This window comes from Acromyrmex echinatior, chromosome 8 (assembly GCF_024713525.1).
Source record: "Acromyrmex echinatior isolate Ae372 chromosome 8, ASM2471352v2, whole genome shotgun sequence".
In the NCBI taxonomy this organism is placed as follows: domain Eukaryota; kingdom Metazoa; phylum Arthropoda; class Insecta; order Hymenoptera; family Formicidae; genus Acromyrmex; species Acromyrmex echinatior.
This window is the reverse complement of record NC_141859.1, coordinates 13,153,636-13,297,814: the sequence shown is the minus strand read 5'-3', so window position 1 is coordinate 13,297,814 and position 144,179 is coordinate 13,153,636. Positions and strand designations below refer to the sequence as shown.

Here is a 144,179-nt window from a genome sequence, read left to right as displayed (position 1 = left end):
CCCGATCAAATGAAGCCCGAAAAACGTGAACGGTTTACGAAATTTACGAGGAAATGATACAGTTAAACTTTAATTTTAATTTTCAACTCGAAATTGTTAAATATTGCCGTAATGATGTAGATATTCTCCGACACTCGTGCATGGCGTTTAGAAAAATCTTTCTAGAATGCGGTAATGTATGTCCATTCGAGGAATGCATAACTATCGCTTCCTCATCCATGAAAGTTTTTCGCAAAAACTTTTTGTGCGAGGAAGAAATAGGAATCATTCCTTCGGGCGGATATAGAAATGCGGACAGACATTCGCGAAAAGCTTTAAAGTGACTAATGTAGAAGGAGCGCGAACTCGGTCATCGCATAATTCACGTGGGATGAGAATACGAAATTGACGGCGCGTTGATGGATACTACGAGTCGGTAGTCGGCAAACGGAATGCAACGTTACGTGTTTTAGTTTCACGGGTGTTTCTGGCATAGTTGTCCGCCGTGCTGTCAAGTGAATCGCGACAGAACGCTTTCATCCGCAGATCATAATGATACAATTGACGCGTTACGAACGAACTCACGCATCGACATATTGCCTTCGAAAACGGCTACCACGTTATAGAAAAATGGGAGTGCGATTTCGACTGGGAAATGCGTGAAAATCCCGAGATGAGTGATTTTCTCAAGAATTATACGTTAATAAAATCCGATCCTCTCGATCCGCGTGATGCGTTTTCGGTGGTCGCACATTGTTATCCGGTACGAAATTACGGATACAGAGAGAAAATACGCTATGTGGATACGTATGCTCTCTGTATCCATATGTGTTGAAAACGGGTACTTTCCCGTACGGTCACTCCGATATTTATATCGGCGAGAAATGTAGCGAATTAATCGGCAAAACGCCAAATATTAATTTTGATTCTGTCGAGGATCTTGTATGGTGTAAAGTACTCCCATCGCGTAATTTATTTGACCCGATACTCTCGTATAGGATAAAAGGAAAGTTGCTTTTCGCCTTGTATCGGAGCTGTTGCGAAACATTCTCGCAGGCAACGTGCACTCACAATCGTCCCGAAGAGCATGAATTCGAAGGTATACTTGAGTATCCTGCGAATTACACAAAGCCATCAAGAAGGACTATTTTGTGACGAGCTTGATAAATAAAGTGAGTATAAAGTCATGCGATACGATCTCAATACACGGTGGGGAGGATTGTTCACCGAATATATAAATACATTTTTACAATTAAAACAGGAAGCTAGCGGATGACCGAACGAATGCAAGGACAACAATGTCGAGACTAAAGAACGACATCTGAGGAAATAACTGAGGATATCGTTCTCGACAGAAATAACATTACACGGAATCCTGGTTTACGCTCGGTCGCTAAGCTATGTCTAAATTTATTTTGGGAAAACTTCGGCTAGCGAAACAATTTGCTTAATACCGAAATCATAAAATCCTACCAGCGTATGACGTACTTTACTGACGAGTTCGGAGCATGATATAACTGATATATTACCTGTCAACGAGGTAATATATATTTCGTGGCGAAGAGGCGGTCGTGACTTCCCCAATAACAACGTCGTATTTGCAACAAATACGACAGCGTTAACGCGATTAAAATTATATGAATATTTATAAAAATTAGATAGACGTGTTTTATATTACGATACTGACTCATGTCAGTATACTTAAGTACAGGTAATCCGAACGAGCATGTACGGGTAATTTTCTGGGTGATATGACGGACGAACTCGAGAGCTAATTTTTGGCGCAAGAGGCAAGTGTGGCGCTAGCAATGCATAGTCACACATGTCTGTTTTCTGTGGCTGATGACTAGTGTACACTTTTGAAATTAAAGTGAGATAGTTTAGGTTAGGAAATCCGTCACATCGTTGGCATAGAGGAACACGTGATTTTCTGCTTCTGCAATTACACAAATTAGATTTACTTGACACATTTTTGCACGAATCTAGCAAAAAAAATGTATCGCTTTACCCCGTAGACCGAGATATTAATTGTTAAAGTTGTTGATGATATTCAAGTTAGGAAATCTATCATATCGATGGCATAGAAGGACATGAGATTGAAACATGTTGAGAACATGTAATTGAAACTAGAGTAAGTATTTTCTGCTTAAATTACATAAATTCTTTGCTTCAAGAACGCATTCTTTGCTTTAAGAATACAAATTATTTTTTATATAATTTTTATTTTTACAGCAGAGTATATGTCTTGATTAAATATTTGTCTGTAAAGCAGAAAATTTATTTAACTCTCGATGCCATCGATACAACAAATTTCCTAATCTGGATATCTGTCAACTTTGACAATTAATAACTCGATTTACGGGGCAGAGCGACACATTTTTTTGCCATTTGTTCATGTAGTGCAAAAACGCGTGCAAAAATGGGTCTAATTTTATCAACCTCGAGGAGATGAGAAGACTAAATTCAACAATTATCGAATGTTGATGTCTTGCATAAACCTAATTGTTTAGTACGTTATAATTCGACCTTGTACGTACATTATTGTGTAACTTGTAATGTATTTTCAAGATTTATTAACACGTTTTCGGCATCACAATTCAACTGTGAGACAAGGTGCTTTGAAACAATTAAAAGACATCTTGTTACAAAATCCTTTAAAATCTTTACATTCACAATTGAATTCTCTGTTACATGGTATCGCAACTTTATTTCTTAATAAAGAAAAAGAAATACGCACAAATTCATTTCATGCACTTAATTTTATTCTTAGCCTTATCTCAAAGAAACAGTTGACATCTTTGCATGAAATTATATTGTATAATATCGTATCTGAATTGTGCAATGACATATTGATCCACGTATGAAAGAAGATTCTCTACTTTTCTTAGATGTGCTTGTACAAAATTGTAATAGTGCATGTTGGTGAAAGGTAGTAATCATAAAATATTACTTAATTTTTTGGATATGATATGCAAGTTACATAATGAAGGTAGCTTTGTGGCACAATTAATGACAACATTACATTCCAAAAGTACTAATGTAAATTTGTTAATTACAGGAAACTTTGTATAGGTATACCATCGATTATGCTTCCGTTTGTGAAAATGAAAAAATATATTCCAGTTTATAGCGATAGTGCCACTTAATTTTGTGAAATTAATCTTGACGAAGATATGGTTTCGATAGATAATCGTGAGAAAGAAACCTTACTTATAGAAGAATTTGTAAAATATGTAAATTTATTGATGCCACTAATGTCTGACGTTTGGCTCAAAGTATGTCCAGATGAGAAAGTTGAGAGTTACACAGAGATTACAATTTTGAGCAAATTGTAATTATGCAATCGATTGTGGAATACGTTGAATCAGGATGATTATAGCGTCAAACGTATGAAGCGTTGATTTAAAGATACGTTTCATGATATGAAAAATTTTCTATCGAGGTTTCTTTATGGTAAAATAAAACTTCTTATTAATGAATCCAGAAAACGTCAAAAAGATTTTTCTCAAATGGAATTTACGGAAGGATGTTGGGAACAAAATTTAGGACTGTAAAATTCATATATAGTTCACACCTTCGTTTAACTGCAACAAATAATTTCCCAAGTTTGTCAGGAACTATTGCACATCTATTCTGAAGTATTTAAATGGTAAATTATTATTATGTAATAAATACAAGTAATATTATTATCTAATTATTATTATGTATGAGGCCTTTTTTACGAAACTTTTCTCATTTTCAAGTATTAGATTGCTGTGCGACTCGTCGACTTTACCTCAACTAATTAAACTATTAAAAACTTTGTTTTCGAAAGCTGGACTAGTTCGGTATAGCAACTGTATTAATTTGAATCATATTTTAAGACTGATTATTGAAGCATTTTTTTGTTTATCTAAGAAAGGATTGCAATCGCATTTGCATTTAATTATTGGTGACATTATGTTGAACAGCAATTTAAATGAGTTACACAGGTAATTGTTTTAAATAAAAAGTAAAAACTATAAACACAGTAGAAGTAGTATAATTTAATTTTTGTAGAGCATTCATTTAGGAATATGTGAGATAACGTATAATTAATTTAGTAGACAGTCGCTAATTATTACTTGTTTCGTTTGACAGAGAAAAAGTATTTGAAATCTTTGTTACGATCTTACCAAGCCTATTCCTGAAATCGAGCATAGATGACGTCGTAATTCGTATGATCAGTCAAATAGTTTTACGGTTTAAGGAATGGATCCGGGAAGAATTGATAGCTAAACATGAGTTATCAGTAAATTATATGTTTTTCAATGAATTGTGATATAATAATTTCATTTAAGAGGAATTTAAACCATTTGGATTGGAATAGGAAGGTCCTTCTATAAGGTATACTTAGGTTTCATTTCAAAAATTAAAGATAGTACGATTTGGATTAAGTAAATAATAATAAAGATAATATCACTTGGGTTTTACTTTTGATTTTGATAGTAGAATTTAACTTGACGCCACAGTTGTTGATATTAATTCTTTTATATAAATAATATATATCATTAGATTAATATTCATTAATTTATTTAATTTGGCATGGTATAAAGAAATGGGATTTAACTTTGCGCTAATTCTTGATATCAAATCTTTTAAAGGAATGGTACGTATCATTAAAATTAATATTATTTATATAATTTGATATCCGAATTACATGGAATTTGACTTGGCGCCAATTTTGTAGATATCAAATTTTTTATACGAATGATATATATTATTAGAGTTAAATAAATAACAAGAGACCATTTGTGTCTTACTTTTTAATTTGATAGAACTTAACTTGATTAGTTAAGATTATAGCATCTGGATTTTAATTTTTCATTAGACACATTCATTTTTTTCGAAGAGTAATAATTTTTGACAGAGAATTAAAGTTGCCATTACTTAGAGAGGTTGGATTAAGAAGACTTCAATAAGAATATCTTTGAAAAAAAATTAAAACTACTATTAATTGGATTGGATACTTAGTATTATATACAAAGAGCCAGTTTCACCGATTAAGCCGAATCGGTAATTAACTGTCAACTATAAGTGGTCAATTCTACTACAGCAAATACAATTAATCAGTTCCATGGCCAATTAAGTAATTGGCGTTGGTGAAACCGGCCCAAATGATTCTTCACGAAAAGCACTTAGCGCTTTTTTTACCTTTTTTTTGAAAGGTAAGTTTGTATAAATACTAAGAAATAGTACTACTTGTGTTTTTTAAATTTTACACTACATCAGAATAAAATTTAATTTCTCTTGTCTCATTTCCCGCCGGACTTACGATATAGTCATATTCTGTATTACCCGTAATGCATGCCCATAGGCAGATAGGCAACCCAACTTATTGAGTATATTATAATGGAAATTATTATTTACTTAATCCAAAAAATCGTACTAATTTTAATTTTTATAAAATGAAACCTAAGTATACGTATCTCTTATTGAAGGATTTTCTTATTCCAATCCAAATGGTTTAAATTCCTCTTAAATGAAATTATTATACCATAATTCATTGGAAAACATATAACTTACCGATAACTCATGTTTAGCTATCAATTCTTCCCGAATCCATTCCTTAAAACGTAAAATTTGACTGATCATACGAATTACGATGTTATCTATGCTCGATTTCAGGAGTAGGATTGGTAAGATCATAATAAAAATTTCAAATACTTTTTCTCTGTCAAACGAAACAAGTAATAATTAGCGACTGTCTACTAAATTAATTATACGTTATCTCACATTCCTAAATGAGTGCTCTACAAAAATTAAATTATACTATAATATTTCTACTGTTTACAGTTTTTATGTTTAAAACAATTACCTATGCAACTCATTTAAATTATTGTTTATAACAACATAATGTCAACATAATGTCACCAATAATTAAATGCAAATGCGATGGCAATTCTTTCTTAGATAAACAAGAAGATGCTTCAATAATCAATCTTAAAATATGATTCAAATTAATATAGTTGCTATACCAAACTAGTTCAGCTTCAAAAATAAAGTTTTTAATAGTGTAGTTAGTTGAGGTAAAATCGACAAGTCACACCGCAATCTAATACTTGAAAATGAGAAAAGTTTTGTAAAAAAGGCCTCATACATAATAATAATTAAATAATAATATTACCTGTGTTTATTACATAATAATAATTTACCATTTAAATACTTCAGAATGGATATGCAATAGCTCCTGACAGACTTGGGAAATATTTATATCACAAGAAAATTTTTTTGCACCTTCCTTTTGCCTCATCCATCATAAGCTTTTCACTCGGCATCGCGTATAAGCTCGTTAGCGGCAATGATATTTCCCGAAGAAATTGCTGACTTCGTCGCGGATAAGCTTATACGAGTCGCACCGCAGCAAGAATCAGCTCGGAAGACGCCGCAGTGCTCTCATCGGTCTAGCCTACGTCGGGGATACGCTGACACGAGCGCGCGTGGGGTCCTCCGCCGCGTTGATCTTATTCCCCTTCTTAAATTTTTTTCCTTTGTATATTCTTGCAAATATTATTAAGCACCATTTTTCCTTTTATTTGCTTTTGAAGCTTTGCACGGTAATAGAGTAGCTCATTTCGCAAAATGGACGTACGCTGGAAACATCCATGGATCGTATGCGGTCCGACTGGATGTGGGAAAATGATTTTTGTAAAGATTTTTCTCTGGTATTTATCTTTCATGTTCGACATACATTTCGAGAGAATTTTGTTTTATTATGCGGAATGGCAAGAAGTCTATCGTCAATTACAATATGAAAAGAGCCCGTGAAAAATCCGTGAAAAAGCCCTCGAAGATGAACAGAGTTGCGAATGCGGTAATACTAAAGTGACGAAGAAGAACATAATTGAATTTCGCGAAAGTTTACCCCGTCCGGAAGATTACTCGAACGATCCGCTTTCTCCGAAATTAGTGATAATCAACGATCTTATGAGAGATATTCGTCGTCGTGCGACGATCGTGGATCTTTTCACTAAAAGCAGTCATCACAAGAATCTCAGTTATTCTTATATCTCAGTTATTCTTATATCGCAGAATCTCTTCCATCAGGGGGATAGTCAACGCGATATATCGCTCAACGCGAATTACATCGTCGTTGTTCAACTCATTTAAATTGCTATTCAAAAATCGTGATCGCGCTCAAATTCGTCATTTAGCGCGTCAAGTCTATCCCCTAAGTCTATCCCGACGATTCAAAATTCCTAGAAGAGGCATACTATGACGCTACGTCGAGGCCTCACTACTATTTGCTGCTCGATCTGAAATCAACTATCAACCCCGGAGTATCGATTTCAAACGTATATTTTTCCTGAGGATACAATTCATTACGTACCGCGTAGATCATTTTCCAGCGGATTCATAAAAGGCGAGTACGGGCAATCATACGTGTCAGTCGTAGATTTTTCTCGCGATGAAGATAAGTGACAAGAAATCGCACAGTGCACAACGAAAATCGCCTCACATTCGATCGATAAGAGAAATGCCTGTCTCCTCTCGGGGTTATCACTTGAATAAAAATCAACGCACAACAAGGCATTGACGAAAATCTAATTCGTTGTATCTGTGAATGTGTTTTTAATACACTCAAAGGTAACGTCTCGCTCGAACGTTGTGAAAAAAACGACCTTATTATCGAAGGAACGAAATAGCGGGGATAAAACGTTATGGAAAGCGTAAAAAAAATGATTTTAATTTCGACGGAAAATTTCGAGAGAATACAACATCAGCTACATCAGAATCCGACATCATTCGCTGGCGGAGAGTCAAAAGAAATCGCAGTACCATAAAATTAGGATAACACAGCGAGCACTAATAATACAACGCAAACCCCCGGAACTCATTTAACACGACTCAATGCGGAGATGAGTCGTATTCTTAATTCTGACTGGCCGCGTGACAAAAGTGAGAGATGGAAAATGTATAGAGAGGCATTATGACGATACCTGCGATATCCAAGGAACACGAAGACAGAAAGACATACGCAACGAAAACGAAAATGCAGAAGACAATACTACACAAGATGCCTCCGCTGATAACGAGACGACGAATGATGGTGTTTTTCACGATCTCACGCAAACAGCTGACATACCATTGGCACATTCCATCGGTAACACCGATATTATTACGAAAAATTTTGGAATTTCGAGCGAGCATAATCATGCGAGGAATAATGACGCGATGAAAAGCATTGAAGAAATAGTGAAAAGCGCACCGAAATCTTATCATAAGCATGCGTACTTACTGATGAAACTTTTGTTTCGAAAAGCTGTATCTGATAGAATTAATTGGGACGAGCATGGAATCGTGACTATAGATGGTAACGTCGTGAAAGATTCATATATCAGTGACTTGATAAACGTCGCAATGTGCGAGAAAAAAAACTGTGAAAGTAGTGGGTAGAAATCAGTTTGCGCTATTATTCCGTGCGTTGAACATACTTTCTGCGCTAGTGAGAAATAAAAGATTATTATCCATGCACAGTGTTAGTATAAACAGCGTAAAACCTCGGGCGAGTTCCACACCTTTTATAACGAAAGCACTTTGCCGATTGTATCGAGAGCGCAAGAAAAGAGAAAAACGTAAAAATTATGAATAAGAAATAGACGAGGAAAGCTCGCTGATTCTTTCTCGTATACAAAAAACTATCCCCGCATCTTTACAAACCAAAAAAAATCGGTTACTCGGTTAGAAAAAACTAAAATAATGATGACATTTGAAAAATTATACTATGATCCGTCGCAATATGCAGGTGGCATTCGACGGTGGATAATCTAATTCGTGTTGTGAAACCGAATTTCTCACGGGGAGAAGTGCGCTAGCTCGAATCGCAAGACGCATACACATTACATCGACCATTGCGTAGAAAATGTCCATGATTGCATTACAACATAACAAACATTGACGAAGTGTGGGAAGCAGATTTAATAGAACGAAATCTAAAAAATTACAATGACGGTTATTCCTATCTGTTAGTAATTATCGATGTACTAAATAAATACGTCAGAATATACGGGCAGAACAGTTACGCGACAAAACTACGTGATAAAGTTTTCTAACGCGTATTAGTGAAAAGCGAAGGACAAGTACCCGTATACTTACAAACGGATAAGGGCAAAGATTTTGTCGCGCAATCAATGCAGAAATTTCTTAAAGAAAACGACATTCGTTTTCAGGTAATCGTCAAGCGCCATCGTCGAGCGCTTCAATAGAACACTGAAGGAGCGAATGTTACTTCACGCATAAAAATTCGCGATGCTACATCGATGTTCTTCAGGATATTGTATGCGCTTGCAATCACACGCGTCACACTCGTCCATGAGAATGCAACCTGCGGTAATAACGAGAGAAAACGCATGTATCGCTCGTGAAAATATAGTTCGTCGTTGAAAAAACGAAACTTGCGCGAAAGGTTAAATATCGCGTCGGAGATCTCATTCGTATAAGTAGAACGAAAGACGCCTTTGAAAAGGATACGAATGGAACGAGGAGATATTTACCGTGTTACCGATTGGTACCTTAACATGTATGAACTGCGAGATTTAGCAGACGAAGTAGACGTCATAGACGGTAGACGTCATAGACGAAGTAGACGTCATAGACGAAGTAGACGTCATAGACGGTATTTTTTATGAGGAAGAATTAACTCGAGTTGAGAAAAACTTACAGGAAGAACAGTTTATCGTCGATATATCGCGTGATAAAGAGTAGAGAACGAGGGACTAATAAACAAGTACTTGTTAGTTGGCGCGGTTATGCCAGTAAGTTTGAATTATTTAGATTCGAGTTCAATTTCTCTTTGCGATGGAGGAGGAACCATTTTTTTTGGTATTTCCGAGTAACAGTAGTATGTGTCTTTGATAATATTCTTGAGACTTCTACGGGTGCTTTCTATATAAAGATTATACGTTTCGCGGGTTTCCTCCGTGTCCAGATCCATTCTTGGAATGCCAACTTTTCGTGAACCTTGCAGTCCACTTCATCAGGGCGAGGAGCAGCTTGATAGCTGAGCTGTTCCTTCGGTTCGTTCCTTTTTTATACTACTTGTTGGAATGGTAAGGAGGAAAAAAGAACAATTGTGGGGAGGAAGGTGGGGGAATCGGTCAGTCTTCAATAATCGGGAGAATGGTTTCCCATATTTTATTTATGTTGTAGCCATTATCTCTATTTAGATTCTTAGGGTGTTTTTGTATCTCTATGGCTTCTCTATACTTTCTTGGAAAGTATGATGTAATATTGGCTATTGTGGTAGTTTTGTTAAACAGTATTTGATATCCTGTTTTGATGTTGTGTTCTGATAATGCTGATTGCATGATGTGTTCGCATCTACTTCATTAAGTTACAAATAGCCCAGATTTCCCATAAAACATTTAAACTCTACATGCTCCTATCCATCACGTTGCGGCATGATATCTGACAAACCCTAGATCGAATAACATACGAACAACCCACATATAATTCTCTGAAAGACAGAAACACAAATACATAAACCTTGTCCCTCACAAAAATCCACAACCCTCTTTACTTAACATCAAGAATCTATCCAACAAAGACCTGTCTCAAGATCACACTATCTGCGTTTGCTAAAGGCCTTAACTTCACAGTGGTACCTAGAAAGATTCCAAAGGAAGAGATTGTCAGCCAAATAGAGTCAACCACCTACCAACTCCCATCAGAACAAGCAGATAATATCCGCAGACAGGTAATTAATATCCTTTCCAAAGCCAAACCCCCTTCACCAAACATCACTAGACAAGAGCGATTGGCCTTCCAAGGGACACAGACATCATCGCGCTTCCAGCCGACAAAGGCAACACGACAGTAGTAATGAACAAATCAGACTATAAAAAAAAAGATGAAGAACCTTCTCTCGGACAAAGTATACAAAAAGCTTGACAAAGATCCAACTAATATAATCGCGCAGAACACCAAGATCCTGATGAAAAAAAGCAACATTCTCAGTAAAATCAAATCAATATTAAAATCCACAAATCCTCTCCCACCAAGATTATACGAACTATCAAAAGTACGCAAACCAAACATCCTCCTCAGACCGATTGTCAGCGCCATACACTCCCCGACGTACAACTTATCCCGCTTCCTAGCACAAACAATACAACCCTTCACTGGAAAATCCGAATCACACATAACTAATTTAACGGATTCATACAAAAGATCCAAAAAATCCGATTACGTTCCACAGACCTGCTTGAAAGTTTCGGCGTAGAATCCTTTTTCACACAAGTCCCAATAAAAAAACACATTAAACATAATAAAGGCCTCACATGAAGTCCCCTCCGACTTCATCTCGCTAATAGAGCACTGCTTAACAACTACTTACTTCTCCTATAACAATTAATTTTATAAACAAACTTCAGGAGCGGCAATGGGCTCTCCTATTTCTCCTGTAATCGCCAACATCTTCAAGGAGTGTTTTGAGAAAGAGGCTCTCAGGAAACGACTCAAGAAATCAGAAGTTTGATTCCGTTATGTAGACGACATATTCGTGATATGGCAGACATGGATGAATATGGAGACATAGCAGAGCAGAACTCCGTAAATTCTTTATTTTCCTCAACAATTAACATTCAAATATCCACTTCACTATAGACATAGAGGAAAACGGAAACTCCCCTTCCTAGATGTTCTTGTCTCTAAGAAAGTTGACGGTAACTTAGGTCATCAAGTGTAGAAAACACACACAGATAGATACTTACATGCCGAGTTGCACCACCACCCAGCACAAAAATAGTCTGCAATCAATTCACTTGTACATAGAGCTTTCACCATCTCTGACAAAGAACATCTACAGACAGAACTCAATCATTTAAAATTAGCCTTACTGAAAAACGGACACGACAAAAAAGACATAATCAAAACAATCGATAAACATGCAAACAAGACAACGGTCTCTGACACACGAAAGGATCTTATCCTTTCTACCATATGTCAAAAGAACATGAACGGATTGGAAGGATATTAAACAAACACAATATCCGCACTATCTTCAAACCACCCAAAAAGATAGGACAAATCTGAGAAATCCTAAAGATCATAGACCTCCACTCAGCTCCGCAGGAGTATACAAAATATACCTTGTTCCTGCGGGCAAGTATACATTGGAGAAATACACTGAGAGAATGGTCAACCTATGGATAAAGGAACACTAACGTGATATCAGGCTAAAACACGTTACGCAATCAACATTATCAGAACACAACATCAAATACTATTTGACAAAACGATCACAATAGCCAACATTACATCATATTTTCCAAGAAAGTATAGAGAAGCCATAGACATACAAAAACACCCTAACAATCTCAATAAAGATAATGGCTACAACATAAATAAAATATGGAAAACTATTCTCCGGTTATTGAAGACTGACCGATTCCCCCACTTTCCCTCTTCTCACTTCTTTTTTCCCCCTTATCACTCCAACAAGTAGCATAATATAAAAAAGGAACGATCCGGAGGAACAGCTCAGTATCAGGCTGCTCTTCGCCCTGATAACATGCAAGGTTCATGAAACGTTGGCATTCCAAGAATGGATCTGGACACGGAAGAAACCCGCGAAATGCATAATCTTTAAGGGGATGCTGGAGTGTCCTCGTTAAATTTTACAGTTTTATCATTAAATATTAAAGACTCTTTTCACTTAATTGTATTTATGGATTGAAAAATCCTTCTCCACAATTAAAGATATCGACAACAATGCAATTCGCCAGTTACATTTGAATACGAAAAACGAAAGAAAATTGAAGACTTACAGTTTTGTTATCGGCTTCTGTAGTCAACACATCACAATATGTGCTGCATATAAGAGTTTCAGATCTTGCACGTTCATAAAAAGTAGCTGGTGAATTGCGGAAAACCTAAACGAACAATTCTATGCTTTTAGAAACGCGGTAGGAGTTTTAGTATAAGAGAAAGGCGTATACAAAAATTTCGTTTGTATATTATTAGTGAAATTGACGTGAAGCCATAAAACTAAGCAGTATTTTAGTTCCGCGATATTTCAGCGGCGCTGTCATGAAAAGTGCGTCGCTGAACCATAGAAATGATCTGAATTATCGACCTACTCAGGCCCATATCAATAAACGTGCCCTGGTCAAAGTTTTTTCTTTTGAGAGGAAAAATAATAAAATAAATATGATATTAGTTATTTCAATTTTGTTGAAATAATTTCTTCCTAAACAAGAAACATATTATTTACATATGAATACAAATGAAGATAATTATTTTAATTACACTGTTCTGTCTTTTAAATACATTTTATTTAGTAAATTATTGATGCATATATATAAAATAATACACACACATATATATATATATATATATATATACAGGGTTGGCCATATTCGACGGAAAGATCTGGCAACACTGTAACTTTTGACAGAGATGTTAGATCGAGTGACGACGTTTCCCATGATTGAAAAAAAAACATCTTTCCGTCGAATATGGCCAACCCTATATATATATATATTGGATCATCTAAAAAGTATCCGCGGTTTTTTGTCACTAGATGTGTGTTGATGGTCATATATCTAGTGACAAAGTACTGCGGATACTTTTTAGATGACCCAATATATGTATATGTATATGTATGCACGCATACATACGCACACGCGTGTGTATGTATGCTATTGTACACACACACACACACACACACACACGCGCGCGCGCGCGCGCGCGCGCGCGTGTTATTCTTGAATTGCAGAACGAATTATTGAAACAGAATTTCGACAGAGTGAGACAGAACAAAAACAAAAAAGGATAGAATCTCCGATTGTAATCGGTGAGACTCTGCACGCCGAGCTGGGCTTGTCGAACGAAACAGCGAGTCTATCCTTCAGAGTCTCTCTCTCTCTCTCTCTCTCTCCCTCTCTCCCTCTCCCTCTCCCCCCCCCTCTCTCTCTCTCTCTCTATATATATGGTCGCTTGTTTCTAGCGACCGAAAATGCTTTCTGGAAAATTTCGGCCGCTCAATGTGTATAATTAAGAACAGAAGGAACATTATAGATAACATATAAGTTTTAATAAATTATGCTAATAATATATCCCTCCAATTTGTATAATAGCAAAAATAATTTCAAAACACGATAATTTACGAGATATTGATTTCTATGATTTTCTATGAGCGTTATATACCACGTTCATAGAAATAATTTGCAAGATCTCGGCGTGGTCTCACGCGTAAGATGCGAGATTTGAATGTTAGAGATCTCATGATCAATTCCTTTTTTCTTTTTTCATAATTTCTTTTTTTTAAATAAGTGACATTGTTAACTAACATATATTACAGGCTAAATATATTTTTATTTAATTATTGAAATTATATGTGTATTTCTAAAAGTTTTAATTTACCTTTAGAAAAAATCCAAAAAAAAATTATGTTTCTGTAATAATGTTACGTCGCTCAGTACTTTCTGTGAAATGTTTTTTTTATAATTATTATCCGAATGAAAATTCTGATAATCAATCAAATCGCAAAAGTGCGATTAATATAATTATAAGAATGATGTCAATATAATTTTATAATTAACAAATCAAAAAGCCTTTATATATGCCTTTATATGCAAATAATTTTTTATTTATCTATTAAAGTGATTCGGTATTCTTCCTATAGTTATTGGAATATATGTTAAATTTTGGGTTGACTTTCGAAGCATCGCCTTCTTTCCCCCCGCTGCCAACGCTCAATGCTCGACGGCTGAGCTGCACCGGATCGCGCACGAATGTGTATCTCAGGAGCGTTGCACTAAGAAATATGCTCCGTACCTTATAGCAAATTATTAATCCTTTACTTTCCTTAGTCTTCTGTGATGTCTTTATTCAACATGCCTTCTTTATTCACATATTGAATAAAGAAGACCTCACGGAGTTATTGAAGTTGAGTCATTCCAGTTTAAAATTATGCATCTCGTTCTGTATCGATTCTTATTAGTCTTAAATTGATATTATCAGTATTCTATATTAAAAGATATTACATTTTGTGTCACATAAGCGTGGTCAGTGACTCTTTGAAAGAAAACCGAATGTATCAATGTAATGTATAAAAATAATAAAGTAAATATTTTAAAAGTACATAATATTTAGTAAAATGTATATGTATACTTATTAATGTTCAATCACTATTATTAAGAAAATAATAATTATGTAGGAAGGAAAATATTTTTATGATAATTTTCATGCTAAAATGTTGTCATGATAATTTTCATGTTGGAAGGTATGATAGTAGCATGTTTCTTATACTGTGACGCTCCTGAGATGCACGTCCGCGCGCGATCCAGTGGTTCAGCCGTCGACTGTTGAGCGGTTGTAAAGGAAAAATAGGCAGCACTTCAGAAATTGACTCGAAATGTGTAACTAGTTCACTAGAACACACTGAAGTACACATATAATTTCCATAATTTTATTAAAATATATTTGGAGTAATATGTTCATTAATAACGTTATTTGTTTAAAAAAAAATTAAGAAAAAAAGGAAAAAGCAGGATTGAACATAGGATCCTCAACATTCTGATTTCGTACTTAACGCCCAAGACCACGCTGAATTTTTGCAGACCGCCCCTATGAACGTGGTACATAAAATACACGGAAAATCGTAAAATATATCTCGTTAACTATCACGTTTTGAAATCATTTTTGCTATTATATATTAATGAGAAAGGTATATGATTAACTCTTTCACTTGTAATATTGTGTGAGACTCGTGGTAAAGAAATCGGGCCAAACATAAATATCATTGATGAGAGCCGTGGTACGTCTATCGAGTCAAACATAAACAACATGTTCCAGGCTGTTAATTATGGCACGCGCCATCGTAACTTAAATCGTAGGGCAAAGGATTAATGTAATTTAATAAAAATTATGTATTATCTAGAATGTCTCTTTCCCTCTTATGATACCCGCCAAGTGGCCGAGATCGCCGAGAAAATATTTTCGATCACCAGAAACAAGCGACCACAGAGAGAAGGACAGAGACAGACTCATTGTTTGCTAGACGAGCTCAGTTCGGCGTGTCCACGCGGAGACTCACCGATTACAATCGGAGCTTATATCCGTTTTTGTTTTTTCTCTGTCTCGCTCTATCGAAATAACAGAAATTGAAAGAATTTTAAATCACAAACACGATTGCCAGTTCTCCGTTTTTTTTTTGACGGACTTCGATTTCTTGGACTATTCAATACTCCAGCAGATGTGAAAATCTCCAATTTTTGTCGTCTGCTGGAGTATTAAATATTAGTCCAAGCAACCGAAGTCTGGCAAAAAAAAAAACGGAGAACTGGCAACCGTGTTTGTGAATTAAAATTCTTTCATTTTCTTTTTATTAAATTATATTAATAATATATCTTTCTCATTAACTTATAATAGCAAAAATAATTTCAAAACATAAACATTAATGAGATATACAATAGTTTACGACTTTCCGTGCACTGTATGTACAGCGTTCGTCGAGGTGATCTGCAAGAACCTGGTTTCGGGAGTTGAGTGCAAGATCAGAATATTGAAGATCTTATGTTCGATCCTTTTTCGATGCTTTTTCTTTTTTTCATAATTTTTATTTAATAAATAACATTATTAATATAACGTTATTAATATAAACATATTATTCCAAATTTACTTTTTATAAAATTTCAGAAATTATATATGTGTACTTCAATGTGCTCGAAATTAGTTGCGCATTTCGGGCCGATTTCTGAAATGCTGCTTACTTTTCCTTCACAACCGCTCGACGCTTGACGGCCGAACCGCTCACGCGCGGACGTGTATCTCAAGAGCGTCATAGTATAAGAAATATGCTGCGACTATACCTTCCAGCAAATTGTCATGAAAATATTTTCCTTCCTACATAATATTGTATTTTCTTAATAATAGTGATTAAACATCATATTAATAACTTAATGCATTTTACAGAATGTAATGTACTTTTAAAATATTACTTTATTATTTTTATGATACATTCAGTTTCAAAGAGCTACTAATCACGTTTTTGTGCCATAGAATGTAATATAGAATTTTACTTTACCGCGTCATATATCTGGTTATCTATTTGTATTTTTTTTTTAGTGGAATAAACCTGGAGAATGCACTTAAATGACGTATCAATAATAGAACTTCAAAGATAATAGATAGTTTTTACAATAATGTGAATTTAGATACGGTGAACGCCTTTTCTTAATTAGTCACTAAGGAGAAGATAATGTGACCATGATATCGATTATGTATCTTTTTTCTTGAGTGAAAAATAAAAATTTTTTGTATGTATATGTATATATATATATATATATATATATGTATACACATATCGTTTTGCGTGACGCTGTATGTGTCAGAAAACAGCGGCGTTATACGAGTCAATCAGCTGTAACCAGTATGAGCCGCGTTCACAGTATCATTGCCGTGCAACAGTAGTCAATTCAGTGTAATGTAGTAGTGTTCTACACCCATATGTGTGTGTGTGTGTGTGTGTGTGTGTGCGCGCGCGCGCGCGCGCGCGTGTGTGTATTTATATAGTGTTTTGTCCACAAAATTGAAAAAATGTAGTAGCACAATATTGTCTGCCTTTGGTAAGAGAAGGTTATGAGTGCTTTTTAACAAGCAACTGAGTACAATACAGTATCTCATCCTTGTATTGGCAAACAAGATTGTAATGGTGCATCGTGTCATATTGTGGCTCTTGAAGGCACTCTAGAAGGTCAAAATTGATTATTGTAATGTGTGTTTCTTATTGGAAGGCATCCTAGAAAGCCAGCATGGGAAAGGTTAGCATCTTTATGTCATTCGTGAAAATATCACTATTATTTATCATACAAGTGATATAGTTAAATGTTATAACAATAAATTGCGCTTTGTCTAATTATGAATGTCAGAAGCGTTCATCGTGGGCTGACTATTTTTAATTTACTGCCAGAAGCGTTAATTGTGAGCTGGCTATAACAAAATGTCACAGTCGTAAATCGTGCTTTGGTTAGTTATAGACAAATGTCAGAGGCGTTCATCATAGACTGACTATATTTAATTTACTGTCAGAGGGATTAATCGTGAGCTGGCTAGCTATAACAAAATGCCATAGCTGTAAATCGTGCTTTGGCTAGTTATAGATAAATGTCAGAGGCGTTCATCGTGGACTGACTATTTTTAATTTACTGGCAGAGGCATTCGATTATCAAATTTGGTCAAATATAATTACGGAATCAATTTGTAGAATTTTGCGTCTGCAATTAAAGAAATGTGAATAGATGCATTGTCATGATGGAATCAAAAGCTGATTGCTTGACATGATGAAAACAAAGAAATTAATAAAGAAAAAAGAACTGAATATTAGTAAACAGCTTTGAAACCTTACAACTTTTGTCTGAAACGTTTTTTCTAAAAACGTTATGTAATAGCCTTATAGCACAAGAATGGCCGTAATTCAATCATAGAAGAGAACGTGAATCATAGATCAACGTATTATATTTTGACGTACTATGCATGCCGATACAAGTATAATTCACATTCCTTTACGATTATAGTTATAGTCACCTTTAAGTTCAGCTGCTAAATCCGGGGTCTTTTTGGACACTCTATATAATATTATATATATGTTATATTGGGTCATCTAAAAGTATCCGCGGTACTTTGTCACTAGATATATGACCATCAACACACATCTAGTGACAAAAAACCGCGGATACTTTTTAGATGACCCAATATACATAACATACATTACACAGTCAATAGTCACATGCATAATTTTTATATGATATTGTACGTTTATGAAATGTATATGAGTATATCATATTCAAAGCAAAATTAGGTGTACAAATAAGTTTCCGCCGTTTGACAAAAGACGGCGCCACTAGCAAGCTATGGTTAAAATTGTCTGATGTAAAACATTATATCGTAAAGTTAGACATCTGTTAACAACATAATCTTGAAATACTAGCGATTTTGTATCAGCATTATATATTTTTTTTTGAAAATGCCGAGTTTTGAGCCGAATAAGCGTCGTTTGCGGGAACTTTTGATTTACTTTTTTAATTTGAAGAAATCTGCAGCTGAGGCTCATCGATTGCTTGTAGAAGTATATTGTGAGGCTGTCTTAAGTGAGAGAAGTTGTCGAATGGTTTCAAAAATTTGAATGTGTTGAATGGTTTCAAAAATTTAAGAACGATAAATTTGATGTCGAAGACAAAGAACGTAGTGGAAGGCCGAAAGTGTACGAAGACGCGGAATTGGAAGCATTATTGAATGAAAATTCGTGCCAAACGCAAAAAGAGCTTGCACTTACATTAGGAGCGACTCAACAAGCAATTTCACATCGTTTGAAATCATTGGGAATGATTCAAAAGCAAGGGAATTGGGTTCCATATGAACTGAAGCCGAGAAACGTTGAATGCCGATTTTCCATATGTGAAATGCTGCTTGTCAGGCATAAACGAAAGGGTTTTTTACATCGTAAAGTCTGGTGATGAAAAATGGATCCACTACGATAACCCAAAGAAGAGGAAATCATGGGGATCACCTGGCCATGCTTCAATATCGACAGCCAAGCTGAATATTCATGGAAAAAAACTCATGTTGTGTATTTGGTGGGATCAGCTTGGTGTCGTGTATTATGAGTTGCTCAAACCGAACGAAACCGTTACTGGGGCTCTCTATCGAACACAATTGATGAGATTAAGCCGAGCACTCAAGGAAAAACGCGCCCACTACTACTCCAGGCATGACAAAATTATTCTCCTGCATGATAATGCTCGACCACATGCTCGACGCCGGTTAAAACCTACATGGAAACACTCAATTGGGAAGTTCTACCCCACCCGCTGTATTCATCAGATATTGCCCCTTCCGATTACCATCTATTTCGATCGATGGCGCATGGCCTGTCTGAGCAGCACTTCACATCATATAAAGATATCGAAAATTGGATCAATAATTGAATAGCCTCAAAAGATGAAACGTTCTTCCAACGCGGTATCCGTATGCTACCAGAAAGATGGGAAAAAGTAATGGCTAGCGATGGACAATACTTCCAATAAAACATTATGTATCGTTCTTTCATGATAAATGCTTAATTTTTGATAAAAAACGGCGGAAACTTATTTGTACACTTATAATAAATCTATTCAATTTATTTTAGGTTCGTAAGCGATATTAAAGCCCTGACTATGTGATAATTTTTTTAAATTTTCCGATACTTTACTTAAATATGGTATAAAAAACTTTCTTTAAATTAGAATTAGAATCATTTATTGTTACACTCACTATTTTTATCTAAATTCATTCTATTTTCTAAAGTTTTAATACTGTTTTTTATTATTGAAAAAAATGAATTTAAGAGGATAATCATTCATTAACAGAATGTGAATTAAGTCAGAAATGTTTTTTTCTTGAAATTTGGATGGGATAAATACAATATTCTATCTAATTGCCCGATGATTACATCCCTTTTATTAACGGATGATTCGAAAAATAATTCAAATATCTCCCTGAATTAGTAGGTTTTTCATAAATATCGAAGATGATTCGTCCTTCTTGTCTCATTAGTTTAACATCTAAAAACTTAATGCCGTTTTCGTCACCAAAGTCAACTGTAAACCTTAACCTTTCATGATACGTACTAAACAATTCCAGAACATTCTCAACTTTGGTTTTATGCACAGACAATACAATGTCATCATCATAATAGAAATAAAAAGATGAAACAATATAGTATTATTGGTCGTAATAATTTCTTGTTCTAGTCTTGCAGAACAATATTCGCTAATGTAGGGAACAATCGAGAGCCCATTGGCCAAAAATCTAAATATTTTTTTGTCAAATTTAAAAAATGCAGAGTTAATTATAATCATAATTGTTATAATAAACTCATGGAAAGGAATCGAAGTCTTGTTTTCAATCAAGTTCCATCTCTCGTTCAATACTCTTTAATACTAAATCGGTCGGAATGTTCGTGTACATCGAAACCACGTCGAATGATATACAGAAATTCTTATTGATTACCCTTCCATTGAGCTTATTCACAATATTAAAACTGTTTTTGACATAACTGAAATTCTTTTTGTTATTATTGTCTATAATATCTTTTAAGAAGATCAACAATGATGAAAAGCACTGTTTATGCAACTAATTATTAATCTTAGCGATTGACCTTCCTTATGAATTTTTGGCAGTCCATAAGAACTCGGAAGTTCGCCGTCCGATACATACAATTTTTTGTAAATATGTTTAGGTCAATGTATCCTTTGTTTTTCCAATTTTTTAAATTACTAATTTAATTTTTGTTGGTATTTTATTGATGGGATCTTTATTTATTAAAATGTATGTGCTCTGGTCATTGAGAATCTCATACATTTTCCTTCTGTAACTTTCGCGATTCATAATTACTGTTGTGTTAGTTTATCGGCTCTGCTAATTAAAATTTCAGGATTCTCTGAGATGAATCGTTTTACGTATAATATTATTCTCAAACGATTTAATGTCGCAGTCATCTATTGATTTAAATATTTGAATTACTTCGTTCCTAACCGTTTTACAAATTTCGTCATCAGTTTTGAAAAGGTTACATTCCACATGTTTAATAAACTCGAGCATACTGTTTTCTTTGCTGATGACATTATTAAGTAAATTAAATTGCTGACTTAATGCAATACGACTTTGGCTTTTTCTGGAATCTTAATATCACTGAGATTTATTAGCCATTGTTCGTTTATATTCATTATTGCAAAATTTGTTTTAAATCTGTCTGGGCAAATATTAATATTGTATGTTATTTGTCATGGACCGTAATATCTTTGGTTGAAATTTTCTTTAACTTCAATGATACATTTAGAGTATCGCAATTCATCTCAGAGTCTAATGAAAGCATTATAAAATTTTTCAACAATAAACAACAGAATTAAAACTTTAGAAAATAGAATTTAGATAAAAATAATGAGTGTAACAATAATGAAAGCGATTCTAATTCTAATTTAAAGAAAAAATTTTTTATAATATCATATTTAAGTAAAGTATCGGAAAAATTTAAAAAATTATCACATAATCAGGGTTTTAATATCGCTTAAGAACCTAGAAATAAATTGATAGATTTATTAAAACAGGAAAGGATCCTTTATGTAAAGAAGACCATTGTGGAGTGATTTATAAAATAAATTGTTTAATTTAAATTTAGTTGAGTTAAATACCACAGTCGGTTGTTAAAATAAAATAAAAGTGTTCTTATTTGTGTGAAGATGCATCGTATGGTAATCTTACAACGCCAGTTTTCATATCCGGACAATGTAGAACAAGAATTTCCAGATTCTAATCAGAATAAAATTGTATATCGTTAATCTCTTATACTCGAAACATAAAGCATAGACGCGTTACCTGTTTTACAGCCAAAAAACTAAGCGGTGGATCTCACTTTTGCACACTTAAAATTTAGTCGTGACATTGTGTGTTGTTACTAGTCATAACATGTGTTTTACCACTATTTATATACCAAAACTCTCGAAAGTTCCAGAACAATTATTGAAAGAAAAGGAGAACCTATCTAAGAAAAGGAAGATAAATATCAGGCAAACCTTCCGTGTCACTTTGCTTATTGATACCTTTTATTTGTTTTTTTATGTGGATGACATCTTATTAGCCGTGCATAAAGAGAGCGTTGATGTATTTCTGGAATTGTTCAACACATATCACGAAAGACTAAAATTTACTGTTGATTATGGTGACGAAAATGGTATAAATTTCTTAGACGTTAAATTAATGAAACAAAAAGGAAAGATAATCTTTGATATCTATAAAAAACTTACTAATTCGGGAAGATATTTAAACTTCTTTTCAAATCATCCATTAATACATAAAAGAGGTGTTATCATCGGTCAACTTGATAGAATTATATTTTTGTCTCATCCTAAATTCCATGAAAAAAACATTGTTGAACTAATTAATGTATTCTTGTGTAACGGTTATCCGTTGAAATTTGTTTTCTCCACCATAAACAACAGAATTAAAACATTAGCGAATAAAATTAACTTGGAAGAGAAATGTGTAGAAAACAATTCGAATTTTATTTCAAAAAAATTTTTCACGATAGCATATCTTGGTGGTGTATCTGAAAAGTTCAAAAAACTTTCACATATTCATGGGTTTAATATAGCCTATAAACCTATGAATACAATGAACAAGTTTATTAAGACGGGAAAAGATTCTCTTTCCAAGTATGAAAAAAGCGGATTAGTCTACAAAATAAACTGTCAAAACTGCGGATCATCATACGTGGGCCAAACAAAATGAAAGTTAAAAACTCGGATCAAGGAACATAAAGCGGATGTAAGGAAACTGTCTTCTGAGATCTCCGTTATTTCGCGTCATCGTCTTAGCGGGATGCATGACTTCGATTGGGTGAATATAGAAATTTTAGACACAGAACAATCTTTGATTAAAAGAAGAATTTCGGAAATGATACATATAAAAAAACAAACAAGAGGTATCAATAAGCAAAGTGACACGGAAGGTTTGCCTGATATTTATCTTCCTTTTCTTAGGTAGGTTCTCCTTTTCTTTCAATAATTGTTCTGGAACTTTCGAGAGTTTTGACTCGGTATATAAATAGTGGTAAAACACATGTTATGACTAGTAACAACACACAATGTCACGACTAAATTTTAAGTGTGCAAAAGTGATATTTGAGATCCACCGCTTAGTTTTTTGGCTGTAAAACAGGTAACGCGTCTATGCTTTATGTTTCGAGTATAAGAGATTAACGATATACAATTTTATTCTGATTAGAATCTGGAAATTCTTGTTCTACATTGTCCGGATATGAAAACTGGCGTTGTAAGATTACCGTACGATGCATCTTCACACAAATAAGAACACTTTTATTTTATTTTAACAACCGACTGTGGTATTTAACTCAACTAAATGTAAATTTGCGTCTTAAGAAGATTTTTAATTACTGAAGGTGGCCAGATTGTGGCCGAAACCAAATTGTTTATTTAATTGTTTATTTAATTGTTTATTGTTTGATATGTTGTATTGATAAACGCTTAAAGAATTTTTTATTGATGTAAATTTGATTATCACAACCGACAACCTGTGCTGTGATTTTTTATGTTCCTTGTTTTCTAATTTTTAAAATTATAACCATTTTTATTTAAGATATATTTTAAATTGTTTAAATTGTGAATCTTCTTATGTTGGCCAAACAAAAAGGATATTAAAAACTCGAATAAAAGAATATAAGGCTGACATAAGAAGATCGAAGATGTCAGTGATTTCACGTCATCAGTTAAATGAGATGCACGAATTGGATTGGGATAATATTAGAATTTTAGATACAGAACAATCGTTATTGAAAAGAAGAATTTTTGAAATGATATACATAAAAAGCCAAATAAGTAGTATCAATAAGCAAAGTGATACTGAAGGTTTGTTTATCTGCCTTTTCTAAAGAAAGATCTCTCTCACACTTATAATAAATATTTCTAGAACAATCTAAACTTTTGACATATAATATATATAAGTAATTGTAACATATATGATATGACAAATAATAATACATAATGTCACGACGAATTTCCATCTGTATAAAGGAAGGGCTTAAGATTCATCATTTTTTTTTGTAAAACAGGTAACGATTCAATTCTTATACAATTCGACTAAAAGATATTAATGATAGGTTAAATTTTTTTAAATTGGAATCTGGAAATTCTTGTTCTACATAATTCGCAATATAACAATTGGCGCTGCAACATTGTTGTACGATGCACCTTCACAAGATGAAAGAACACGTTTATACATAGTTATATTACACGACGGCTGAATTTAATGTCAGATATATGTAATTCTGCGTTTTACTAATATTTGTGAATATACTGAAGATGGCCAGATTGATGGCCAGACCGAAAAAACGTCTAATGTTTTATTAATGTAATGATAATTAAATATCACAAACAATATCTTATGCTATAGTTTTATGCTCTTCTTTTCATAAGTTTTGATTTATAAACCACGTTCGTTTTAATTATATGTAATTATTTATTATTAATTTAATTATTAAGTTCTTATACTTTAACGATTACATATGCGTTATCAACTATTAATTCCTTTTTTATATACAGGGTTGGCCATATTCGACGGAAAGATCTGGCAACACTGTAACTTTTGACAGAGATGTTAAATCGAGTAACGACGTTTCCCATGATTGAAAAAAAAAAACATCTTTCCGTCGAATATGGCCAACCCTGTATTTATTATTAGAAGCTGCGAATCATAACATTCTACAATTATTATTTTTTCTTCCTCTTCATCTATAAGTAGAGCAATTGCATAAGGTTTTGTCTTAACACGATGCTCAGGGCATATCCTTGCCTTTACTAAGCATAGTGGTTTATCTCTGCGCAGGCAAACATAACCTACAACAGAGTCTTCGTAGTTTTCACGGCTGGATCTGTTAATAATATTTCCTGTATAATAACGAGTCTCACACAAATGTAAGAAACCTTCAATGAAATATATTTTCTAACTTATTGAAATGCTTTTGCTTCTCGTAGTTCAAGTACGTTATATCTGTCATCACTTTTTAACAACTCTATTACCATAAAAATATTCATTTTCGGTAAATTTTTGAATCTGCTTTGATAAAATCTTTTTCTATTTTATCAAAGATATTCTTACATTAGATACAGTATTTATAATTATGACCTTTTTTCTGTCTTTTCTCATTGAAACTGACCAAAATCTGTCTGCGCTGGTCTGCGCATATAAGATATGACGTCACGGTCAATAAAAACACGTTGTCAGATTAGGTTCAGAAATTCAAATTTTATCTTTTTTTATTTAAATATATTTCATCTTTAAAAGATATAAAATTCGAAAATTTATTATTTTTGAGAAAATAAATTTATTAAGGTGTAGTAAAAAGAAATTCATTATTTTTCCAATACATGGCTTTAGTAATCTGTATCTCGCGTTGTATAAGTGCGATCGGGTTACGCTAGATGGCGTTAGAAAGATAAGATTTCGTACTAAAAAACTTCTCAGATAGTTTTGTGATTGCTTGACTCAATATTGTTTGAGCGCGCGTCAAAGACACCAGCAAAGAGAAAATACTCCATATTATAGTTTTTCTTCGATAAAGGCGAAAACGCAAGCCAGGCGGTTGAAAATGTGAATAATGTTTATAGTCCTGATACTGTAACAGCCAATCACGCGCAATTTTGGTTTCGTCGATTCCGTTCCGGTAATTTTGATGTCAAAGATGCACCACGCTCTGGAAGGCCAATTGTCGAAAATGTCGATAAAATAATGGAAATCGTCGAGTCCGACCGTCATGTAAGCACTGTTTCGATTGCCCAGGAGCTAAACATTGCACAAAAAACCGTTTGGAACCACTTGAATAAGGTTGGATACAAAAAGAAGCGATATATGAGTGCCACACGAGTTAACACAAAAAAACCTCGTGGACCGAATTTCCATCTGCGAATCGCTGCTGAATCGCAACAAAATCAATCCATTTCTGAAGAATGGTGATTACGAATGGTGATGAAAAGTGGGTCACTTATGACAATGTCAAGCGAAAACGGTCGTGGTCGAATCGCGGTGAACCGGCGCAAACGGTGGCCAAGCCAGGATTGACGGTCAGGAAGGTTTTGCTGTGTGTTTGGTGGGATTGGCAGGGAATCATCTACTATGAGCTGCTCCCCTACGGCCAAACTCTTAATTCGGATCTGTACTGTCAACAATTGGACCGTCTGAAGGAAGCAATCGTCCAGAAGCGGCCAGCGTTGGCCAATAGGAGAGGAATTGTGTTTCATCAGGACAACGCAAGGCCACACACATCGATAGTGACTCGCCAGAAGCTCCGGGAGCTTGGTTGGGAGGTTCTTATGCATCCATCTTATAGTCCGGACCTGACTCCAAGTGATTACCACCTGTTCCTGTCTATGGCGAATGATTTTGCTGGTGAAAAATTCGCCAGCCTCAAGAGAAGCTTGTGAAAATCAACTGTCTCAGTTTTTTGCCAATAGGGACGAGACTTTCTATGAGAAAGGCATAATGGAATTACCTTCAAAATGGCAACAAGTTATCGAACAAAACGATGCATATTTGACCTAAATCGTATCATTCTAACTATACTAAATAAATCAATTTCATGCAAAAATAATGGATATCTTGTTATTACACCTTAATAATTTATTTTTATTTAATTACACTTTAATAAATTTATTTATCTATTAAATAAAAAAAAATTACACTTTTTAAAAATGTTAAAACTAAATTCTTGGAAAGAGGGAAGAGGTTATCCCTTCTTCGATTTTATAAGTTTTACCATACGTCGCAATTTACGCGGGTACGATTAGTCTTGCGGTAACCTCTTGTACGAACGGTTGAAAAATGTACTTCGCAATGCATCGAACGAAACGAAGAAGAACTGCAGTAACGTATAAATTTCAACGTTCTATTAGGGGGTTGCATTAAAAGTTACTGTTTTTTCTTTGTATTTGAGCACTTATTTCAATAACAAAATACCATATATGAATACCTCAATCAAAGTATTTTCCCTCGGAAGCTATGACTTTTTGCCACTTTTCAGGCAGAAGTTGAATTCCACGACGAAAGAATGGTCTGTCTTTTGAATAAATCCATTCAGCAATCCAATTTTCGACTTCGCTATAATTATGGAAGTATCTTCCAGAGCATGTTGTATCGATCGGAACAAATGATAATCGCTTGGTGCTAAGTCCGGAGAATACGCTGGGTGCGGGAGAACCTCCCATTCGAGATCCATCAGTGTTTGTTTCATGATTATAGCAATATGAGGCCGAGCGTTATCATTGAGTAAAATCACCTTTCGACGATTTGATGCAATTGATGGTCGTTTTTGCATCAAATTATCATTCAAACGTTCCAATTGTTGTCGATAACGCTCGGCGGTGATTGTTTCGTTCCGTTTAAGCAGCATAATACATGACACCCTCCATATCCCACCAAATACAGAGCATTGCTTTGTTTGTCGTGAACATCACAATCACCACTTTTGAATCGTCGAAACCAGTTTCTACATACTGTTTCCGATGGAGCAGATTCACCATAAATTTCCGCAAGCAATCGATGAGTTTCAGCTGCACTTTTTTTCAAATCAAAATAGTGTAGACGTACACATCGGAAAAACAACTTATCACGTTCCATTTTAATTCAGTTATAGAAAAGCACATATGTAACCAAGGATGACGTCTGTTGACTGAATTTTAGTAGGAAATGTTCACACTTCAAAATGGTATAAGTAGCAGATGTCTCTGACTATAGCATACGCAGCTACTGTCATCTAAACGTGAACAGTAACTTTTAATGCAAACCCCTAATATATACAACAGAAATGTTTTTTAACATTATGTACGTACACAGCATGGAGCATCGCGCAGTGCGTTTACTGCAGACGTTACGATCTGGCGGCTACAGACTACAAGTATTTGAAAATTGGAATCAACGTTGGTCTACCGAATTATGTGGAGATTGTCCTGGAAGATCATCACGGACACGAACTGTAGCTGTTTCTCGAAACTTGGTAGGGCCTCTACAAACAGCGATGGAATATTTACAAGATGCTGCGAAACGAATACAAAGATAATTTTATAAGCGTTGGACCGCTAATTATCAGAATTTGCTACGCTTGTACGTCTCGATTCTTCGTCTGTACGCATTAGGATGACCGAAATGATACTGCCGTATGTTTAAGTTCGACGGATGTATCGATGTAACGTTCGAACGATTATTACGACTCGTCGATACGGTCGATGTCAAGTATACGCGATTCACTATCGCGTCCAAAAACGCTGTAGCGATGTCTTTAATGGACATCAGCTCGTCGAGCTATTGGCATTAATTTTTAATACGTTTTAAAAAAACGATGTAATATTATGTGAATAAAAATTTTTTTTGTTCATATCATACTATATGTACTTTCTTTATTGCCTATTCAACTTGTCCTATGTCATATGTATCTATCTATTGTAAGACGAAAGAATGAATAACAAGTATGAAAATAAATGCGCGCAATTCGGTGGTTAAAATTGATTTTCTCATTTTATACCATTTACTTGGTCGCGTGATATTCACATTACATTGATGATGATGTCACCGTTCGAACATGTTGTGACATATCGTTTAATGTGTAGACAATGTTTAATGTTCGTGAAAAATCTGATCACGTGACACTATTTGGCAATGTCGCATTTATATCGAATCGTATTGATGATATTATCATCAGGACAAATGGTCAAATGGTTTTGGGTGCGATAAGAAAAAAAGGAAGATAGGAGAAGAACGGCAACGCATCGAGAGAAAGATGGTAAATATATGAGATAGCGCGTACAGCAGTGGCGGCCCGAAACATATTTTGAGGTGAACGCGGAGTCCGTGATGGCGGCGATGGCGGTCCTCAATAATACGTGATGTACGTCACAACATGGCGGTGGTGGCATGTACCATTATATCGGTAAACACCGGGACCTTCCCGCGCCTACAATTTCCCTTCCTCCGCGCCAACGAGTATCCCCGCGCCCATAAGTATCCCTCGCGTCCCGCGCCCCTCTCAGAGGACCTGGATTAGAACCCATCTAGTATATCTACTCTCCTCGCTAACGAGTACTCGCCAACGAATATCTCCAGGGCTTCCCCTCGCCAAGGAGTATCCCTCGCACCCCGCGTTCTCCTTGGTCAGAATTCTCCTAGTATATCTACAATACAGGGTCCGGCAAAATGATCTCCCACATTTTAATCTTTAATAAAAACGCCATTGTAAATGCTATTTAGATTTTATTTTTATTAACTGAAAATTTATGCTATGCCATTTGTTTTTATTGAGTTTTGAAAATTACAGAATCCAAGTGGCGACCATTTTTTTCGATACACATTCGAAGCTGATTTCTAAAAGTTTCCATCACTCGAGCAATAATTTGAGGCGATATTCCTGTAATTTCTTGGCGTATTGCTGCTTTCAATTCGTCAATGGTTCGGGGGTGGTGTTGAAAAACCTTCGCTTTCAGGTAGTCCCAAAGGAAAAAGTCGCATGGGGCAAGATCGGGTGAACGCGCAGGCCACTCAACGTCTCCACGTAACGAGATTACGCGTCCTGAAAACATTCGTTACTTTTCATAAATGTTTCGATAACGAAGACACGATGCTCGCCCGTTTAATTCATGACGACAACTGAAATGGCAAGGCGCGAGCTACCAATCGACTACGCTAAGCTCCCCCTCTCTTCAGTGGTTCGGGGACAGTGGCGGTGCAAAATGTGGGAGATCATTTTGCCGGACCCTGAACTTACATACATTCATACACATATACATATATACATACACGCACGCACGCACGCACGCGGACGCACACATACACATCAAACTACTCAATATTCAAGAATATATGGGTATATGGGCTGATCTATTACTCATAAAAGGGAGCAGCTTTAGTTATCTTAGAGATATAACACTCAGCTTCTGTGATTTCAGAGCTCCATATTTTTTAACCCATTAATTTTCTATGGATGTAGCAAAGAAGACATTTGTTCAGAATTATAAAAACTGCATCGTATCTCAAAATGATGCAGCTTATAATCTTATTTCATATATTGGGTTGTTTTTTTAAACAATCTTGTGTACACCTTATTTATTTTATGCTGAAAGTTTTATGCTACCTCATAAAAATAGACTTTTCATATTTATTAAGAAGTTTACGTTCACGAGAAAAAGAATGGAATAGAACATAATATAAAGACTCACTATTATCATCCGACATTTAACAATTAAATACCATACATCAAAAATTGCACTGTAATGTACTAACGGAAGATCTAAGGCGAACTTAACTTTAATTCTTTTTCCGGTACATCGTACAAAAAGGTCGTGATATTAATAAATTCTATGATATGTTATTATGTAGAATTCTACACAATCAATGTGACTGATAATATGGTTTTCGTAATCCATTGCGTTACAAACGCTATATCCTGACATTATATGACTGGATCGAGAGAATGCGTAGCGTCCTCGCAAAATATAAAATTGATCAGCTGATTTGCGCCTTTAATACATATTGAATTTTTTAGTCATCTATCATATCTAATTAAATCTAATTCTTTAGAGAAAACATGAACTTGTAGATAATGCATCGGATTTAGAGAAAACATGTACTTTGCAGATAATGCATCGGAATTGCCATCCTTATTCCTCTGAATGTACAAAATGATTCGTTTTGATCTTTGTATAATAATATATTTTTCTTTTATACTTTTCTCATATCGCATCTTATCTCCGGCATGTTGCAATAGTTTTTTATGTGTTTAATTTTTTTTATCGATGCAATGGTGCAATTTTTGCTCTTGGTATGACTCACAATCCCTACATATAATATGTATATATTGTATTATATTATAATAGATGACTATAGTTAAAATAACAATTAAATTTTTTACGATTAAAATTTAATTTTTAATAATTAATTTTTTAATGACTAAATTGTTTATCTGCTATAAAAAATCCTAAAATAATATTATTTCAATATATTATATGTATCAATTATCTTTCTTCAATGATATTTTCTGAAGTTCCAACATGACTAATTTCTTGCTTGTTACCAGTATTCGTTTTAAGACTAGTAATTTTTTTTTGATGTTGCTCAAGCATTCGTGTTACAATGTAACTATGTTCGTCCTTCAGACGAACTAATTCAGTGGCATGTACTTTTTTCAACTCTTGGATTTCTTGTTTAGCATTGGATGTGAATTATTCCTAGGATTACGATCGCGCTTTCTAAAATTCCTACTATCGTGGATTTTCTCTCGTGTTACAGGTTATTCCGCGATTACTATAGTACGTCGTTTAGAAGGAGAAGGAGGAGAACTTGAGAATCATGCTCGAGGATCTTAAAAGAGCTGGGTCACGCTACTATATTAACCTTTGAAGAAAAATCAGTAACGTGGTGCATCTTTACATATGGTTTAGTCCTGCTTCTTGTTTCTATGAGAATAAACACTAAATATCATCTTTAAGTACTCGTACATCGCTGGTTACTGCCTCATTTTATTTTTCATTTTCCTTATTGTTTTCTGCCGCTTCTTCATCCGACTATTCAATTTGAAGAATTCCGTTTCAAATAGTAATGGTGCCAGTAAACATGGTGCGCGCCGACAACGAAAAGAACTATGAATGTGGAACAATATTTATTTCTCAGTTCTAATAATTTAATCGGCTAATTATCTTTTTTATCTGTTTCCACTGATAATATTGGGAATACAAATTAGTTCGGTCTGTTTTTTTGTGTTCAAAAATGCATTTATTTCAAAACAAAATGAATGAACAGATTAATTAAAGTATTGTTCATCGCTGGCTACTACTTTTTCCCATCTCTCAGGCAATTTTCGAATTCCATCTCGAAAAAAATGATTCGTCTTTGGAGGCGGTCCAATTTTGGAGAAGTGAACCGATGACTTGCCAAATCGTGCTGCATCCTTCGGAACAACCAGTAATCAGAAGGAGTAATGTCCGGAGAATACGGCGGGTGCGGTAAAACATCCCATTTGAGCGTTTCCAAATATTTTTTTATGACTTTTGCGACGTGAGGCCGAGCGTTGTCATGAAGAAAAATAACTTTATCATGTCTTTGCTTGTATTCCGGCCGTTTTTCTCGCAATGCACGGCTTAAACGAATCAATTATAGTCGATACCGATCGTCCGTAATGGAATCGCCAGGTTTCAGCAGCTCATAGTAAACAACACCCTTTTAGTCCCACCAGATACAGAGCATGATCTTCGAAACATGAATGTTCGGCTTTGGTGTTGAGGTCGATGGCAACGATTGACCGGGCTTAGCGTAGTATTTTTTCTTCTTGGGGTTCTCGTAGAATATCCACTTCTCATCTCCAGTCATAATCCAATGCAAAAAAATCATTTCTTTGTTGTCTTTGAATCAGTTATTCGCAAGTGAAAAATCGTCTTTCAACGTCTCTCGGTTTCAGTTCATAAGGCACCCAATTTTCTTGTTTTTGAATTATTCCCATGGCTCTCAATCGCAGAAACGGCTTGTTGAATTACTTCCAATGATTCTGGAAGCTCCTCTTGCGTTTGACTCTGATTTTCTTCGAGTAATGCCTCTAATTCTTTGTCTTTGAATTTTTTTGGCTGTCCAGAGCGAGGTTTGTCTTCAACGCTGAAATCTCTATCCTTGAAACGTCGAAACCATTCCCTACATGATTTATCAGTTGAAGCAGTGCCACCATAAATTTCGACAAGCATTCGATGGGCTTCAGCTGCACTTTTCTTCCAATTAAAGCAGAAAATTAGAACCTCTGGCAAATGCTGCTTGGTTAACACAAAATTCGACATTTCAAACACAGTAAAAATCAAGGTTTTTGTATGAAACTCAAAGCGATATAAACTGAATATTATTAGCAGATGTCTAACCTCTCTGAAAACGCCAAAATCAGCTGTCTATAACCATGAACCATTCATAACAGCCGGAGCCATCTTTTGAAAAACGGACCGAACTAATTTGTACTCCCAATAATACCTACACAATTTAACAGATTTTACAATAAGCATTAATTAATTTGAAGTTTTAAGTTATTTGAAAAAAATAATAAAGTTAATATAAAAATACATCCTAATTGTTAAATATAACTGTTAAAAATAACCGTTGCAGTAAAAAAAAAAGTTTGAGATCGGTAATTCGAAAAAAAAGTAAGAACTCTTTCGACCGACAGTAATTGTTATTGAACGCACGCATAAGGTGAGCTCGTGATTTCATCTCGAGCCTGACCTTAATCCTCATCAAAGTCAGGGATTCGTCGTTCTTTAGTCTTTTTAAAACAATTCGGTACACGCAAACAGGCACCGGCAACGGACAATCGAAAGTTCTAGAACAATTCAATTCGTGCACGCGAGCGCCGCGCTCCGACGAATACGTCACGCGTTGTCACCAATCCCACGTACGGATTTTCTGTCGCGCATGACTGTTACGTTGAACGTCGTTAGAAAAGAATCCAAAGCGCCAATCAATTTTGTACAACTAATGCCACGCAATAATTACGATTGTGGCAAAATTTTATTGGATTTTTCCCAAGAAGAAAGCCCAGGCCGAAAGCAATAAATGCTTCGATCTCGCCGTTCCTCCTTCTTAGAGTTCTTAGAGTTCTTAGAGTCATAGTCTCGCTACTATATCGTTTCGTAAAACCGCCGTGCTAACCGCTTAGTGAAAATCGCTATAAGACAGATCTTTTCGAGAAGTGCCGAGAAAATCGTCGAGATTTTCCATCATCGCGATTCCAAATACAGTTTGAAAAAGGTGACCGCATTTAATATTCTGTTAATCTAATATTTAATTAATTATATTTTCTGAATTTGTAACTGTGCATATTAAAGAAAATTCTTTTGTTAAATTATAAAGAAACTCTTAGTTCTCCGCAACTCTTAAAGTTCTCCGCAACTCTTAGTTCTCCGCAACTTCTAGTTCTCCGCAACTCTTATTAGGTATTGGAATTAATTCGTAGCGTTTTTAATGAAAGAATGTTATTTATTTCACATGAGCATTAAAAAATACATTAATGAAAGTACTTCCCATCACTTGTAAAACGCTACGAATTAATTCCAACACCTAATAGTTCTCCGCAACTCCTAGTTCTCCGCAACTCTTAGTTTTCCGCCGCTCTCAGTTTTCCACCGTTCTAAGTTAACGCTATTAGTGCACCGCCAAGGAGACACTCCGCCGCTAGAAAACCGCCGAATGTGATTCGCAAGAAATATTGTTAGACAAACGCCGCATCACTTTAAAAATTTCACGTCAGCGCTCTCGCTCTGATTCGCTCTCAAACAAAAAACATTTATCAAAAATAATTATTTCTACATTTATAAATAATAAGATATAATAAGATATAAAGAAGATTATCTCTGATTTTTCTGCGAATTTTCCTCTGATTCTACACATGGTATTCTGTGCGTTGCACGCTAGTCGGGCATAAAAACAAAGAGAGACGCGTGATTTATTAGCATATTGCAAGCTATATTTAAAGTTTAGCGTCAAATATAAATGAATTATTTAAAAATATTGTAATATGACGCGTACCAATCACAATAGTGGAAATGTCATTTTAATAATATATATGTCTTTTATTTATAAAAAGACATATGTCAATAGATATCTTTCAAGAGAGATCATATCTTTAAGATGTCTATAAATATCTTTTAGAAGTTATACAAAGATATTTTTAATAAAATTTTTTTGGACATCTTTTAGACATCTTTTAGATATCTTTTAGAAATGTCTTAAAGATATCTTTAAAGAGATATTTTTTAGATGTTTACAAGATCTCAATGTTTACTAGATCATACATGGGATGTACGGCTCATGAAAAATTTACAAATAATGCTTTAAAATAAGATGTAAAATGATACTATAACTTTTAAAATGTTTACAAAGTTTTAAGAAATAAGAATGCTAAATACATTTAAAAAATTCTCGCGCTACGAAAATGCCGGAGTTATTCTATGTTATTAAGCTATTTTTACTTGCCTGTTGAATAGATTATTCAGTTGTTAGCTGTTCATCTTTTTTAAAAACTTTGTTAAAAATTTCTTTGTGATACGACATTAGATGTTTCTTTTTAATCCCGTCGTGTTATATCTTTCATTTTAATAAATTTTTTGCATTTTTATTCACGCTCAAAAATCAGATATCTTCCAAATTTTTTTTCCTTCTACAACATATTTGTATAAGAAATATTTTTTAAGAACATTTAATTTATGATCTTTAACACTTTTGTACTCGTAGATGGTTCTATCCCATTTTCTAAATTGGAATCCATTGCAAGACTATGATATTTGGATGCGATGTTTTCTAATCTGACCACAAACTGCCTTTTTACGGAAGAATTGAAACAATTTTTTAGACAAAATAACAAATTAAAAAAAAAATAATCTAAGGGAAAATAGTTTCTTTGCACGGAGAAATCGTTCGCGAACATCAGTTGTTTTAAGATATATATCCAGATTACCGAGTTCTGAACCTCGAGCTGCAAGTATTTCGGTGAATAACAAATGCTTATCAAAATCCTCGCAACTCGAAGTTCGGATCGATCATTTGTGTACCGTGTACGCACGTTTACCATTCATTTGTCCGCAGTAAAAATATACTTCGTAAAATATTTTCAATTCGAGATTAACGACACTTTTGACTCAAGATTGAGACAAGAATTTAGAAATCAGGCCAAGATCGAGCCCGAGATAGTCTCTATCAATGAAAAATATAAAAATCATCAGAGTCTACATCAGCTGTTCGGATGCACAGAAAACTTTTTATTTCCGTATGAATGTAACAAAATGAATAAAATAAATGTTTCGATCCTTTAATTCGAAACGTTTATTTTATTTGTTTTGTTACATTCTTTTGTTTACATAAAATATATAAACATACGTTAATATTTTTAAAAACCTACAAAATACGGAGACTTATTTTTATATTTATATTTATATTTATATAGAAACAAAGTGTGGATTTTCATTTTATTTATTCATATAGATATATATAAAGGTTTTTTTTTAATTTTATCATATAAAGAATCTGTTAGTAAAGAATAATAGTTATGGAGGTAATATATTTCTCAGTTTTTTTCAGGCTGTCCATAATTTTTTAGATCCATCCGTGGTCTAGATCATTGTGGTCTAATAATGTTTAGTGTTGCCTAAAACAAATAATATTTTAATTATTAAAAATAAAAATTGATACATTTGTATATGATATATTTAATATTGTATATGTACATGGTGCTGTCGATACCTACAAATCAGTAAGTCGGGTTGTCTATCTGCCTATGGGCAAGGGCACGCTTTACGGTAATGGAATAAAATTATTATAGATTGCAAATTCGGTGGGAAATGAGACAAAAGAAATTGAATTTTACATTTTGATATAGTGTAAAATTCAATAATATGATATAAAATATGTATTTACTAATACAAACAATATCTGACTTAATCTAACATAAATGAAATTTAATAAATATTTAAAAATATATAAATTATTTAATTTTAAATTTATTTGTTTAAATATACAATTATAAATTATAATTACATATTTTTTAATATTCATTAAATTTCATTTGTTAGATTAAGTCAGATATTATTTATATTATTAAATACATATTTTATATCATATTATTGAATTTTACATTATTATCAGAATGTAAAATTCAATTTCTCTTATCTCATTCTCTACCGAAATTGTGTGAAATCTAATCTTATTCCGCATTATCAATAACATGTACCCCTGCCCATAAGCAAATAGGCAGACTTATTGATCTGTAGGTATCGGCAGCACTCTATACATTTATGATAATTGATATATATATATATATATATTAGGGGTTGGAATTAATTCGTAGCGTTTTACAAGTGATGGGAAGTACTTTCATTAATGTATTTTTTAATGCTCATGTGAAATAAATAACATTCTTTCATTAAAAAACGCTACGAATTAATTCCAACAACTAATATATACATATGATATTTAACATACGCATTGGGGAGCCACGAATGGATCAAAGGGAACAAAAAATTCTTATACCATTTTGAGATACTCGCTGTAGTTTTCGAATTAGAAAAGAAAATGTCTAAGCCAATATGCGGTTAAGCTACGCCGCGCGAATTCGTAGGACGGCTCACATTCGAGCGGCGGCGGCGGCGGCGGCGGTGCGCACGAAGGGGGAAGGAGAGCTTCGTCGGCGCTTGAGTGGGCCGTCCTACGAATTCGCGCGGCGTGGCTTAACCGCATATTGGCTTAGACATTTTCTTTTCTAATTCGAAAACTACAGTGAGTATCTCAAAATGGTATAAGAATTTTTTGTTCCCTTTGATCCATTCGTGGCTCCCCAATGTGGCTCCGACCATCTTTAAAGACACCTTGTATATATGTGTATACATCAGAGAGAAATCTACTAGAAAGTAGTCATCCTTTTCATGTACCAACTTTACGGAAATGAACTATTGGAAAATCATCACAATTGGATTTTAATAGTGATTATTCGCTCTTTAATAGTGAGTATTTATAAAAATTATGGGTTTGCTCCGTGTCCAGATCCATTCTTGGGATGCTAACATTTCGTGAATCTTGCAGTGCATTTCATCAGAGCGAGAAGCTGCCTGATAGTGAGCCTGTTTCGGGCCATTCCTTTTATATTACGCTGTTTGTTGGAGTGATGGAGGGGAAGAAGAGAATTGTGGAGAGGGGGAAGGGGGGAGGTAGAAGTGGAGGAAATCGATCGGTCTTCAATAACCGGGAGAATGGTCTTCCATATTTTATTTATGTTGTATTTAGATTATTAGAGTGTTTTTGTATCACTATGGTTTCTCTATACTTTCTTGGAAAGTATGATGTAATGTTGGTTATTGTGATGTGTTTTGTCAAATAATATTTGATATCCTGTTCGATGTTGTGTTCTGATAATGCCGACTGCATGGCGTATTTTATATCACGTTGGTGTTCTTTTATCCGTAGGTCCATTCTCCCGATTTTTCCAATGTATACTTGCCTACAGAAACAAGATATTTTGTATACTCCTGCGGAGCTGAATGTAGGTCTTTGATCTTTAAGATTTCTTAAGATTTATCCTATCTTTTTGGATGATTTGAATAATTAATATTTAAGATTTATCCTATCTTTTTGGATAGTTCAGATATTGTGTTTATTTAATATCCTGCCAATCCGATCTGTTGTTCCTTTCACATATGGGATAATGGATTGGATCCTTTCGTCTTGTGATTGTTGTCTTGTTTGCATGTTTATTTATTATTTTGTTATGTCTTTTTTATGTCCGTTTTTCTGTAAATTTTAAGTGTTTAAGTTCTGTCTGTAGATGTTCTTTGTCAGAGATGGCTCTATGGTACAAGTGAATTGATTACAGACTATTTTTGTGCTGGGTGGTGGTGCGATTCGGCATGTAAATATCTGTGTGTGTTGGTTTTCTCTACACTTCATGGCCTAAGGTATCGTCAGTTTTCTTAGAGACAAGAACATTTAGAAAGCGGAATTTTCCGGTCTCCTCTATGTCTATAATGAAATGGATGTTTGGATGTTGATTGTTGAAGAAAATAAGGAATTTATGAAATTCGGCTCTGCCGTGTCTCCATTTCACAAATGTGTCGTCTATATAGCGGAACCAAATTTTTGGTTTTTTAGATGTTTTTCTGAGGGCCTCTTTCTCAAAGTGCTCCATGAAGATGTTGGCGATTACAGGAAAAATAGGAGAGTTCATTGCCGTTTCTGAAGTTTGTTTATAAAATTGGTTGTTATAAGAAAAGTGGTTGTTAAGCAGTGCTCTATTAGCGGGATGAGATCGTAACTTCATGTAACGCCTTTATTATGTTTAATGTGTCTTTTATTGGAACTTGTGTGAAAAGCGATTTCACATCGAAACTTACAAGCAGATCTGTGGGACGTAGTCGGATTTTTTGAATCTTTTGTATGAAGGCCGTTGAGTTGGTTATGTGTGATTCGGATTTTCCAATGAGGGATTGTAGTGTTTGTGCTAAGAAGCAGAATTATATGTCGGGAAGTGTATAGCGCTGACAATCGGTCTGAGGAGAATGTTTGATTTGTATACTTTTGGTAATCCGTATATAGTCCGTATATAGTCCGTATACAGTCTTGGTGGGAAAGGATTTGTAGGTTTTAACGTTGATTTGGTTTTACTGGAAATGTTGCTTTTTCCTACTAAGATCTTTGGTGTTTTGTGCGATTGTATTAGTTGGACCTTTGTCAAGCTTTATGCTTTGTCCAAGAGAAGGTTCTTCATCTTTTTCTTATATCTGATGTGTTCATGACTACTATCGTATTGCTTTTGTCGGCTGGAAGTACGATGATGTCAGTGTCCCTGTTCAAGTCTTGGAAGACCAATCGTTCTCGTCTAGTGATATTTGATGAAGGAGTTTGGCTTTGGAAAGGATATTACAGTTACCTATCTGCGGATGTTATCTGCTTGTTCTGATGGGAGTCGGTAGATGGTTAACTATTTAGTTGCTAATCTCTTCCTTTGGAACCTTTCTAAGTGCCACTGTGAAGTTAGACTTTAGCAATAATAGTAATAAGAGATAGTGTCTTGAGACAGGTCTTTGTTGGATAGGTTCTTGACATTAAGTAGAAAGGGTTGTGAATTTTTGTGAAGGAGATTTATGTATTTCTGTTTCTGTTTTTCAGAGGATTGTGTGAGGATTTTCATAGTTTGTTCATATGTAATACGATCTAGGGTTTGCCAAATATCATGCCACATGTCATGCAACGTGGCGGATAAGAACAGGAGTTTAAAGATTTTATGGGAGACCTGGTCTATTTGTGACTTAAAATTACTCTATTATTACTCTGATTTTTATGAATTTTTAGTATGTTATTCTTCAGACAAAAATAAGGGACACGTATTTTTTTATGTACGTGCCTATATGCACTTTTAAGAGGTAAAACAACTCTTTGAGAAAATCGGTTTTTCTCTTTCGAAGCGAATATCTTCGAAACTATAAGAGAAAAAATGTTCTAGAAAATTAAATAAGTATTCTTAAAGCCATTCAATTTTCTAGACAATTTTTTCTACTTCTTATTATAGAAATCTTTCCCTCTTATTTATAGAAATATGATAGAAAAAGTTTTTTTAATTATTTATTTATTTATAATAAAAATTATTTATTTATAAAAAAAATGTTTTATTGTAGTTCTAAAATACTTTTGAAGCCATTCGATTTTCACTCTGAAAAATTTTTTCTTTCTCTTACAGTTCCGGCGATATTCGCTTCGAAAGAGAAAATAAATTTTTTTCCAGAAAAATAAATTTTTGTCTGGAGAACAACATATAAAAACTCAAAATCGGAGTGTAACACTAGGTTTACTTGTTAGTGAAGCGTTAGACATTTTAATTATCATGTATGCTAAATTATTTTATAATTTCTTTATAGAATCATCCAAGAATATGATATTAATTATGTATGATTCTTAAGTGTTACATGAAAGATTATATATCAGTTTTAAAAAACATATATTGAGTGAGTGAAAAAGTTTGTATCCGATTTATTATTCAAAGTTCAAACAGCTGCAATTTTGTTAAAAATGAACAAAACTTAAATTAAAAAAAAGTTTTATAGCTTGAAATATCTATTTTCGAATCTTTACTTTTCGAAATCTCTATTTTCTGCTTATTATATTTTTTTTTAATTTATATGTGTTTTTATATGAGTTTTGTAATTTTTATATATAAAAAACTATGAATTAAACAAAATGAAAAATTTTGTCTTCACTTTGTGGACCTGTTACATCCGAAAAATATTTGCAAAAATTTTTGAATTTTTAATATAAAAATTTAAAATTTTCTCTAAAAAATAATTTTAAAAAAATGTTCCTACGATTTTTTGTTACTGAGTTGTTGCAAATTAAATAAAAAGAATATTTTGATTGTTTATAAAATTGTTAATTGTTTAACTCAAAATTATTACAATTTTAAAAAACGGATTTGTAAAATCTCTTATCAGATACAGTAAGATTTAGTTTTTATTTTATTTTTAACAAAAATAGCAGTTGTTTGAATTTTGAATAATAAATTAAGCACAAATGTTTGCACTCACTCAATAGTTACGAACTAATTTATCTTTCAAGTTGATGCAGGAATCTGGCATGAATCGTACACAACGATTTATATCACAATAAAAAGATTTTTACAATTACTTTACAGTCTAAGATACTCTTAAGAAATAATTTCTTTACATGATCGCTTCAAAGTAATAAAGGTATCGATCATTACCAGTAAATGAAATGGAATTATTAAATGAACAGAAATTAGATTGAATATACTACTGCAAATTTTTACAAGAAAAATTTCTGTGAGACCTTCTAAGAAAATTTTCATATAATATATGAATTTCGGACAGAAACATACAAGAATGTACCACATACAATATCTGTAAATAAATCAAGAATCTTGCGTGAATCTTACGCTCATGTTATTTATAAGCATGTTACTTGACTCTTACACGTATGACAATTATATGAATTTTGCGTGCAGATTATATGAATTTTGAGTGCATGTAACGTGAATCTTATAAGAACATAACTGTCATTATGAAGATATTATAAGAATACTATTGAAATTTTGTGGTTTATTGCTCGTATCCCAGTAAATAAAATGGAATCAGACAAACAATGATCATTGAATGGGATTTAAAGAATTCATTTTGGCTAAAAATTAATTCTTTTTACACAAATTGAAAACGGCTTTTCGATTAAATCAAATTTAATTTGGGAAAGAAGCATAAAAAACTTACGCCAGTTATAGCGTAATAATTTATCAATTTGTTAAAACAGTAATAATATACGTTTCGATTTTTTTATTTAGTCATCTTCAGTATTTTGACAATTTTTTAAATATTTTAAAATTCTTTTCCATTTTATACCCTGTTGAAAATTCTGATAAGTTTTTTGTACTAGTTCTATGTTGAAAAGAGTTGTATGTGATCAATCAAGATTATTAAATGAACATACATGATCATATAAGAATCTTATATGATTTGTACATGAATCCTACCAGTAATCTTTAATGACCTTAGAGATCTGGAATGAATCATACATGACGATTCATATCGTAATGAAAAGATTTTGCTTTAGCCTTATAAGAGACTTTTAAAAAATAATTCTTTTATAGGCTCATCTAAGAATATGATATTAATTAAAAGTAATATTAATTATAGTGATATTAATTAAAAGTGATATTAATTATATATAATCCTAGACATAGTTATGGAATAATTTATTTTCCATGTTACAAGAATCTAGCATGAATCGTACACGATGATTTATACAATGAAAAAATCTTTTCGATTAAATCAAACTTGATTTGCGACAGTAGCATAAAAAATTTATGCCATTTACTATAGCGAAATCATAATTTATTAATTCATTAAGGAGGGAACCTGATTTAGAGGATCAAAATTTTCGTTTCTTTTTTTTTTGCTTTAATCGATAGTATTATTCTTTAAAAATATACTCGTAAAGTGTTAGATCGAAATATTTTTGTAGTTATAGCTCAAGAAACAAATACGCGTCGCGCAAATATACAATGATACCGAAAACTTTAAACGTGTTTTTCTTAAAACCATTTTTTTGAAATTGGCGTGCAACTTAAAAACTATTTGACCACCGACTTCGTCCAAAGTTTTTTAGTTACATAATTGTCAACCATTCTAAATGACCAAAAACTTTGTCAAAAAATTAGTATAAATAATTATTTCTGCATAAAAAAGACATTTATGTTCGACATTTTATGTTCAAAATCGTCACTTTTTTTCATAGTTTCACAATTCTTACAATTTGATACTTTTCATTACATTAAATTATTAAAGATTCAGTTTTGATTTTGATGTTAGTCTGGATTATAATTAATACCAGAGTTTTTTCCTTCTTTTTTTCTTTTTTTTGCGATTAATGTTTTAGGTATTAAAAGTTATTTATTAATTTCAACATAATTGATTTGCTGAATGATTAAAGATTGGTTTTTGACTAAACCGATAGAATTTAAGTGTTCGTGATATAGTGAATTTTTGTTTTAGTGAACTACCTTCTATTATATTTTACAATAAATCGTTTTTGTTTCCAATAAATTTACCTTTTAATAATTTTAGATTGTTATTAGAGTTCGTTTTTATATTATAGTTTCCATTAATAAGTGGAAGTGGCTCATTGAAATGAATTAGTTTGTAAAAAAATTTTTGTAATTACAAACATCATATTGTCTCTGAGAATGACTCAAAAGTGAGATGAAACATGTAAGCGGATTAATTATTAATAAAGTTGTTTTCAAAGAACTGGAAAGGATGCTGCCCTACGGGCAGTAGGAGTCAAATGCAGAAGACGTCGCAAATAATATATCCATGAAGTGTGAAATTTCTTTATTCACTGAAACGCGCTTATGTGTTTCGACTTACTTTTGAACTCTTCTCAGAGACAACACAAACTAACATAAATAAATTGTAAATAAAAATTATTCTGTCATGATGAGCTCCCCTACCTCGAGAATTTAAATGCCAGAATTAAACTCAAAAAAAGTGAAAGAAAAAGAAAAAAGAAAAATGAACGAAAATAAGGAAATAATGGAAATATCAGAATAGAGAATATGAAAAACTAATTTATCAAAAAACTTGAAGATTATAATTAACTATTCCGAAAATAAGGACGCTCACCCTGATCACAAATCACAAACTATATGGCAAACATTACTATGAAAAACCTTATGAACCTTCAAAGACCGGTTCTTGATATTTTGGCCAGTCAGTATCAGACACAGTGAGTCACTTTTAGTTTTAGCTAGTATTATTCAAGGTTTCAAATGGAAAAATTCTTCTGTGCTTGATTCCTATTGCCCGTATCCTTTCCAATTCTTTGATTTATAAGGAATCTTGATTTGATTTGTAATACGGATTAAAGTTGTTTTGTTAACTGTATTGGTTTGCATAAGAATTATCGTGCATGATTCCTATTGCCCTGTTATATCCAACCATTTTGAAAAAGAAAAATTTAGAAACGCGAAAAAATTTCGATTTCGAAAATTCCGCTGGAATCCCCGAATCCTAGTGTATAGCTAGGGTTAAGACAGATAATATATACGTTTCGATCTTTTATTCAGCCGCCTTCAGTATTCTGACAAATTTTTTAATTTTTCTTAGTTTTTTTTCATTTCTATTTAATCCAGTTTCGGTTCATTCAATAATTCCGTTTCATTTACTGGAACAATCGACCCTTATTACTTTTAAGCGATCATGTAAAGAAATTATTTCTTAAGAGTATCTTATTAGAATATGAAGCAATTAAAATCTTTTTGCCATATAAATCATTGTGTACGATTTATACCAGATTCCTGCACCAACTTGAAAGATAAATTATTTCGTAACTATTGAATGCAAAAAGTTATGTCTAATTTATTATTCAAAATTTAAACAACTGCTATTTTAATTAAAAATGAAATGAAAGCTAAATCTTATTGTATCTGTTGAAAGAATTTAAAAATTTATTTTTTTAAATTGTAATGGTTTTGACGGAGTTGTGATGACTCAAAGTCAAAATATTCTTTTTATTTAATTTACAACAATTTAGTAACAAAAAATCGTAGAAACATTTTTTAAAACCAATTTTATAGAGAAAACTATAAACTTTTACATTAAAAATTCAAAAATTTTTGCAAATTTTTTTGGATATGTGACAGATCTACAAGTGAAGAAAAAATTTCTTTTTTTGTTTAATTCGTAGTTTTCTATATATACAAATTACAAAATTCATATAAATTAAAAAAATATAATAACCAGAAAGTAGAGATTTCAAAAAGTAAAGATTTGAAAGTAGAGATTTCAAGCTATAAAACTCTTTTCTTAAATTTAAATTTCGTTTATTTTTAACAAAATTGCAGCCGTTTGAACTTTGAATAATAAATCGGGAACGAATTTTTGCACTCACCCAATATATATTGTTTTTTAAGACTGATACATGATCTTTTATGTAACACTTAAGAGAATTATATATAATTAATATCATATTCTTCATGATTCTGTAAAGAAATTATTTTTTAAAGTCCCTTATAAGACTAAGGCAAGATCTTTTCAATCATAAATCGTCATGTACGATTCATTTCAGATTCCTAAGATCATTAAAGATTACTGGTGGAATTCATGTACAAATTATATAAGATTTTTATATGATCATGTACGTTTATTTAGTAATCTTGATTGATCATATACAACTCTTTTAAGATGTGTTTTCAATTTGTCTAAAAAGAATTAATTTTTAGTCGAAATGAATTCTTTTAAATCCCATTCAACGATCCTTACTTATCTCATTTCATTTTATTTACTGGGATAGCAATAAATCTCACAAAATAGTATTCTTATAATATTTTCATAATGACACTCCAGTTATATTCTTGCAAGATTCACATTACACGCGCGCAAAATTCATATAACTTGCGTGCAGGATTCATATAACTGTAACATGCTTGTAAGAGTCAAGTAATATGCTTATAATATTCATGTAACATGAGTGTAAGATTCACAAAAGATTCTTGATTTACTTACGGACATCATATGTAATATATTCTTATATGATCTTGTATGTTTTTGTCCAAAATTCATATGTGAAAATTTTCTTGGAAGACCTCACAAAAATTTTTTTGTAAGAATTTACAGTAGAGCATCTATTGACCAGATACGTCACAGTTATACTTCTAAGTATAAACATTCAGGATTTATGGGTCATCGAAGAAGCAGTCCCATACGATCGCAGAGGTCAAATAACACTAGGTACGGCTTCGGATGGATGGAAGCTGGAGATCATCGTGAAATAAGATCCCGATTTCAGGAGGAAACCTTTTTTTTTATCATATAATTTTGTCGTGTATATTCTGGAATATGATGGAATATGATGCTAAATACTAATATTTATTTTAGTAGTAACACTGAATTAATTTTTTCAATAATTATCTGAAATTTTCTCAATAATCTAATAGTAACTCTTCTGAATAATTCATAAAAAAACTACGATTGAATAATCAAGTGGTTTCACTAATAATTCATTCCCGAGAGAGAAATAAGAATCTCATAAGATAACGTCCACGTTTTGTTTTTGTTTTCTTCCATACCGTTAAGTGGATTGGACAAGGACGGATAATCAACTTTAATTATTCCTTATCTAATCCACATAATATCATGCAAGAGAATAAAAACATAGACATTACCCTAAGTTAATACCCCAAAGTTAATTGGTACACGAAAAGGCTGTCTACTCTCAAATTTCTCTCTGTACATACTATAATTATATTCCAAAACGTTCTTTGAGGAAATTTTTACTCGGTACAAGAAAGAGTATGCATAATATATATTTGTATAATATAGTTATGTGTGTATTATATATTTCAAATAAAATTTTCCTCGAAAAGGACATTTTGAAATGTAGAGCCTAGATCAGTAGTGAAATTCCAATTCGCCGACAGCCGTCTGTGTGCCACACTATCGACGAGATACTATTAAAGGCCCACATCCTTATGGGAGTTCGTGTTCCTGTTAATATTTAAGTAATTAATAGTAAGAAATTTATAATATAATACTAATTTTATGATTTATTAATTTCGTAAACGTGTATATGCATTTAAAATTCGATAATACTCGATTTTTCATTAAAATTATGATTTCAATAAACAAGTTCAGGTCAGCAAAGCAGCTAGACCTGCTCATCGAGCAATTAAATATGATTGATTAAATCCACAGGTAAAAATCAATCATGTTCATTATTTGCTTAACAATAAGCATGCCTCGTTTTGTTAACTTGAACTCGCCACATGTTATCGTCCAATTTGATTATCAACAGAATTAAAACTGCACAGAAAAAAAAATTGTAATTTAGTGGCAATATATAAGATATTCCCTATACAGTACCGATTATTGCGGAAGGTTTTCAGAAATATTTCAGCCTCTAGCAAGGCGTGCCAGACCCATCCCCATTCCCCGTGGTTCGCGTGCCGAGCTAACAATGAGCGTACACTTGATAATAGTAGATCGAGCGGATGCGCGTATTTAGTAATCTTTAGAGATTAATATCTCGTTAACTATTGCGAAAATTAAAATGGTAGAGGACTTTCCGTCTCAGTTCACTTTAGTTCACTCTACATGTCCACAAACTGTCAGAAGAATTATCGGACGCTCTGTATATAATTTTATATAATTTTATATAATTATCAGAGAATGGAAAGTTACTTTTTGAAAGTAACAAGTTATAATTATCTACTTGTTATCAAGTAGAAAAAGTAACAAGTTATCGTTCGTAGCTATCGATTTTTAAAAATAATTCGTTACAGTTACTTGAGGAAATGACCTTTCGTTATTATAGTGGGTAATTTTGAGACACACTATAATAGTTGTAAACATCCACGCGTTTGTAAATTTGCAATATGCAAATAAAAATAATTTCTTGATTTGTAACTAAGCATATTGTGGAAATACAATTACAATGGGTATGTGCAGTTATAAGAACGATAATATGACAATACATTTCGCACTATATATTATTATACATTTAACAATAATATATGAAAAATAATTATCATGTTACGTAATATCATTAAAATTTTGATAATTACAGAAAATATTTGAAATATTCTGCTGTTTACGTAATTTTCCATATAAAATAAGATATATTTACATAATAAAAGCAAATTTACATAATTTTTATAAAATTGCAATATTTTTACAGGAATCATCTAATCATGTAATTTTTATATCTATCATATATGTAAATTTACGAAAATTTTTTTATAGTGTGAATAGCTTGTGTCGTATCGTGTCCAATCGTGTGCAAAATAACGATAAAAGTAAAGTTACTATAAAAAAGTAACTTGTAACTGTAACTTCATTACAAGTAACGAGTTATTTCCATTCCCTGATAAATATATATATGAAACATTTTTTTCCAAAAAGCCATTCATATACAAAAATTTTTCAATTAAAGTAAAACAAGTTACAATAACAAAATAACGTTAAACTGAATCGTGATTGTTCAAAACATGACTTTAGTAAATATTTTAGAGTCGTTTTAACATCATGATAATTTTTCGTTCTGTTTAATATATTTTTCAATTTATTGTGTATTATAGATTTTAGAAAACATTTTTGTTAAAACATTTCATATGACATATTGCAAAATATTTTCAGAATTGTTGCATATGAGATGTGAAAGATTGAAACATTTCTGAAAACTTTCTGCAGTAATAAATGCTATATATTAATAGGTAACTATATCTAAAACATATGGGAATTATATATATTTTTCGACAATTGATATCAAAATTAGGGAGTAGACAGAAATTCAACCTTATCGCTACTTTTTTTACAGAAAGAATTTACTTTGATCCAGTATGGCGACCCCTTTGCATTCTTTTGAAGGGTATGGGAGTTTCCACCCATCTTGGAATAAGAATATTAATCATCCTGATAACAAAGCCTGCGGAGACAGATTTTGAACAGAGCTTACTACCAATTTTTTTTACAGAAAGACAACAAATTGTACACAGAATTTATTGCTATCAGACAATCAGCAAACTGTTGTTAAAAATATGATAAAGCCTGCTGATATATACTGTGCCAGCAAATTGATGACAGAAATCAAACAGATTCTGCTGCACTTGACAGCAGATTGCGAGCAGATACCAAACAGAGCCTGCTCAGTAAGCACTGAAACTTCTTGAAACATTTTCGCAACGTTGTAACAATGTTATAATGTTCCTTCAATGTTATTGAAATGTTTCTTGCTCACTAGGCTGACATAACCTGACAGATTGGTAGCAGAAACCGAGCAAGATCTGTCATTTTTATATATAACTCCGCCACTTGCCAAATGAACTTGCTTCTCGTAAGAAAAAAACGTCCAGGAATCATACAAAAATTGGTGTATGTAAATCAAATAGGCTTTTATAGAGATTTCCAAGCTTTTTTGGAGTGTGCTTTTGAATCTCCGAATATTTGTTTGACTATTTTATAACTTTTTCATGTGTATTTTGAAATGTGAAGCTAATAAATAATATTTTAGCAATAACACTGTATTGATTGTTTCCAGAGTGTTTGGAAAATAATGATAAATCTTTCGCATAGAGGCAGAATGAACTAAACTGAGAAGAAAAGTCCTCTATCATTTTGCAATTTTCGCAATAGTTAACAAGATATTAATTTCTAAAAATTGCCGAAAATTGGTTCTCAATAATTTTTTTACTCAAATACTATCAATTTTATAGAAAAATTGCAAGAGATAAAAATTGTTTATTTTTTTCTCATACAGCTCTAAAAATTTTTTTTAAATTTTTCAGAATTTTTTAATACCGTATTTTCTCATGTTGATAAAAATAAGAAAATGCAGTACTAAAAGTTGATAAAAAATTCTGAAAATATTCGTAGTGTTCTATGAGAAGAAAATAAACAATTTTTGTCTTTTGCAGTTTTTTTTTGTACAGTTGATAGTATTTGAGTAAAAAATTATTGAAGACCAATTTTCGACAATTTTTAGCAATTAATATCTTGACTATTGCGAAAATTGCAAAATGGTAAAGGACTTTTCTTTTTTGTTTAGTTAGTTTAGTTCTGCTCTTATGCGGAAGATTTATCATTATTTTCCACACACCCTGTATATAAACGATTTTCACATCAGTATATATATAAACGGTATATATATATAATCATACAATATAATATATATATAAACAGTTATATAATTATATATTATATGTACTGGTGTGAAAACTGGAAACAATCAATACAGTTTTATTGCTAAAATATTACTGATTCACATTTTAAAATACACACGATAAAGTTATAAAATAATCAATAAAATATTCAAAGAAAGCACTCCAAAAGAACTTGGGATCTCTAGAAGATTTGGCTATTCGATTTACTTACGTCAATTCTTATAAGATTGTTGGATGTTTCTTCTTACGAGAAGCAAGTCCAACTCATGGCAGAGCAGTATATGAAAATGAGATCTTGCTCGGTTTCTGCTGCCAATCTACCGCTAGGTTATGTCAATAGGCTATGCTTGATTTCTGATCGCAATCTGTCAGTTTATATCAGTAGACTCTCGGTTTTTATCAGCAATCTGCTGGCTATGGTTCTGTAGTTAAAATCTGATCCAGTTTACTGTCAATTTACTCATAAATTGTTAACATTTTGCTATTATAGAGATATTATTATCGATTGCAACAACATTTAATTTTTGATGTTTTCAGTAAAAACGCTCAAAATCTGCCATATTTGAAAAAGCTTATCTCCCCTTCAAGGAATTGCGATCAGGCTTAAACACATATACATACACACGCGCGCGCGCGCGTATTTGTAAATGTTTTACATGAAATAAAAAATTACCCACTTTCCATATTTGTCGAAATAGGTAATAAAAGCATTACAGTAGACCTTTTGGTCTATGAGGACGAAAATTTGCACGGTTGATGGTCTTTAATAGTATCTCGTCGGTGATTATACTTATACTATTTATACATTTTATACAGATTGTCATCTATCCGGAACCAGTGATATTGGGAGACTGATTTCCACAAGCTACTTTCTTCATCCCAAAAAAAGATTTGTTTATGTTCATGCCCATTGTCGCCTAGAAAAGTGTATATACGTAAGTAGCAAGAGTTTTGTGCGTGTGTGTGTGTGTGTCTCGTATGAGTGTCTCATGTGTGCGTGCGTGCGTGCGTGCGTGCGTGCGTGTGCGTGCGTGCGTGCGCGTGCGTGCGTGCGTGCGTGCGTGCGTGCGTGCGTGCGCGTGCGTGCGTGCGTGCGTGCGTGCGTGCGTGCGTGCGTGCGTGTGCGTGCGTGCGCGTGCGTGCGTGTGCGTGCGTGCGGTGCGTGCGTGTGCGTACGCGCGCGTGCATGTGTGTAATATGTATATTTAATAATATATTTTTTCATTTTTAAGTAAACACGCAGATACATAAATAATGACGTATTTAACAAGGAGTTAATATTGCTTGACATTTTATTATGATTCTGAATAATAAAAATTATTTTTATATATTAGGTGTTGGAATTAATTCGTAGCGTTTTACAAGTGATGGGAAGTACTTTCATTAATGTATTTTTTAATGCTCATGTGAAATAAATAACATTCTTTCATTAAAAACGCTACGAATTAATTCCAACACCTAATAAAAAGAATGTAGAGTCGTATTTTGCTTGTCTATATGCTTTTGAAATTATAATTCTTACCATGATGCCTATGAGAAAAAAATAGAGTAATTTGCCGAAAAACTTCATCTTTCACTGAAATATTTGTCCGAACTAATACCATACACGCTGACATTCCTTTTATATGATCACAGTACGATTATATTTTTCATCGACAACATATCTTTCATCAAAATGTTTTTTATTTGCGCAATAGCGTTTCCGGCACTTCCGCAAACAATAACTAATTTGCGGAACAATAATAGTTTCAAAGTTGACCGTATCAGCCATTCGCACATATTTGTATGTACAATCATGTAAACGAATCATTACACGCAAAAAAACAAATATCAAAAAAAAACAACGTATAACAATCATTATTTTTCTTTGTTGAGTTTTATGAAATAACAGAACATACTACACAATAGAGTATTACACAAGAAATTTATACTGTTGTAAAATTTATATATATATATATACACACACACACACACACACACACACACACACATCTTCATTTATATTATTATAAACGTTTTAAGTACTTAAATACTATTTATAAATGTTTATTTCCATTCGTTATAATAAAATATAATTATCTGGAAACATATCTATATAATAATGTTGTATTTTCGAAAACATAAAAATGTAAACGTTAAAAAATAATGTATGTAAATTTTATTGATTATGAATTAAAAAATGAAAATTTTTTATTTATTATTTCCGTTAAATTTCATGATTATCATTAAATTTCTCTCTATTATTATGAATTTTTGTAAGTTTTGTTTTGTACAGATTTAATTAACTTTATTTAGCTTCTCTTGTACAATTATTATAGATATTAATTTATTTAATTTATATTTGAACACAGCTTGTCTTATATTATATTACTCCTGTAATTAAACATATCTTATTAATTGGATTGATTATATTATAATTAACAATTATTTTACTTGTAATCGAGCAGACACTTTTTCTATATCATTTAATTAATTTGATTAAAAAAAATCATGACGAGAAAGAGATAAAAGAATTTAACAAGCATTAACGCGCGTCTCGGGCGAAATGTAATTTCTTTTTAAGCATATGCAATATGCAGTAATTTGTTAAGCATGCATAAAACATTAATATATCGTATGATCATTTACGTCATTGGCGACGGAAGTTGCGTCATAAGCCCGTCGTTCAGCTTCCCTTTGTGCGGCTATCGCTGCGTGTTGTTCCGCGATTCTGTGGTACAATTCATTGTGTCTGTCCTTCGCTTTTGCCACGCTCGCTGAATCCTGCAGAACAATATTAAGCAAAGCAATGAAAAAACAAATTATTCACGAATCTAACGGGATCAAAATATCATTTTTTATCGAGATATTGTCGGATGTATTTTTCGAACAAATAAAGCTCTTTTTCGTTTTCTTTAACTATCTTTTTAACAGAAAATTTAACTTATTTAAATTTCTGTTGTTTGAGAATTTTTTATTTTAAAATTAGCTCGACTTTAGAATTGAATCTTCAATTTTACTGTTCAATTTTACATTTGTTCTATATCAACAAATATATAAGACAATTACTCGCGGCAAATTGACTGAGATGTTATGAGCGTTTGCTTCTGCAATCCTGTGATAAAGACGAAAATGTTGTTCCTTGGCCAATTTTACGGCTTTTGAATCGACAGGTTGAATAAAAGCATCCTCAAAATTGATTAAGGCAGGATGAAATCCATTTTTATCGGCCGTATACTCCACCGTTCGTACTTTGTGTTTTGGATCGATGTACGAATATCTTCCTGAAATATATATAATATATATATGTAGATCGTTAAGATGTCATGGCTGCAGAATAGCATTATTATTTTTTTAAATTACATTATTATTAAATATTATTGTTACACATTATTTAACGTTAAAGTGGTCAAATTAAAATTAATTCTTTAGATATGATGTTTATTTTTTATAAAAGAAGGAAAAATTAAAACCCGAGATTCAATGAGTTTTATTTTATACTTATTATAATTTGTATCAAGTACATTTAAATTGGACAAATTTTATTTTTTGTTTTATCAAGTATACTAGTAAAGTCAATATGAACTGACACACGATGTGCATGTGTAAAATTGTTTGATTAATTTCTGTTTTATGTTTTAACTCAATGCAGACGAGTTCGCAATCGATGAAATATAATGAGTACATTGGTATGCAAGTAGAATATATTAATAAATAACCAAAATCCCAATTAATGTTAAATAGCAAAAAATTAATAAATAGTAATTAATAATAGTACTCAGGTTAATAATTAAACGAACTATATTTAGATGTGTGACAAAGCAAAATTTATTATTTCACAACATAATTTTCCACCTATACTTAGTCCTCATCGCAGAAATCTGTCGCAGAAATATAATTATTCCAACCTAACAAAAATTAAATTAATATTTAAAGGATCATCTCAACTTCGATTTTCAATAGTCAGTACAAACCATATTATAATATATTTAGTCAATTTATCGAATAATAAGATATAGTAATAATGAGTCATAATCCAACCAATTCATCGATTAATAGCGAGAAAGGGCAATCAGTGTGAGTAAAAGAAAGTTCCCATAAAATTACAGATGTAGATTGATGTCAAGTTACATAAAATGGTTGTCCTTAATTGGATTCTTCCAATCCTATATATAGAGTCGAATCTTATTTACATGACATAAGATCTTGATTGCAAGAATAATAAATTTAGCTTTGTTATACATCTAATTATAGTTCATTTAATTGTTGATCTGAGTATTATTTATTAATTTATTAATTTGTTTGAAAATTATACAAGCATTAAAGAATTGTTTGTAATTTATTTAAATTTTAATATTGAATATCCTGCAAAAAATTTGATAAAAAACGGTAGAAATTTATAGAAATCTGATAGGAATCTAATATAATTTTTATCAGAATTTTTCATATCTATCGGACATTAAAATCGGACAGATGGAAAAGTTATAAATTTCTATCGTTTTATATCTTATATTAAATAAACGATAGAATACTTATCGGAGATAAGAAATAAACGAAAGAATATTTATATGAACCTATATATAATTTAATCTGAAAACGCGCGCGTTTCCTATATGTTTGAATAAGATAGACATTATAAAAAAATTATCGTACTCATCGTTGACAATATCTTATATGAACGTATATAAATTATCATATTCAATCGTGAAAATAAAAATTATCGTACTCAATATAATCATCGTTGGCAATATAAGGGGTTCCGCACAATAAAAGGAATAGGGAACAGAGAATAAGAATTTCAACATCCTATCGGAAAATGTATTCCACAATACATGATTTCTAACAGGTTGAAATTCTTATTTTCTGTTCCCTGTTCTTTTTATTGTGCGGAACCCCTTATATTGCCAACGATGATTATATTGAGTAAGATAATTTTTATTTTCACGATTGAATATGATAATTTATATACGTTCATATAAGATATTAATAGGTTCATATAAATATTCTTTTGTTTATTTCTTATTATTTCAGACAATGCAATGACCTATATGACACATATTGCTAACGATAGAATACGATAATTTTTGGATGCGGAGCCCCTAATATCACTTAGATCACTGCATTATCTAATTTAATAAGAAATAAACGAAAAGATGTTTATATGAACTTAAACAATTTAATCCAAAAATATATGTTCCTATATGTTTAAATAGACAGATGTTATAAAAAAATTATTGTATCCTATCGTTGGCAATATAATATGACATTCTTTAGATCATTGAACAATTATTTTGCAGATTTCAGCATACATAATAAAGCTGTACAGCTAATATATCGTTTTATATCTTATCGTATTTAAACGATAGAATAAGTAACTGTATACACAAGCTTTTTTGTCACATTATTTGATTTAATATAAAATAAGTGAACAGAATGATTTATGCGAATCTATACAATTTAATCCAAAAATATTCCTATATGTTTAAATAGGTAGATGTTATAAAAAAATTATTCCACCGTTGTTATATAATTGTTGGAAGTGCGCTCTCACCGTTGACATAGAAGGCGAGACGCGTGTTACCGGCCGAGCAGCGAATTAGAGGAAAGTGTCGGAATGGCCGCGTGTGGATGACAGAAGATGAGATCGGATCGCTGAGCGAGTGCTGTCCGTTTCCGCTAATAGAACTTTTTACTTTTTCCTTTTTTACTGCCATTGTTACTACGAATGATCCGAATATGCTCTTAATGCTTTTGTAATAAAGTAGCGTGTTCGTATAAAATACGAAGAAGTGTCTATTATTGAGAACTTTACGATCCCGAAACCGCGGCTGCAACATTCTGGCGACAGTGACAGGACTGAGTAATTTCGTTGTAATCATTTTATAGCAAGCAGAGATCGTAAGAAAGTAATCTGTAGACATGGAACAAGTAAAGTTAACGCTAAGAATAACACGATACGCCTAGGTACGCTTTAGTAGTGTATCTTACGAGAGTGTACACTTCCTTTCGGACTGAGCAGTCGAAGCAATCGCCGGACATAACTTCGTTGTAAGTCAGTTTCGCGTTGCTACGAGACAAAACGAGTGAGCTTAATGAGCTAAATTAGAAGCTGCAGACCTTGATGATCGAAGCTGGAGAACCTGAAGAAGCTATTGGAAGAGAGACACAGCACGCAGATGAGTATCCACGAAATCAAAACAAAGGTCGGGCTAATCTGTCTATTAGAGTGGAAAAATGAATTCGAAACGCTGACAACAGACTACCACGACAACACAGGAAAGTATACGCGCATTAAAATTGCCAAAAATTGAATTAAGAAAGTTTGGCGGTGATATCAAAGATTGGCTTCCGTTTTGGAGTACTTTTGGAGAAGAAAATTCATGAAGACACGACGTTATCGAAGGAAGATAAATTCCCATATTTAGTCTATGGTAAAAGACTCGCGCGCGTTTGAAGTATTGAATAGTTTTTCACTAACCGCCGGTAATTATGAGAAAACCATACACAGTCTCGAGTCTCGATTTGGCAAAAAAGACTTATTGATTGAATATTATGTGCGCGAACTTTTAAAGTTAGTCTTAAGTAAGAATAAAAACATGTCTCTCACAATCACTTATGATAAATTAGAGACGCATAGCACTTGAAACTTTAGGCGTGACAACAGAAATGTGCGCAGCAATGTTACTTCCTTTAGTAGAATCCTCACTGCCTGAAGAAACCTTACGTACATGGCAACGAACAAGGGCCCAATTAATTCCTCATTCTGACGCGTCTGTTGTAAATGTTACTGAAAAAGATCGTCTTACTAGTCTAATGACTTTTCTAGGAAGAGAGGTCGAGAGGTACGTATTCAAATGGCAAAAACATGCTTCGAGAGCAACGATTTCCAAATGACAAAGGATAAAAATAAAAAGAAATTAAAGAGTGAACGAGATCTAGAGATAGCGACAGCATCTAGCTTACTATCGGCGAAAGAAGCAAAGCCGCAGCAGTGTATATTTTTTGAGCTAATCATGGCAGCTTGAGTTGTGAAACGGCCAGAAGTATGGACTTAGAGAAAAGAATCCAAGAGACAAGCAGGACTGTTTTAATTGTCTGAAAGTAGGACACAGCTATAAAAGATGCAGCAACAAAATAAAATGCCCTTGGTGCAGCAAAGGACATTGCCTGCTGATGTGTAAGAACCTATCGAGCAAGGACGAGACAAAGCAAGCGGATGAGAAGAAACCGAAAGAACCAGTTTTTCACGAGGAAAACAGTTGTCTCGCTAATGTCTCTTCGAATACAAAAATGTTCCTGCCTACACTAAAAGTCAAGATGCGAGATCCAAAAGGCTTGGTGAATGTTCGCGCCGTCTTAGATAATGGCTCGCATAGATCTTATGTTTTGGAAAAGGTAGCCAGAGAGATTTTTGGATACGAGACTGAGAGCGAACAGACGACACTTGTTGTTTGGAGGAACTAAAACCAAATCTCAGAGACACAAAACTTGTCGGATTTATATCGGCAACTTAGATGGAACATATAAATGTGACTTCGTAGCTTTGCAACAAAACATTATCTGCAAGGACGCTCCTTGTAAGATCGATGATACATGGATGAATATATTTGAGAAAAAGGACATACGTTTGAGCGACACCAGTGAACGTCAAGAATCCATTTCACTGTTGATTGGAGCTGATGTTGCTGGCAAGATATTCACAGGAAAAGTTCAGATAAATCAAGAAATAACAGTTCTAGAAACTAAGCTTGGATGGACAATCTTAGATAGGAATATAGACAATGACAGCGGCATCGATACTACGCTGACGATTATGTCAATGTTCACTCAAGAAGCCAACATATCAGACTTACGGAGACTCGACGTCTTGGGCATCACGGATCCTATTGAGAGTGTTACTAAAGAGGCACTCAAGCTGAAATAAAGACTTCATTTCAAGAGATAACGAAAATCGACAACGAAGATCAATATGAAGTTCTTCTGCTGTGGAAAGAGAATCATCCACCTTTACGAGATAATCGAGACGTAGCTGAGAAAAAACTAAAAGAGATTACGACAAGAAGATTTATTTGACGACTATCAGGCTGTCTTTGATAATTGGCTCGAAGAAGCGATTATTGAAAAGGTATCTGTACTTGAAGTCGATCAAGAGAACTACTATCTTCGACACAGGTCTGTAGTTAAGAAAGAAGGAACTACGAAGATACATCTTGTTTTCGATGCGTCAGCAAAAGTCAAGGAATCGCCTTCGCTTAACCAATGTTTGGAGACTGGATCCAATCTTATAGAACTTATTCCACTTTGCCACTACTTATTCCAGCATTGCATCGATTTCGAGAGAGGAAGATAAAGGTAACAGCTGATATCGCAAAAGCCTTCTTACAAATCGGCGTCTCTCCGTCGGATAGAGATGTTTTGAGATTCTTGTGGTGGAACGTTGACGGAGAAATAGATATTTATGAACATTGTCGAGTTGTCTTCGGATTGACAAGCAGCCCATTCTTTTTAGGGGAGGCGATTGAATTGCATATTAACAGAGCCTTAAACTCTACCATTTTGCCATATAAGAAAGCAGTTTATGAGAAACCAAAATGAAATGCAAAATGGTTTTATGTCGATGATTGTGTTACTAGTGTCGATTCTTATTCTGATTTTGAAGTTTTCAGGAGAGAAGCCTGTTCCCTTTTGATCTAAATCAAATTTGACTTAAAAGATTGGAAATACACTGGCAAGGAGAGTCAGTCAACAGTGCTTGGACTTATATGGGACACCAAAAGGAATATTTTAATTTTCGGAATTTCCTGCACCGACGATCACGGAGAAAATAATAAAGATAGTCATCTTGTCACAAGTACAGAAAGTTTACGATCCTCTCGAATTCATCTGTCCCGTACAGTTAAAACCAAAATTACTATTGCAAGATCTGTGGAATAAAAACGTGGATTGGGACACAGAAATAGACGACGACATTAAGCACGAATTTCTTAAATGGGTTCAGCAATTAGGTCTCCTACATATATTGAAGTTTCCACGATGGATTTTTGGAGAGGAAAGAGATCCCGACTCACTGTTCTTTCACGTTTTTGTCGACGCCAGTAAAGACGCATACGCGGCGGCAATCTTCGTACGAGTTGAATCAAGCATAGAGATACACTTCGTAGAAGCCAAATCTAGAGTAGCACCCAAAGAGAAAAAGACCATATCTCTCCTTGAATTACTAGCAGCCTCCACGAAGGATGATGCGATCCTTCGTAAAGACTATAGATTATCAAGATATCAAGACCTATTTCTGGAGCGACTCGATGACCATTCTAACATGGATTCGACAAACAAGACAATGGGCAGTCTTTGCATGGAATCGTGTTCTAGAAATAAGCCTTACGGATGTTGAATCGTGGAGATATGTTCCTGGAGTGATGAACCCAGCGGATTTATCCTCACGAGATTGTGATACTGAGAAATTCCTTGAACTAAAATGGTGGGAGGGACCAGAAACTACCTCCTGGTTGAAACTACCTCCCAAAGAGGAAGGAAAAATTGACGAAAACATAGTTAATTTAGAGTTACGCAAGACTTCCGGACGATGCAAAGAGAGAATATTCCCCGAAACTACTGTTGAAGAAATCGCTATGCTAACCTCCGTAGAACAAGTGGATGAAGAGACAGTCCCCTGGTATTTACAAAGACTTTCGATTCCAAAATTCTGTGTACCATCGCGTGGATTTGTGAATAACTGTCGAAGAATCCAAGTAAACAAAACTTAAAAGTTAAATGCCAAAAAAAATTATTAAGGCAGAATTGCTTCTTTGTAGATTGACACAGAAAGAATCATTCCTGGGAAACAACGATTCACGATTACGAAGCTTAAATGTTTTTGAGGAGAATAGATTAATACACACAAAAACAATGATCTCCAATTGTCAAGACATTTTTTCTTTCAGATGTCCCATGATGTTGGACTCAGTTCATTTATTGACGTTGAAAATTATCTTTCATATTCATCTGAAATTTAATCATGCTGGTATTGACATTGTCATGAATAGCTTACACGAGAAGTCTTGGGTCTTGCAATGCCGTCGTACGATACGCTCAGTGATAAGAAAATGCATCATTTGTCGGTATGCATCGAAAACAATGAAAGCACTACCTGGATTGTTACCTGAAGAGTGAGAGAAGCCGCAGCGTTTGAAGTGATAGGTATCGATTACGCTGGACCACTTCTTTTGCGGTGGACAAAAGGCTTACATCTGTTTGTCTACTTGTGCAGTCTACCGTGCAGTCCACTTGGAGTTGGTTACATCTCTATCAACAGAGGAATTCCTGGAGGCCTTCAGAAGATTCATTGCACGTCGAGAAAGACCTACTATATAGCGACCTATAGTATATAGCGATAATGGGAAAAATTTTGTAGGGGCCAAGAACTTACTACAGAAGATTAATTGGCGGAAAATTTCCCAATATTGTGTCCTCAATGAGATAACATGGCATTTTAATCCACCTTCAGCTGCCTGGTGAAGAGGATGGTGGGAGCGACTTATCCGCCTCCTTAAAGATCTACTGAAGAGGACATTAAAGAGAACTTCGTTGAGCTATGAAGAAATGAACACTGTTCTATGCGATTGCGAAGCTACTATGAATTCAAGACCACTTACTTACTTGACAGAGGAAAATACTGAAATCACAGCACTGACTCCAGCGATGTTCATCAGCGACATTCAAGAAAATGGCGTTCCAGACTTGGATTAAGTTTACAAGTCCCACTTTGCAAAGAGGATACGCCATTTCAAAGATTGAAAGAAGAGTTCAGAAAACGTTTCCATATGCAGTACTTGGGTCAGTTATCTAGACGAACTAAACCCAGCAATAGTTCCGTATCTGTGGCTGTCGGAGACGTCGTGCTTATTGAAAACAATTTATAAAAGCGACAATTTAGACTGGCCGCTCACCGTCATTAGAGAAGTCTATCCCAGAAAAGATGGTTACGTGCGGGTGGTAAAACTGAAAACGAGTAAAGGTGAACTGGTTCGACCCATCCAAAGACTAATTCCCTTGGAAGTTGAACTCCAGTCCTGAAGCTGACAACTTTATCGGGTCTACCACTATAGTCAGAGACTACTAAGGGAAATGCAGCTAACATCCTCGTGGAGTCCGTAACTGTCCCTAGAGAGGAACCGAAATCGAAACGGAAGAAACGAGCTTAAAGATCCGAAGGAATTGTATCATCAAGAAACCGGACCAGTTCAGATACTAGAAATGTTTGTCATTTTATTTTTGTTTTCATTTTTTTAGATAGGTTGATTTGCTCCTACCAAGAAGTCACAACTCAAGGTGGGAGAGATGTTGAATGCGCGCTCTCAATACCGTTGACATAGAGGGCGAGACGCGTGTTACCGGCCGAGCAACGAGTTAGAGGAAGGTGCCGGAATGGCCGCATGTGGATGACAGAAGATGAGATCGGATCGCAAGCTGAGCTAGTGCTGTCCGTTCCCGCCAATAGAACTTTTTATTTTTGCCGTTTTTACTGCCGTTGTTACTACGGATGATTCGAACCGTATGCTCTTAATGTTTTTGTAATAAAATAGCGTGTTCGTATAAAATACGAAGAAGTGTCTAATATTATTGAGAACCTTACGATGCCAAAACCGCGGCTGCAACAATAATTAATTATTCATTTAAGTCATTGAGTAATTAATTATTTAATGACCTAAATGTCACATTATATTGCCAACTATAGAATACGATAATTTTTCAATAAAATCTATCTTATTCTAATATATAGGGACATTCTGGATTAAATTATATAGTTTCTTATATCGTTTTTATTATATAGTTTAAATATCATTTTTAATCGTAAATTTCAGATTACTTATCTGCTATATTAAATAAATTTTCTGTATTTGTCTATCGTTTTCGTCATATAGCTTAGATACTGTTTTGAATCTATTTCTATCTGTCATATTGTATTAAAATTAATAATATGCTATCATGTTTTTGAATCGTAAATTTCAGATAACTCGTTTAAAATATGAGACATATTTTCTTTATTTTTGTATCGTTTTTACTTAAATGTCGGTTTTAATAAATTATTTTAGTCGTGTGTTTTATCAAAATTAATAATATTCTATCATATCTATCCATGATTCAATCAGATAGAGTCTCTTTCTATTTAATTCTATCAGATTTTTTAAGCAAAGTAGCAAAGTTTAGAGCGATATATAATATATTCATATCTTTTACGTTCCAAAGACGAATAACAGTTGTAATTTTTATTACATTACCATGAATAATTCCATGTTCGTCACCGGTTTCCTGATGAACACGATCGATATATCCTGGATATCGTCCTGCTTCATATTGGAAACTATACGGCTTTGGTGGTGATGTGGTTGTCGAATACTCCGAAATATACGAAACATCCGCCAAGCAAATGTTAACGAAAGCGATTGCTAACTACAATTTAATATAGAATAACCATAACAATTTGTTAAATGGTTTAATTCGATTTTAATAGTTTAAGTTTTTTAAAATGCAGCCAATTTAAGACTAATCTATAAGAAATTTTATTTTCAAAATGAGAAAACCAGTATTTAAATTTTTATTTATCTTGAATTCTACATTTATTTAGAATACACACCTTCCAAAAAATTCTGAAACACACATAGATCTGGAAGAACATTTTGAAATTTTGATAGGTTGTAACTTTGGTTTTTAAATTAATGTTTTTAGACAATATAATATATATTATAGGATGATCCAAACTATAGAAATCAAAACCTTACACGGTCTAGCTGAATCTTAATGCTTGTATGATTCTTATGTGAATTTATATACTACATATGTATAGTGCCTAGAAACGCGCACCAAAATGATTTTTCGGTCTTGAAACGCTAACTCTACTAAATTACCGCAATAATATCACGAGTTAAATTGACTAGCAATTTAACAAATTTTTGATGCTTTTCGCATCTTCGAAACAATCTTAATAATGTTGAATAAAATACTAAAATCTGTAAATAATTAATTCTTATTGCGAAAAATATTACCTCGGGAGTACCTAGATCGTTTAAGGCTTTGATTTCTATAGTTTGTGTTATCATGTATACAGTCCTATAAATTATATTGTTTATTTACGTCGTCTAAAGATTGTTCCTTCATATGCCAATTATTACAAAGAATATTACTAAGGCCTCGGTAGTTTAAAGGCTTAGGACACTCGCACGGAATACAAGAGATCAAGGTTCGATTTCCGGTTGAGGTAATATTTTTCACAATAAGAATTAATTATTTATAGATTTTAATATTCAACATTATTAAAATCGTTTTGAAGATGAGAATAAGCATCAAAAATTTGTTAAATTGCTAATCAATTTAACTTGTGATATTACTACGGTAATCTAAGAGAGTTAGTGTTTCAAGACCGAAAAAAATCATTTCGGTGTGCGTTTCAGATATTACATAGTATATAAATTTACATAAGAATCATACAAGCATTAAGATCATACAATTATTAAGATCCAGCTAGACTGTTTAAGACTTTGATTTCTATTAATTTGTAATATTTTTAGATTCTTTTTTTATTTTAAAACACTGGGAAATATACCTGCATAGATTGTAATGCAAAATAGTTTTATATCAAATTATGAAATAAACATAAATTATGGATAATATGGCTCAATAAGAAAAAATTTAAAGTAAAATAGATAGGTTAGGAGCCAACAAAATATATTAGGTGTACAAATAAGTTTCCGTCGTTTGAGAAAAGACTGCGCCACTAGCAAGCTATGGTTAAAATTGTCTGATGTAAAACATTATATCGTAAGGTTGGATATCTGTCAACAACATGACCTTGAAATACTAGCGATTTTTTTCATCAACATCATATATTTTTTTTTGTGCGAAAATACCGAATTTTGAGCCGAATAAGCATCATTTGCGGGAACTTTTGATTTACTTCTTTAATTTGAAGAAATCTGCAGCTGAGACTCATCGATTGCTTGTAGAAGCATATGGTGAGGCTGCCTTAAGTGAGAGAAGTTGTGAATGGTTTCAAAAATTTAAGAACGGTGAATTTGACGTCGAAGACAAAGAACGTAGCGAAAGTGTACGAAGACGCGGAATTGGAAGCATTATTGAATGAAGATTCGTGCCAAACGCAAAAAGAACTTGCATTTACATTTTGACTTACATCAATAAAACATCATGTATCGTTCTTTCACAATAAATGTTTAATTTTTTATAAAAAACGGCGGAAACTTATTTGTACACCCAATATTTAATATTTACATATAAATGTTACGTGACGATATTTCTTCAAGTAAATATAAATTATATTGTTTATTTACGTCCTCTAAAGAGACGTTGTTCCTTCATATGCCAATTATTACAAAGAATATTACTAAGGCCTCGGTAGTCTAAAGGCTTAGGACACTCGCACGGAATACAAGAGATCCGGGTTCGATTTCCGGTTGAGGTAATATTTTTCACAATAAGAATTAATTATTTATAGATTTTAATATTCAATATTATTAAGATCATTTTGAAAATGCGAATAAGCATAAAAAATTTGTTAAATTGCTAATCAATTTAACTTGTGATATTACTACGATAATCTAATAGAGTTAGTGTTTCAAGATCTTTTCCAAATTAATAACATAAAATTAGCAATTTATAACTCTATATTTATTTAACATTAACAATTTATAACTAAATTTGAAATTAAAAAAAGCAATACAAGAGGGCACTCAAACGATAATCAGGCTTAATAGCAACTCATATCGGGAGATAACGATGGTATCGGCATGGGCAAACATCATAATATTGATTTTAGATTTGATTTCGTGTGGGTAAGAATCTTCCTTCACCTTCTTGTTATACACGTAGCATTCCTAAGTAGGAAGTAATAAGAAACTCGCGCGGAGGATTGTTATCACTAAATTACAAAAGGAGTGAACAATTACTCATGCTAGATCTTTTTAAATGGAAGGAACAACCTAATTAGTTGTAAGAAATTCATTACTTCGGAGCAACTTTGCATCCAAGTCTAATAAATTAAAAAATATGTAAGATTGTGGAAATCAACTTATTAAAAGTTAATTAATTTTGATTTTTGATTGATTGATTTAATCTTTGATCCTTATTAGTTATTTTCAAATTAAAGATTAACTTTAAGCCAAACTTATTGAAAAATTAAAATCCGTTAAATATGAAATCCAATAAATCCTAACATAATAATGTTATTATGATTTAGTATAATTAAATATAAATTCATAAGCGTGGAATACTTGTCCTTTGCGTATTATAATATAGACTAAGTTGCTATTTCCATCAAATTGATACTAAAAATCGAAAGCAACGTAAACGACAGATCTGTATTTATATTTTTTATTTATAGTATGATATAAATATAAAAACTAATACATATTCCTGAATTATACATGTAACAAAATTAATAACTAAACTTTCAAAATATAATTTCAAAATATGCAAAAATATTTTTGTTTACACTTATACACTTAAATTAATAAATATTTCTAAAATCCGTGCAATATTTATCAATTTTAATATAAGTATAAATTATTACTACAACGATCGAATTAAGGTTTGAAGTTAGTTATAAACGATATAATTTAAGAGGCGTTGAATGCCAAAATAAGATAGATATTATGTGGAAATTATTTTCCTTGATACGCTATGTAACAATGGCACAATAGTAATTAAAAATAAAAAAGAATTACCTGTGATTATAATTTTAAAACATTTTATAATTTTCCACTTCTCTCGTATCATATGTACGTGTCGCCGGTCACCGCAACGGAAGAAGACCGAGAGACGAAACCAAGCTCGGAACTCCGGAAACCCACAAATACTAATACAAGGCGCACGTAATTCGAATCAACCTTTATAATATTAGGTGCGCAACTAAGTTCTCGCTGTTATTTTGATGAAAAATGCAACTTTATTGTGAAAAAATGGTTACAAATGAATCATTGAAAGTATTGCCCATCGCTAACTACTACTTTTTCCCATCTTTCTGGCAGAGCTCGTATATCATCACGATAAAACTGTTCACTTACTGCTGGAGCCATCTGTTGACAAACAGCGGGAACTTAGTTGCGCACCTAATATATAATTTAATATTTAATTTAATACAGCGGTGTGTACGTCTGTCGCAAAACTGAAAATGTCAAACTGTCATATCATCAAATATAAGATGTTTTTTAAATTATTTCTAAAAGATATCTATTATTATACACATATTTAATAGATATCTTTCAAGAGAGATCATTTAGATACCATTAATATGTTTATTATAAATATTTTAAAGATATCTTTTGAAAGATCTTTAAGATGTCTATAGATAACTTTTCGAAGTTATAACTTTTCGAAGTTAACTATACAACGAAATCTTTAATAACATCTTCTATATATCTTCTAGAAATAAAATTTAAACTGTGTTTGAAGGTGGCTTAAAGATACAAAATATAAATAAAAACGAGCATACAGCCACGATGCTAAATGATTTAAACGAAAGTCAATATATTTAAAATTATCATATAATAACGTAGATGTTTCGGTCAAGATTTAACCATCATCAATACATAGAAATATCAAGATGTCAAAAAAAAAAACATAAAATTAAAACAGTAATCGCTAGTCAAAAAAGATGGTGAAACAACTTTCCAATCGCTTATGATACGAGCTAACAGAGTAAATTGAGGTTCAAGAAATTGAAATTAAACAATATTAAATCTTATAAATTATTTTCGGTCACGTCTAGAATTTCTTATTACAAGAAGCAAAATGCGACTTCGTGTGAAACATACGGAATTTTCAGATTCATGTATTTTATGACGCAAATCCTCGCAAATGTAATTCGGAGTAAGTAATGTAAATTAAAAGACAAACATTGAAACAACTGGTGAGAATTATTGCTGGCAAAAATGTGGGCTCTTACATAGCGCCTTTTTCTACTCTTTCTTAAAAGGGTAAGTTTTGTACTGATATTAAGTTTATTATAAAGTTTATAAAGTTTATATTATAAAGTTTTATCGCAAAATTGCTTGATAAATTGTTTCCAATGACCATAATTTGTTACTGTAGTTTGACATACACCGTTTGACTGATTAAACTTAGAATGTAATTTTTGACTCACACGTTAGTCAAGGTAATTATACACACACATATACAATATGTTTTAATTAAGGAACAAATTATAATTTGTATGGACATATTCGTAATTCATTTCTAGTAATGTACAACATATTTATGACATTAATTTCATTATTTCAATAGAACAAAGATACACACAAGACAATACATTTTATATATGATAACCAAGTATAGATAGTATAGAGTATAAATATATAAAATTAACCATTAAGACCATTAGTTCACAACACCTGACTACTGAATTATCAAATTTATGGACCAAGAAAGTAATTTATATTTAATTATATTAAATCATAATAACATTATTATGTTAGGATTTATTGGATTTCATATTTAACGTTAACATTAATTTAAAGATTATAAGATAATATTATTGATAATGATCTGATCGGTTTCGAAATGTCTGTTTATATTGTTTATATAGTTTATTGTGTCGAATATTTAGGAGAAGCCCGGGCAGCGCGAATATGTTAAGATTGAGAAGAAAAAATTAAAATTGAGATCAGAAACCATTTATTCTCATAAATCTCTTAAACGACTTAACTTTAAAATAAAATTTAAAAAATTAAAAAACTTGAATTTTTAATATGTTATTTTAGTTAAAACATAAAAAAAAACCATCTGCTTTGCCCGATCCCCCTGAACAAAGCGAATGGATCACTCGAGCAATGCAAATGAAATTTAAAAAATTAGAATCAGTCTTGGCAATCGACACAAAAGTAGATACCAATCTTTTATATGTAGCCTTCATGGACCTATTTGGTACATGACTGCACTGGATCAGTCATAAACAAATCATGACTGCACAAAAAAATAAACAAAAATGAGATGTAAACGAACACGTATCTTTCGTATACTTGAAAGATCGTCTGTCCCTTCGTATTCCCAGTATTTTCATTATAATCATATATCGAAAATAAAGAGGATTGATTATCCGCTTTGTTCAGAGGACCTACCTGGCGCAAATTTGGAAAGGTTAGAATAAATTAAAGCATCAAGTGAAAAATTTTAACCTCGAATACACATTTAAAGACGCAGAATTCTTATAAAAAAATCATTCACATTGGTTAAAGAACAATTACACATAATATAATAATTAAATTACATATCTAAGGAAAAATCGCAAGGAAACACTCAATTTTCTATATGTCTCTATTAAACACAAACAAACGCAATCACATGTCGTTTCGTACTTTCATAGCGTCGCCATTTCTTCAAGTGCTAGAGACTCATAGCGCAATCTCAGATAGATAAACGAAAATAAAAGATATTCGCTTTATCCAGAGCATCCATTTTGCCCCTATATATATTTTTTTATATATTCTTATGTTAATAATTGCTTCAAATTAAAGAATTAATCCGTTTCTGAGATATTTAAGTACTTTACCTAGAGATTGGACAAAAATGTAGCGATTTAGCCAAATAAGTACCGAATTTTATATTTTAAATAACAAGGATCACTTGTTTTAATTATTTTGAAATTGAGATAATCAATTTTAATTAATCTATAATTTAAAATAGGTTTATCTTTATTGCAAGCAGCTTTATTACTTTTGTTATTAATAAAGTTGCTATTTTGGGAAATATTTCTATTGGATTTTGGAATTGATGAAATTTTTGATAAAAAAAAGATCAATGTTTAAAAATAAAGTTTGTTTGATTAGAAATTTGATTATTTTAATCTGGATACGTCGTCCGACCCTTTTAGGCATTCAAAACTGATTAAATTAACAATTTCCACAAACCAACGCTTTTCGAAAAGATGTTTAGACTATCACTGCACTCCTCAGCGACAATTAATTATCAAATCTGTTGCTCTCTCTTTGTTAGCGACCGGTTTTTCAAATCAATAAATTTGAATATATCTTAAATAAAAGTGGTTATAATTTTAAAAATTAGAAAACAAAGAACATAAAAAACCACAGCACAGGTTGTCGGTTGTGATAATCAAACTTACATCAATAAAAAAATTTGTTAAGCGTTTATCAATACAACATATCAATCAATAAACAATTAAACGTTTCGGTCACAATCTGACCATCTTCAGTAATTAAAAATCTTCTTAAGACGCAAATTTACATTTAGTTGAGTTAAATACAACAGTCGGTTGTTAAAATAAAATAAAAGTGTTCTTATTTGTGTGAAGACGCATCGTATGGTAATCTTACAACGCCAGTTTTCATATCCGGACAATGTAGAACAAGAATTTCCAGATTCTAATCAGAATAAAATTGTATATCGTTAATCTCTTATACTCGAAACATAAAGCATAGATTTGGAGTAAATGCAAGTTTGCTTTTGAAGAAATGCGTGCGAACTTACAGAGCGAATTTATATACTAGATTACAAATACAATTTCTTAAATCGTGCATAAAAGAACAATTAATTCTTATTCATATGTATAAGTTTATTGTAAAGATAACAACAAATTATTTCGTTCTTCGAGGGAAAGAATTGACAGAATTAAACACATATTTATATTTAAATATTTACGTGTAGAACTACATGACGCCTACAAACATCTAGGTCAAACTAAATTTGAATTACTCAGTATATGCAGAAGAATTGAAAATAATTTTCCTCATATCATAGCGTTTTCATTCTTTCGAAGACAGGAGATTAATTTTAATATGTGGAAAAAAGAACAGATTAGAATTGCCAAAAAAATCTCGAATTTGCGGGCCAAACATACTCGACAAGAAATTTTAAAAATTAACAGCATTAATTACAACATTTCACGAAAGGTGGAATCTGAGGTGGGTGTTGTTGCTTCCGTTCCGCCTTCAAAATTTAATACAGTTTTGACTAAGGTTACGAATTTGAATAAAATTTACTCAGGTTACAATATTAACATCACTCCGGACATATTTAACGAGTCGTTTGATATACGTAACATTAACGAACATTGGCTAATAAATTTAACCAATATTAACATCTCTGATAAAGCCATAATATTACAGCTAGGTCAGCAATTTAATTTACCTAACAATTTGGTGAATAAGGAGGTGATTACATGTGAGTTTATCAAACATGTGGAAGGTAACCTTTTCAAAGCTGATGATGACACAAGCAAAAATATTAGAAATGAAACGGTTCAGATTTTAAAATCTATCAATAAATGTAACATCAAATCGTTTGAAAACACTGTCTTGAGTGAAGGTGTAGCGGAAGTGAAGAGACTGATCTCAGACAATACAGATCTTACTCACTAGAGCTGATAAAGGCAATACCACTGTGGTTTTGAGCCGTGATAGTTACAAGGAAAAAATGTATGACATTCTTAATGATCATTCCATATACATTTTAATAAAAAAAGATCCTACAAATAAAATTACCGCAGAAATCGGAAAATCATTGAAATATTGGAAAAGCAAAGGTTATATTGAAAACATTAGCGAATAAAATTAACTTGGAAGAGAACCGTGTAGAAAACAATTCGAATTTTATTTCAAAAAAATTTTTCACGATACCATATCTTGGTGGTGTATCTGAAAAGTTCAAAAAACTTTCACGTATTCATGGGTTTAATATAGCCTATAAACCTATGAATACAATGAACAAGTTTATTAAGACGGGAAAAGATTCTCTTTCCAAGTATGAAAAAAGTGGATTAGTCTACAAAATAAACTGTTAAAACTGCGGATCATCATACGTGGGCCAAACAAAACGAAAGTTAAAAACTCGGATAAGGGAACATAAAGCGGATGTAAGGAAACCGTCTTCTGAGATCTCCGTTGTTTCGCGTCATCGTCTTAACGAGATGCATGACTTGGATTGGGAGAATATAGAAATTTTAGACACAGACAATCTTTGATTAAAAGAAGAATTTCGGAAATGATACATATAAAAAAACAAACAAGAGGTATCAATAAGCAAAGTGACACGGAAGGTTTGCTTGATATTTATCTTCCTTTTCTTAGGTAGGTTCTCCTTTTCTTTCAATAATTGTTCTGGAACTTTCGAGAGTTTTGACTCGGTATATAAATAGTGGTAAAACACATGTTATGAATAGAACAACACACAATGTCACGACTAAATTTTAAGTATGCAAAAGTGATATTTGAGATCCACCGCTTAGTTTTTTGGCTGTAAAACAGGTAACGCGTCTATGTTTTATGTTTAGAGTATAAGAGATTAACGATATACAATTTTATTCTGATTAGAATCTGGAAATTCTTGTTCTACATTGTCCGGATATGAAAACTGGCGTTGTAAGATTACCATACGATGCGTCTTCACACAAATAAGAACACTTTTATTTTATTTTAACAACCGACTGTTGTATTTAACTCAACTAAATGTAAATTTGCGTCTTAAGAAGATTTTTAATTACTGAAGATGGTCAGATTGTGACCGAAACGTTTAATTGTTTATTGATTGATATGTTGTATTGATAAACGCTTAACAAATTTTTTTATTGATGTAAGTTTGATTATCACAACCGACAACCTGTGCTGTGGTTTTTTATGTTCTTTGTTTTCTAATTTTTAAAATTATAACCACTTTTATTTAAGATATATTCAAATTTATTGATTTGAAAAACCGGTCGCTAACAAAGAGAGAGCAACAGATTTGATAATTAATTGTCGCTGAGGAGTGCAGTGATAGTCTAAACATCTTTTCGAAAAGCGTTGGTTTGTGGAAATTGTTAATTTAATCAGTTTTGAATGCCTAAAAGGGTCGGACGACGTATCCAGATTAAAATAATCAAATTTCTAATCAAACAAACTTTATTTTTAAACATTGATCTTTTTTTTATCAAAAATTTCATCAATTCCAAAATCCAATAGAAATATTTCCCAAAATAGCAACTTTATTAATAACAAAAGTAATAAAGCTGCTTGCAATAAAGATAAACCTATTTTAAATTATAGATTAATTAAAATTGATTATCTCAATTTCAAAATAATTAAAACAAGTGATCCTTGTTATTTAAAATATAAAATTCGGTACTTATTTGGCTAAATCGCTACATTTTTGTCCAATCTCTAGGTAAAGTACTTAAATATCTCAGAAACGGATTAATTCTTTAATTTGAAGCAATTATTAACATAAGAATATATAAAAAAATATATATAGGGGCAAAATGGATGCTCTGGATAAAGCGAATATCTTTTATTTTCGTTTATCTATCTGAGATTGCGCTATGAGTCTCTAGCACTTGAAGAAATGGCGACGCTATGAAAGTACGAAACGACATGTGATTGCGTTTGTTTGTGTTTAATAGAGACATATAGAAAATTGAGTGTTTCCTTGCGATTTTTCCTTAGATATGTAATTTAATTATTATATTATGTGTAATTGTTCTTTAACCAATGTGAATGATTTTTTTATAAGAATTCTGCGTCTTTAAATGTGTATTCGAGGTTAAAATTTTTCACTTGATGCTTTAATTTATTCTAACCTTTCCAAATTTGCGCCAGGTAGGTCCTCTGAACAAAGCGGATAATCAATCCTCTTTATTTTCGATATATGATTATAATGAAAATACTGGGAATACGAAGGGACAGACGATCTTTCAAGTATACGAAAGATACGTGTTCGTTTACATCTCATTTTTGTTTATTTTTTTGTGCAGTCATGATTTGTTTATGACTGATCCAGTGCAGTCATGTACCAAATAGGTCCATGAAGGCTACATATAAAAGATTGGTATCTACTTTTGTGTCGATTGCCAAGACTGATTCTAATTTTTTAAATTTCATTTGCATTGCTCGAGTGATCCATTCGCTTTGTTCAGGGGGATCGGGCAAAGCAGATGGTTTTTTTTTATGTTTTAACTAAAATAACATATTAAAAATTCAAGTTTTTTAATTTTTTAAATTTTATTTTAAAGTTAAGTCGTTTAAGAGATTTATGAGAATAAATGGTTTCTGATCTCAATTTTAATTTTTTCTTCTCAATCTTAACATATTCGCGCTGCCCGGGCTTCTCCTAAATATTCGACACAATAAACTATATAAACAATATAAACAGACATTTCGAAACCGATCAGATCATTATCAATAATATTATCTTATAATCTTTAAATTAATGTTAACGTTAAATATGAAATCCAATAAATCCTAACATAATAATGTTATTATGATTTAATATAATTAAATATAAATTACTTTCTTGGTCCATAAATTTGATAATTCAGTAGTCAGGTGTTGTGAACTAATGGTCTTAATGGTTAATTTTATATATTTATACTCTATACTATCTATACTTGGTTATCATATATAAAATGTATTGTCTTGTGTGTATCTTTGTTCTATTGAAATAATGAAATTAATGTCATAAATATGTTGTACATTACTAGAAATGAATTACGAATATGTCCATACAAATTATAATTTGTTCCTTAATTAAAACATATTGTATATGTGTGTGTATAATTACCTTGACTAACGTGTGAGTCAAAAATTACATTCTAAGTTTAATCAGTCAAACGGTGTATGTCAAACTACAGTAACAAATTATGGTCATTGGAAACAATTTATCAAGCAATTTTGCGATAAAACTTTATAATATAAACTTTATAAACTTTATAATAAACTTAATATCAGTACAAAACTTACCCTTTTAAGAAAGAGTAGAAAAAGGCGCTATGTAAGAGCCCACATTTTTGCCAGCAATAATTCTCACCAGTTGTTTCAATGTTTGTCTTTTAATTTACATTACTTACTCCGAATTACATTTGCGAGGATTTGCGTCATAAAATACATGAATCTGAAAATTCCGTATGTTTCACACGAAGTCGCATTTTGCTTCTTGTAATAAGAAATTCTAGACGTGACCGAAAATAATTTATAAGATTTAATATTGTTTAATTTCAATTTCTTGAACCTCAATTTACTCTGTTAGCTCGTATCATAAGCGATTGGAAAGTTGTTTCACCATCTTTTTTGACTAGCGATTACTGTTTTAATTTTATGTTTTTTTTTTTGACATCTTGATATTTCTATGTATTGATGATGGTTAAATCTTGACCGAAACATCTACGTTATTATATGATAATTTTAAATATATTGACTTTCGTTTAAATCATTTAGCATCGTGGCTGTATACTCGTTTTTATTTATATTTTGTATCTTTAAGCCACCTTCAAACACAGTTTAAATTTTATTTCTAGAAGATATATAGAAGATGTTATTAAAGATTTCGTTGTATAGTTAACTTCGAAAAGTTATAACTTCGAAAAGTTATCTATAGACATCTTAAAGATCTTTCAAAAGATATCTTTAAAATATTTATAATAAACATATTAATGGTATCTAAATGATCTCTCTTGAAAGATATCTATTAAATATGTGTATAATAATAGATATCTTTTAGAAATAATTTAAAAAACATCTTATATTTGATGATATGACAGTTTGACATTTTCAGTTTTGCGACAGACGTACACACCGCTGTATTAAATTAAATATTAAATTATATATTAGGTGCGCAACTAAGTTCCCGCTGTTTGTCAACAGATGGCTCCAGCAGTAAGTGAACAGTTTTATCGTGATGATATACGAGCTCTGCCAGAAAGATGGGAAAAAGTAGTAGTTAGCGATGGGCAATACTTTCAATGATTCATTTGTAACCATTTTTTCACAATAAAGTTGCATTTTTCATCAAAATAACAGCGAGAACTTAGTTGCGCACCTAATATTATAAAGGTTGATTCGAATTACGTGCGCCTTGTATTAGTATTTGTGGGTTTCCGGAGTTCCGAGCTTGGTTTCGTCTCTCGGTCTTCTTCCGTTGCGGTGACCGGCGACACGTACATATGATACGAGAGAAGTGGAAAATTATAAAATGTTTTAAAATTATAATCACAGGTAATTCTTTTTTATTTTTAATTACTATTGTGCCATTGTTACATAGCGTATCAAGGAAAATAATTTCCACATAATATCTATCTTATTTTGGCATTCAACGCCTCTTAAATTATATCGTTTATAACTAACTTCAAACCTTAATTCGATCGTTGTAGTAATAATTTATACTTATATTAAAATTGATAAATATTGCACGGATTTTAGAAATATTTATTAATTTAAGTGTATAAGTGTAAACAAAAATATTTTTGCATATTTTGAAATTATATTTTGAAAGTTTAGTTATTAATTTTGTTACATGTATAATTCAGGAATATGTATTAGTTTTTATATTTATATCATACTATAAATAAAAAATATAAATACAGATCTGTCGTTTACGTTGCTTTCGATTTTTAGTATCAATTTGATGGAAATAGCAACTTAGTCTATATTATAATACGCAAAGGACAAGTATTCCACGCTGGAATGAATTTGCCAGTGATTGTAACACGATCGCAAAGCCTCTTAGTAAGAGGTAGCATCGTCACAGGCCTGCAAGCACGTTTAATGAACATGTCAACGAGGCTGCGATTGAAGGATCGCATCCCGCGCAACTTGCTGAACCTGACACTTTGAAGATGCCCTTGTTGGAGATTCCTGATGTCTCCTTCTGTATGAAGACTAAAGTTCATAGATCTAAATTTAAGAATAACAATACTATTTTGGATAGATTCAAATTTAAAAATAATATGAATTTATCGAACTAACAGGTATCGAGAACATGACGGAAACAGAATCGGCGCATCCGAGTCCATCGGCCAGCGTTGACATTAGTAAATCGATTAGTAATTGATCGGAGAGAGCAAGACAGATATCGCAAAAGAATCGATGAACGCAACCAAGAATTCCATGATGCTGGTAAGGAACAGGGCCCTTATTCTTGAAAAGAAACATATTGTACATGAATATACGTTCTATTTATATTATAGTATTTCCCTAGACTTTCGTATACGTTTCTTTTCAAGAATAGAGTCCCAGATATAAAATTGTTTATTCTCGAATAAAATATAAACTCCATTTACGATAGTAACAAGAATTAATATAAATATTTGATTAATAAATTCAATCAACAATCGAAATTCTATATCCAGAAGGGTGACATTCATGACAGATATCCATTTGTGTCCGTATAACTCCATAAAGGATCAGCTATATTGAAATTTCAATTACAGATTTCGAAAGTAGAGATTTCAAGTTTTAAAATGCTTGTTTAAAATTCTCATTATGACCATTTTTGACGAAGTTACACTCTTTTGAATATTTATCTATCTTTGAAAATGGACTAGGTGATCTTTTAATTTTTGCATAGTATATTTGATTGATATTTTAAAATACCGATGTTTGACTATTTAATTCTTCTATCAATGCATGATTTTTCACTATTTTCACTATAAGCGAAAATGAGAGTCTATATAAAATTTTTATTTATTTTTCTGAAGGAATTTATGACGTCATAATAAAATTTGCACATAAACATTTGTATAATTAACGGTTATAAAAATGTTGACTGTTCTTAATTCGAAATGGAAAAAAACTTCTGCATCGGCAGAAGAGTTATTATTAAATATTTTGGCCTATCCCTCTTGATTAATTGATTTATTTTCATCGATTCGAATTATATATTTGAATTATATTTAATGTTCAACATTTTGTATATAATTTAAGCTTTAAAAACCTACAAATCAAGAAGCCGAAGAAGAAGAAGAAGAATTTACGATCAAAGTGTTGTTGATGCTTAATATTCATTTAAATTTTATATAAGTTTATAGCTCAAGCGGATTGCGCGCCGATATTCTTGAAACCCGTATATAGCATTCTTCATTTATAGGTGAAACTTTTACTTTTTCCTATTACATGTATTATTTTTGAGATTCAAATTTTAGTATCGTAACATATTTGTTAAATATTTTCTTTTAAAATCAACTGATATTTTTCGCGTATCGGGTACAAATTCTAAAAAAAATATGAAGCTTTGTCATCATTTTTGAAGTTCAAATTTGTATAAAAATTCAGAAAGTTTAAAAAAATCCCGAGAGTTATACAGAAATTCTGAAAAATTGTATAAAAAGTTCCAAAAAAATCAATCCATTCTCAAATTGCATATTAGTAAAAAAAACTACAAAGCATCTACGAATTGTCTCATCATTTTTCAGTGTTAAATTGTATTATATATATTCCTCGACGGATATCAATGAAGAATCACAGGCATTAAATCCATACCTATTTTTTAAAATGTTTCTTTAAAATTTCTCCTTTAAAATAGCAAATATTTCTTGCAATTTTAAACTACTTTTAACCGATATACTACTGAAAATATCGATTACAATTCGATATTAAAGCAGGATTCGCATTATGTCTAAATTTGCGCTATCAGTTACTTGTCTTACATTAGATTAATGCATATTAAAAGTTGCTAAACATGAAATTAGTAAAGTTAAGTATAAAACCAAATTTTAAATGATTAAATAATCCATGACATTGTCACGTTATTTAAAAGAATATATATGTATTATTACAGTATTAAAACTAATTATATTGTATCACTGTATTTAGATGCTTTATATAAAGCAGGTTTTAATGTGCACTAATCCAGCGTAGTACAAGTGACCTACATACAACTTCGGTCAATGAGTGCTGGAACTGTCCTTGAAAAAGACAGAATCCGCACTGATTGCCATTCCAGTTTCGACCAGTGAGTGCGGAAACTGTTTTCTTTCGAGGATAGAATCCGCATTGGTAGACATCCTTGATCAAGTTTTGACCAGTGAGTGCTGACAGTTTTCTATTAAGAACAGAATCCGCATTGATTGACGTTCTGTCTGACTATCTAACTTTGACCAATGGATGCTATCCTCAAAAGAAGACAGAATCCGCACTGGTTGTCATTCTTGATCAAGCTTTCACTAGTGAGTGCTGGCACTGTTCTTGAAAAAAGACAGTCCGCACTGGTTGTCATTCTTAATCAAGTTTCGACCAATGGAACTATTTTATTTTAAGAACAGAATCCGCATTGGTCAATATCCTTGATCTAATTTGATTTACGTTGTATTGTTACGTTGTATTATGTTTCCATTATGTTACGTAGTAAAAAAAACTAAATGTATTGCGTGTACTTTAATATTGTATACAAAATACAATCTTGTTTTAGAGAGGGGGGAGAGAGTGGGAGGGTGGGAGTGACGGGAGGGGATGGAGAGGAGAGGGAGAGAGGGATAGAAGAAAAAAGGGAGAGAGGGACAGTGGGAGAGAGGGAGAGGGAAAAGGGGAGGGGAGGGACGGAAGGAAAGAAAGGGAAAGGGAGAAAGAGGGGGGAGAGAGAGAATCGCGTAAACTACATACAAGGTATGTCACCAAAATCCGGACAAATCGAACAATTTCTTTAAACACAAAATGTTTTTAATGAAAAATTAAATATTACAAAAAATCCTTTTACATGTCACTTGAGGGATCCCTATAAAGCACAATTATTCGATATATTCCCCATTAGCTTGAATGATGGCCTCTTCTCGGTCTGAAGTTCGCACGCACGCTGTAATGTAGCGCTGTCCATGCCGATGAATGCTGCCTCAATAGCGGTCCTTAATGACGTCACATTGGGATGCCGAGACTTGTTTGTGACTTTTTCAACTACGCTCCATACGTAGTAGTCCAAGGAATTTAAATCTGGGCTGTTGAGAGGCCAGAATGAGAGCCGAGGCGAGCAATTCAGCTTGTCCTGGCAACTTCAGAGAGCATCTGTCGTATCTTTAATATATACGATTTATATCGAAGATCCTCCTCGGCAATTCGATGCATTGTTGGCTCGGTTACATCAACAATCGATGCTAATTTTCGCAACGATTACCCTGGGTCATCCGAAATTAGCGCTTGAGCCCTTTTAATGACTGCGGGGGTCCTCGCGGTGCATTCTTTCGAGTGACTCTTCCTCGCTGGCATACTGGAACCTTCCTTGGACTGTTCTAAAGCCGTATATTTTGCCACAACGTCATAAACGGTTGATCTCAAGTATCCAAAGAACTGAATGATTTCCGTTGAGCGCCCAGCGCGAAGGCCTTCGATGATCGCAGCTCTTCAATTATACTCCGCACTTGGTTTCAACATCGCGGCCATTTTGAGAATATGACTGTTTATTAGAAGCATCAGGTTTTCTCGGACGCCAACCTCTGACGGAGGCATAATATAGCGAAAAATTTAAATTGAAATTTGTTCGGATTTTGGTGATGCAGCCTGTATATACATATGTAATGAATACCATAAATGTTGTGAATATAATAAATGATGTAACAAATGTAATATGTACATTATATATAATATATAATTGTATGTAATAATTGTATGTAATATAATATGTATAACATATGTTTATATTATATAATGTATTATATCTTCTAAATGAAAAGGTCTATTTCTTTATATAAAAAAAAATAGCATGACAGTGTTAAATTTATTAATTAAAAACCTATTAATTTATAATTTATTAATTAAATAAAAATTTTTTATTCACAACATTGAAAGCAGCAATTTTTAATTAATAACTCTAACATTGTAATGCTACATTATTATTTATTTTCTAATACGCGTATTAGAAAATGAATAATAATGTAGCATGGCAATGTTAAAGTTTATTAACTAAAAGTTGTTGTTTCAGCACTGTAAGGAGCAATTTTTAATTAATAAATTTAACATTGTCATGCTATATATCTTTTAAGATCTTCAACATATCTAAAATATTTTCAAAACATCTACTAGATATCTTTAATTCGATATCGGCATTTCGAACATCTTCACTTATCTAAAAGATATCTTTTAGATATCTTAAAATTCGATATAAAGTGTCTTAAGATATATTTAATATATCTCCAGACCTATAAAAGACATCTATAAATGTTGCTCATCTTTTAGATCCTTAAAAGATGTCTTTTCATAAAAAATGAAAGATATCTGAAGACATAACAAGAAGTCTTTTAGAAATATAAAATATATCTTTTTGTCTATGTGCGATTAAAATTTAATTGTTACTTCTGTTAATTATTTATAAATAAATTGTATAATACTGTTTATTAAATTAATATTATATTAATTCATACACTTTTTCGAACAAATCAATGTATAATACATAATTATAATAAATATAAATAATGCTAATACAATGAAAGTATAATTTAAATAATATTATTGCGATCACAATATTATTCAACACTAAAATAAAAAATAAAAAATAAAAGATAGGGTTACTAGAGATAATTGTGACAGTGAGGGTGTAAATGTGACATGCATTTGAATGAAAAACAAATTTTGAGGTTATTTTTATCATAAAAAGTTGATTACTTCAATGTGTTTGAAAAAAATAATTCTAAAATTTATTTTTTATTCAAATATTATTATACGTCACATTTACCATCCCACAGTTACTCCTATCACAATTACCTTTTTAGTGACTCTATATTGCAATATAAAAAAGAAAGTTACATATATCATTAATTAATATTTAAATATATATAAAATTTTTATTTTTTTATTCTATTGCAATGAAATGAATTCCATATTTAATAGATATAAAAATGAGATTTCATGTATATGTATAAAATCGAATTTAACTAATGATACAAAAAGAACCATGAGAATTTCAGCATTGATCTATTCCGATTCTAAACAGAAAATCCAAATTTGAGATAAAAATAGATTTCATAATTCGTGTCGTAGTGCGATTTACTTACTTGGGACGAATGTGGATTTTCCATTCTATTTCCATATAGAATGGCACAATTTTACAAAAAAAAGGAAATTTCTATATTGTTTCTCAATAAATAATTCTAACGAACGTGGTTTATAAATCAAACATATAATATAAAAAAAGGAGCGTGAAATCACAGCACTGGATGTTGTTTGTGAAATTTAATTATTCATTAATAAAAAATCTTTAGACGTTTCGGCCACAATCTGGCCATCTTCAGTAAATCACAAATATTAGTAAAAGAATTTACATATATCTGACATTGAATTCAGCCATCATATACTATAAGTATGTACAAACGTGTTCTTTCATCTTATTAAGATGCATCATATAACAATGTTATAGCGCCAATTATCATGTTGCAAGTTATGTAGAACAAAAATTTCCAAATTCTAATTTAAAAATTAAACTATCATTAATACTTCTAGTCAATTTTATAAGGATTGAATCATTACCTGTTTTACAGACAAAATGATGAATCTTAAGATGAATACTTCCCTTACGCAGATGGAAATTTCTCGTGACATTGTGTATTGTTATTCGTTATATCGTATGTGTTACAGCTATTTATATATATGTCAAAAGTTTAGATTGTTCTAGAATTATTTATTAAGTGTGAGAGAGATCTTTCTTTAGAAAAGGCAGATAAACATCAGGCAAACTTTCAGTGTCACTTTGCTTATTAATACTACTTATTTGGTTTCTTATGTATATCATTTCAGAAATTCTTCTTTTAAATAATGATTGTTTCATATCTAAAATTCTAATATTATCCCAATCCAATTCGTGCATCTCATTCAATCGAAGGCGTGAAATCACTGACATCTCAGAGGTGGATTCTTATGTCAACATTATGTTCTTTTATTCGAGTTTTTAATATCCTTTTTGTTTGGCCAACATAAGAAGATTCATAATTTAAACAATTTATTTTATAAACCACTCCACAATGGTCCTCTTTACAAACGATCTTTTCCAGTTTTACTAAATTTATTCAGTTTGTTTATAGTTTGTTTGTAAGCAATATTAAAGCCCTGACTATGTGATAGTTTTTAAAATTTTTCCGAAACTTTACTTAAATATTATGGTATTATAAAAAACTTTTTCTTTAAATTGGAATTAGAATTGTTTTCATTATTATTACACTCACTATTTTTATCTAAATTAGTTCTATTTTCCAAAGTTTTAATTCTGTTTTTTATTGTTGAAAAAATGAGTTCAAGAGGATAGCTTCGTTAACAGAGTATAAACTAAGTTAGAGGTGTTTTTTTCTTGAAATTTTGGATGAGATAAAAACAGTATTCTGTCTAATTGCCCGATGATTACACCCCTTTTATGCACTAATGAATGATTCGAATAATAATTCAAATAAAACTCCCTGAATTAGTAGGTTTTTTATAAATATCGAAGATGATACTTCCTTCTTGTCTCATTAGTTTAACATCTAAAAAATTAATGCCATTTTCGTCGCCAAAGTTAACTGTAAACCTTAGCCTTTCATGATATGTACTAAACAATTCCAGAACATTCTCAACTTTGGCTTTATGCACAGATAATACAATGTCATCATCATAACAGAAATAAAAAGACGAAACAATATTATTGGTCGTAATAATTTCTTGTTCTAGTCTTGTAGAATAATATTCGCTAATATAGGGGACAATCGAGAGCCCATTGGCATGCCAAAAATCTGTTTAAATATTGTTTTGTCAAATTTAAAAAATTTGTATAATAAAGTTAATTATAATCATAATTGCTTTTACAAATTCATAAATAGGAATCGAAGTCTTGTTTTCAATCAGGCTCCACCTACGTTCAATACTCTTTAATACTAAATCGGTTGGAATGTTCGTACATCGAAACCACGTCAAATGATAATACTATATAATACTAAAATTCTTATTGATTATCCTTTCATTGAGCTTATTCACAATATCAAAACCGTTTCTGACATAACTAAAATTATTTCTATTACAATTATCTATAATATCTTTTAAGAAGGTCGCTAATGGATAAAAGCCACTATTTATGCAACTAATTATTAATCTCAGCGGATGATCTTTCTTATGAATTTTTGACAGTCCATAAGAACTCGGAAGTTTGCCGTCCGATACATACAATTTTTTATACAATGTATCCCTTAGTTTACGTCAATGTATCCCTTGTTTTTCCAATTTTTTAACAAATTGCTAATTTCCCTTATTTTATTAGTGGGATCTTTATTTATTAAACTGTATGTGCTCTGGTCATTAAGAATCTCATACATTTTATTTCTGTAACTTTCGCGATTCATAATTACCGTTGTGTTACCTTTGTCAGTTCTAGTAACAAGAATTTCAGGATTCTCTGAGATGAATTTATCTTCCTTACACCTTCTCGTATGATGTCATTCTCAGCAGATTTAATGTCGCAGTTATCTATTAATTTTAATATTTGAATTGCTTCGTTCCTTACGGTTTTACAAGTTTCGTCATCAGTTTTGATGAACTCAAGCATACTCCTTCCTTTGCTGATGACATTGTTAGGTAAATTAAATTGCTGACCTAATTGCAGTACAACTTTGGCTTTTTCTGGAATCTCCGTCTCGTTAAGATTTATCAGCCATTGTTCATTTATATCCATTATATAATTTCAAAATTTGTATTAAAAGTCTCAGGGCAAATATTAATATTGTGAGTAATTTGTCGTTCATTCGCGGTAATCTCTTTGGTTGAAATTTTTTGCAGCATCCATGATGTGTTTAAGGTATCGCAATTCATCTCAAAGTTCATCGAATGCATTATATTATAGCGAATGTTTTTGATTTTTGTTCTTTCTTTAATTCTACGACTAGCTCGTAAGTTTCTAATTTTGTTGTTAATCTTTTCTTGTTCCTTAATCCAAATTCTATTAAAATCGATTTCTTGTCTACGAAAAAAAGAATTACACATGTTAAATGGTAGAATGTTCTCTATACATATTAAACATTTCACATTTTATATATTCAAGATGTTTATATGCGTCTTGTAATTCTATCAGTAGATATTTAAATATAAATTTACGTTTAAGTCTATCAATTCTTTCTTCTGAAAAGCGGAATAGATTGTTATTTTCATTTCTTAAAATAAATAATTCTCTCTTTTTTTATATGTTTGATTTATAAACCGTGTTCGTTAGAATTATTTATTTTGATCACACGAGCATTAACATGTGTAATATAAAGAATTTTTTCGACTTTATTAAATTTAATTTTGAATTTCACGCGTGTTCGCTATTAAAGAGATACATAAGAACGTATAGGATGAATATTAAGATAAAAATGAGAATTTATTTTTTAAAAGAAGTGTTTGAAAGAAGGACTTATTCCGAATCATATGTCTAAATTTGTAAGAAATGAAAATAACAATCTGTCGGGAGTTTTTTAAGATTAATTTGGGAAATTTGGGGGGATTATTAATATTTCAGATTGATTGCGTTGAAAGTCCGACAATCATATCGGCACGCAATTATCATTTTCTGAAATTAATTCATATATATGAATATATATATTAGTTCAACATCTCAACATTCAGATTGTAGTGGCACTTTGTATTTAAAGTAATTGAATAAATTTATTAAAACTGGAAAAGATCATTTGTAAAGAGGACCATTGTGGAGTGGTTTATAAGATTGTTATCTAAATTCTTCTTATGTTAGTCAAACAAACAGGAAATTAAAAATTCGAATCAAAAGAACATAAGATTGACATAAGAAGATCCACCTCTGAGATGTCGGTGGTTTCACGCCACCAATTGAATGAAATGCACGAATTGGATTGGGATAATATTAGAATTTTAGATATGGAGCAATCATTATTTAAAAGAAGAATTTCTGAAATGATATACATAAAAAGCTAAATAAGTAATATTAATAAGCAAAGTGACACTGAAGGTTTGCCTGATGTTTATCTGCCTTTTCTAAAGAAAGATCTCTCTCACACTTAATAAATAATTCTAGAACAATCTAAACTTTTGATATATATAAATAGCAGTAACACATACGATATAACGAATAACAATACACAATGTCACGAGGAATTTCCATCTACATGAGGGAAGTGTTTAAGATTCATCATTTTGTCTGTAAAACAGGTAATGATTCAATCCTTATAAAATTGACTAGAAGTTATTAATGATAGTTTAATTTTTAAATTAGAATTTGGAAATTCTTGTTCTACGTAACTTGCAACATGATAATTGGCGCTGTAATATTGTTGTACGACGCACTTTAACAAGATGAAAGAACACATTTATACATACTTATAGTATATGACGGCTGAATTCATGTCAGATATATGTAAATTCTGCGTTTTACTAATATTTGTGATTTACTGAAGATGATGGCCGAAACGTCTAAAGATTTTTTATTAATGTAATGAATAATTAAATTTCACAAACAACATCCAGTGCTGTGATTTCACGCTCCTTTTTTTATATATTGTTTCTATTTCGATTCTAAATAAAAAATCCAAATTTGAAATAAATATAATTTGTATCGCGGTGCGATTTACTTATTTGGGTATTCTAATCAGAATCTAAGACGTATTTGGGAAGATTTTGGAAAATTTCTATGCGGGCTCGCATAGAATATTTTTTGGGATCAAATTAGAATCTAATTGGATTTCCCAAAAAAATTATGGATTCTGGTTGGGAAATTTATAAAGATTCTGATCAGAAGAGTAATATTTTGTAAATTAGATTCTAAATGTGAAATCTAAACAGATCCTGAGTGGGAAATCTAACCAAATCCTGAATGAGACATCTAAACAGGTCCTATGTTCCTAACATTTTTCTAAATTATTCTAAAATATTTTTTGAGATTTGTATTTTATGTTAGAATTGAACAAAATATTGAAACATTTGAATGTTTATGCTTTAAATTACAATATATATATTCAAGAGAATTTTGAATATGTATTCAAAGTGTTTCAAGAGTTTGTTCAAATCTTTTAATTAAAGTAACATTTTAAATAGAGCAAAATAATACATTACTATTTATTACTATATTAATATTAAGCATAAAACATTTTTTAGTTTTTACATTTTTTATGGGATTTTATTATATATATATATATATTATATATACACACACACACACACACACATATATATATATATATATATATATATATAGTAAGAAAAGAATTTATAATATTAATTATATACACAATAATAAAAAATCAATCGATAGTCGATAGATAGCCGTCCCAATCTTTGGCATTGGCGAATCCTGCTCCCAAAGCAGTATGAAAATTTTTTTCATTTATCAGTTCAGTTTTATTAACCTTCAGTTGTGATATGAATGCTCATTAAAACATCTAAAATATATTTAAGAGAAACAAAATATTTTACAATTTCTGTATTAAACATTTAAAAAATATGCAGTTATATACCTTTCATATTTTTGTAGGTATTAGTTGTTTTAAAAATGTTCCTATCACCAGATTTTCTTATAGCTGTGAATTGCAAAGCTAAACGTGTGAATATTTTTCTTAAAATTGCGTGAACATTTTTAATGAGATTATTTATACTCCGATCCAAACAATTATTTAAAAATCTAAACTATTAAATATTATAGAAAAAAATAAATTTGTTGTAAAAGAAATGTTGCATAAATTTTTAATACATTTAAAACTTACAAATTTCTTTGTAGTATCTTCATTATTTAAAATTAAATAAAACGTTAAGAAATCATTCATTGATTTTAATGGCACTTTAATATTAAAATCATTCACTGGATTAAAAATGTGTAAACTATTATTGTTTTGAATTTGTCAAGTATCACAATGTAAATCTTTTATTTTCTCTTTTGTTTTTAACATAATTTGTCTATTTGCTAAAATAACTCTTAATAAAAGTTTTATTCTTGAAAGTAAATATTAATAATATAGAGAAATAATATTATATTTTAATTATTTATTAATTTGAATATAAAAAGTACGAAACAGTAATAATAATATCAATTTCAATAATACAGGAGAAGGTAGTATTATTGAGAGTCTTCTATTTATATTTTATACAATAACTTTGTTAATAATCAATATTTAAATTTACGATTACATTCATCAAAGTGTTGTTTAATCGATTCTAGACTCAAAGTTATGAAATATTTATTATTTTATATTCACTATTTATTTACTATTAGGAGTACAAATTAGTTCGGTCCGTTTTCCAAAAGATGGCTCCGGCTGTTGTGAATGGTTTATAGTGACAGCTGATTTTGGCGTTTTCAGAGAGGTTAGACATCTGCTAATAATATTCAGTTTATATCGCTTTGAGTTTCATACAAAAACCTTCATTTTTACTGTATTTGAAATGTCGAATTTTCTGTTAACCAAGCATTTGCGGGAGGTTCTAATTTTCTGCTTTAATTGGAAGAAAAGTGCAGCTGAAGCCCATCGAATGCTTGTCGAAATTTATGGTGACACTGCTCCAACTGATAAATCATGTACGGAATGGTTTCGACATTTCAAGGATGGAGATTTCAGCGTTGAAGACAAGTCTCGCTCTGGAGCCAAAAAAATTCAAAGACAAAGAATTAGAGGCATTACTCGAAGAAAATCAGAGTCAAATGCAAGAGGAGCTTGCAGAATCATTGGGAGTAACTCAACAAGCTGTTTCTGCACGATTGAGAGCCATGGGAATAATTCAAAAACAAGGAAATTGGGTGCCTTATGAACTGAAACCGAGAGACATTGAAAAGCGATTTTTCACTTGCGAATAGCTGATTCAAAGACAACAAAGAAAAGGTTTTTTGCATCGGATTGTGACTGGAGATGAGAAGTGGATATTCTACGACAACTCCAAGAAGAAAAAATACTACGCTAAGCCCGGTCAATCATTGCCATCGACCTCAATATCAATACCAAAGCCGAACATTCATGGTTCGAAGATCATGCTCTGTATCTGGTGGGACTAAAAGGGTGTTATTTACTATGAAGCTGCTGAAATCTGGCGATTCCATTATGGGCGATCGGTATCGGCTACAATTGATTCGTTTGAGCCGTGCATTGCGAGAAAAACGGCCGGAATACGAGCAAAGACATGATAAAGTTATTTTTCTTCATGACAACGCTCGGCCTCATGTCGCAAAAGTCGTAAAAAAATATTTGGAAACGCTCAAATGGGATGTTTTACTGCACTCGCCGTATTTTCCGGACATTACTCCTTCTGATTACTGGTTGTTCCGAAGGATGCAGCACGATTTGGCAAGTCACCGGTTCACTTCTTTCGCAGAAATCGAAAATTGGCTCCAAAATTGGATCGCCTCCAAAGACGAGTCATTTTTTCGAGATGGAATTCGAAATTGCCTGAGAGATGGGAAAAAGTAGTAGCCTGCGATGGACAATACTTTAATTAATCTGTTCATTCATTTTGTTTTGAAATAAATGCATTTTTGAACACAAAAAAACGGACCGAACTAATTTGTACTCCCAATATTTATTTACTAATATTTACCATTTTTAGTGATCAGTTAGTGGTCAGTTAGTTCATTTTCAAGTTCGTTATGATCAGCCAAATGATTTTCGAAATTATCAGATGTATTTAATGGATTGTTCAATAATAGTAGATATTATATATGAATCCTTCTTTTCAAAATTTCTTAATAACATTTCATCTGTGTTTTCTCTGTTATCTATGTATTCAGTATAAAATTCTATATTTCTATCTCTATTTTAGACCGCTTATGTAAGAACACAACCAATATTTAACGAATAACTGCCTTTAACAGTCGAAGTTAGATTTTTAATGCTAAATAATTCAATCTTGAATTATTAAATGTACTATATATGTACTTGCATATATACCATCTTTAAAGTCTTACGAACTGCGTGCCAAAATTTTTCCGAACTATATAAACACAATTAAACTACTGTAGTAAACTCGCGAATTAAATTAAATTTATTTATATTTCTATATTATTTATATGCTTTCTATATTATTTATCTAATTTCATAAGTGTGGAACATATTCGATTCACATCTTGTTATAACGATAAAAGTTATTATCCACTATGAAAGTATTATCATTTTCTTATAAATCCATATAAAAGTATATGCATAAACAAACTTACTATTAATTACTGTTTTAATACACTTCAGAAGGACCAAAACTTAATAAGAAGCACTTCCTGCTGCGACATCAGTTACAACGTTGTTACCAATAGTGTTTTGTTATAATGCAGATAACGGCCGTGTTTGGACTGAGAGTCGGACCGGGCGCTTGCTTACTAAACGTGATTAATCCTATTGATAGGTCCAATCAATCATGTTCAATCGCGCGACAAGCAGATTAACTGATTCATTGAACTTGAACGCGACCAATTTAACTTCTTATAAAGATAAACAAAAATTAAATAAGTAACTATAATGTAATTTATACAAAATATATAACAAATTGTACATTTTATAATTGAATTAAATAAAAAGTTATTGCACTGAGAAAAATAAGCAGGGTTGGCAACGTTACCTCATAAAAATAAATCCGTTACCGTTACCGTTCTTTTTCCTAAAAAATGACTCATTTTCGTTACTCGTTATTGATATGCAAAAGTAACTCGTTATAGTTATCGTTACTCAAAATATAACGAATTGTTACATTTTCGTTCTTTTTTTTTCTTAACACTAATAGAATATTATATGCAGTTCGAAAATCATTATAACCCGCGCTAATCACGCCAGTTGCGATTCCGTCCGAGTGTGAACTTGTAATCAAATCGCAACTGAAGCCACGGCGACTGCCCTTCAGACGCTCTTCGCTGACGACGAATCTCCTTGGCCACTCGCCTAGAACCTACCCGATATCTTGGGGACAGCTACTAAGTAAGTCATAATTATTTACAGTCCACCCCCACGTTTTCCCATGGAAAAACACATTCATTGTACACGCGCACACACACACACACACACACACACACACACACACACATACACATTTATGCGCATTCACACGTTATAGATAGTATATATTTTTTATGTAAAGAGAAGTTAATAATAATGTACAAAACCCTTTGTTTATTATTTTATTAATTTATATGTTTATATGTTTATTATGTTTATTTATATGTTTATTATTTTATAAATGTAACTTAAGGTATTCCTCTGTTTTTTATTAAAATCACCCCTCGCATTCACTTCCCTCGAATACCTGAAATCGCACGAGGTCCAGTCCCGGGTCAAAGGGATTAAGTTCCTTGACCGAAAAAGTAGGATCGACGTTCGCACTGTCCAGCGGAACAGATGTCATAGCGTCCCTTCGGACGTTGATCCACATTCCGGGACTTAAAAGGTGCATACGACTCACAGATATTCGCTTCCGCGCGTATACCTGTGAGATTGAGTCTGATCGTCCTTCCATACCCTCTCCATTCTCCCTCATTGTCTCCTTGACCAAATTTTCAAGGGTTTGGACGTAACAATAAAAATGATGTGAAAATTTTATCTTTCATTAGAGGAATAGAGCTCAGAAAATATATGCCCTAGTAAACATTGTGCGTTATTTTCATGAATGAAATAGATGCTGTCATATCACATAATATATATTGCATTTTTTATAATTTTTATACTTAAATAAATGTATTACTTTTAATAAGATATCTCTAAATTATACGTTTAACTCTTAATACATATACAATTTTCTTTTACTGTGCATGATGGTTGTTTGTATGTGAGTTAATTTCCATAATTTTTACAAATATACAAAAATTATGAAGATTTTTATTATATATATATTTTAAAATCTTTAAAAAATATTTATGAAGTTATATATTTAAAAAGAAAGAAAGGATAAAAAAATTATTTAGTCAGGTGCAGTATTTCGAAGAAAAACAAGATATGAACAACTCATCATGAATACTCTAAAATTATATTAAAATAAAAAAATAATATTGTTTGTAATCTGCATTACAACTTCGGACATCTTGTCGACGTTAACATGGTTCTATTCGTTGAACACGGTATACGTGGCGACAGTCTGCGCCAGTGCTCCAACAGGTACGCAAGGACCAACAAAAAATACATGCAGTCGTTCGATCAATGTGGTTACATATTATATTATATATGAACATGTATGTACATACATACATACATATGTTTACGTACATTCATACATACATACATACAGGTTTTAAGTGCGCGCGACGCGATGTTCAATCATACTCTTATCAACTTCGGACATGTCGACGTTGACATGGTTCTATTCGTTGAACACCATCTACAATGGTACGCGGAATCTAATCCAATGCGTATGAGATATGTACAAATGAACGTATGTATGGATATATGTACGTATGTATGTATGTATTATGTATGAACGTATATACGTATGTATGTATGCATGTACGCATAAACGTATGTATGAAAGTATGTACATATGTATGCATGTAAGTGTGTACGTATGTACGTATATACGAATGAATGTGCGTGCGCGTATGTACATACTACACATAATGTTCTTCTCATTCTTTAAGAATTTACAAAAGTAGTAGAAATATGACAGTGGTCTGTCAGACCGACATAACCGTTGGTGTATTTTTTAACTTTACAGTTCAACAGTCAGTTAAATAATTGACATACTAATATCAATTGTGCAATTTATTACAAACGTCTGGACTTTAAGCGAGTCACTCTCAATGCAAATGTAGACAAATTATGATGTTACAAATTATAAAATACGGCAATGATTCTGTGTCATTTTGTTTATTTGATCCCCGCAATTGCTCTTTTCTAATATAAATTATTCAAGAAATTAAACTTTTTCTGATTGTAGAACTACAAGTATTATAATACGTATTGTATATAATGCAATATTGTCATAACTTGATATATATCCGTACATGTAGCCGTCAACTGTGTTTTTTATGTTCGAACTGGAATCGATTTAAAATCTCTTTGAAATATCGTTAAACACAATGACATAAGGAAAACACGCTTTTTTAATGCATGCCTAATTTGATTGTTTATACAAAGATTTATCGTTGGAAGGAAATTTATGGTGAAGTGACGGTGTTGAGAAACGGAGCCATTGTCTCATAACATTTTTGCATGTCCCATGGCATGGAATTTCTTGACAAAATCCGAAATGAACTGCGCTTCCTGGCTGAGTGTTTGTCACCATGAATTGCAATAGGAAGACAGAATGATTCCGTACAGCATGGTGAAACGCCTGATTATAATGGCTATAATTGGTATGGAAGAGAATGATGACAATAAGGCTCTCGTATACGTTAAAGGATTTAAAAAACGTAAATAGCTGGCTGATATATTCAATAGCGACGTCTTGACCATTGAAATCCTGGATGCTGATTACGAAGATATAAATTTTTTACATAATCTAGATATTACTAATACTGGACGATGTGAAAAAACATGTTAAGAATTGTGCGTTACAAAATGTATTTAAAATATACTGGTCAAAAAATGTCTGAAAAAATGTATCAAGTTTAAAAAATAAAATATAAGATTTCTTTTTAAATATGTTTTGATTTCTTTTCCCGAAATTCATTTTTGGAAAAAAAAATAGGAGTAGATAGATATTATTGTCGTTGGTGCCGATCCCTTAGATAAAAGAGATTCGATATCGTTAGTGTGCATTCTTATGATGTGTGTCAATTTGGTATCCTTCGACCACGTCGCAACTGTTCTTCAAAGTATAATGTATACAAAAAAAATCCCCTCCATTTTAGCATGTGTAAAAAAAATGTGGAAGGGAATACTGTTTAAAAGAAGAGCTCCGGGTAATGTTACCACATCAGTCGTTCAGAAAACTTCAACAGAGTTCAGACAGCTATTGTTAATTATAAGTTCTCCAAGAAAACAAAATATCTCAAGCCACGAACTATTACATTTCAATACAATAGGATGAGACGTGCAAGAAACAGTAATTCATTTAATTTTATAAAATATTTTATTTATACTAAATATATTACTTATACGTATTATAAATACTTATACGTTATGTATTTTTGTAAGATCTATTTACATGTTTTCTTTTTTTTCAAAGCGCATTTTCTCAAACATCATTTAATATGTACATCTTCGAAACCTCGCTACATGCTTCGTATCTTGATGAGGAAATGTGCATTGACATCGACAGCGTACAAATTTCTGGACATTGAGATCGTTGTATGATCTATATCTCATGCTACGTGGAAGACGTTCATTGAGAGGCGTGCAGATATCAAGCGATTAATGCAATCAACGGTCCCATCATCATCATCGATTCAAGATCTAAATGTGGAACTTGTTAAAATATATATAAATAATGTGAAATTAACATTAAATGGCACATGAAATCAACAATGTGCTTTTTTTATTTAAACTTGAGCAATGTATTCTATTAACTGAGTTAATATACTCATAATGTTAGTAAGAAATTCGAATATTTTATGTCATTTTTAAGACAAAATTGTATTACTAATAAAAGCGATGCTGTAAACACTTTGTACAAAATTTATGATAAAAATTCTATTGTGAATTAATAATCTATGGTTTAGATTATATTGTACATAGTGCATTACATGATAAATAAATTGTATGTTAAAATATATATTCTTTTCTTCTAAAATTATTTTATCCTTAATATTTTCGCCACTTATTCTTCATATCTTCGTAGTAGTATTGAATTAGTCAATAAGAAGGCGCGCTTAGTCATTTGTATTACATTGATAAAAAAAAAATATTATTATAATTAGTGTTACTAGGTTATATTATTAAAAATTCATAAAAATATTATCATAATTAGTTTCTAAGTTGTATCATTCAAAATCTTAAATACCATGTCTATTTAATTAAATTACATACAAGAAGAAAAGACAACGTGGGAGAGAGCACAACGGGAGGAAGAGAAATCGCAAATAATAAGTAGGACTGCAACGGGTGGAAGAGAGAGAACTGTCCTACAATGGACAGGAGAGAGAGGACAATAAGTTAAAGAGAGAATGCAACTGGTGAGAGCGAGAAGAAAAACCCTTCCCTCCTCTAACATGGACCCCGCCCTCCCTCGGTGACGCGCTTCTCCCTTTCTAATATCTATGAGGTATTTCCCCCTCTCCTTCCCTCTGTGTGTGAGGTAACTCCCTCACACACACACACACGCGCGCGCGCGCGCGCACATCGTATACGTATACGCATTAACACATAGTGAATTATAATTCCTATATATATTAGGTGTTGGAATTAATTCGTAGCGTTTTTAATGAAAGAATGTTATTTATTTCACATGAGCATTAAAAAATACATTAATGAAAGTACTTCCCATCACTTGTAAAACGCTACGAATTAATTCCAACACCTAATATATATATCCTACTGCTATTAATGGATGATAATTAATCTTCACGAAAGTAAATACATTTGAGTATAGGTAAGAAGGTAGAGGTATCGCATGTATTATTTCGTATGTGCAATTATTGGAAACTTGACCGTAGTATATAAGAATTAAAATAGAATTCATTAATTGGAATATTTTTGGATAATATTCCAATTTTCTACCTTTATTTGAAATGGAAAATGCAAATCTTTCGTTAACTTTCGACGCAGCTTCCCGCAAATCTGTTATTATCTGTTTTAACGATAGTAAGAACAAATGGGTATTGATCCTTCCTTCGAGCTAAATAATCTAACGTTTTCCCTACGTCCACTGTCAAATTTGTCATGATGACAGTAAGAATTTGTAGATGTTCATCTAAATTTTCTCGTTGCGTATACATGTCTAATTGCATTTTCCTCGTAACATTAAACAATAATAATAAATTTTCAATATAGGCCGTTGCCCTTTCGAAACTACTGATGTGTCCAATAGTCGCATTTAATATTTTTAATTGATATATGCTTCGCTGCATATTGTAATACCTGCTGGTTATCTTGAAATAAGTATCTGTAATTGCTCATTTATTCGCTATGCATCGTCAGCATTCATTGTACCGAACAGCGTTTCGCTGTATCGCGCTTATGATATTTATTAACTCTCTTTTAAAAATTAAAAAAACAAAGAACATGAAAAACCACAGCACAGGTTGTCGGTTGTGATGATTAAAACTTTATTCAATAATGAATTATTCAAGCGTTAATCAATACCCATATCAATAAATAAGCGATTAAACGTTTCGGCCACAATCTGGCCATCTTCAGTAATTAAACATCCTCTCAAAACGCAAAAATTTTTTACATTCAGTCGAAATAAGTACATCGGTCGTATGTTAAAATAGATTAAAAGTGTTCTTATTAGTGTGACGATGATCGTGCGGCAGTATTACACACCAGCTTATATGACAGGATAAAGTAGAACAAGAATTTCCAGATTCTAATCAGAATAAATTTTATAATTACGTTAATCTCTTATACTCGAAAAATAAAGAGCAAATGCGTTACCTGTTTTACAGTCAAAAAACGAAGCGGTAGATCTCAGACATTACTTTCGCACAATTAAATTTTAGTCGTGACATTGTGTGTTGTTACTGGTCTTATCATTTTACCACTATTTATATACCAAGTGAAACTTTCGAAAGTACCAGAACAATCCTTGAAGAAAAAAGGAGAACTTACATAAGCAAAGGAAGATAAACATCGGGTAAACTTTCCGTGTCACTTTGCTTATTGATACCTCTTGTTTGTTTCTTTATATGAATCATTTCTGAAATTCTTCTTTTTATCAGAGATCGCTCTGTGTCTAAAATTTTTATATTCTCCCAATCCAGATTATGCATCTCACTAAGACGATGATGCGAAACTACGGAGATCTCAGAGGACGGTTTCTTTATGTCGGCTTTATGTTCCTTTATCCGCGTTTTTAATTTCCGTTTCGTTTGGCCCACATATGATGATTCACAGTTTTTACAATTTATTTTATAAACTAAACCGCTTTTTTCATGCTTTGAAAGAGAATCTTTTCCTGTCTTAATAAACTTGTTCATTGTGTTCATGGGTTTATAGGCTATATTAAACCCATGAATGTGTGAAAGTTTTTTGAACTTTTCAGATACCCCTCCAAAATACGGTATCGTAAAAAATTTTTTTGAATTAGAGTTCAAATTATTGTCCACATGGTTCTCTTTCAAGTTAATTCTATTTGCTAAAGTTTTAATTCTATTGTTTATGATGGAAAAAACGAATTTCAACGGATAGCCATTACCCAAAAATACATTAATTAATTCAAAAAGACAAAGGCAATACCACCGTAATTTTGAACCGTGAGCGTTACAAAGAAAAAATGTATAACATTCTCAATGATCACTCCACATACATTTCAATCAAAAAAGATCCTACGAATAAAATTACTGCAGATATCGGTAAATTATTGAAATACTGGAAAAGCAAATGTTACATTGATTCAAACGTATATAAAAAATTGTATGTTTCTGACGGCGAACTTCCCAGGATATATGGACTGCCGAAAATTCATAAGGAAGGTCACCCTCTAAGAATAATCGTTAGTTGCATAAACAGCGCCTTTTATCCTTTAGCGAGTTTTCTAAAAAACATACTGGAGAAGAATATTGTGAATAATTTTGGTTACATAAAAAACAGCTTAGACTTAGTATATAAACTTAATGGCAAAGCTATGGATATGGATTTTAGCATTGTATCCTTTGATGTTGTCTCCATGTACACGGAATCGTTCAATGAATATTCCAACTGAAAGTCATAAGAAGTATTGAACGTAGGTGGAGTGATATTGTTAATGTAACTTCAATTCCATTGCACGAATTCATCAAAGCGATCACGACCATAATTGACTCCACTTTTTTCGCGTTTGACAATAAAATATTTAAACAGATTTTCGGCTTGCCAATGGGTTCTCCTTTGTCTCCGATACTTGCTAACATGGTTTTACAGGATTTAGAAGAAGAAATTATTACCAAGAATAATATCGTTTTATCTTTTTATTTTCGTTATGTAGACGACATTTTATTAGCCGTGCATAAAGAGAGCATTGATGAATTGCTGGAATTGTTTAATACATATCACGAAAGACTAAAGTTTACTATGGATTATGGTGATGAAAACGGTACAAATTTCTTAGACGTTAAATTAATGGAACAAGAAGGAAGGATTATCTTTGACATTTATAAAAAATCTTCGAATTCGGGTAGATATTTAAACTTTTTCTCAAATCATCCATTAATACATAAAAGAGGTGTTATCATCGGTCAACTTGATAGAATTATATTTTTGTCTCATCCGAAATTCCATGAAAAAAAACATTATTGAATTAATTAATGTATTTTTGGGTAATGGCTATCCGTTGAAATTCGTTTTTTCCACCATAAACAATAGAATTAAAACTTTAGCAAATAGAATTAACTTGAAAGAGAACCATGTGGACAATAATTTGAACTCTAATTCAAAAAAATTTTTTACGATACCGTATTTTGGAGGGGTATCTGAAAAGTTCAAAAAACTTTCACACATTCATGGGTTTAATATAGCCTATAAACCCATGAACACAATGAACAAGTTTATTAAGACAGGAAAAGATTCTCTTTCAAAGCATGAAAAAAGGTTTAGTTTATAAAATAAATTGTAAAAACTGTGAATCATCATATGTGGGCCAAACGAAACGGAAATTAAAAACGCGGATAAAGGAACATAAAGCCGACATAAAGAAACCGTCCTCTGAGATCTCCGTAGTTTCGCATCATCGTCTTAGTGAGATGCATAATCTGGATTGGGAGAATATAAAAATTTTAGACACAGAGCGATCTCTGATAAAAAGAAGAATTTCAGAAATGATTCATATAAAGAAACAAACAAGAGGTATCAATAAGCAAAGTGACACGGAAGGTTTACCCGATATTTATCTTCCTTTGCTTATGTAAGTTCTCCTTTTTTCTTCAAGGATTGTTCTGGTACTTTCGAAAGTTTCACTTGGTATATAAATAGTGGTAAAATGATAAGACCAGTAACAACACACAATGTCACGACTAAAATTTAATTGTGCGAAAGTAATGTCTGAGATCTACCGCTTCGTTTTTTGACTGTAAAACAGATAACGCATTTGCTCTTTATTTTTCGAGTATAAGAGATTAACGTAATTATAAAATTTATTCTGATTAGAATCTGGAAATTCTTGTTCTACTTTATCCTGTCATATAAGCTGATGTTGTAATACTGCCGCACGATCATCGTCACACTAATAAGAACACTTTTAATCTATTTTAACATACGACCGATGTACTTATTTCGACTGAATGTAAAAAATTTTTGCGTTTTGAGAGAATGTTTAATTACTGAAGATGGCCAGATTGTGGCCGAAACGTTTAATCGCTTATTTATTGATATGGGTATTGATTAACGCTTGAATAATTCATTATTGAATAAAGTTTTAATCATCACAACCGACAACCTGTGCTGTGGTTTTTCATGTTCTTTGTTTTTTTAATTTTTAAAATTATAACCACTTTTATTTTAGACATTTTGAATTAACTCTCTTTTGTTTGTATTGGAATTGTACTTAATTGTTCTAGCGATGCAGTAAGTTGGATATTTTCCTTTTCTAATATCCGTATCATATTCGCGTATATGTGTTGTGTGTTTCCGGTGCGATGATCTTTTCACATCGTTTTTACGTATTTTTTAAATACTCTTAAAGCTACTCAAATCGAGTCCTAAGAGCAGTAATAATCTAATTTAATTATGAGTTTCTATTCTGATTCCGCCTGATTCATCAACGCGAATCCTTTAAAATATATGCCGAGCGTATGATGGAACGATTCCCAGCGATATGTTGGTGTGGATTCAGGTGACGTTCCATCCGTGTAACTCCACACGAGCAGTATCCTGTAAGATAAGGATTCATATTATTCTTCGATGAATCCTTACCACACTGTACTGTTTACTTTGCTTCTTAATTATTTTATTCAGTGCTCTCTTAACCTTACTAGAGCTAAGACAGTTAAGTGAAAATGTGTGCAAATTACGGTTACAATCTGTTTACAATCTGTTCTTTGCACTTTCTACATGCGATAACTGTCGTCGCAGTTACTGATTGCGGGTTGCACGCAATCTGCAGTCAGTCATGTAGCAATCTTATTCTTTTTATCGTGATATCCCTTGATGCCTCTCTGCAGATGCATGATATTCATAATGTATCATGATATTCATAAGGTATATACTGTTTCTTTTCTTCCGTATATTCCTTTGTGGTACCCTCCTTATCTTCTTTGGTGATGTCTTCCCTTTCTTTTGCGTTGTGTACGTGTTCGTCGTTCCGAATTGGATTTCGATTCAGAGCATTTGCGTTAGTATTACCCCTACCAGCATTATATCTTTTAATCATACTCTTTTAATTTCAATCTCCGGCGCATTAATCTCGAGCCTAGATCATTTACATTAAAAAGCCAGACTAATGATCTGTGATCAGTTACGATAGTAAACTACGGTCGTACAGATATGGGCGAAAATATTTGATAGCCCAGACTAGTAAATTCTTCCTCTGTATTATTATAATTTTGTTCGGCTTTATTTAATATTTGGCTCGCGTAAGCAATCGGTCTTGCCATTTAGAACCAATCGTGTACTCGAATGTGACGAATGTGACATAATCAAGAATATGCACAGCATAAGATCAGTTTTAGAAAAATTATGAGCATACTCTTGTACTTCTACCATGGCTGCTATTTCATTTACTTTTTGTATATTGTATCGACCGCGATCAATACCGTTAAAAATCCTAATTGTAAATCACGTATATTGTAATTTTTAATTAATTGTCCCATTTAAATTTCTTCATGCATCATTCGACAGGATTGTGCAAAAATATTATTCGTGCGCATTAAATTATCTATTAAATGTAAAATTTCTTTATCAAGATTCGAATTTCGATGTAATCTACATTTTGTTGCTTCATTATGCTCTACGATAAAGAGTTGTCCATAGCTTAGATGTTAAATTTCATTAGATATGGAATATAGCGCAGTATTAATTTAATAATAAATTTAATAATAAATTTGTCCTTGAATTTGAAATAATAAGGTTACACATCTTTGTGTACCAAAATTTGATATTTTTGCATCAAATGAAAATATATTGTTATAAGATTATACGAATATAATCATAAAAATGATTTGGGATGATTTCCAGTAGATAATTTATAAAGTTCATACGGAGTTTGAAGTAAAAGATCTAACTTAACAGATCTATGATTGCAACAATTATTATGAATTTCCTTTATCAGCCACTTTTTCAGAGTTAAAATGTTTAGCATCACAATGTTCGCAACATATATTCATTTCTCCTATATAATGTATTTCTGTAACATTTTGTAATTGAATTATATTAATGTTTGTATATCCTTTTTTTGAAGTTTGAGATTTTTCAATCCAATCCATTTGACTTTTCTTTTTATTCATAATAATATATTATAAAATATTAATTTTCATTTTACTACTTCATTATTTGTTAAAGTAATATTTTGAGATAATTCTTCATCTAAATTAATTAAATTTTCGAATTTATTATTATCATAATTTATTAATTTATTTGGTGTGCTAGGTCAGTACTCGCAAAGATTTACATTTCGGGTCGATTCCGGCGCTCTATCCCCACTACCTCAAGACTCGACGGCCGAGCCGCTGGGCGCTCATGTGACGCTCTGGCTCAATAGTGTCTCTGTATCTTAAACGTGCGGACGTCGTACCTTACGTTATTAAAGAATATAAAGAATATAAACATTATAAAGAAAATTTTCCTTGCAAAATAATTTTTATTTCCTTAAAAAAATCAAATACTAAATTTTCTAAAACATTTTGTCATAATAATTCTTGCCTATCAGAAACTATTCAATAATTGTTATATAAATTTACATCGAGAAGTTTCCAGAATAATTAATACATTTTATCATAATAACTCTTGCCTACCAGAAACCATTCAATAATTGTTATAAATTTACATTGAGAAGTTTCTATAACAAACTTGCAAAGATTGAAGTCAGGAAATATGTGAATCTGGAAATTCCGTGTTTTTTATACGAAGTTTTATAAAATTTCAAATAATGAGAATTCTATATCGCAATAACTATCTTCTTCTGTAAGTGAATATAATTTTAATTAAAATGATAAAATTATATTCGCTTAAAAAAAAATAAAATAGAAAAAAATAGTTATTGCGATATAGAATCCTCGTGCTTAAAACTTTATATGAAAAACACAAAATTTCCAGATTCACATATTTGCTGACTTCAATCTTCGCAAGTCTATTATAGAAACTTCTCTATGTAAATTTTTAACAATTATTAAATGGTTTTTGCTAAGTAAGAATTATTATGACAAAATGTTTTAGAAAATTTATAAATGTTTTAGAAAATTTTTTTGTTTTAGTAGTTAATTTTTTTAAGAACATAAAAAGTATTTTGCAAGAAAAATATTCTCTAATAACGTAAAGTACGATCTTCGCATGTTTAAGTTATAGAGACGCTCCTGAGCCAGAGCGTCACATAAGTGCCCGGCGGCTCGGCCGCCGAACCTCGAGCGGGATAGCGCGTCAGAATCAGTCGGAAATTTGCAAATCTTTGCGAGCATTGCTATAAGAGATTATTGTCAGCTAATTATAATATATACTGATGTTATGCAAATTGTACTGTCATTTTTAATAATTTTAATTAATTTAACTTTTTTATTTGTCAAGCTAGTTAGTTATATGTTCTAAACATTTTGATGATGCGTGCTCCTTGAAGCCTTTGCAACAACAAATATACTTCATTATAGTTTTCCTAGAGGAAAAAAGTTGCACTCGAGTGCTGTTACTACGTTGCATTTTCTTCTGCTAGCATCTAATATTTCTGTAATTGAGAATGCGTTCGATAGAGTACATCCTCCATTATATGATAATGCTTCATCAATTGCAGAAGCCTTTTATGCAGCAATGTCTTCACCAGTATCGATCATAGGCACCCATAGGATCCCATGGAGAAATGTCTCCACAGATGTCGAGCAATGCTTTGTTGACAACTGCTGAAGAATTAGAAGTAATTTCTTCGCCAGTATTCGCCGATGTTTCGATGAGTGTTGAGACATTTCCAGTTCCTTCATCAATATCCAGTAATGCTTTGTCGGTCACAGACAATGGAGCATTGTCATTTCTTAAAATGTAAGTTTTATCGAATGGATCCCGATTGACCACGTCATTATTGGGCATAGCCACTCACAGCGATTCAATTAATATTTACAAATTATATATTTACAAATTATTATTTTATATTTTTAGAGAAGATATTCTATTCCAGTACGCTATAATGAAAGCTAAATTATATGAACTTGAGCAGAAAGTAAAGACAGGAAATCAACGCTTTGAAAGCAGAATGCATGAGTTGTTAGGAAAATTTTTGATTCCAGGACAGATCCGACTTCTGTTAAATCCATCAATGAATAAAATCAAATGATCTTCTGAAGATATCGTTGTGATGTCCGAGCTTAAAGGGATACCGTTACGTAAAAAATGTCATGAAAATATCCCTTCCTGGATTGTCAACACTTCGAAAGTAGGCTAACAAAGTTCATATCGAGCTTAGTGTTCTTTCCGTTGTTCTTAATGTGATGAGAGCTAGGAGAAAACACATATCTGATATTGAAAAATTAATAATGCTTGCATTTGACGAAATGTATTTAAATCATAAGATAAGCATTGATCGGGAAACGGAACAAGTCATTGGTCCATATAAAACCTGTCAATGCATAATAGTTTGTAATCTTTTTTCAAGCTGGAAACAGCCTATTTATTATCAGTATGATAAATCAATGAATGTAAATACTCTTTTCGAAATCATTTCAAAACTGCATGATTCTGAGTATACTATCGTAGCTTTAACATGTGACATGGGATCAGGAAATATGAAATTATGATTAGAATTGGCATACATCCTAAAAAATGCTATTTTGCATTTTAGCATCCAGTTTGCGATGAGCTAAAAATATTTGTGTTTGCAGATATGCCTTATCTGTTAAAGTTGCTAAGAAACCATTTTTTGGATGATGGTTTCAATTGGAAAGGAAAAAAAATAGAAAACCTAATTTTGCAGAAATTAATATCCTTAAACTCAAAAAATTTGAAAATAGCCTACAAAATTACAAATGACTATTTAACTGTACAAGGTTCAGACAGGCAAAAGGTTTTGCCTGCTGCACAGGTATTGTCAAATACAACAGTACAATTAGATGGTGCTCTGAAAAAGGCTTTTTGCACAATATTGAGTTTGGTGAAGATACCGCTGCGTTTATTCAGCTTTGCAATGACTGATTCGACATATATTAGGTGTTGGAATTAATTCGTAGCGTTTTTAATGAAAGAATGTTATTTATTTCACATGAGCATTAAAAAATACATTAATGAAAGTACTTCCCATCACTTGTAAAACGCTACGAATTAATTCCAACACCTAATATAATGTTTCAATTAAATCCAAGTTTCATAAAATCGAAATGTGCTTATGGTATGCATATCCAGAAACAGAATGAAATATTGGATCAAATGACTACATTTATAAGCGAATGCCGAATTGGAAAGCATAAGAGTATGTTGAACTTTCAAAAAGGAATTTGTGTAAGCAATGCTTCTTTGCAACAATTATTTCTGCATCTACAAGAGAAATATGAAATCTACAATATTTCGTACATAATACCGCTTGAATCAGGATTTGCTAGAACATCTATTTTCTTTCATCCGATTATTGGGAGCCACTAACGATCACCCGAATGTCCTAGATTTCAGATTTCGTTTAAAGCACTATATTAGGTAAACATTCAAATGAATTGTTCTCATCAAAATCAAATGTTCAAGAAATCAACAATTTTTCTTTTTATTTCGATGAATTCTTGTTAATAAATATGCAAGCGCCGATAGGTAATAGGGAAGAAACCAACAAAGAACCTATACATTGCTGCCATGAATTGTGCGTATGCGAAAATAATAACTGTATCTCGTTCGATGAATGCTCTTTTTCTATAACTTATAAAGAAGATGCTAATGTTGTCGTTAGATAAGTTAGATATAAGTTACATTATGGAAGAAGAGGCGTTAAAATATATGGCAGGATTCCGGATATCGTTGCACTCCGGTTTAAAAACAAATATAGTACATTAGATGTAGAAACGAGACATATGGTTTCCGAGCGATATAAGTTGACTTGAATTTATTTCATGTGGAAAATATATATATATCTATCAGAAATGCGATTGCAAAATGCTAGAATAATAAATACAGAATTCGAAAAATTACATGATACGACTCTACGCAAGGAAAAAGAGATTTTCACAACGAATAAGCATCAAAAATTTGTTAAATTGCTCATCAATTTAACTTGTGATACTTGTGTTACTGCAGTAGTTTAGTAGAGTTAGCATTAGTATATATGTAAATTCACATAAGAATCATATAAGCATTAAGATTTAGTTAGACCGTTTAAGGCTTTGATTTCTATAGTTTGTGATAGTATGCCCGATGAAAAAATTTGATAAAAATTTGTAATTGAGCTCCAAATTATATTTATTCAAAATTTTTACATAAAAAAATATAATCATATATGCATTCAAAATTTTGAGTTTTCAGAAAATATTTATTCACAAAAAAACTATGAATATTTAACAAGTATTCATATTCATTCAAACAAAATATAAACTGAAAAAGAAAGCTCCAATAAGCAATCGTTACTTCTTAATTATAATCGGTACTTTGATGACGTTAAGTAAAAAAAAAGGATTTTGAAATGGAGTAAAAAATGCTCGCATATTTTCTTAAAAATTAACAATGTCATGGCTTATTTCAAGCTATAATTAAATTAATTTAAAATTAATATAATTAACATCGATCTAGATTTTAATAAAATCGATATTATAGAAGATATTTCAATAAATTTCTCCAAACTTCTTGTATTCGATTTCTCCTGTTCTTGCAACTTTGCAGACGAAACAATTCAAGTAAGTTTTAGTGTTATGATCACCTCTAAAACAGAGGGATCTAATGGAACAATGACGTATACTATAACTTATTCGCTACACTAAAATACGCTGTTGAAGTCGTATCTTTTTTTCGATGGCAAAAACATCCCTTTAAATTACTTTATCGAAGAATGCGAGGAAGCAAAATCCATGTTATCAGATGAAGCTGAATCGCAATCCACCAAAGTCATAACAAGAATTGTGAAGCGCGTCGCATTATACAAGACCAAGACTTTAAGCGTGGCACAATTAACCAAATATCTAAAACAGGTCTACGGCACTTCAAAAAATATATATCAATTGCAAGGGGAGTTAGGTCACACTTATCAAAAGAATGAGGAAGACATAATCACATACGCGAATCGAGTGATTTTAGGAAAACAAATAATGGAGGCCCATAAAATTTCGGGAAATGCCCTTTGCAATCAAAATATTAAAGTATCTTTAGAAAAGGACATGTGTGTTTTATTAGGAGATTAAAACCAGAAATTGAACAAAGGATAGCAAGAAATTTAGGTGTTCAAGAAACGATAGTCAATGCATTGCGGATAGGAACTCCATTCGATGTCAGACGAAATCAAGAAAGTACATCGAATAAAGCATTAAATACTAATCACGAGAAACCTATCAGATTTGTTATAAAAAAGAACATTCGGCTTCAAACTGTAGAAAATTGATTAATTTTAGAACAAAGATATTAGTATGTCATGGATATTGTGGGATCTCTATCTAAAATCGAGAAAGGAAATGACTATATATTAACATTACAGGATCAGCTGACTAAATTTTGGATATACCCCTGCCAGACTGCTGAAACCGTAGCAGAAGCCTTTGTTGACAGATTTATCTGCATATTAGGAGCATCCAAGGCGATATTAACAGATCAAGGAAGAAATTTTATTAGCGAATTAATAAAGAAAATTGCAAAGTTATTCAGGATTCGTAAACTGCGTATTACCGCCTTCTACCCTCAATCAAATGGATCATTGGAAAGATCTCATCAGGCAAATATTTAAAACAATACACCAATGATCAAAAACAATGGGATAGGTAAATTGGATTAGCAATATTTAATTGTAACACCAGTATCCATGAAGTCACCAAACATACTCCTTATGAATAGTAGTATTCGGCAAAATAGCAAGAACGCCGTCAAATAAATTGTTAGGCTCTGAAGACAAATTGACAAGTTATGACGAATATCTGATAAATCTAGTTACGCACCATCCAAGGAAATGCTCGTGATAACGTAGCAACTAAAATTAAATCCAAAAAGCATTATAATAAGAAGATTAATCCGCAACTATTTAAACCAAGAGATTATGTTTTTTGCTATTAAAGGGATCAAACTGGAAAAATTCGGGGATCAATATATAAGACCTTATAAAGTGTTAGAAATATTAAATCGGAATAACATAAAAATTAGAATAAAGAAAAACAGTCGAATAGTATATCCTAACAGATTGCCAATCTCTCACATAAAACCGGCTCTCAATAATTAATCTAAAATAATAATAACAAAATAAAATTTCAGATGGATTCCCGGATGATTGGACGAATTATGACAATAGCATTATTAATAAGTTGGACTCACGGAACTTATGGGATAATAAAGTATGATTGCGGATCATCATTAGCAAATATAACTACAATGTCATTACTTAATATCGAAGAATGTGATATGACACAGCAAAGAGTGAACAAGACCCTAAAGTATATACAACTCGTATATCCAAATTAACGAATTCAAATCCATGAGAGTAATTCAATGTAAAGTAGAACTCGATAGAACTGTTAAAAAATATGGAATGTTCTCTCACACTATGAATGTACACAATGGTAAATACTCGTACATACAAGAAACATCTCGCGAGGCGTGTGAAGAGATGCACATTATGGGATACCTCTAAATGGGGTACATAACCAGACTAAAATCAGACAGATTCTCGAACAACCACCTTAGCAGGACAAGATAACGACGGATCGTGTAGCGAAAGCACATATTTCGATCCCTATGGAATATGGACTGATGTTATCATATTAGCAACTGTAACAATTACGTTATTAGATTACCATGTCACTGTATAACTAAACATTAATCAGGTAATGTTACGATCAGGTGTAATTTTTGAATTCGGCTCTATCCATTGTGTGAATATTGAAGGAGGGAATACTTATTCGAATGTGTTATCTGCATGAGAGACTTGTGGAATATCAAATTATGGCACTTTACACTGGACTTGCGGAAACATTGACAGACGATATGGGTGTACGACCTCAAATAATTTACATCTTAAATTCAAGATACCGTTTTTGCCTTAACAAAAAAGGGGAAAATAATGAGCGGCCACGTTCTTGTACGAACCGAACACCCAAAATTATTAATTTTCGAAACCACACCCGATAATAAAATTTTCAGCAAGATATATAAATAAGAAAATCTCGACATTTTCACCTACATGAATTCTAAATTTATATACATAAAAAAACACATACGCACTTAAATAAGTTTATACCGCACTTATACCGAATGTACTTCAACAACAGTGTAATCTCAAACAGAAAATATTACAAAACGCCTTAGCTCTTGCCACTCATTCATCGGATGCTTTCGCTTACCACGTAATGCAAGGGCCTGGATATGACTTTATTAGCCAGAGAAGTAATACATATAGTAAAATGTGTGCCCGCTGAGGTAAAACTCGCCTCAACTCAAGAATGTTATGATCAATTACCCGTTAGAAATAACGAAACACAGTTTCTAACATCACAAACTCACATCCTGATGCAACAAGGAACGCAAGTGACTTGTAATTCACTCGCACCTATGTATCTTCTCGCTATGTACCTTCTAGGTGATTTATAGTATCGGCTTATGCCCCGGCCAATAGAAATTTTACCCGTCGTACTCAAACCAATGATCAAACTAACTTGGAAATATATTAGCCCCGGATTGCCACAAGCGGTATATATTCAGATAATGACTTAGAAATCTTACGAGATCACATAATGTTTTCAGCCGAACGACCATCCATACTCAATACCGTAGCACGAGGAATTATGGGACAACCAGGATTTCTGAATGGAGGTTTGTTCTCTAACTTAGATGAAGCATCAATAGAAAAGATAGCCATGTCTGCCTGGGAAATTTTGGAACAAATTCCTAATTTTCGGAAATGTTAGCGCTGGAATAATATGGAGGAATATATGTAAGCGCAAGAATCATAAAACTATTATTAGACACAATCGTACATGGATATGCTCTGCATACCGTATATGAGTGGTTAATGTTCTTAATAGGAGCCATTTGGAATTCACTTACCAATCTTTTACAACACCTAAGAAAGGAAAAACGTATGAACAAGAACATAACTGCTTCAGCTCCCGTCGAGTCAGAATCTAAGGGAATAAAAAATTCTGAAGTCATCTCTATACGAGATAATACGAGAACAGAATCCAATTATCCTTTCCTTCTTCTCAAAAAGAAGTCTCCACCTATATCCTTAAGCTAAAAGGGTAAATAAAGGGAATCTTCTCTGTCTATTTTTTCTGTCCCTCCTCTCTAAACAAAAAAAAAAAACAAAAAACCACCCAATTATAATTCTTATAATTCTTTTATAAATAACAATGGAGATTACCTGCATAAACACGCGACTTCTAACACGTAGCCCATTGAACGAATAATAAAAGTGGATTCATCCATGAAATTTTGGATTCAACTTCATAGTAGTCACGAGGACTTTAAGGAGCTAATAGACGAACTCATTCGTCGGCTAACGCGACGTAGCCGATCCCTATCCTTACTATCCAATCACACCCACCTGGACGAGATAGTTGCGGTCCAAGAAGGACGAAAGTGGCAAAGGGATGTTCTCACCCAAATTCGAAGGGATGGAACAGCAGTGATCGCTCTAAAAGACTGGGGGTGCATTATCGAGCGACTCTATCACGACCTCTCCATACTTGAGGATCTCTTCATAAATTTCGCGATCTAGAATGGCAGGCAGTTTCCTGTGTACTTGCTTACACTGGACCTGACTTTGCAAAAAGAACGTGGTCCCGACGAACAAGGCAGCTCATTTAATTTCTAACGGAGCGACGCGAAGGATGGATTAGCATCATGGGAGATATAAACGAAGAGGCTACGCTTGTAAAATTAGAAATAAGAAACGAATGGCAAATAAAAAATGTCAAGAACATTTTAATAAGTCTATGCTAGAAACTGTACAGCCCTCTGTTGAATCGAATATTAAGAAGAAATTAAAAATACTTTTACCCACGACCGCTCAAAATATACAAACTATTATAATACTACTATTATAATACTACTATTATAATACTATATATATATATATATATATGTGTGTGTGTATATACAGGGTTGGCCATATTCGACGGAAAGACCTTGAACCCTATTAAATGATTTTTAAAATGAACAGCAAAAAATGTGTTTTTTTCCCATGATTGAAAAAAAAACATCTTTCCGTCGAATATGGCCAACCCTGTATATAATATATTATATATATAGGTTTTTTTAAAGTGACTTTAAATTATATCCATATATATATATATCTGACAATTTCAATGTTGGAAGAGAAGGTAATTCATATATTGTTTGAGATCGTTAATTCGGGAAAGGCAGGAATTCTTTCGGTTGACCGACAGTGATTGTCATTGAACGCACGCATAAAGTGAGCTCGTGATTTCATCTCGAGCATGATCTTAATCCTCATTAAAAATCAGCGATTTGGCGTTCTTTGTTCTTTTAAAACAATTCGATTCTTAGAGTTCTTAGAGTCATAGTCTCGCTACTATATCGCTTCGTAAAACCGCCGTGCTAACCGCTTAGTGAAAACCGCTATAAAACGAATCTTTTCGAGAAGTGCCGAGAAAATCGCCGAGATTTTCCATCACCGCGATTCCAAATACAATTTGGAAAAGGTGACCGAATTTAATATTCTGTTAATCTAATATTTAATTAATTATATTTTCTGAATTTGTAATAACTGTGCATATTAAAGAAAATTCTTTTGTTAAATTACAAAGAAACGGAGTTCTCTTCACTGTCGCTTATCATATCAACCTTGTGTCGTTTTCTCACTCGAATCTTTCCGCGCGGTGCATTCCCGCACATATATATATATATATATATATATATATATATATATATATGAATGATATTCATATAAACACTTATGCGCCTATGCGTTACCTTCTCTTCCAAAATTGAAATTGTCAGATTAAATTACAATACATGAAATGCCTGCTTACTGCTATCTCTGTTGCATCTTTGGCCAACGAGAAGAAGAGCCAGAGAAGTAGTGTATCAACCAAAGAAGAGGATCAATGGGACGCCTATCGATATCTGGTGAAACTCCGATACGTTACTACACGGAAAGGCGAGTCTATCAACACACCGGCACCTTCTTTAAAATTTATTGCTACTGTTATGAAGATGTGGTGGCTGAATGGAAAAACCAATACATTCCCGTCTTTGCACACATGATAATTCACCAGGATTCTGTACGTAACCAGAAAAACTGTGCGACCTGCGGTACAACTATTATACAAATACAGCCTGTAGAAGAATGCCTAAACTATATTGAAGGATTTACACATGCTAATAAGACACAATTGAACGCAGGATGGGGGATACCAAGGATCCCCACACATGAATTTTGGGCGGCTCTTAATCTAATGTAAGCATTTAATGTCTAGGCTTCGATCAAATAGCCTCCCCGCCCAGCGGAATTTTTGTAATATCATGAGAAACCACACATACACACACATATATATAAGGCGTATGACTTTGCTTATACCGTTTTTTTCCGAAATTCGAGGCTTTATTGTAAAAAACTGGTAATACATTTATGATTCAAAGTATTGTCCATCGCTGGCCACTACTTTTTCCCATCTTTCGGGCAGCATACGAATCCCGCGTCGAAAAAACTAGTCATCTTTTGAGGCGATCCACGAATCGATCCAATTTTTTACTTCTTCATAAGACCGGAAGTGCTGGTCAGCCAGGTCGTGTGCCATTGATCGAAACAAGTGATAGTCAGAGGGAGCAACGTCTGGAGAATACGGCGGGTGGGGTAGGACTTCCCATTTCAACGTTTCCAAGTATGTCTTGACCACTTTCGCAACACGGGGTCGAGCATTGTCATGCTGCAAAATCACTTTATCGTGCCTCTCGTTGTATTGCGGCCGTTTTTCTTTCAATGTTCGGCTCAAACGCATCAATTGCGTTCGATACTGATCGCCTGTGACTGTTTCAGTTGGTTTTAAGAGCTCATAATATACTACGCCGAGCTGGTCCCACCAAATACAGAGCATGATCTTGGAGCCGTGAATATTCGGTTTGACCGTCGACGTGGAAGCATGGCCGGGAACTCCCCATGATTTTCTGCGCTTGGGATTATCGTAATGAACCCATTTTTCGTCCCCAGTCACAATGCGATGCAGAAAGCCCTTCCGTCTTTGCCTTTCAAGCAGCTGTTCACAAGCAAACAAACGCCGTTCAACATCTCTCGGCTTCAACTCGTACGGCACCCAATTTCCTTGCTTCTGAATCATTCCCATGGCTTTGAAACATTTTGAAATGACTGATTGAGTCACTCCTAATGATCGTGCCAATTCTTTTTGATTTTGACAAGAGTCTTGATCAAGTAATGCCTTCAATTCTGCATCTTCGAAAACCTTCTCTCTTCCACCGCTGCTGGTCTTCGACGTGAAAATCACCATTCTTGAAGTGTTGAAATCACTTACGACACGTTCTTTCACTAATAGTGGCTTCACCATAAATATTTGAAAGCATTCGATGAGCCTCAGCCGCAGATTTCTTCATATTGAAGCAGAAAATTAAAACTTCCCGCAAATGACAAGAATTTGGCTCGTAAATTGACATTTTCAATCGAGAATAACTTTATGATGCAGACACAAATCGACTAATGTTTCTATGGGATTATATTGACAGATGCCCAAGTTTATTGTGTGACGTCTATGATCTATTTATTTTGATCACCACTTACCGCTAAAGCCATCTATACGAAAAAGGTATAAGCAAAGTCATACACCTAATATATATATATATATGTGTATATATACATATATATATATATATATATATATATATATATATATATATATATATACACGTATATATACAACATACACAAAAAGAGGGACAAAAATTGAATAAAATAAAAAAAAATTTATATGCCGAAATTATAAAATTCTTCGAAAAATCTTATTAGAAAGTACAAAACGCATTTAAATATAATCGTTTTAATCAAAAATAATTTTAGTATCAAATACACTTATAATTAAGATAATTAATCATATATAATAATTAATCATATATAATAAGACTCTAACGAATGCACTTTTATCTTTTAAGCTGTGCAAACTAATTTTATAACAGAGGTTTAAATTTAAAATATTCAAAAATATAATAATTAAATAACTAAAAATCTTCAAATACATTTGCATAAAAACATCCACAAAAGTTTATCTCAATTTTAGCCACCAATATTAATTTCCTTTTAATTTTATGATTTGTTAAATTTAATGCACATATTTATTACATTTAAGACTTTCGTAATTTTAATACTCGTTAATCAAAAGCATTTTTCTTTTTTTTTCCTCGAAATTTATTTCTATACTTCTAACAGATAACAAATCCATTATATAGTGTTCAGTATTTTAAAGAGAGAAGGAATATATATACACATATTTATATATATATATATTTTTTTCAGACACTCTGTTTTATATATATATATATATATATATACATATATATATATATATATATATATATATATATACAGGGTGCGTCACCAAAATCCAGACAAATTTAAATTGAAATTGAATGTAAATTTGTCTGGATTTTGGTGACGCACCCTGTATAACAGAATGTCTGAAAATAATCGCCAAATATTTCATGGGTAGGTAGAGCGGACTAAACTAAGTCGAAAAGTCCTCTACCATTTTGTAACGCTCGCAATAATTAATGAGATATTAACGTTTAAACTTAGCCGAATATGCACGTCCTCCGGACCTATTATTGCCGAAAGTACGGCCCATTGGGCGCGCGGGCCACGAAGAGTGGGGCTTCTCGTCGCGAGCATCTAAGCTCAAAGAGGCGTGCCTGCTAGGCCATTCCCGCTCCTCGTGGCCCGCGTGCCGTGCGCTCGGTGGGCCGTATCTTTGACAATAGTAAGTCGAACGGACGCGCGTATTGCATATGCTGATCGTCGAGATATCTTTCCGCTTGCTTTATTATACGATGTTTTTATTTAATTACGCTTCGAGACACATTTTGTCGGAACTATCGCGTCGTTTTATGCTATATTTAGTCGGAATTTTATTTTTTGACATGTTAATGCGTGTACACTTGAAATTATTAGTACAAGCTCAGGTAGATAGCCGCTACATTGTAAATCCAGATGTATTATTTTTCCATGTATAATAACGCATTTGACTGAGGTTCTTTTTCACATGTTTCTTACCGTTTAACAAGTTTCATTGTACACCGTTAGAAACGTTCTTAAATTTTATTAATCTTTTATGTTCACTGATGAATAAAATTTAAATTTTCTGCCACTGAAAAAATTATTTATGTATACGTTAATGAGATGTTTAAATTTGTAGTAACTGAAACCTTAAGTGTATTGAAAAACACTAATTGAAAATTGAATGTTTTAGTTTATTTCGATTAAACTATCCAAATTTAATGCCGATTAATAACTATCCGATTATAACTATCAAATTTAATGCCCATGTTCATTACATTAAAAAAATCTGTAACTTTACAAGGAAAGGGATCCAACTGTCCCTCTCCGATTTTAATGAGCATTTACTATATTATTCTCCAGACAAAAATAAGCGACACGTATTTTTTTATACGTACCCATACGCACTTTTAGGGGAGTAGAATACTCTTTAGAAAAAAAGTGTTTCGATGTTTCTCTTTCGAAGCGAATGTCGCTGGAATTGTAAGAGATAGAAAAAAATTTCAGAATGAAAACAGAATGGCTTTAAAAGTACTTTAGAACTGTAGTAAAAAAATTTTTTCTTTATAAAAAAATAACTTTTATTATAAAGAATTATAAAAAGTTTTTTTTAATAATTTTTTATAAAAAAAGTTATTTTTAACGTTCATTACATTTGAGACTAGTGTAATCTAATTTTCAGTTATATTATTCAATTCTTTTCAATTATTGCATGACCATAAGCTTCCGTTACACGTTACTTAAAATTCATTAAAACATTTCTAACAGTGATACAAAATAACGTAATTAATATGTTCAATTGCATTTAATGATTTAAGAAACAAAAAAGGTAAGAGTTTCAGCTAAAAGAATATTGGATTTGCACAGACTTACGATTGGATTGTACAGACTTACGATTAATTATTAATTACGAGATCATTTTGTAAGATAAGAAAAATTAAGTGTAATTAAAACTATTAAATATTTATGTTATACACTCAGAGAAAGGTTTCTTCGATTCAAAGAAATGTTCCTTTGCTACACGATTAAAGAAAAAATTTCTTTAATTTGAAAAAATTATGTTTAAATCAAAGAAATGACGTTCAAATCAAAGAAATGTTTTCTTTAATCGTATAGCAAAGAAACATTTCTTTGAAGAAATTTTTCTCTGGATGTAATAAAAAAATTAAAAAATTAAAATTAATTTAACTACAGAATGCGATGAGACGCTACTCATGTGCAATGCAGACGGTACTCATATTCTTCTGAAAATATAAACGTTTTAAGCACCAAGGAAACGCTATCGTTTCCACACCACTTTGAGGTAGATAGCTTGGCGCGTTTTTTTTTAAGTGGTTTCCCCAGTAGGCCTAATCCACTCTCATTGTTTAATGCAACAATTGTTCGAAATGCCTTCCTCGTGCTTGTGAACAGAGTTCGGTTCTTCGAACTATTTGCCGCGTTGCACGGTGCACCATGGCGTAATGGTATTAAAGGCCGCTATGATCTCATCCCGTACCTCATGTTCAAGACCATCACGCCTGTCGATTAAATCTTTTATATGGCCCCAAAGGAAGTAATCAAGCACATTTAAATCTGGCGACCTTGCCGGCCAAGTAATCGGACCACCACGACCCATCCACCTCTCCGGAAAACGCGCGTTTAACATTTCTCTTGTTTGGCGGGAGAAATGTGCGGGAGCTCCATCATGATAAATCAGCGTTTGGCGAATATTGAGAGGAACGTCCTCGAGAAGCACCGGTAAATCATTTTGTAAAAATTCTGTGTAGGAGAAAAAAAATTCTGTGTAGGAAAGCGCCTGTGCGCTGAGACGTGGCGACAAAAAATGAGGACCGACCTAAAAATTGACGAGATGTCGGTCCTCATTTTTTGTCGCCACGTCTCAGCGCACAGGCGCTTTCCTACACAGAATTTTTTTTCTCCTACACAGAATTTTTACAAAATGATTTACCGGTGCTTCTCGAGGACGTTCCTCTCAATATTCGCCAAACGCTGATTTATCATGATGGAGCTCCCGCACATTTCTCCCGCCAAACAAGAGAAATGTTAAACGCGCGTTTTCCGGAGAGGTGGATGGGTCGTGGTGGTCCGATTACTTGGCCGGCAAGCTCGCCAGATTTAAATGTGCTTGATTACTTCCTTTGGGGCCATATAAAAGATTTAATCGACAGGCGTGATGGTCTTGAACATGAGGTACGGGATGAGATCATAGCGGCCTTTAATACCATTACGCCATGGTGCACCGTGCAACGCGGCAAATAGTTCGAAGAACCGAACTCTGTTCACAAGCACGAGGAAGGCATTTCGAACAATTGTTGCATTAAACAATGAGAGTGGATTAGGCCTACTGGGGAAACCACTTAAAAAAAAACGCGCCAAGCTATCTACCTCAAAGTGGTGTGGAAACGATAGCGTTTCCTTGGTGCTTAAAACGTTTATATTTTCAGAAGAATATGAGTACCGTCTGCATTGCACATGAGTAGCGTCTCATCGCATTCTGTAGTTAAATTAATTTTAATTTTTTAATTTTTTTATTACATCCAGAGAAAAATTTCTTCAAAGAAATGTTTCTTTGCTATACGATTAAAGAAAACATTTCTTTGATTTGAACGTCATTTCTTTGATTTAAACATAATTTTTTCAAATTAAAGAAATTTTTTCTTTAATCGTGTAGCAAAGGAACATTTCTTTGAATCGAAGAAACCTTTCTCTGAGTGTATAACATAAATATTTAATAGTTTTAATTACACTTAATTTTTCTTATCTTACAAAATGATGTCGTAATTAATAATTAATCGTAAGTCTGTACAATCCAATCGTAAGTCTGTGCAAATCCAATATTCTTTCAGCTGAAACTCTTACCTTTTTTGTTTCTTAAATCATTAAATGCAATTGAACATATTAATTACGTTATTTTGTATCACTGTTAGAAATGTTTTAATGAATTTTAAGTAACGTGTAACGGAAGCTTATGGTCATGCAATAATTGAAAAGAATTGAATAATATAACTGAAAATTAGATTACACTAGTCTCAAATGTAATGAACGTTAAAAATAACTTTTTTTATAAAAAATTATTAAAAAAAACTTTTTATAATTCTTTATAATAAAAGTTATTTTTTTATAAAGAAAAAATTTTTTTACTACAGTTCTAAAGTACTTTTAAAGCCATTCTGTTTTCATTCTGAAATTTTTTTCTATCTCTTACAATTCCAGCGACATTCGCTTCGAAAGAGAAACACCGAAACACTTTTTTTCTAAAGAGTATTCTACTCCCCTAAAAGTGCGTATGGGTACGTATAAAAAAATACGTGTCGCTTATTTTTGTCTGGAGAATAATATAGTAAATGCTCATTAAAATCGGAGAGGGACAGTTGGATCCCTTTCCTTGTAAAGTTACAGATTTTTTTAATGTAATGAACATGGGCATTAAATTTGATAGTTATAATCGGATAGTTATTAATCGGCATTAAATTTGGATAGTTTAATCGAAATAAACTAAAACATTCAATTTTCAATTAGTGTTTTTCAATACACTTAAGGTTTCAGTTACTACAAATTTAAACATCTCATTAACGTATACATAAATAATTTTTTCAGTGGCAGAAAATTTAAATTTTATTCATCAGTGAACATAAAAGATTAATAAAATTTAAGAACGTTTCTAACGGTGTACAATGAAACTTGTTAAACGGTAAGAAACATGTGAAAAAGAACCTCAGTCAAATGCGTTATTATACATGGAAAAATAATACATCTGGATTTACAATGTAGCGGCTATCTACCTGAGCTTGTACTAATAATTTCAAGTGTACACGCATTAACATGTCAAAAAATAAAATTCCGACTAAATATAGCATAAAACGACGCGATAGTTCCGACAAAATGTGTCTCGAAGGGTAATTAAATAAAAACATCGTATAATAAAGCAAGCGGAAAGATATCTCGACGATCAGCATATGCTTTGCGTAGTGCTCTAATTAATTACATTAATTAGCTTAACATATCTATAATTGTATTAGAACGTATTTAATCGTGCTAAATAACGTGATTTATAATGATAAGAATGTGTAAGAAAAACTTCAGGTAAAATAACATTTTGGAGTGTAGACGCGATGTAGATGCGGCGAAACACATAGGACCGCCATGCCAGACTGTGTCAAGCGACGAAGCGCTACTTCCTCCCTACGCGCCGTCGCCGCCGCCGCTCGAGTGTGGGCCGTCCTACGAATTCGCGCCGCGCGGCTTGATCTCATATTGGCTTAGACGTTTCCTTTTCTAATTCGAAAACTACAGCCAGTATCTCTAAATAGTATTAGAATTTTTTATTCCCTTTGATCCATTCTCCGCCCCCAATGTGGCCCCGACCCATCTTAAGGGACACCCTGTACATATATATATATATTGTATATATATATATTTATATATACATATATATACAGGTGTCATGAATATACGGCCCCACTAGTCCCGAGCAGGTAGAGTGGACTAAATTGAGTAGAAAAATCTTGTACCATTTTGTAATGCTCGCAATAATTAACGAGATATTAACGTTTAAAGATAACCGAATACGCTCGTCCGCTCGACTTACTATTGTCAAAGGTACGGCCCATCGAGCGCACAGCGCGCGGGCCGCGAGGAGCGGGAATGGCCTAGCAGGCACGCCCTTTGAGCTTAGATGCTCGCGACGGAAAGCCCCGCTCCTCGCGGCCCGCGCGCTCGATGGGCCGTACTTTTGGCAATAATTGGTCGGGAGGACGTGCATATTCGGCTATCTTTAAACGTTAATCTCATTAATTATTATTATTATTGCGAACATTACAAAATGATTTACAGGACTTTTCGTCTTGACGACTCCACGATTCTTTTCTTTCGAAAATCTGTTTTTCTCTCAAATGCGAATAACGTCAGTAGCATGGCAGATCGAATATTGATTTTTGATTATTATAAATGACTAGACATCAATTAAAGGGAAATAATTATTAGCGTTCGATTGAAAACACGTCTATTGGCTCTATGACTCACGGATATAAGCCTTTTTCTGACTCACATATAAAACGAAAACACAATAATCATTCCTATTCTTTCGAAATAATTGCAAAACCTTTGGAAAAAGAGATGAATTACCTATCCAAAGTCCAAGTCCCAATTGCATCACATCACGATATATATATATATATATATATATATATATATAAATACGTATATATATATATACAGGGTTGGCCATATTCGACGGAAAAACCTTGAACCCTATTAAATGATTTTTAAAATGAACAGCAAAAAATGTGTTTTTTTCCCATGATTGAAAAAAAAACATCTTTCCGTCGAATATGGCCAACCCTGTATATATATATATTATATATATATATATATATATATATATATGTGGCCCTTCAGAAAAGCGCAGTCAGTTAAAAAAAAATGTTTCGAGCAGTCATAAGTGACATTCAAAATCAGTCGACAAGTTTAATTATTCCAAGTGCGGGATTCTCGACTCAGTGCAATCCAAGCAAAATCAACAGTCCACGTTGACGATCTTTCATCCCAAGTTAAGAGCCATCACTGAGACACCACTGAGACATCATCGAGGACTCCCGCTAACGTTCGTCACTACTTCCAGCAAACAGTAAAAACAAATTCCTTTTTTCTCTTTCTCATATTATTTTAATTTCAAGGCTATATGACCATCAATACTCTCTCGCTCCCTTATTCCTCCTCGATCTATTCTCTCTTTAATCACAGAAGCCCTCTGCCTATCTTTTCTCTATTCTGATATGAATTACTTAAGCAATAAAACACTTCAAATAATTCACTTCTTTTTCTACTCAGGATTACTTAAGTGATAAAACATTTCAAGTAATTCATCTCTTCTCTACTCAGAATTATAATACTTAAGCGGTAAAACGCTTCAAGTAATTCACCTTTTCCATATTCATAGTTACTTAACTCATAAAACGCCTTAAATACCTACGATTACTCTTCCTAGAACCAAAACTGAAAAATCTATCTCTTCCCCCCCTTCTCTTCGGAATTATCTTCTCCTTCTTCTAATTATCTGTCATAGGCACTAATGAGAAAAAATTTTAATAGATGGTCTGGCGGAACAGACATAGAGCAGGACGCAAGAAACGAACCAAGCTCGAGAAACTCAAAAAAGCTAACGTCCCAATCATTACGCGGATACAGACCGGGCAATTTATTTCCCCTCAAGCCCGTCGTTAACTAAAAAGGGTTCATTTGTACCAAAAATATCAGGATTAACTTTCCCTCGACGTCCCTGTGATAGATCTTATCTCCGACAAACCAACTGATAGTTCCCTTAGTAATATATACCTTCAGATCTTTCCTTGAATTTCGAATTTCCTTCCCCTTCTTATTCTCCTCTCTGATAGACTCTCCAAAACCTGCAATTTTTCTTCTCTTTTCCTCCCCCATCCCTTTTGAGGACAACAGATCCTTCGACGAGATTTTTCAATCACTTGAAACCCTCGCCGAATTGGTAAGGTTCCCTCCCTTTGATCACATTACGTAAATACACACATATATACGTCATCAGAAAACCTAGATATTAGTTTAGGTTTTAGTATTATTATTGTAGCGTACATATATATATATATATATTGTATAAATGTCTACAAATAAATGTGACCAATTATCTTTGTAAAACAATAGAACAGTGATTATCATTTATTTCGCCGCCCTTCCAATTCGCTGCGTCTTGACAAAGATCGTACAGGTTCAATCCAAAAGGATTAAGTTCCTTAACCTAAAAGAGAACCGACGGATGCACAAACTCAAATTAGATAACAGCGTCGCGTATCGACGTTGATCCACATCTGGGACATAATCAAATGCGTCCGACTTGTGGCACCCGCCTCAGAGAGATAATCACAAGAGCGATGTCAGTTGCGTCCTTCCTTGGCCCCCTCCCAATTTTTTCTTCCTTTCGAAATAAAAAAATCTTGGACGTTACAAACACAAAAATTAAACAGCACAGTTTTGGATAAAGACGGGGTTTTGATTTCTCTTGATGTGATTCTATTGCTTATCAACATTCCATTAGAACTAGCAAAGAAAAGTATAGCCAAGAGATGGAAATATTTTAAGAATGTGACGTCAATTCCGAGAAAAAAATTTTTAAATGCACTAAATTTTATATTAAATACAACTTATTTTACTTTTAATGAGGAATTTTTCAAACAAAATTTGGTACTCCGATGGGTTCACCTCTTTCTCCGATCATTGCTAATTTGATGATGGAGGAGCTAAAGGTGAAGGCATTGGAGATAACAGGAATTTTCATTCCGATATTTTACTTCAGATATGCTGACGACATTATGATGGCCGTCAAATGAAATTGACAATATACTCACAATCTTTAATTCTTTACACTCGAGGCTACAATTTACAATGGAAATAGGGAACAATAGAATCAATTTTTTAGATTTGACAATCATAATTAATGAAGAAAGAAAATTAGAATTTGATTAATTCCACAATCCTACTTTTTCGAGACGTTATTTGAACTATTTGTCCTTATATACAGTTTCCTCAAAAAGAGGTGTTATAACGGGAATGGTTGATAAAACTATTTTACTTTCAAATCTGAAATTTCATTTTCATTATAAGAACATTAAGTTTATAGTCAATATTTTATTAAATAATGACTATTCGATTGACTTCATTTTAAATACTATTAATTCGTGTTTAAAATTATTGTTTCATAAATTATTGACGAAGGAGAATAATGACACTATCGCCGACACTGTGACGAAGAGAATAATGTCACTACGACCAATAATGAATGTTCGCCATGGTTGATTGTACCTCATGTTTCAACTGTTTCTGAGCAATTCTTTTTCATTGTCAAGAATATTAATGTGAAACTGTCTCTTTTCAGTTTGAATAAACTTATAGATTTATTAAAGGACAAAAAGGACGTTCTCCCAAAATTTTCAAATAAAAATGTAGTTTACAAGATGCCGTGCAAAGATTGTGATGCTTTGTATGTTGATCAAACAAGTCATAAATTAGACTAGAATATCCGAGCATCGAAAAATTAGTTATTAAATTATTATAGAATAACATTTTATGATGTTAAATTATTACTTTTACTATATCGTATAGAAATTTTCCAATGATATCTTTACTATAATGATATCTTTATTACAATGCTTTTCATTTGAATTATTTCATGAAAAATTTTACATCAGCAATGTTTTGAATGACAACCTTAATTATAATTGGGTTATAAATTATAGAAATATTTAATACGTATTCAGAATTACGATATTGTGCGATTGTAAAATTATTTCCAGTTAGCTTTTTGCAATGATTATACGCGGAAACCGCTTGGTTGGAATAATGATTGAGAGAGAAATATGTCTATAGACTTAACTCGCATCTGTTCCAAGTGTGCCAGCGCCAGCGCTGCAATTTTGTGATAAACTTATCGATCTGATGCGATAATTATCGCGCATCTGGCAAGGCCGATCCGCGTGATTACCGAGAGTAATCTGTGAACGAGTCGAAGCGGATGGAAATCGAGACGGGGCATCTGTGGGCCGCGGAATAACTTCTTGAACGCGATGCGGATAATCGTACTATGGTTCGAAGCTGGTGTTGGTTCCGACCGTAAATGACGAGATAAAAAGGTCCTCGATACGACAGGATGTAATTACGGCTTTACGTAGCATTACGAAGAGGTATCGCGAGACGCCGGTCGCGCCGTGGCAACTCTATTTAAAGTTTAAGTGGGACTTAAATTAAAATCCATCTTATAATGATTTCGGTGACATCTATACCATAAATTTCATCTTAAGCGATGATACGCTTCTGCATTATCTTGAATTCTCTTCTTACTTTTCATATGCTTTTCAACATTAAACTAGAAATCCTTTCTTACTATATGTATTTTCAAAGAACGTCATCAAATCTTCATTATCAAATTTTCATTATTTTACGTATTTATTTTAACGTAATATGTTTTGAATTTTATAAAAGAAGATATACAGAAATTGAAGTGCTCCATGAAGTTCCATGAAGATATCAAAGAGAATAATCATATCGATTATTCTCAATGATCTAAACGAGTACTTTCCGTTACGTTTCAAGATTTCAGAGAGAAATTCCGAGCACGTATCAATAAAAGGGCCTAGACATACCTGAACGTGTTAGCGAAAAGCTCGAAGTGTATGAATCGACCGCTCGCTTGTGGCACTGGAATTCTTCTCGCCGCGGGATGAGAAAAAGAAGCTAAACGAAACGTGCGAAGACGTTTCAGCATGAAGTTACTCGGTGCGAGCAAGAGAACTTCAATTTTAAATAATGGTTTAAATCGACTTTTCATTATAACGATAACATATGCGTGTATATGATTCGTAACAATAATTTTAAGGCCAAATGAATTGCAATTAAAATAAAAGTCATATTCTTTTAATATCTTTCTAAGAGAATTAAAAATATTTCTTCTATATTTAAAATATTTACAATATATTTTCTCTGATTTACATATTCGAAAATATATTTAGATTATATTTTTTTATTATATAGAAGAAATAAAATCTAAATGCTACATCAATTATGATATGATGAAAAAGCAGAGCAGTAATTCCCTTTCTTTTATAGACTTACAGTCCATTTTCTAATCGCAAATACAGGTTTGCAACATTTTTCGAAGAAATCATTCATTCTGCTGGGTCTCGAGAGAAATGTTTGACACGAAAGTTTTTACCCCAAAGATTGGACGAATTATTTTAACAAAGCGATTTAACTTCGTAAGCAAACGACTATATCATATCCTTTCAATTAGTAGATATTATAAGAATAATTGAAAACGCAAAAACTCTCTGATTATAACATAATCCTATTAAAGACAAAATAAAGATTAAACTCGTGAGATGGTAAGCAGTAAACACGCGCTTTGTAATAAAGTTGTACTATTTTTATGTGCAACTGTTTTTATATATGTACGAGGGCAAGTCAATAAGTTCTTAGAAAAACATAGTAAAACACATTTTTTTTGATCGATTCATTTTTATTTCAACATAGTCTCCTTTCAACTCGATACACTTGATCCAACGATTCTCCAACTTTCAAGCCATAAATAATATGATTTGTCCAATCCTTAAAAATAAGCCTCTGTATCGGCGATGAGCTGCTCTATGATGGTGAATCTCTTTCCTCCCAACCATTTCTTCAGGTTTGGAAACAGGAAATAGTCGCAGGGAATTAAATCTGGCAAATATGCTGGATAGCAATTCGTAGCGGAATTTGTTGAATTTGGTCATCGGTGTCAGGTACGTGAGAACCCGTGCATTGTCTTGATGGAAGAGTACTTTCTTCTTCGCCAAATGGGGATGTTTTTTCTTTAAAATGTTGTTGAAACGGTCGAATAAGTACCGATCCAATACTCTGCGTAGTAATTGATCGTTTGCTTCGACGGAAGGTAATCGATATGAATTATATATCGATATTATCACGTGCATCCCAAAAAACTGTGGCCATCATCTTTCCGGCCGACTTCACGATCTTCGCCTTCATCGGAGCTGGTTCACTCGGTGAGATCCATTGTTTTGACTGTTCCTTCGTCTCAAGTGTGAAGTAATGGATTCATGTTTCGTCCACAGTAATGAATCGACACAGAAATTCATCTGGATTACGTTGAAACATCTCCAAACATTGTTTTGAAATCGTCACACTTATGGTCCACAGAGCAAAAGCGACACCCATCTTACCGATAGCTTTTTCATACCCAATTGTTCGTGCAAAATTGAAATCACTGTGCCATATGATATGTCTGTGGCCTCAACAAGCTAGCGCACTTTCACTCGTCGATCAATCAAAACAATATCGTGGACTTTATCGATGATCTTTGGCGTAGCAGCCTCAATTGGATGTCCCGAACGAGGTGCATCACATGTGGATGTACGACCACGTTTAAATTCATTCATCCAACGGTATACAGTCGCAAACGCTGGTGCTGTGAACATTATCCAACTCGGCTATGATTTTTTTTGGGATCAAACCTTTCATATATAAATGTTTGATCACTGCACGAAACTCGTTTTTTTCCATTTTGCAAAAAATACAAAAATTCGTTTTAATCGTCTACAGAAATGAAGCCATGCGATGAATTCCGCTCAAAATTTAACAGTAATCAGCTGAAAGATGCTACTTGTCAAAAAGTAATATGACATGACACTACGAGTGCCCTCTGATAGATTTTCTAAGAACTTATTGACTTGCTCTCGTAATATTGGGTGGATTCATATATTCGTTCGGTTTTTGAAGGTAAAATGAAACAAGTTTTTTTCATACAAAGAATGAATTTTAATCAATGATATGATTCTGTGTTTTTGCACTAACAAAAACCGAACGAATATATGGATCCACTCAATATGATTGTAAATAATCATTATTTCTGAGCTTCATTTTTTTTGTTTCCCAGGTTGAGGTGAGTTATTTCGTTTCATTATTTGACACTTTTTCTTGCTTTATAGGTAAATTTTAAAATTGATACAGTGTAATGAATGCTACGTTTTTGCCAATCTGCAAGTGACTTGCTCTCAATGAATGAATTTTGTTTTGTAATCCTGATGAAGGCTCCAAAGTGAGCCGAAACGTTCGAAATAAAATGAAGATTACCTTCAACATTTGAAAAATATCTCCTATCTCTTCGCTCCTGCAACAGCGTATGATTCTTATAAACCTTATCCGAATTTTTATTTTTTATATTTTATTTTAATGTTTAAAATAAGATAATTTGACATCTGGGTAAATAGTGGAAGAAATAGTGAGTAACATATGGAAGGGAGGGGAGGGGGGTTAAAGAAGGAATAGAAGATCTACGAAAGGAAATGTATGATTTGGGAGTAAGATTCTGGCAATGATTCTGTATCAATCCACTTATTCAAACCTTGTCTTTGCATTGTTATATGAATCATCTCCGATATTAGTCTTTTATTGTATGAAGGTTCATTGTTAAGAAATCCTTCCAATTTTTACATCCTTCCAATTAAAATTTTAGTTATAATTTAATGAATGGTCAGTGTTAACGTATGGAGAACCTGTTTTTTTCTTTATGTAGGAGATATGTTCCAATTTGGTCTTTAACTTTCTTTTAGTTTGGCCAACATAGCTGGCTTTTCAGTCTTCACAAGAGATTTTGTAAACTACGTTTTGATTAGATAACTTTTCAAGTTTGTTTCTTATACTCTATTTATAAATTTTTTTACTTTGTTAGAAATGGAAAAGGTTTGCAATTGAATTTCGTAGTAATAGGAAAGAAACTTTCTGAAATAATTTTAACGTATAGTAAAATATTTTTCTTTTACATATGTAAAATTTTTGTCTTTTACATATGCAAATTCTATTTTGCATTATTATTATGTATATGATAAACATTTTAATCTTTGTTCTATTACGAAAAAAATGAAAGGGAGCGAATAGAGCTATTATCGGGGAATATATTTATAGCATTAATTAGAGCATTAGTTAGTTTTTTTTTATACAAACGAAAATGAGACAAACACACCATCTTTACAATCTAATGATTATATCTCTTTTGTGGCAAAACGGGTAATGAAAATAGAAACTGAGAAATTTGCCAGAAAATATCTTTTTTTGGTATCCGTCAAATATAATTTTTTGATTTTCAATGATAATCATTGTGTCTAAAAAACTTAATCTACTATTTATGTTAACTTCTATAGTGAATCGTAACTTATTATGTTATGAATTAAAAATTTTTTGTATATCATTTGTGTTACTGGGTAAGTGTCTAGGTCTGTAAGGACTCTTTCATTTTAGATATATAATTTGCTTTTTTAAAAATAATAGTAACATTCCCTTTGTCTGCAATGGTAATAAGTATGTCAGGATCATTTCTAATAAATTACCTTATCAAACCTAATAATCCATTGAGAGTAATTATATCATCGCTAAATAGTTTATTATATTATCTTTCTTTTTACTTATGTAATATAATATTATTAATGACAGTATACCTGAGGCTTCTAGTCATATAAAAAACAGCTTTCATCTAGTCGATAAACTAAATGGAGTACATTTCAACCCTGATTATATTCTATTATAGTTTCATTGGATGTCATATCCTTTTTCATGAATGTTCTTATAGAATTGGCATTAGATAGTAACAACAAGAGATGGGACACATTTCCATGAAGATAGACATTTCGCAGGACGAATTCATGATTGCTATTCAGCTAGTCTTGAATTGAATTTTTTTTCCTTTAACAACTATTCTTATAAATAAATTTTTGGCACTCTAATGGGTCACCTTTGTCTCCAATAATTGCCGACATTGTGATGCAAGACTTAGAAATATTAGTAACAGAAGAATTGTTTGTATAGTTATCATTTTATTTTCGATACGTGAACCACATGTTTTGGCAGTCCAACCAAATAGATGATATACAAAAAATTTTTAATTCATTACATAATAGGTTACAATTCACCATGGAACTTGACATAAATGGTAGATTAAGTTTTTTAAACACAATGATTATCATTGAAAATCAAAAAATTATATTAACTAATAATAAATTAAAATAATTATATTAACTAAAACTATATTAACAATAATGCAAAATAGAATTTGTATATGTAAAAAAAAAAAATTTTACAGTACTATATGTAAAAACTATTATAGAAAGTTTCTTTCCTATTATTACGAAATTCAATTGCAAACTAGCCTTCTCCATTCCTAACATAGTAAAAAATTTATAAATAGAGTATAAGACAAACTTGAAAAGTTATCTAATCAAAACGTAGTTTACAAAATCAAAAACGTGGTTTCTCTTGTGAAGACTGAAAAGTCAGCTATATTGGTCAAATTAAAAGAAAGTTAAAGATCAAATTGTACGAACGTATCTCCTACATAAAGAAAAAAACAGGTTCCCCATACGTTAACACTGACCATTCATTAAATTATAACTTTAATTATAATAAAATTTTAATTGGAAGGATGTAAAAATTGGAAAGATTTCTTGACAATGAATTTTCATACAATAAAAGACTAATATCGGAGATGATTCATATAACAATGCAAAGACAAAGTTTGACTAAGTGGATTGATACAGAATCATTGCTAGAATCTTACTCCCAAATCATACATTCATAGTTTCACTTTCAGTTCTTCTATTTCTTCTTTATTCCCTCTTCCCTTCTCCCCTCCTTCCTTTCCAATATATTATTCACTACTTCTTTCATGTCTATTTACCTGTCTCATATAATATTAAATTATCTGATTTTATAACGTTTCTTAAGACATACCAGAAAAGATCTATATATTAGGTGTAGTAAAAAGAAATCTATTATTTTTCCAATAGATGGCTTTAGTAATCTGTATCACGCGTAGACAAGATACAGATTACTAAAGCTATCTATTGGAAAAATAATGGATTTCTTTTTACTACACCTAATATAAAGTTCTATCGCAAAATTGCTTGATTAATTGTTTCCTGCTTGATTAAACGTTAGAAGTTAAACGTAAAGAAGATTACACTTTATGTGAATTAATCTTTGGAATTTGAATTTAATCTCTGGCATCTTCATCGGTCTTGATTCTCATTAGCCTTGAATTTATTGTTTATTTTTATTTTTAATTGTTTCCATTGACCATAATTTGTTACCATAACAATAATGTTGACCATAAACTGCGATTACCGTTTGACATATACCGTTCGACTAATTAAGCTTAGAATGCAATTTTTGACTCATTAATCAAGATAATTATATACACACATAAATGTTTTAATTAAGGAACAAATTATAATTTGTATGAATAATTCATAATTCATTCGTAGTAAACTAATGTATTTATGATATTAACTTTATTATTTTAATAGAACAAAGATATACACAGGACAATACATTTTATACATGGCAATCAACAGAAGTATATCAAGTTAACCATTAAGACTATCAATTATTCATAACATCTGACTACGCTGAATTATCAAACTTATGGACAAATAAATTAATTTATATATAGCATTATTATGTTAGGATTTATTGAACTTCGTATTTACGGTTTAACGGATTAATTTAAAGATTATAATTGGATAACATTGGTAATGACTTGATCAGTGTCGAAATGTTTGTTTATATTGTTTATATATGTAGTTTATCGTGTCGGATACTTATATATAGAACTCGGATTAAAGTCCTGAGATTGCATCGACCGCTCGCAACTAGCTCTCTTTTTCATACCACATCCCCCACCGCCGTGGCGCCGTCGCTCGTCATGGCTTCGGATGAGTAGCAGTGGGGAGAACCATAAGGAACGCGCTATAGTTGATTGGAATCAATAAGTCGGACGGCGGATAATCCGGGCTCTACTTTTATATATATATAGAGAGTATCCCGTAAGTTTTTGCCAATCGCTTTTGTGTAGGTAGAGCGCATTAAACTGAGTCGAAAAGTCCTTTACTATTTTGAAATTCTCGCAATAATTAATAGATATTAATTATTAAAAATTGCCGAATATTGATCTTCAATAATTTTTTATTCAAATATTATTAACAGAAAAACTGCAAGAGACAAATATCATTTACTGTCTTCTCATAGAACTCTAAAAATTTTTTCAGAATTTTTATTAACTTTTTAGTACTGCATTTTCTTATTTTTATCAATATGAGAAGATACTGTATTAAAAAATTCTGAAAAAATTCTGAAAAAAATTATCAGAACTTTATGAAAAAAAAAAATTAACAATTTTTGTCTCTTGCTGTTTTTCTGTAAAGTTAATAGCATTTGAGTAAAAAATTATTGAAAACTAATATTTAACAACATTTAGTAATTAATATCTCGTTAATCATTGCAAAAATTATAAAATGATAGAGAACTTTTCGACTCAGTTTAGTCCACTCTATCTACACAAAAGTGGTTGGCAAGAATTTACACCCTGTATATATATATATATATATATATATATATATATATATATAGAATATAATATATCATATTCTTATACGCGTAAATATTAAATAGATTTCGTTGGCTCGTAGCCTATCTATTTTATTTTAAATTTTATAAAATAAAGTTTTTCCTTTTCTTTTTTTCGTGTAAGCAGCAAGAAATTTCGATTGGGTTTGGAAGATCTATGTTTATGCTTTAGGGTTAATTTCTTCGTTTATTAAATAGAGCGAATAAGGTCTTGGAAATTTTAATGATTTCTTATTATAAGAATATTATTATTCAATTTCTTATTATAAGAAAATTTCAGAAAATCACAAACTTTAAACTCTTTATTATATTACAAAGAATGCAGCAACTTTTGCGGAGCAATAAAATTCTGAATAAATGAATTGCGTAAGTAACTGGTTTGTTTCGTCACAAACTACTGCGTGTTTTCTGAAGAACTTTTTAATTAAAGTTATTCGTTCTATCATATTTTCTTCTAAGAGATTTTATATTTTCTTTTTTTATCCTGAATAATTTCTTATTTATAAACCTATTAGAAAATTATACTTAACTATATTAAATATAAACTTATGTAAACTTCGTTTACATAACATGTATGAATTACAAAATTATTTATGCATCCAATTTGATATAGATATTTGTCTGAAAAATATTATTAATTATTTGTAAATCTGTATATACTTACGATTATGTGTTTCATTATGAAACCGAAAAGTTGATTGGATTGTTTCATTGATATATTCACACGCGCGTACTGCCGTTTACTGCGAGGATAGCTTGTGGTGAAAGTATTATAAGAAACTGTCGAAAAGGAGGTATTGTAAAGGCTTCTTCACAACAAAACAATTTCTACATAATTCATATTTATACATGTACATAAATAAATAAACAAGATAATTATTTTAAATAACAAAATTCTGTACATAAGTATGCAAATCATACATATTTTATATGTACATGATGGTCCACTTAAATCGGTCATGTTGAATATTTCACTTATTTTTAATGATATAAAAAAGTTTCAAATGAAAGTGGAACGGGTTTGAAGGGAACATATTTTAATCACTTGCTTTTTTTCTAGATGATAGCGTCAAAAAGATATGAACTAGATAAACGACATTGCAAAAATTCTCTATTAAAAAACAATAGTTTAGAGACCTTTTACACTTTATTCTGACACATTTTTATATGGAATATAAAATATCTCGTAAATTATAAATTTTTTGGCAACTATACCGTAACTTTTATGCACAAAATAATAAGATGAATCAATTGGTGTGCAGAAAGCACACAGTTGTTATTAAAAAAAATAATGCAATTTATTATACAATGCAGTGCAACTACATATTTTTTTAAATAGCAACTGTGTATTTTCCACATCAATTGATTCATCTTACATTCTGTACATAAAAGTATTAAGGTACAGTTGCCAAAAAATTAATAGTTTACGAGATATTTTATGTTTTATGTCAAAATGTGTTATGTAGAATAAAGTGTGAAATATCTCATAAACTTTTGATTTTTTAATATCTCTATCTTAATATTGTTATACAGAATAATTAATGGAAACATATTATGTAAAAAAAAATCATGTAATTTCATTTTAAAAAGTGGAGATGATTTTCATATCTTTTTGAAACCACCCTAGATAAGCCTCCATCTAGAAAAAAAAAACAACGTGACCAAAATACATTCCTCACTAATCCTCCACTCTACTAATCCTCCATTCCACTTTCATTTAAAATATTTTTTTATATTATCAAAAGTAAGCGAAATATTCAAGATATTTGATTTAAATGGATCACCCTATATATTAACTCTTTGATAAACATAGCTTAATACTTTTATGTTCAGAATAATGAGATGAATCAATTAGTGTAAAGAAATACATTTAATAGCTCTCAAAAATATTTTATAAATGACATTTTTATTGATATATCTGTACGCTGATCAAATATAAGTATTGTTATATGGAAGCATAATTAATTTGTGTTATTGAAATCGTACATGGAAAGATAAATTCTTTATTTATTGACAAATATCTATAATATGATGGATCAAAAGTATTTTGTTGATTAGAAGGATAAAGCAGATATCATGTTTACAGTTCAAAAAATATTGAAATAACTATGAAACAAATATAAGAGGCTTAATATTTTGTAGCGGAAACTTTTGATTTTATAGTTACGGCGATGAAATATTAAGTTCACGAGTTTCTCTATACAAATCTTTGACCATTCTTCTTGCAAAACAGCGAATGATTCTTGCCTATCGAAAAATTTCGACGTCATGCGCGTGTGATTATACCCACTGCCCAAAGATGTTTTATGATTTTTGAGGCTAAAAATTTTAATTTCGGTTTGTTTCAAAAAGTTCTTCACCAGTTAAAAAAACAGCTTCGCAGCATTATTTTGTTGAAACATCCATCCTTTTGGCATATTTTTGAAACAACAAAACTGCATATGTTCCTTCAAAATGTCTCAATAAACGAATCGATCCATTGTTGTCATTATCCAGACAATATTTGTAAAATATTTATAAAATATTTACAAAATATATTAGGTGTAGTAAAAAGAAATCCATTATTTTTCCAATAGATGGCTTTAGTAATCTGTATCACGCGTAGACGAGATACAGATTACTAAAGCCATCTATTGGAAAAATAATGGATTTCTTTTTACTATATCTAATATATAAATATTTATAAGGCTTATTTTAAATATTTTTAAATATTTGTGTGATCTTAGATTGCTTAAATCATGAACATTTATTATAAATATTATGAACTATTTACTGTAAATCTTGTAGTAAATGTTACGGAAATACTTAATAAGACATTATAATTCAAATAAAAAATACTTATCAGAAATATTCATTTATATATTATAATTCAAACAAATCAAAATTTGTAATGATCCACATGGATTAGATTCCGGGTAGAACTTTAAACAGGCTCTAGATACAGCTCTAGGTATACCCACCGAGCGCACGGCGCGCGGGCCGCGAGGAGTGGGAATGACCTAATAGGCGCGCCGCGCCCTTTGAGCTTAGATGCTCGCGACAGTAAGCCCCGCTCTTCGCGGCCCGCGCGCTCGGTGGGCCGTACTTTTGGCAATAATAGGTTGGGAGAACGTGCATATTCGACTATTTTTAAGCGTTAATATTTCGTTAATTATTGCGAGCATTACAAAATGGTAGAGGACTTTTCTACTCAGTTTAGTCCACTCTACCTGCTCGGAACGAGTGGGGCCGTATATTCATGACACTCTGTATATATATATATATATATATATATAGAGTAATATATATAAATAAATAAATAAATATATATATATATATATATATATATTTTTACTTATTTTATTTTTTCAATTTTCATGATATTCCAGTATAAAGCTTGAATTACAATGCACTCATGATAAGCATATACATGTATATTGAAAAAAGGTTACATTTATTACAGAATCTAATCGGATAAATCGTCCTGAGGACGTCCATCGGATCAAGTGTGCTCTGCATCAAGTGTGTGGTATTAAAATATAATAAACTATTATTACAGGTATAACTGTCTGTAAAAAATATCAAATATATATATATTAGTACATATTAATTCCGGAAATTTTCAAAAATAGAGAGAAAAAACAGACTTGTGTGCTCCTATATTGTCAGATCTTATATTTAAGGCTTCTATAAGTTCATTTTCAGATGCTCTAGTCAATAAAATTATCCGTAGAATATTTGAAGATGAACTTAAGGAGGCCTTAAATATAAAACTACGAATACTGACTATAGTGTATAATTATAATCCATATATTATTTATTATTATTATATGTATGTATATGTATGTTTCTTATTATATTTTAAATATATATAAAGATTGTGAAATAAACATATATAATATATAAACTATATAAAATATAAACATGTTACACAAACACTGAAAGAAATTAAAATCAATTTTCTGGTAATGATGATTTCCTATCTTTTCGGTGTCTTTCCCAGTCTTTTGCTCCGCTGATGACTGTTCCAAGATATTTCCCAAAAAAGCTTCAGTAAGTTATTGTTATCATTGTGACCATTTAAAAAAATCTGTTCAAAAAAATCAAAAGATATGAGATCATATTGTTACTATATTAACAATACTAATATAGCATATACTTATAAAACTGTATTTCAAAATAATTCTTACTGTATAAAGTTGAATACAAATTATTATGTGTTTCTTTAAATAATATCTTGCCAGTTACATTTTTGTCGTATAGGTCATCATTATGTCTTGTATTATTAACACTTTCAATATATTTGTTAAATTCTTTGTGGGGATTAATCTTTCCATATAAATGCTATACAGCGCAGTATTCTGTTAGCAAAAACAAATAAAAACTTCTATGATATATTAAAACATTTTCTTAAAACATTTATTTCAAATGAAAGACATAAAATGAAGGAATATACAGTATTGAAAGCAATCCTGGATTTTTGAAAATACATGATACTGACTAAATTGTAAAACTGGTTTTATCGTATTGTAAAACTTTATCTCAAATCTAGTTTTTAAATTGTAAAAGAAAACAGTTTTTTTTTTATCAAGGGATGAATATAAGGGAAAAATAATGGCAATGCAATTCACTGTCAACCACGATAGTTGATAATTAAGCCTCACGTAAGCGTCCACGTTTATAAATGATCACTGCTTTTATCTTCTGTTTCATTCCATTATAAGAGAACTATTACCTTTTATAAATGAAAAACTAAACTTCGGATAAAGTTTCATAAAACGAAAAGTATTAATATGTAGTAAAGATTATGTCTTTTTACGAATAAGTTTCTACAAAAATGGAGTTATTTCCAATCTTATACATTAATGAAATATAAATATTAATCATACAAAATCTTATGCGAACTCAGCATCGTCTTTTATCTTATTATCAAATGTTTTTATTTCTTCCAGCTCTGACAGCTCTAGGAAATTTTAGTTCGTACTTTCTTTTCAGCATATACTTGTTAATCACTAGCTGTGCTCTCACTTATTCCTTAAGATACGGCGTTTAATGATATTTTTATTTCTCTTATCTCATTTTTTATGAATTGAATATCAATTTTCATTTCTTCAATACTAATATGTAATGATTGTAAAACTGAAAAAATATGAATATTCATTAATATATGAATATTCATTAATACATTCATTAATATATTCATTAATATGTTTAATATTTGCTATTAATATAAGTTATTAAATTGCAAATTTAATTGTAAATTAATAAATTATAAATTAATAATGAATTCAGTATATAATATGTTTTTATTATAACAGTATCTTTATTATAATAATGCAATCAAATTGATTAATTTTTTATGATTTATAGATCTTTGTTTATATTTTATTAACCGTGTTTAAGCTCATTTCATGATTTACATTGGAAGTTACTTTTACTTGCGACATTTGTTTTTTTCGAAAGAAATTTTTTTCTTTTGAACATTGAGAAGCTGTTATTTTAATCGCATTACCTTCTGCGAAATATAATATCTATTAATGTAATATAATATATATATAATATATTACCAAAAATGTAGATATCCATTAATACAATATAACATGTTTAACATTTGCTATTAATATAAGTTATTAAAAATTTAGTAAATGAAAAAGGGCTACGAGTCAAAAATTATATTATTTCATTAGTAATTATAATAAAAAGATATATTGAACATAAATTTCACAAATTATTCAACGTAAATAATAAACAAGAATATAAAAAAAAATATATAAGAAAATATAAAATATACAGACGTTTCAACCTCGATTGGGTCATTTTCAACGTTTCAATACATAAAAGTTCGCTCGATCTATAGAAATAAAATTATTCGGACATTACTTGTATACATTATGATCGCTTATTGAATATATTTAAAGTATAGAATATATTTAAAGTATATCTCACTGTAGTCGTCCATAGAATTGAAATCTTGAAAGAAGAATTTTGAGTATCAAATGTTCCATTGTAAACGGATAAGGATTGTTTCTGTTAAAATAATGAAACAATTTTATCAAGATATAATAACTCATAGAGATAATGCATTATAGAATTAAATACAACAAAAAAATTTATCAAAGAACATCCAGATATACACATTACGAATGCTGACAAGAGAAATGTCATTGTTGCCCTAGATAAAACAACTTATATACACAAGGTGGAAGAAATCTTTTCAGATAAAAACATGTTTCAAAAAAATTGAAAAAGATCCTCCGAAAAAATTAATCCAAGATTAATTTTATTACGTGTCTTACCTTACTTACCAGATGGAAGAAGAAAGGTTACGTTGATGATTCCACGTATCGAAAATTACTTACCACAGATGATAACACACCTAGAGCTTATGGATTAACAAAAATCCACAAATATTATAGAGAAACCCATTGAGAGTAATAATGTCGTCTATAAATAGTTCATTATATTATTTTTTACTATATCATAGTATCATTAAAAGTAATATACTTGAAGCTCTATATAAATGATAGCTCGTATTTAGTCGACAAACTATTATACATGGAGTACAATTTAAATCTAACTATGTCTTCTTTGGATGTAATATCCCTCTTCACCAATGTCCCTATAGCTCTAGCAATAAATAGCATAAAAAAGAGATGGGATCATATAGCTTGCAAAACTAACATTCCACAAAATGAATTTATAATTGCAGTTAATCTAGTCTTAAATTCCTTTCTTCTCTTTTAATAACAATTTTTATAAACAGATTTTTGGCACTCCAATGGATTCACCTATGTCTCCAATAACTGCGGATATAGTAATGCAAGATTTAGAAGAATCAGCTGTTAACAAATTACCTATACAACCATTATTATAAATAATGGGAATAAATAAGTGGATGACATGACTCATCTTAGCACTTCTATCTGATACTATTAATGACACATTGAACACCTTTAATTCCTTACATAGTAAACTACAATTCACTATGGAAATTGGTAGAAGAAAAAATTTAAAATTTTTTAGGCACAAGTATTATTATTGATAATAAAAGAATTATATTCGATACATATCATAAATCAATATTTTCTGGCAGATTTCTAAATTTTTATTCAAATCACCTTGTCATAAGAAAGGCATAATTATTAGTATGGTGAATAAAATTATTCATTTATCTCATCCTCACTTTATCAAAAAAAATGTAATTGACACTATTCAAATATTCCTGATCAATGGCTATCCTCTATCTCTTATTTTCTCTACCATTAATAATAGAATAAAATATTATATTCATAATAATAACTTCACTCATAAAATTATTACAAAACATAAAGAAACATTTTTCTCAATACCTTATATTAAATTTATTTCAGCAAGCTTTTACCAATTTCAACAAAATTCAATTGTAAATTAGCATATTCCATTCCTAACACATTCAAAAGTTGTATAAAGAGAGAAAAAGATAAACTTGAGCCATTGTCTAACCAAAATAAAATCTCTTGCGAAGATTGTGATGTCAGCTATGTAGGCCAAACAAAACGAAAATTAAATACAAGATTACATGAATACATTTCAGATATCAAAAAAAGAATGGATTTACCATCAGTTATTTCTGATTATCACATGAACTTAAACCATAATTTTAAATAGAATGAAGTCAAAATTTTAGATAAAGAGGCTTCGTATAATAAAAGATTGATATCTGAAATGATACATATAAAAAAGCAAAGACAAGGCATTAACAAACAAAATGATATAGAAGCATTATCAGAATCATACTTCCAGATCATACAATCACTTTCCCCTTCATAATCATTTCCCCCTCTCAATTACTTTCCCTCTTTCTTCCATATCTCCCTTTTCTAACATATTTCCTTTCCCTTCCAGAAAATTTCTTTTCTTAACATTCTCATAACGTTTATAATTCTTTGAATATTACAATGGTTCTAAAGCACCGACGTGATAACAATAACTTCAATTTTGATCATTATTACCTACAATATAAATTGCAAAAAACTTAACTGCGGTTTCTGTATCAGACTCTCTTAATACGGAGATAATTTATATAATTTAACTTTAACTAAATTAAACATTCGAATATAATATCTCGGTGATCGTTATACAATTAAACTGTCATTAATTCTATAATGCATTATCTCTATGAGTTATTATAAAATATTGCTTCATTATTTTAATAGAAACAATCCTTATCCGTTTACAATGGAACATATGATACTCAAAATTCTTTCAAGATTTCAATTCTATAGACAACTACTGAGACTTTAAATATATTCAATAAGCGATCATAATGTATACAAATAATGTCCGAATAATTTCATTTCTATAGATCGAGCGAACTTTTATGTATTGAAACATTAAGAATGAACGAATCGAGGTTGAAACATCTGTATATTTTATATTTTTATATATATATATTTTTATATTCTTGTTTATTATTTACGTTGAATAATTTGTCAAATTTAATTTGTCATGTTTAATATATCTTTTTGTTATAATTACTAATGAAATGATACAATTTTTGCCTCGTAGCCCTTTTTTATTATACTAAATTTATAATTTATTACTTACATTATATAAGTTATTAAATTGTAAATTATTTAAAATAATGCATTCAATATATAACACGTTTTATAATAATATTTTTATTAATTATAATAATGCCATCAAATTGATTAATTTTTTATGATTTAGATCTTTGCTTACCATTTTGAACAGTCTTTGAACTCATTTCGACGCTTATACCTAACGAATTAAAAGTCTCTTTTACTTGCATTTGTTTCTTTTTAAAGACAATTTTTTTTTAACATAGAGGAACGATTGTTTCGGCTGCATTACCTTCTGCAAAGTATAACACCTATTAATGTAATATACACTCTCTCTCTCTCTCTCTCTCTCTCTCTCTCTCTCTCTCTCTCTGTCTCTTTTTCTAATATTATATAATATGATATATACAAATATATGTGTAAATATTTAATACTTTTCACTTTTTGACTGACGTTGTCTTTTTTAATCTTTCATCATCACTTATATTTGAAAAATTGTTAACACTTACGTAATTACAAAGAATTACGAATGTTTTTTTATACATGTAGTTATATAAGCAATTAAAAAATTTATTTAATTATCTAAAAAAAGTGAAGTGTTTTAAATAAATATGTATTACTATTATACAATAATATATATTAGGGATACAAATAAGTTCGTGCGGTTTTGAAAGAGATGGCGTAACTACTGTTTCATTCCACCGTTCCGTATTTCTAAGTATGCGTTGGATAGCTGTCATTAGTAGGTATTAAGTTCAGTATGTGTCATTTGTTCGAATTGTAAACAACAATATTTTTACTTCGTCAAATATGTCGAACTTTGTACCAAATAAAATGTTTTTGCGGGGAGTTTTACTGCATTACTTCAATATGAAGAAAAGTGCTGCCGAAAGTCATCGTATTTTAGTGGAAGTTTATGGTGACCGTGCTCTATCTGAGCGAACGTGTCAGAAGTGATTTGCACGGTTAAGAGTGGTGACTTTGACTTGGAAGACCAAGAGCGTGCCGGATGTCCAAGAAAGTTTGAAGACGCAGAATTAGAGGCATTACTCGATGAAGATCCATGTCAAACGCAAGAAGAGCTTGCATTATCATTGGAAGTGACTCTGATTACATTGTAACCGGTTTTTCACAATAAAGCCCCAAATTTCGAGAAAAAACCGCACGAACTTATTTGTACCCCTAATATATATATATATATATATATATATATATATATATATATAATATATAATATCAAATTATTTATAAATATTATATTATTATAATACCTTTCTCATTGTCATCAATAATGGTACGCCTCATTCAATAATGATACGTCAGAGTCGCTTGAGTTACACAGATGTTCAATTTCTTGCATTAATGAATTTGATTTTTCGTCAGGATTTTCTTTATCTGTGAATGTATAAGATTTTTCTTCAACTACTTGTAGCTTGAGTGAAGCGTTTTCATATGAACCTACACATTTAAGATAAATAAAAAAGATATCTGCTACTGAAAAATAATACTTTTACTGAAAAATAATAAATTATTATATTTACTTGTATTCGTGTGGCCAATAACAATTACTGGATACATTGACCATTTTTGGTCAGGTTTTTGAAGAATCGTAACTTTGTTATATAAATCTTTTATTTTTTGAAATGTATACGGGGGAGAGGGGAAAGGAGTATCTAAACTGATCGGTTTTTTTTGTATAACAAAGTTTGGGAATAATGTCTATCGCTTGTGATTCGTCTGTCTGCTTTAAATTTTCTATGAATTTTTAGGAGAACATAGTCACGTTTTCTTTCTTTCTATTCTATAAGTAAATATATTTTTCTATAATGAAGAGAAACAATATAAACTTTATACAACTTATTTATAAATTTTATTAGGTGTTGGAATTAATTCGTAGCGTTTTACAAGTGATGGGAAGTACTTTCATTAATGTATTTTTTAATGCTCATGTGAAATAAATAACATTCTTTCATTAAAAACGCTACGAATTAATTCCAACACCTAATATGTTAAATCAAAATTGTTATTTTTTAGTGGTAAAAACATCAAATTTGTTATTGGACAGAAAAAAATTGAATTTAATTGAGCCAAAGTAATCTATACTTTCTGTAAAAGAACTATTTGAATGTGTAATAAGCATGAAAAATGCTATATGTGTGCGAAGTTAGCATCTCAACAATTAACTTCAGATTTACTCCATCATAGATATACAGTTTCTGTATATCTATATATATAGTTTCTGATAGGTTTTAATAATAATTCCGTCGAATTAACCAATAAAATCACGTTTTTCGAATTGAGTTGCTAACTTCCGATAACATCTAATATAATAGCATCTCATCGTATTTCGAATATTTATTCACTGAGAAGTAAAAATCCGTAAAGTTCTACCACCTAGACACATCCTATCAATAATTCTGACGGTTAAACAGAATAATTTTTCGTCACAAAATTAACTCATCCTACAAATCACTTTGTCCTACGAGAGTTTCCGTCACAGTTCTTAGGATTTTCGAAGATACATAGTTCTAGATGAATTATAGAAAGAGTTCTGACGGTAAACATTGTTATTTTCATTTTGAAATAATTTTTTTCAAAACAATCAGCATTAAGAGAACAAAGATGAAACGCTAAACGATTACCGACAGATCTGCGAATTCTATGGTGATTCTCGTGTACTTCTGATGTATTCTAATGTTTTCTAAAGAGTTCTAGTAATAAAAATTATTTATTTTTTAAATAATTTTTATCATCAAAACTCTTTAGAAAATATTCACATTTATAGTACGAGGGGTATCCAGAAAATAAGTTCCGTTTGTATTATACGTTTAGTAAGGTCGATGTATGAGCGAGCTGGCAACACAGCATTGAAGAGGGGAAGCTACCGAATAGAATGAGCGGTGTTCGGCGTCAGTAGCTCGTGAAACACGGTCAGGAGAGGTTATCAAAATGGAGTCCTCCACTTCGCGTCCCGCCACCTCCATTCCGATTCCTTCTCGAGTTGTTTTGCGCGGCATCATTCAGTTTCTTTTTGCTCAAGATTTTAAATCGGTTGATATTCACAAACAGCTTGTTTCTGTACATGGAGAAAGTGTGATGAGTGAATCTATGGTGCGGAGATGGGTCCGAGAATTTAAGGCAGGAAGACATTCGCTTGAAGACGAAAGTGGGAGAGGCAGACCCTCCCTTATCACGGATGAGTTGACGACAAAAATTGAAAATGCGATTCGCAATGATCGTCGTTTAACTTTAGATGAATTCCACAACCTTTTTCCAGAGATATCCCGAAGTCTTATCCATGAGATCGTTTCAGAAAAACTCGAATTTCGCAAGGTTTGCGCCCGTTGGGTTCCCAGAGAACTGACTCCTCTACACAAGGCCACACGAGTGACTGCAGGTAAAGAATTTTTGGACCGTTACATCTTCTTACGAAACTGAAGGAGTCCTTGGCCGGAAAACGCTTCCAAAGCGACGAGGAAGTTCAGACAGCTGTAACTAACTGGACTAAAGAACTGGCGGGAAGTTTCTATGCAGAAGGGATTTCGAAGCTTGTTTCCAGATATACAAAATGTATTGAGATTGACGGGAATTATGTAGAAAAAGACTAGAAGTTGTCAAGTATTATCCATGTAAATTTTAGATTTTTTCAATAAAAACTTTATTTGTAAAAAAAAAACGGAACTTATTTTCTGGATACCCCTCGTACATTCAGAGGTACAAGAAAATCATCACAGAATTCATAGAATTAACGACGCAAGCGCCATTAATTCTATTAATAACACGCATGCACGCACGCACGCACGCATGCACGCACGCATTAATTTGTCTATATATGTTTGTATATATCTTGGAGAGTATATATATATTGTATATATATATATATATAAAATTGAATAAATATAAAAATCTCTCCGAATAGTAAAAGCCGATAGACACACACATACACTCACACCTCCACATTAAGCTAAATCAGTCATTGTAATCGATTTTAACATAAACAAAGATGATTGTAATCAAATCTAATAATGATATCTTTTTTTATAAATATAAATATATATTGTATATAAATTCTATATAAACTTAGTAATAATGTTCCTTAAATAAATTTAAGTTTATATTATAAATGAAGATTTCCCAGTTTCAATTTATTTTAAATTATCACTCACTTTCCTAGCTCTCTGACCTAAAGTCGCACAAGGTCCAGTCTCGAGTGAAAAGGATTAAGTTCCTTCACTCAAAAAGTAGGACCGACATTCACACTGTCCATCGGAACAGGTGTCATAGCGTCCTTTCGGGACATTGACCTATATTCCGGGACCGAAAAGGTGCATACGACTCAGCTGTTCGTCTTTGTGCGAATACCTATGATATTGAGTCTAACCACTCTTGCATACTCCCTCTTTATTCTCCCTTATTGTTTCCTTGACCAAATTCTCAAGGTTTGGACGTAACATAATCAGTAAACATGCAAACAAGACAACGGTCTCTGATGTAACCTAAAGATCCTATCCATTCTCCCATATGTGAAAGGAACAATAGGATCAGATTGGCAAGATATTAAACAAACACAATATCTGAATTATCTTAAACCAACCAAAAAGATAGGACAAATCTTAAGAAATTCTGAAAATCAAAGACCTCCACTTAGCTCCGCAGGACTATATAAAATATCTTGTTCCTGCGGGCAAGTATAGTTGAAGAAACCGGAAGAATGGTCAACGAATAAAAGAACACCAACGTGATGTCAGGCTAAAAAACGCAGTCAGCATTATCAGAACACACATCGAAACAGAACTTCAAATATGATAAAAAATGATTAAAAAATTTTTAAAAGATTTCCATTCTCTCGGTTACTGAAGACCGATCAATTTTCCCCATCTCTCCCCCTCCCCGCACCTATAATTCTCTTCTTTCCTCCCACCACTCCAACAAATAGCGTAATATAAAAGGAACGACGCGGAGAAACAGCTCAGTATCAGACTGCTCCTTGTGAAGGCGAGGCGACTGTAAGGTTCACGAAACGTTGGCATTCCAAGAATGGACATGAAGGAGAAACCCGCAAAACACATAATCTTTGTAATATGATGTTACTAATACTATGCGATGTGACAACATGTTAAGAATTGCGCGTTACAAAATGTATTGAAAATATATATAATATAACTGGTTGCACAAAAATATTTTTTAAATAAAAATACATTAACGTATTTATTATGTATTTCTTTTCCCTTCCTTTGTAATACATGTATTTATATGTAAGCATGTGTGAATATATGAATGAATTAATGTATGTATGTATGTATATGTATACGAGGTGTGTACAAAAAGTTCGTACACTCGGTTCACCAAAAATCCAAATTAAATTATTCTGTAACGGGGATATGGTCACCCTCGAAGTACTCTCCCCTTGACAGAATACACTTGATCCAACGCTTCTCCCGTTCCTAAAAGCAGTGCTGCATGTCTTCCTTTGTCAATTCCTTTAAGAGCTTCGTCGTTTCTCGTTTTATGGTATCAACAGCCAAAAAATGTTCACCCCGCATGATATTTTTTTACTTTAGGGAACAGGTAGAAGTCACAGGATGCTAGATCAGATGAATAGAGAGGGTGATCTATGGTAGTGATATTGTTTTTGGCCAAAAACTCGCGCGTAACGAACGCGGTGTGCATTGTCCTGATGCAGAATCCATGCGTTCTTTGCACACAATTCGGATCGTGTACATCGCACACGCAGACGCTTTAACCCATTAGCTGCCACAATCCCCAAATGGGTATTGTTATAAAATGATCAATAAAATCATTTCAATAAAAAACAAAAGACTGAGTAAGTAACAGATCGTTACTATAATTTCTAAATTACATATTTATGTATGGTATTTATGTATGGTATTTCATTATAATATAAAAACCAAACCAAAAATATAATGCTTCAAATATGACAATTCTGTTCCGTTCAACTTACAGACGAATTTCAAATTTGTTCGCTTGTTGTAAAGAAACGAAGCACAGAATACACACTTTCTGCTACACACAATATTGACTGATATATATAGAATGAAACTGTCAGGTGTACCAAATATATTTTTGGCGCCGAGTGGTGTACGTAAAATTCCAAAATCCCCAAATTGGGATCGTGGCAGCTAATGGGTTAAAACTTCAACATAGAATTTTGCATTAATAGATTCACTTTCTGGAACGTATTCATGATGAATA

The 144,179-nt window shown here is 31.9% G+C and overlaps 1 protein-coding gene, 1 long non-coding RNA gene and 5 pseudogenes across 4 annotated transcripts; 4 read left to right on the top strand and 3 right to left on the bottom strand.

The window, feature by feature from the left end:
• The first annotated feature begins 1,713 nt into the window (after positions 1-1,713).
• Positions 1,714-5,466, top strand: LOC147908810 (uncharacterized; annotated as a pseudogene).
• Positions 5,467-6,249: 783 nt separating this feature from the next.
• Positions 6,250-7,419, top strand: LOC147908809 (uncharacterized; annotated as a pseudogene).
• A 29,093-nt stretch (positions 7,420-36,512) lies between these two features.
• Positions 36,513-130,193, bottom strand: LOC105146659 (cuticle protein 16.8). 2 transcript variants are annotated; one of them, XM_087408745.1, is made up of 6 exons: positions 130,091-130,193; positions 62,874-62,903; positions 62,518-62,689; positions 53,309-53,523; positions 52,889-53,023; positions 36,513-36,703 (listed from the first exon to the last, which is right to left on the bottom strand). In XM_087408745.1, the coding sequence occupies exons 1-6, from the start codon at positions 130,136-130,138 to the stop codon at positions 36,674-36,676; spliced, it is 630 nt and encodes a 209-aa protein (XP_087264871.1). In that variant the 5' UTR covers positions 130,139-130,193; the 3' UTR covers positions 36,513-36,673. The 2 variants fall into 2 exon arrangements, with proteins under 2 accessions (XP_087264871.1, XP_087264872.1); XM_087408746.1 differs by lacking the exon at positions 62,874-62,903.
• Positions 42,982-51,059, bottom strand: LOC147908808 (uncharacterized). 2 transcript variants are annotated; one of them, XR_015545952.1, is made up of 2 exons: positions 50,938-51,059; positions 42,982-47,405 (listed from the first exon to the last, which is right to left on the bottom strand). It is a non-coding gene; the product is annotated as an uncharacterized LOC147908808 (long non-coding RNA). The 2 variants fall into 2 exon arrangements; XR_015545953.1 differs by having other exon boundaries at positions 42,982-47,090.
• LOC147908807 (uncharacterized) lies at positions 92,164-102,490 on the top strand (annotated as a pseudogene).
• LOC147908806 (uncharacterized) lies at positions 107,278-108,450 on the top strand (annotated as a pseudogene).
• A 3,408-nt stretch (positions 130,194-133,601) lies between the features above and the next one.
• LOC147908805 (uncharacterized) lies at positions 133,602-140,370 on the bottom strand (annotated as a pseudogene).
• Between the last annotated feature and the right edge of the window lie 3,809 nt (positions 140,371-144,179).

What these genes read in the sequence shown, in the direction of transcription:
- LOC105146659 (XM_087408745.1), bottom strand. Translation starts at nt 130,138, where the DNA reads ATGAAACAATCCAATCAACTTTTCGGTTTCATAATGAAACACATAATC. An exon ending in GTTTCAGAATTTTTTGGAAG is followed by an intron (nt 62,690 to 62,873) that starts GTGTGTATTCTA and finishes ATTAAATTGTAG; the next exon opens with TTAGCAATCGCTTTCGTTAA. An exon ending in TCTCAGTCAATTTGCCGCGA is followed by an intron (nt 53,024 to 53,308) that starts GTAATTGTCTTA and finishes ATTGTTCTGCAG; the next exon opens with GATTCAGCGAGCGTGGCAAA.